Below are 144,179 nucleotides of genomic sequence, written 5' to 3'. Positions count from 1 at the left end.
TGCTTGGCCCTCTGTGAAAAACAACTGGGATCCAGCTTCCCTGTGATGCTGAATTATATAAGTGGACAAAAATAAATAGATAGAAGGATGGATGATTGTATTTTGTGTACAATCGTTGAAGTGTAAAAAGGGTTGGCCCTCCGTGGTGCCCTAAGCAAAGTTTGATTTTTGGAGCCCTTTAATAGTGCCAATAATAGTGATTAATGATCACCTACTATAAATGTATTTCATTTTCTAATGTTGATGTTGTTGTAATCCACAGTGAAAAATGTCATAAAAACAGATAACAAATTTGCAACTTTCATGAAAAATGTTTTCATTAATATTTAAAAAAAAAAAAAAAAAACACCTCCCCCTGCTGGCCACACAGAGAAACAATAGATAAAACCTGAGAGCTGCACAGTTGCAGCAGTGTGGTTTACGTCATTCTGTTGTCAGGCTGTTTTACACATCGGTGGTTTCTTATTGACGTGTAAAAAGATCTGAAATCGTAGTAAATTCAGCTGCTATTGTGGGCTGGGGATGATTTACACTTAACATTTTAATAACTGGGTATTGAATGTCAGAGGCCCAATGTTCCCTCTAATTTTTCAGGTGTCTGAGCGAACACACAAACTCCCTGAGCGGTTCCTTGGACCACTGTGAGCGACAGCAGACGTGTGCACTGTGGTCACGCCGGCATCGAATCCATCCAAGTTTCATGGTTTATTAAAATAATCAAATTACAGCGTTTACATTTATGTTAGACTACTTTTAATTAACTGCTTCAGCCCATTTACAATGAAAATGTAAAAGAAATCTTGTTCATGACCTGTGTAGTATGTTAACACTATTGGAAGTACAAATAACTTGAACTCCAATTTAGAAAACACAACTTTTTTTTTTTTATAAAGCTCTGACTTGTATTATGAGTCCGTGGTCTGGGAGAGAGTCTGTAACTCTCTGTCTCCAAAATACTGTATATAATGACCAAAGCTGGGAAATTAATCAATCAATCAATCTTTATTTATAAAGCACTTTTCATACAAAAAAAGTAGCACAAAGTGCTTTACATGGTTAAAAGCACCCCACCCCGCCCTCCAACTAACCCCCCACACTCTCATTAACATAAACAATCATGAATGCACCCATATCCCCCCCCCAGCCAGGCTGAGAGGACCCCCAGAGCCCCAGCAGCCACGGTCGATCACAGCCCCGGTGCAGAGAGCCCCCTCCGAGGAAACACTGGAGATATGTCACAATAGGATATATACAGGGTAAAAAGATAAAGTAAATAAGAACGGGATACAATAGAAATAGTAAGAAGATAAAAAATGAGTAAGAATAAAATCAATAAATATTAGGTAAAACCTAAATTAATAAATAGAATAACAGGATAGAATAAATAAGCATAAAATAAATAAACGTTAGGTGAAAGATAAATTAAAAAGGTGGTCTTGAGCCTGTTCTTAAAAACATGTACGTTCTCTGCGGCCCTGAGCTCCTCCGGCAGGCTGTTCCACAGACGAGGACCATACCACTGAAAAGCTGCCTCTCCGTGAGTATGTGTGCTGTCTTTGGGAACAGTCAAAAGGCCAGTACCAGAGGACCTCAAGGTCCGCGAGGGTTCATATGGTAAAAGCAGATCTGAGAGATAAGACGGCCCAAATCAAATTCAAATTCAAATTTTATTTTTCACGCACACAGTCATACACAGTACGATATGCAGTGAAATGCTTGGACAACTGCTCGTGACCTAAAGAAAAAAAAAAAGGAAATAAATAGGAAATAAATAGGAAAAATTAAAAAGGGTAAATTTAACTAGGAGGGAATAAGATATAAATTAAGGTTAAAAATGAAATAACTGTACAACACAAATTAGAATGAAGGGTAAATTTAACTGGGAGAATAAGATAAAATATATAAATTAAAGTTGAAAATAAAATAACTGTACAACAAAATACACAATATAGAACTATATAAGAATGTATGAAGAAATATAAATAAATAAATATATACACAATAACAGCAGCTGTACAAGTATTAACTGGAAATGAAGAATATAGTGACCAGTGTTGTGCAATCCACATTATGTCTTGTGCAGTGCAAATATGCTTAAAGTGATTTAAGTGATGAAGTGAAAACAATGTCCAGAAAGTCCAGTGTGTGTGTAAGAACCATATGTGTGGGTCAGTACTGTGTGGTGGTGTGATTGAGAGACCGCATCGCCTGCGGGAAGAAGCTCCTCCTCAGTCTCTCTGTGTTGGTCTTCAGGGAGCGGAATCGCTTTACTGACCTCAGCAGAGAGAACAGTCTGTTGTTGGGATGGCTGAGGTCCTTCACGATCTTCCTGGCCTTGGTCCAGCACCGCCTGCTGTAGATTGAGTGCAGGTCAGGGAGCTCGGAGCGGATGGTGCGCTCAGCTGACCGCACAACCCTCTGTAGAGCTCGTCTGTCCTGCATGGTGCTGTTCCCGAACCAGGTTAAGATGTTTCCCGTCAGGATGCTCTCTATGGTGCACGAGTAAAAGTTCCTGAGCACCTTGGAGGGCAGTTGGAAGTCTCTCAAGCGTCTGAGGTGGTAGAGACGCTGTCGGGCCTTTTCACCACGGTGTTGATGTGACAGGACCATGACAGGTCCAGCGTGATGTGAACTCCGAGGTATTTGAAGCTGTCCACTCTCTCCACTGGGCACTCGTTGATGACAGGGGTCTGGTAGTTCCTCTCCTGCTTAGTGCTGAAGTCCACTATCAGCTCCTTTGTCTTACTGACGTTTAGAAGGAGGTTGTTCCTCTGGCACCAGTTCTCCAGGCCCACCACGACGGTGTCGTCAGCAAACTTGATGATGGTGGTGGAGCTGGTAGTGGCCACACAGTCATATGTGTACAGAGAGTACAGCAGGGGGCTCAGAACACACCCCTGGGGGGCTCCAGTGCTGAGAGTGGTGGAGGCTGAGACATGTCCGCCCATCCTTACTGCCTGTGGTCTGCCAGTTAGGAAGTTGGAGATCCACTGACACATAGATGAGCTGAGTCCCAGATGCTCCAGCTTGGTGGTGAGTGTGGAGGGAATTATGGTATTAAATGCAGAGCTGTAGTCTATGAAGAGCATTTTAACATAATTCCCCCTTCTAGTGTCCAAGTGAGTGAGTGATGTGTGGAGGAGATGAGAGATGGCATCGTCTGTGGAACGATTTGGACGGTAAGCGAACTGTAGTGGGTCCAGTGTGTCTGGTAGTGAAGAAATGATGAAGTCTCTGACCAGGCGTTCAAAGCACTTCATCACTACTGAGGTGAGGGCTACAGGGCGATAGTCATTGAGAGAAGCAGACCATTAAGACATTTAAAAACCAATAAAAGAACTTTAAAATCGATCCTGAAATACACGGGGAGCCAATGCAGCGATTCTAAAACCGGTGTACTGTGGGCCCACCCTCTGGTCTTCGTCAGCACACGAGCTGCAGTTTTGTAAAAGTTGTAAGGGTGATATATTCTTTTTGGGGAGACCAGAGAGCAGGGCGTTACGGCAATCAATGCGACTGGTAATAAAAGCATGCATCAACATATATAGCTGAATTTTTTTAATATTTTGTACACAATAACAGAATAATTTCAGAAAAACACAAAATGACTGGTGTCAATATTATTTGCCCCACAAAAAAGGTCGAATATAAAACAATATTGCAAATATTGCACAGTTGAAAAAAAAAAAGCACTACAGCTCAGTTGTTCCCGCCATCCTTTGTCCTCCTGTTTCCCCTCCCTCTCCCCTCCAACGACGAGTTTGATGGTGTTACGGATTCAAATATTGGGGATGGATACAAGAGGAAAAACCACAATAACAACACTGGTCCGACCGGGTTGAGTCAAACGATGATTTTAATGATCACACGCGTGGGAGATGGACACCGTACGTAGACAGCATCAGATCTCAAAATGGTGGAGCATTGATCAAACTCTTATAGCCTCTAGTGGCCCCCACCTTATCATAAAAGCCTAAACATTCACATGCTTTCTCTCACACGGCGCCTAAGCTACGACCTTGGCTCCCTGTTTATCTGCTCCTGCTGAGATGGGGCAGAAAACTCCAGCATGTTCTGTTCTCTTCTAATCAGACCAATAAGGCGATGACTTTCTGCGAACAGTATTTCTTATAACTCATCAGTATAATGCATCATGAAACAATATCATTCATTCACAATAAATCAGCAGTCTAATGTAATGCAAATCAGTTTAACAAATGCAATAGTTATCACCTTCTTCTAATTCAGGAGAATAATGCAAACTAAAACTACATAATAATTCACAATCTTCAATTAGGGGTCTAACGTGGCATAAAATAATATTATAATACCACATTGGCAAACTTCTCCCAATGTTTCCACTGAAGGGGTTGAAAGTTAAAAAGCGCCGAAGGTTAAGTTAGGTTTGGAGTAAATCATGGATGTGCGCACGTGTTTGTGTGCAGCTTGTAGTGCAAACGTGCGTGCAGAATTCATGCAGACATGTGTAACTGGTCGTTTTGAGGTAGAAAAGAGTGATGCGCGGTCAAGCTGGTAGTTGAAAGTGTCAGTCAGAGTAGAAGAGCATTGTGTAAAAATGCAAGTAATAACAAAAAAGTGCAAGTCATTAATCGCATCACCCTGAAAAACCTGAGTAAGGAGTGCAGCTCCTGATGAAAGGAGGAGCACTGAAAACCAGGAAATGATGTTTCTGGAACAGTCTGATGACTGAAGCTGGATGTTTGAAGTCTCAGTGAACTGCTTGTCTTTTCCCCACAGCTCCTCCCTCAGCGATGTATATGGCTATATGTTATGAACAATGTGCTGATGTCCGTATCAGGTAATCAACAAACAGCGTGACACAAATGGAGAACATTGTGTCCACTCGATAATATGCTGCTCTAAAAAGGCTCCATCCTGCAGGGAAGTCGGCCCAGCTTTACTCGCACAGCCTGCCAACTCTGTTTGAACAGAAAGGACATCTGCACAAGAAACACAGCAGCCTGTCGCTCAGCACCAACCGCCTCACTGAGCGGATCAGTCTCAGGTACGACACGCCATCACAGATGCAGGGAAACAGGAGCTGTAGGTGCAGCAGTGTTAATAATGTCATGTATGATGCTACCACTTGATTTTGAGGAAGGAGGATACTGTAAACCCAATTTTGTCTGCTTGTTCTGACCTGGATATTCTCTGTTGGCCACAGAAAGTTTACCATATCTGTAAAGATTCCTGACACTAAAGGTTGTAGGAGGTGCAGTGTAGGTAAGCAATGCCGAGTTACTCTGGTCAGTCTGTTTGTTCACGGAGAACAACTGCAGACACTTAGTCCTGCTCTCTCTGTTTCAGCAAGAAACCCATACACAGATAGTACATATCTGTGCGGGGCTGTCCCATCTGGCCTGGTTTTACTCTTGTGGTATGAGCCTCTTCAAAAGTTCATGCATCTAAAGGTTTGTACAGATATGTCGAACTTGCCACCTGAATAAATGTCTTCCTTTCTAACTCTAACCCTATTTCCACAATGCAAACCAGCCATTAGACCTGGATTACATAAAAGTAGACAGACAGCATATCAAAATCTGAAGCTGAAGAATGTAATTGATTTTTTTTAATAACATATGCATACTTTTTATTCAAGCCCAACAAGATTTTAGAGACTAAATAAAAGAAACGTTGTATAAACGCCGTCCAAAAACACCAACAGCACCTTCTCTGGGTCCAAGCTCGTGTAACTGAATGGTTACCATGTGTTTTCTGTGCTACAGGAACAGTGTTATCAGCACACAGTTCAATGCCAGCATGCACCATTAGATCACATAGCACAGATAATTGACAGTTTTTTTGTGAATGTCTCGCACATTTCATAACGATAATGTATGTACTGTGAGAACAGAGCTCTGTGTTAAGCCTGTCTGCAGTCCTAACACAGTGCTGCTTGGAGAAACACGCCTGTGCCACAACATTATGGAAAAGTGGCATCAGTCCAAAGACGTGCAGTTAGGGGATGGATGGATGGATGGATGGATGGATGGATGGAAGGATGGATCGACGGGTGGATGGATGGATGGATGGACGGGTGGATGGATGGATGGACGGCTGGATGGATGGATGGATGGATGGATGGATGGATGGAGGGATGGGTGGGTGGATGGATGGATGGACGGATGGGTGGACGGGTGGATGGATGGATGGACGGGTGGATGGATGGATGGATGGATGGATGGATGGATGGATGGATGGACGGATGGATGGATGGATGGATGGATGGATGGATGGATGTTTGGACGAACAGATGGACGGGTGGATGGATGGATGGATGTATGGATGGATGGATGGATGGATGGATGGATGGACGGGTGGATGGATGGATGGATGGATGGATGGATGGATGGGTGGGTGGATGGATGGATGGATGGATGGGTGGGTGGATGGATGGATGGATGGATGGATGGGTGGATGGCATCGGTTTATCTTTAATCTCAAGATTTAATAATCATACAAGAATTCTGTTGTGCTGTTTTTGACGGTTGTATGAACAGGTTCAGCTCAGGTTTAACAAGCATCACTTAACCATCCATGAGAATTTATTTAGTTTTTTTTGTTTTCCTTGGTGACTGTTTCACAGCAACTCGCCATCAGACTCCCAGATTCTCTTCTCAGCTGTGTGTTGGAGTGAGAGACTGTAGTAATGATAAACCACCAACCGGCCAACAGCTCAGGTTTGATATTATAGAGCTGAACGGCGCTCCTGTTCCAGTGCCAGGTAGGACCGTTTCTGCGTGTCTCTGCTGACTTCCTGAAGCTTCAAGCTTCAACTTGTTGCAACAAGCTTCCTTCTTTCCGTGCATCAGGAGATAGTGGAGCACTCAGAGTCGTGCAGGTAACCCAGCTGGACCGAGACACTGTTCTCATCACCTTGGAAAGTAAGTCCCCTCGCATATTGTGAATCCTTCAAATGTCTTTCATGCTCATTCTCAATCTGTGTACTGTTTGGACAGGAACTGTAAAGATCGTGAACCTGCAAGGACTTCCATCCAGACAGCTGCCTGCAGAAATAGTCTTTGACTTCCCCATTGAAACACTAGGTAGAAATGATGATGTGACAAACAAAGTGAATGAGAGCTGATGTGTGTCCTGAAAGCTGAGTGACACCTCCTGTTCTGTCAGTCTGCTTGCAGGATAGTGTGCTGGCGTTCTGGAAGCATGGCCTCAAAGGGAGGAGTTTCCATTCAGATGAGGTGATGAACTAGTAAATTCATCCAACGTTGGCTGAGCTCGTATCATGTGCTTATCATATTAGTTCTAAGTCATTACACATGTGAATTTTCACTTTATGTGCAGGTAACACAAGAAATTACAGATGAGAGTCGTGTGTTCAGAGTTCTGGGAACAAACAGGTATGTTAACTGTATGCTGACAAGAGCTATCAATCACTGTGAGAAACTAGTAATCCTAGTACATCAGAAGTAATCAGGATAGTATTTTTCTTGATACTATTGTTAATAGACCTCGAAGTGATTTTCAGAGTAGCATGTGGAAGTAGCATGAATACTGCTAGCATTAATGGTAGCATTAAAGCAGGAGTCACACTAGAGTGTTTGTTCTGTTGGTTACTCAGATCCAAGGATTTAGGAAATGCAGCCTATGTGTTTGCATGCAGCCCTCCAAAGAAAAACAGCCATTAAAGTTACCAACTACCGTCTACCTGACACTTTGTACAGAAAACTACTTTCCTTAGTGCTAATTTTCTTTATTCTAGTGCCAAATCACAACAATAGTCACTTCAAGACACTGTATATTGTAAGGTAAAGGCCCTGCAATTATGGTGCACAAAGGTGAAAAACTCCCTTTTAGCAGGTGAAAACCTGAACCAGGCTGGGGGAGGGGCGGGCATCTGCTGCGATTGGTTGGGGGGGTGAGAGGAGGAAGACGCGACAAAGACAATCTGGGGAAGAGAGCCAGAGAATATTCTCAACTAATGATTGAATGCAGAGAGGTGTTTAAACAGATAGTGAGTGAAAAGGGCGACTGAAGAAGAAACACTTGGTGCATCACGGGAACCCACCAGCAGCCTAGACTTAGGCTAACTAAGGGAGGATTCAGGGAAGAAAGGAAAGTTTGAAGCCTAATGTTAAAAGTAGAGAGGGTGTCTGTCTCCCAAACCCAAACTGGAAGCTGGTTCCACAGAAGTGGTGGCTGTAGCTCAGGTGGGGGAGCAGGTCACCTACTCCCCGTCTACATGCCAGATATCCTGCATGAAAGTTGCTCTTCGGTGCATCCGTCAGAGTATGAATGGGTGTGAACGGGTGAATGAGGCAAGCTTTGAGTGCTCAGAGTAGAAAACCACTATATAAGAACCGGTCCATTTACCATTTACCAAGAGGGGCCTGGAAACCGAAGGGTCTGGCTCCCATTTTACTTTTAAATACTTGGAACGAAGTGCTCTAATGGGGTGATATGGTACTATAAGGTCATTAAGATAAGACAGGGGCTGATTATTCAAAACCTTTTATGTGAGGATTTTGAATCTTTTATTCTGGATAAAACAGGGAGCCAATAAATGTTCTGTTTCTAGTCCCTGTCAGGACTCTCGCTGCAGCATGTTGCTCAGAGCAGTCTGGAATTGATTTTTGACTAAATAATTAAAACTAATAATAATATATTACTATATTATATTACTAACAAATCCAGGACACCCCTGTTGATCCAGCAGCTCTTAATGAAGTTTGTAATAAGAATCGTGGTGAGTTCATTAGAAATATTTCACTTTTCTTTTTTAAATCAGTCATTACTGGAATCATCTGAAGTGCAAAAACAGTGGGATTATATATGAGAAGGACGGACTCAAAGACTGTCGTGTATCACATATGTATTACATAGATGTCCAAAATCAATGCATCATTAATGAAACTGAAACAAAATACTGAATTTCATGTGGAAGACCAAACCTCAGCATTCAGGAAAGTCTTATACAGGAGCAAAGATAATGGACGTTACCCGGAGTTTTCCACTGTGAAACCAGGAATAACAGCTTAAAAATGTTGTTGGATTTCTGTGATCTAAATCATTGTCAGCCTGGCAGGCAAATAGCGTGGACACCAAAGTTTGTGAACGTGATAACCTGAGAACAAAGACATGTAGGATTTTAAATCGGTACTGTTAAGGTTCAAAATACTGGGGATGGAGACAAGAGAAAAATCACAATAACAACACTGGTCCGGTCGGGTTGAGTCAAACGATGATGATCACACGCGTGGGAGATGGACACTGATGCAGACAGCATCAGATCTCAAAATGGTGGAGCATTGCTCAAACTCTTATAGCCTCTGGTGCCTCCACCTTATCATAAAAGCCTAAACATTCACATGCTTTTCTCTCACACGGCGCCTAAGCTACGACCTTGGCTCCCCGTTTATCTGCTCCTGCTGAGTTGGGGCAGAAAACTCCAGCATGCTCTGTTCTCTTCTAATCAGACAAATAAGGCGATGACTTTCTGCAGCAGTATTATGCATCATAAAACAATATCATTCATCCACAATAAATCAGCAGTCTACTTTAATGCAAATCAGTTTAACTAATGCAATAGTTGTCAGCTTCTTCTAATTCAGGAGAATAATGCAAACTAAAACTACATAATAATTCACAATCTTTAATTAGGGGTATAACATGGCATAAAATAATATTATAATCTAACAGTACCATAGGTGTGTCTACTGGGAGGCTGAGGCTTGGCGCTGGTGGCTGCCAGTACTAAGTATTATTATACAACCCTTATTTAGTTGATCTTATCTTCTTTCCTTGTGTTTCAGTTAGTTTTTACTCAAACTGGGTGTAGAAGGAATCCCTGCAAAGGTTTCTTTTTCTTCTGTGTTATGTTTTATGTATTTCTCAGCTCTTTGCTTCCTTTTTTCTACTTTAAACTTGTTTGTATGCTGGTGTGTAAATGTTCACACTTATCATAAAGTTTAAAAAAGTAGTAGGCGTGGTGATGAGCAGGAACAGGAGTAAAACTCCAGTAAGTGTACCAGTACTGTACCAGTGTGTAGCATTAAAGTCAAACTACAGTGGTTGTAGTATCAGTAGAGTAGTGTTAGTACTAGAGGTGGGAGGAGTAGAAGCAGGTGGAGGCACTGGCTTTAGGTTAGTACTGCCTTTCTCTGGTTCTCGTTTACAACTCATCTCCTTCTCATTTGCTGACAATGTGCAGAGCCATCATCCTTCAGAGCACACCGACTGATGACCCGTCAGCACTGAGCAGCCTGTACATCCTGACAGGACACGAAAGCAGCTACTGAGAGAGGACACGGGGCTCATTCGACGGTGTTACCAAAGAAAAGCACAGCCTGTCTGTAACTGTGGGGTGGAAACGATGCTCTGTTTCACTGAGGCTGTGCCAGGAAACGGTTCAATGCTGGGAATGACAAATGTTAGGAAGGTATCCTGCTGACTGTCCAGCCTTCACCTGTACACAAGACACCTGTCAAGGTCCTCGCTGGGGTTATAGTTGATAAAGCTTTCTAGCTTTTCTTGTCTATTCAGCTTACCTGCTTAAATCAGACCTTTCTGTTAAAGCTAATGCAGACTCCACTGCTCCGCCCGCTCAGTGTGGACGGGAGAATAACCTGAACATGGCCTCTGGGACATCATCGTACTGATGTTATGAAGCGCGCAGTCAGGTTTTCTTCTTGATCAGACTGAGGGGCAGACTGAGTGTGTTTTGGTGCCTCAACATTCAGTCATATTCTGTAAAGCCATTTTCTGTCTGCATGCTGCACATAACCTCTTTGGACCAGAGTGCTGTGACACCTACACCTTACACCTGCAGGAGCTGCTCGGCCATAGAAAGCTGCTCTGTGAAGTGCACGGCTTTTTTGCCAGTGTTGATTTTATGGGTTTAATGTAATAACTAATTTTTCACATCATCGTCTGAGTCGTAATCCCAACGAGGAAACCTGGAATGTAAAATTTGATGGACGCTCCAGCTGAAGAGTGAAGTGTCAGACTTTTAATGGATCTTTCAAGCATTAGCGTACTTACAATGGCAGAAACAGTGCCACGTCTAAAGCATAGGAGCCATCTTCATCTCATTCTTCCCATTTCATGCAAGTTTCTTCTCATCCTCAGATGGACAGAATTTGGTTTGCTGACTTCATTCAGTCACACCATACTAGAGCATAAAAAGTGGAAATAAACTGGCCAGTAAGAAAGTGTGATGCTTGAAAGTATAGCGTAAGGACAGCAGCAGCACTGCATTTACAGCTGATATGATGACTTCAGCATCTTTAAAGAACTGTGAAGGAATTATCAGTGCTAACACAACCTTAAGCACGTGATGTGACCGTATACACTGCTTACACTTTCAGTATCCTTACTTAAAGAGAACATCTCAGAAAAAAGTACAGTTAGCAAGAAGCTTTGAGAACAAGGCAGTGTTATTGTATGCTAACCACCGTGGTGGTGTAGCTTGTCCTGATAAAAAGTGAATGTGGTCACATTATACTTGTTAACTAAAATGAAAAAATAAAATAATTCCACTACATGGGTAAAGATATTTATGATATTTATGGAAAGGATACTATAAAAGTAACACTGGCCTTTCCATGAGAGAAACTTGAAGTACAGTATGCATGTTGAGATTAATGTTTGTTTAATATGTTTTTGCTACTATGTGAAGATGTGATGTTATTAACAACACAGAATAGACAGAAATAAAGATTTTCATATCTCTTGGAGTTTTATGAAGAGTTTGTTGGGTTGTTCTTCTTTGAATGTGTGGATCGATGCTTCTGCGATTTATATCTTAATCCTTCAATTTGTAAAAAACATTTTGAATTCCGTTTGAGAAGATAAATGAAGGTTCTTGCGTTCAAGTGGAGGCTCTAGCAGACTGAGAAAGTAACTGCATAACTGGTCAAAGGAGCTTGTAAAGAAAAGCGTCTGGACTTCTTTAAGTTACTTGAAGACGTTTCACCTCTCATCCGAGAAGCTTCTTCAGTTCTAAGGTCAAATGGTGGAGAGTCCCAGATAACTGCATAACTATGTTATTCCTGCACCCATAGCAGCAAGTAAGTGAAGGCAGTGAGGAGCGCTGATGAGTTCTCAGATCACTCAGTCAGTCTCTGAGCGTCACCTTTATTGTGATCGCGCACTTTAAGCTTTCATGCCTGTATTTTTGCACAATTGTGATAATACTGTATTGAAAGAAATCTGTGCACAGACGAACATGGGGTGGCTTTGCTCAGGTAGTAGAGGAAGGTGCTTCAATCCCCGTCTGCATGCCAAATATCCCTGGGCAAGATACCAACCCAGAGTTGCTCTCCGAATGTGTGTGAACATTACACAGAAAGTGCTTACAGAGAAAAGTGCTTGCGTACACCTGAATGAGGCAAGTTCTTTAAAGTGCTTTGAGTACTATATAAGAACCAGTCCATTTACATCGCCAAAACACTCAATACTCTCTTTACGAAGTTCTCTGTAGTTTGTTTCTCCAGCACCATATTTGACCGCGGTCAAGTGAGCCCTCACTTACGACCACACAGTCAAGCCAGCCGCACCTAAAATGTTGTTGCACTATTCTTATGCATATTACGGTACGGGTGCCGACTGGCTTGGAAATGCAGTCTTTTGTGTCCTGACCAGAGATGGGCAGTAATGCGTTACTTGTAATCCGATTACTTTTTTCAAGTAACAAGTAAAGTAAGGGATTACTATTGCAAAAACGATAATTAGATTACCGTTACTTTCCCGTAGGAACGCTGCGTTACTAAAACAGTGATTTTTTTGCGAGAATGTCTCATGACAGTGACGTAAGCAAGTGCAACGTCCGTGACAACAGCTGTGTGCAGATCAACAATGGATAATATATCGAGTGCGGGAGAGAGTATGAGCGTGCAGCGTTTAAAGCGTGGAAGTACTGACCTTACTTTGAGTTTGATTCCATAAAAAGTGACAAAAACATTAGTGTCCGTTGTGCGTGGGAAGAAAACTTCTTTTTACGGCGAAAAAAACCCCTAAACTTCCAAGCAAGCACCGAGTGCGCTACGACGTAATGGGAAAGTCACAGAGAAACTCGCGGATTCTTCAACTGACCGCGGCACACCTGCACCAGGGTAAACCTCCGCCTACCCCCAGTCCTGCTTTACAGGTGAAAATAGAGCCAAAGGACCGCTAGTCTTTGATTTTATTTATTTTCTGCTGTGTTTTACTTGCATCTATTTGAAAGAGTGAGTGTAAACACAAAAAATATTTTATTTTATGTGCTGGAATGGGCAGAAAATAAGTTTAAATATTAAACAAATTTCTTCCAGTCAGAGAATGTTACATATAATTCAATTTTTGCTTGATGCATAAAGTTAAAAGATTAAAACTAATTAAACAAGTTTTAAAAAGAGAGACTTTTCCATTTGATTACATTTTATATGATGAATTATGCAGAAAAAGTAGAATTGGGCTGAAAGATCTATCGCTTTATCACCTATTCAGGTTGTAAATCGTGTTTTTTAAAAGTAACTAAGTAATTAATTACTTTTGAAAATAAGTAATCAGTAAAGTAACAGGATTACTTTTTGGGGGAAGTAATCAGTAATTAGTTACTGATTACTTTTTTCAAGTAACTTGACCAACTCTGGTCCTGACACTATTGTACTTCACAATCCACTCCCAGTTTTGGTTCATCTCCACTTTTCCACTTTTTCCACTCCACCCTGTGATCCACAGCCCAAATTACTGTACGATTCAGAGAAAATTAACAGTAAAATTTACCCAATTTACTGTACTGTACTCTATATTTTCTCATATTTGAGCTCAGATTACAGGAAAACTGTAAGAGGTGACACTGATATCTCACTAGATTCTGACTCTGGGTGACCCCCACACACCCAAGATTACTGTACGGTTTCTGAGATTGCTTTGTTAACCCTCTCAAGGCAGGCATTGCAGATATGCAACAGTTAAAAGCTAACAACCTGATCACCCCACATACATATTTCATGAGTTTTTTACTCAGAAGTACCACTGCAGGTATTCTTTTGTGCATTAGCAACAAAAACTTAATTTGAGCCTGAGAGGGTTAAGCATGAGTATGACAAAGGCTAAGAAAATATACTGCCTACAATAATATCAAATTTAAACAACAAATTACAAAATTGCCACACCTGCTGTTATTGCCAGGTGTTCGATAGAGCATTATTTAGTCATAAAAAATACATATCACTGAAATATCATCAGTAAAAGAAACACTCTGTCATGGTCCTGGGTCAGTGACCCAGTGCTTTTAGTTATCATTTTCTAGTTTATTATGATGATGATGATTATTATTATTGTTTGAGTTCTATGTGTGATATTCGGTCTGCCTTTGAGTCTGTGTCTCTGTCTGTCTATGGTGTCACCCCATCTGTTTGTGAAGCTGTCTGTTTAGATCTGTGTCTTGTTTGGTTCCCCGTGTCTGAGTTTCCTGTTTTATTGTGAAGGTCTCTGTCTGATGTGAGTATGTTCAGTTTACATTTCCCCTGTCCCATCAGCTCTGATTTCTCCCAGCTGTGTTGCCCTCCTGTCTCTCATCCCCTGATTACTGGTGTGTGTGTATTTAAGCCCTGTGTGTTCTCCTGCATGTTGCCGGTTCGTCTGTATTACTCAGTGTATCCACCGTGCCTTCTCCTTGCGTTTCATCGTCATTCTCCTCTGCTCGTTTTCAATCAGGATTGTGCTCTGTAGTTTAGTTGTTTCCCAGTTTAGTTTAGTTCGAGCCCCGTTTGCTGTTTGTCCACATTCTTTTTGTGTTCAATAAATCACCTTCACTTCTCCACGACTGCCTGTGATTGGATCCTCATTTATTCCGCACGGCTCGCCTCGGCAGCCGTGACACACTCACTATGTAAGACATGTTAGCAAATTCAGTTAATAAATAATGTATCAAATCTATACAGATGTTTGAAGGTATATTGCAAAGCATGTTTGTTTCTTATGGCTTACAAATGTGTTTGCCTTTAACATAATTTACATTTCATTTATACAGTTTCACAGACGAAACAAAATAGGTTTCCTGAACTGTTCTTCGTGGCCTAATTTTGAATCCTTCTGAGGGGGATGCATTATCCATGAAGGTGGGCAATTTGTTCGTCGATCTCTGACCCTCGCTGACTCTGACGCCTCCTAATTCTGCTTCCAGCCTCGCTGATTAATTTGTTGTCACTGATGCTGTCACCAGTTGTACACAACATCTGTTTGTCCACCAGTCTAATCTGTAATTCAGGTGAACCCAGAATTACCTGCATCTTTGTAATGTTTCAGAAAATATACACTATATGTTGATGGGCTTTGTCCCACTTTTCTTTCCTTTATAAGTAAGAATCTCTGTGGTTTTAATGACAATTCATATACAGATTGTGGAGGACATTTTATTCAACACTCAAAAAAGTTCCTCACCAGCAGACTGTAGTACAATTTCAGCCCACCGTTAATAAACCCATCCAATGCAGCGTTATCAGAGAAATTATGCAAGTGTTATGTTTGTATGTACTGGTAATCTATTTATCATTTATCATGATTCCTGCTCTGATGATTACTTTCTTCTCCTTCTGTAATTTTAACAGATAAAGGATGTTGAACATTAAGCTCCAAACAGGATGAATGAGGAAGACCACAGAGGAGAATCGTGGATGTAGTGAAAGAATATATGCAGATGGTTTTTTTCATGGTGGAGGAGCAACTTCTGATACCATCTTAAAGAAAAAACACATAAAATTGAAGAGTAAAAATAATGACAACAATATGTCTAAATTTTTTATTAATTCTTTAGAGCAAATGCAGTCTTGTCATGGTCAGAGTTGCCCACTCATATTTAACTAATTCAAATACAATTACTCCATTTAAATGCTTATGTTCTAATAAAATGCATTGTTTAATACTTCTGCCATGACAACCCAAATAAATCAATGAGAGGGAAACGGGAAGATTAGTCATCAGGCAAGGTTTACTGTTCATTTACCATGCCTTGATAACAGTAAGCTTAACAAAAGAAAAATGTTGGCGACGAGAACCGGTGTTCTGTCAAAACATCCTACCGTAGCGTAAATTTATAGTCTTGTCTATCAATCCGTGCTAACTTATCAGAATATGCTACCTTACGTGGTTAATGGCTCCGTTGTATAGGTAGCGTGTTCAGATGACCCAATCACACTATTAAAACATGCTTCCTGCTGGGATTTATATAGGTAGGATGTTCAGATGACCCAATCACACTATTAAAACATGCTTCCTGCTGGGATTTATATAGGTAGCATGTTCAGATGACCCAATCACACTATTAAAACATGCTTCCTGCTGGGATTTATATAGGTAGCGTGTTCAGATGACCCAATCACACTATTAAAACATGCTTCCTGCTGGGATTTATATAGGTAGCATGTTCAGATGACCCAATCACACTATTAAAACATGCTTCCTGCTGGGATTTATATAGGTAGGGTGTTCAGATGACCCAATCACACTATTAAAACATGCTTCCTGCTGGGATTTATATAGGTAGCGTGTTCAGATGACCCAATCACACTATTAAAACATGCTTCCTGCTGGGATTTATATAGGTAGCATGTTCAGATGACCCAATCACACTATTAAAACATGCTTCCTGCTGGGATTTATATAGGTAGCATGTTCAGATGGCCAAATCACACTATTAAAACATGCTTCCTGCTGGGATTTATATAGGTAGCATGTTCAGATGACCCAATCACACTATTAAAACATGCTTCCTGCTGGGATTTATATAGGTAGCATGTTCAGATGACCCAATCACACTATTAAAACATGCTTCCTGCTGGGATTTATATAGGTAGGGTGTTCAGATGACCCAATCACACTATTAAAACATGCTTCCTGCTGGGATTTATATAGGTAGCGTGTTCAGATGACCCAATCACACTATTAAAACATGCTTCCTGCTGGGATTTATATAGGTAGGGTGTTCAGATGACCCAATCACACTATTAAAACATGCTTCCTGCTGGGATTTATATAGGTAGCGTGTTCAGATGACCCAATCACACTATTAAAACATGATTCCTGCTGGGATTTATATAGGTAGCGTGTTCAGATGGCCCAATCACACTATTAAAACATGATTCCTGCTGGGATTTATATAGGTAGGGTGTTCAGATGACCCAATCACACTATTAAAACATGCTTCCTGCTTGGATTTATATAGGTAGCATGTTCAGATGGCCCAATCACACTATTAAAACATGCTTCCTGCTTGGATTTATATAGGTAGCATGTTCAGATGACCCAATCACACTATTAAAACATGCTTCCTGCTTGGATTTATATAGGTAGCATGTTCAGATGGCCCAATCACACTATTAAAACATGCTTCCTGCTTGGATTTATATAGGTAGCATGTTCAGATGACCCAATCACACTATTAAAACATGCTTCCTGCTTGGATTTATATAGGTAGCATGTTCAGATGACCCAATCACACTATTAAAACATGCTTCCTGCTGGGATTTATATAGGTAGGGTGTTCAGATGACCCAATCACACTATTAAAACATGCTTCCTGCTTGGATTTATATAGGTAGCATGTTCAGATGGCCCAATCACACTATTAAAACATGCTTCCTGCTGGGATTTATATAGGTAGGGTGTTCAGATGACCCAATCACACTATTAAAACATGCTTCCTGCTGGGATTTATATAGGTAGCATGTTCAGATGACCCAATCACACTATTAAAACATGCTTCCTGCTGGGATTTATATAGGTAGCATGTTCAGATGGCCAAATCACACTATACATAACATAAGTGGTGGCTCGTCCAGGATCTTTGGACATTTTAGTGGAGACTGAATGTCAGTTTGTTTTGCTTTTAAGTGGGTGAGTGATGGTGTTCGGTGTAATTGAGCAAACTCCCTTTAGTGTGTTTCAGCTGGGTGACTGTGCTGCCCTTCCATCGAAGCACTTGTTTGTTGTTTTGCTTTATTGTTTTAGTTTGTGTTTGGTGGCTATCCTGGGTGGGGGTACGCTTCAGAGTTTGGTAGGAGACTATATCTCTGGTCTGCTGCCTGCTCTCGAGTTCGCGTTTAAAGTTGCCTCGAGCCTGGTACACCACTGAAGACTAGGGTAGGGAAAGTAAGGGATTTGTTGTTTTTAGTGTACTTTTGGTTTTGTGTTGTAGCAGGTCAGGTAATCATTTTGGGTTTGACTGTTGTGCTCTTTTGTGTTGGTCACATGTTACTTTTTGTGTGTTCAGTGTGGCAACTTCAGATCCTCATGTAGGGGCATCCATGCTTAAAGATGCCAACTTGCTTCAGAGGAACTTTTAATTTGTTTAGGGGTCCTAGAGGAACCCTTTTAAGGGAGGAGGTGTTACGTCCCTCTGCAGCTTCTAATCGTCTCAGTGTTTTCAGCTGGTGCTAATTGGCCACACCTAGTCAGGTGTGGATAAAAGCATACCTGAGGCAAGCTTCCCGGCAGTGCACTAGTCTTTGCCTTGGTGGCACCAGCCATTTTAGCCAACCTGGTTTTCCATTTTAGGATGAAACCTCTTCTCACCCACACTCTGCTATTCATCTCTGTTTTTATGTTGCGGCTTTTGAGCCGGGTCGTAACACTGAAGATTACAAAGATCAACATTAAGACCAGTCTGTGCATTCAAAGCAGTGACAGAAAAGAGTGTGGGGCATTAACCCCCACTCACTGAAATGGCATCCAAGATGCCTTCATAACTTTAAGAAAAGGAAAGAAAAAAGGCAATAAAATGCAACGGCCTTTAAATTTGGTTTTATTTGTAGAGTAAATGTAATAGCGTACATGTTAAATAAACATTTAATTCCCACGAAACATACTAATGATATGGCAGACATCGAAACAGGTAAAAGAAACAATCATATTTATTCATTTTCATTCATTTAAAATACCCTTTACAAAGTATATATATAGAAACATAATCCAACATATGTGGAAAAAAAACAAAAAAAACTGACACCCTGCTTTAAACGCACATATATAAAAGTTACTCTTTTAATAATTTCTACTTTGTTGTCCTGATGACGCAGTCGTTCACCTGCATGTGGTGCAATCCAATTAGGCTGTCAGTAGTACTTCAGGTCTCCCAGCCCTTTGCCAGACAGGAGGAGACACCAACCCCCAGGTAACTCAAACAAAGATGTATTAATATAACATAAAACAGAGCTTTGACCTTGCAAGGTTAATATGTGTGCACGCCATATAAACATTGGAAGGTGTGATGGAAAAATGAATACATTTAATAAAGAAACGATATTGAACAATAAATGGAATATTTTAAAGTAGTGACTGTAAATTAAACTAAAGTGAATCAACGGGTGGTGAGGTGTGGAGCTTACCATGTGTGGCATGCCATCACACATGGCAACTGTCATGACCAACTCAGCGTGGAAACCTGAGATGAACCTAAAAAGTAGAAAACTCAGGGTTTTTTTTTTAAAATAATTCTACTTTTTGTTGGCAGTCGCTGTCCTGATGACGCAGTCGTTCACCTGTGGGGGAGAAAACAAAACAAAATTGTCAAAAATGTTAAAGTTACAGTGAAACTTCAAATCCTTGTACAATTCAGTGGTATTTATACTGTAAACTTAATCCCTATGCTGTAAACTGACATGTAACTCTAGGAATCACTCATTTCAGCCACCTTTGCCACCATTTTCCACATTAATTAGAAGAAGAAATGAAATAAATGAATCGATTAGCTCAAAGAAATTCCACTGCAGACGAGTGTTTTGGTGGTTAAACTGCAAAGCAAGCCACGCACATGGTGCAGGCCACTTCTGTGGGCTCTATCAGGGATTTATGTGACTAGTCGACTAATTGTCACTAGTCTGTATCAGACTTACCAGTCGTTCAATCTAATTGTTAACATTTTAATTGATGCCCAATGCTGGTACATCATTGTGTTCTAAATGTTAGGCAGCGATCTACCACCAGATGGTGCACTGTTGTTGAGAAACGCCATAAATCTATTAATCTACCCTGATCTTCTTGTTAACACTGAGATCGCAGATACACGCAGAGGAACTTAGTTTCCTGAGAGGTGGAAAACCTCTCCTTTAGGAGAGCAGTTAAGTCAATGGGGGAGGGGCTCAGAGTAGAGTCACTACTCCTTCACATCAAAAGGTGACAGCCACCTTGGCCAGGAGGCTGTTCCAGCTGGGCACGTCCTACCAGTAGGAGGCCCCAGCATCCTTGGTCATGCTAGCCAGTTTACATCTATCAGCTGTGGTCAGGAGTAGTCCTTCCTGCTGCCCCCACAACCTGACTAGAAAACGGCTGTATAATGTATTACCTGAATCATTCTCGCCACACTTAGACGTACTTTTAGATTCTCAAATGATTGTCATATTTTAATAGAACATCTTTTGTAGTAATGCATTTTCATTTGTATTTAACAGAATGTGATAAATGGTTTAAGATACCTCTGCGTCTAGTTTGACAGTTTCTATTAATCAGTTCTGAAAATCAACTCAATATCTGAATGTTCCTTAGTTTTACATTAGTTGGTTAGTCTAATTATTTCCCCCTCGATTAGTCGACTAGTAAATAAGACGCCAGGAACATCCCTACTCTTCAGACAAAATGTGAGTATGAATTACACACCAAGGTATTAAAATGGATATGGAGTATGGCTTTGGTTTACCATAAACAGCTGATGTAAGGACATCATTAATGTACTCTGTCCAATGAACACTGGAAACAAGACTGCACTGACCTTGCTGGCAAACCTCAATGAGTTCAGAGTTTCCCCAAAGCTGTCGGGCTCCGGAGCAATGTTAACAAACATCAAGCTGCAAATAAAGACATCCAAAATTAGTGCCAAAGAATAAACAGTCACAATCTGAAGTGGTGAGATCAAACGCTGTTAAATATTTTTTGGGGATAAATTCCTTCAGTTTTATGTGTCGTCATTATAAAGATTTGTGATGTCAACAAACTCACGTTTTGCCGTTTCCCCCCCAAACATCCCTGAAGGAGGTACGTGAGCTTCGAGTTCCTGTAAGCTACGTAAGTCTCCTGGAACACAAAGGCCAAAAAAATCATTAATACTGTAAATGTAAAGAAAGCAGGTGTGACATCTAAGACTACAGAAACTGCAGCTGCAGACCTTTTTGGCCAGAGCGGCGATAACGACGCCCAGGTTGGACAGTGAGCTGTTGATGGCGGTCATCTCTTTGAAACGGTCACCCTGAGACTGGCTCTTCACCATTCGCTCACTGCCAGCCAAGTCCACCAGGCACAGAGTGACTACACACACAGAGAAAACCAACTCTTATAGGAAGCAGTGATCCGTTTTTCCTTCCATTAAAAGTAGTTTTAATACTTTACAAAACACTTCTTTTAGCGCTCAGGGGCTCAAACATTAACGTTGAGTCATCAGAGCAGATTTTGCACTGGTTACAGTAACAATAACTAACCAGACTAAATATTATAGATCCAAAAAGAAGAAACCACATTCCTGATGCTGGTACTTCCAGTGTGATTATACTCATGTTACGACCCGGCTCAAAAGCCGCAACATAAAAACAGAGATGAATAGCAGAGTGTGGGTGAGAAGAGGTTTCATCCTAAAATGGAAAACCAGGTTGGCTAAAATGGCTGGTGCCACCAAGGCAAAGACTAGTGCACTGCTGGGAAGCTTGCCTCAGGTATGCTTTTATCCACACCTGACTAGGTGTGGCCAATTAGCACCAGCTGAAAACACTGAGACGATTAGAAGCTGCAGAGGGACGTAACATTCAGTATTGATATTTGTAAATGTAAACTATGAGGATTTATTTATTTTTAATTCTTTTCTTTTTTTTTCTTTTTTTCCCTCTATTTTTCTTTTTCCAAATAAATGTCCCGATTGAGTAATGAAACTAACCCAAAGGAGAATTCTAACAATATTAGACAGGCCATTCAATATGCTTTATCGTGGACAACTCGTGGCTAAAAACCCACACACACACACACACACACACAAACCTCTAATCAAACATGAAAACGGATAATCCAGCTGAAGCTTCAGACAGCCGTCAGACAGTGAAACACTGCCATCTGCTGGACTCGAATAACAAAGACGCTGCTTTGACGGGTGAGGGAGTTTCAACAAGTCTGCAACGACTCAAGCATCAAACTACAGAACTATTCTAGCGGACATGGTGCTCTAATGACTGCTTCATTAACGCAGGTCAGAAAGGATCAAACATATCAATAAATTATAAAACACAAAACGTCTCTTATTGCCCAGGGCTCAGGAAGTGAGTGTGTTCCTTATAGCCTATTAAACCTTAGCAGGTTATTTTGATGTGTTACAGATGAAACAGCTATCCAGTAACATTCAGCTACAAAAACGCTTTTTTATAATTACTTTTTTACAGCTTCGCACTTTTACACAAGTTTTATCATCAGTGTCACAATGGCTGCTGCTAAAATTGAGTACAAGATATTTGTTGGCCTGATTAAAAGGTCTTGATGCGTGCTCAATCATCAGGGAAGTAAATCTCCAAAAGTTGATTCTGTTCTTCTGGACGTAGCGTTTTCAGTCAGAGAAACCAGCCGACTGAAGGAACAATGGGCTGGGAGGTCAGTTCCTTAATCATGATTATGCAAATTCTCATGACCATTGATCAACAACCACTGATCAATGGTCCTGAGTACCATTCACAGAGAGTTGGAGAACGGCTGCAATCACAGCATTGTAAGATGGTGACAGATGTACCCTTAGGCCCCCTCCTTGATTCAGAGAGGGTCTTTCCCTTTTCACGTAAATGGCCTCCTTGACTCCGCCCTCAAACCAGCGTTCATTGCAGTTATTGTTGACAATCACATTGTGTCGTGTAACCATCCAGCTCACATATTCAATGTAAATGATTTGTTGAACTGAAGACATGATGAATGTTCCTGCATTAAAACACATCCAGCCTAGTGTTCTCACTCTCCCTAAATGGATCTGTTACATTAGTGATATATGGGAGTTGTGTTTCAGTCTTTTCCACATGAGGACATTTACATTTAGTTTTTGCTTTACTGATGAGTGGCTGGTTAACCTGCAGTGGTTGAAGTATGTGTCGGTCGTCTGGAAGAGTAGGTGTAGAAGACGTCTTTAATGAATGTAATGCTCTGAAGGTGTCAGTGATTACTGTGAATTCATTATAAAAGTGGATTTCAGTGAATAAAGTGAATAAAGACAGGCCCTCATGGTGACGCTCAGGTGTCCATAAAGTGTAACAGGAGAGCTTTGTCATACTTTCAGAGATTTTACATGAGCCAGTCTTTCAAAAATTACATAAATAAATAATTCATTCATTCATCCACAGGAAACACAATGCTCATATCTGAAAGTAAACTCTGATATATATCCCCGACTAGAGTTACTACTAAATAAAGGATCGCCCCAAAATGACTAAATATATAAAGACACTCTCCAGAAGAAGTTAAAGGGATTTTATTTATTGTACAAGCAATATCTTCATAAGAATTACAAATTCTGCAGACATATTACCTTCTTACTGAACCTGAACAACTCACACACAGACGTGTCTGCTGCTTATCTTTGTTCAAACATGATGTTTTATCTTCTCTTCAAAACACATTACTCATCTTTCTGGCATCGTGTTACATGAAAACACCTGCATTCTACCTGTGTCATTGTACCACAAAGACAATGATTGCAACACTGTGCTTGCAAAATAGAAGAAATAAGACGACCAGCAAATACATAAAAGATGGTAAAAGTGATTCCATCTTTGTGTCTCCTCCCATTGTTTCCCCAGTCTGTCTAGTTCCCATATTCCCAGGACACCGCTGGACAACAAGTGGGTATTCCAAGACTGAGAGACAGCCAGAGTTGGCAAAAGATCAGACATTCTCCACTTAAGTAGAAGTAAAAATACTATTGTTCCAGTGAAAGTTAAAGTACTGATTCAACTTCATTACTCAGCTAAAGCAAAAAAGTACAGGCTCGAAGCGCTTACAGAGAAAAGCAGACAACAGAATACAACAGAATGCTGATGGCGGCAGTAACACACACTTGGAGGAGAGGCTCCAGCCGTCCATTCCAGCCCTATCCCTAACATTAACTCTAACCATAACTTTAACCTTAACCCTATCAGGTCTTGTTTTACAAAGCGATTCATGATTAGAACAAAAAACACATTTACACATACCGATGATTTGTCACATAGCATCGTTACCTGTTGGGATGAGAACGTGTTGTTTCCAGAGCACCACAAATTGGGGTGTCTGTAGCTCAGGTAGAGCAGGAAACCTACTAATCAGAAAGTTACTGGTTCAATCCCCGCCTGCTCCAGCCTGCATGCCAAATATCCTTGGGCAAGACGCTAACCCCAAGTTGCTCTCCGATGCATCCATCGGGAGGATGAATGCGTATTAATGTTAGATAGAAAGCACTTACAGAGAAAAAGCATAGAAAAAAGTGAGTGCATGAATGAGGCAAGTTGTAGAGAGTAGAAAGGTTTTATACAAGAACCAGTTCATTTACCGTTATATTTTAGTTTCATTTTCAGTTCTGTACTTTTTACATGTAATATTGATTCATTAGATTGACTACATGCATTAGACCTAACTTGCTGACAGCAAATTTAAACAACCGTAATAATTTATTTTCAGCGTCTGAAATATTTATTTAGTTTGTTTTTTGTTTTCTTTTTGGCTCCTGATATTAGTCAACTACTATTTGTCAATGTTGAACTAATAATGAATCTAAGAAAAGCTATTTGTCACGGTTGGCCAGCGTCAACCGTGGGGATGTGAGGAAGGAGGAGCCAGGCACGGAGCTCTGAATGCAAGCAGTGCGTTTATTTACAGTGAATGGAAAATAACAATAAATCCGCAGTGCGTTCCCGACTCCCGTGAAATGTCCTCTTCCCAGTGCTAGTGTTCCTTGTCTCCGCTCCTCAGTGTCTGAGCACCCCGTGCTCGCTGCCCTCTCATCTCCACGCTTCTCCTGGGGAGATAACAAACAGGCAGCCGTAAGACACATACAATGCGGCAGACTATCCGTACTGACTGGCCGAGAGACTAACGTGAAGTCACGCAATGATCCAGCGTCAGAGAGAGCGCCACCGCATTCTTAAGTAGCTCCTCTGACAAGGCTTGATCAGCTGTGTGATGGTCTTCAAGTGTGGCCAACCACCTGGCAGGGCCACACCCACCAGGCCTGAAGGTGCCTGTAAACAGGTGCTCTCAGAAACTCCGGCATCCACACACACACACAGATATACCTGCAAGCAGGGAGAACGAGGGACAGCACACCAAAAACACACATGTCCATAACTGCTGGGTCGTTTAGACTCCTGAGCTGTGCACGAGGGGTCGAACACCCACTGGAAGGCCGGGCACTGGTTTTCAACCGTAATATACCTGATGTGCTCAGGTAACCTGTAGCGCCATGAAACCACTGTCACACCAGGGCGCATAAGAAATGATGCTTTAAGAGACTGATGGGATCGGGCAGCAGGGAAAACATCCACAAAATGCTACTTTCAGTTTGACTCCCTAAGACTACCTAAACTAAGTAGAGTCATTACATGCTTGTTAAAAGCAAACTCTCATATAGTTTTTAATGTGCTTCTTTCATTACAATGACTAGATAAAGAATGTGGCCCTGTCTCTATTTAACACTGGCTACCCCAAAATGTTTCCAAACCTACAACCGTAACTTTCACTGAGAGATTTTTAGATACGGTTATTGAAGCTGTGGGGTTAATTTTTTAAGTAACATGAGAGAGAGGCAGCAGCATACTGTTAGATTATAATATTATTTTATGCCATGTTATACCCCTAACTAAAGATTGTGAATTATTATGTAGTTTTAGTTTGCATTATTCTCCTGAATTAGAAGAAGCTGATAACTATTGCATTAGTTAAACTGATTTGCATTACATTAGACTGCTGATTTATTGTGGATGAATGATATTGTTTTATGATGCATAATACTGCTGCAGAAAGCCATCGCCTTATTTGTCTGATTAGAAGAGAACAGAGCATGCTGGAGTTTTCTGCCCCAACTCAGCAGGAGCAGATAAACGGGGAGCCAAGGTCGTAGCTTAGGCGCCGTGTGAGAGAAAAGCATGTGAATGTTTAGGCTTTTATGATAAGGTGGAGGCACCAGAGGCTATAAGAGTTTGATCAATGCTCCACCATTTTGAGATCTGAGGCTGTCTGCATCAGTGTCCATCTCCCACGCGTGTGATCATTAAAATCATCGTTTGACTTAACCCGGCCGGACCAGTGTTGTTATTGTGGTTTTTTTTCTCTTGTCTCTTGTCTCCATCCCCATATTTTGAACCATAACAATACACACAGAGCATCAGTGATAGAAAGCTAGGCTAACATAGGGTAGCTACCTGTTCAAGGAGAAACATGTATAGGCCCATCTCAAGTGCCAGTGAACATCTAAATGATTCAGGGAAGACTTTGGAGAAAGTGCTGTGGGGAGATGAAACCAAATTCCAATTATGTGGCTTTAACTGACCTTTTGAAATAGGAGTGTGATGCAAAAAATAGCATCCCCGCAGTCAAGCAGAGAGATGGAAACATTATGATGTGGGCTACAGGACGACTTAGTCGGGGTTCCAAGCAGTCAGGAAATGTGACATCGTCAGACTGCAGGCCACGGATTGGCTCGTCAGTCGCGGCACTCAATGAGTCATGAGACGGTGTCTTTCACTAAAATCAAAACTGCAGTTTTTTAAAAACCCTGCAACAAGGCAAATAGCTGCACAACACCGTGGTTTCCAAGTGTGACAAAAAGCCACAGATACATCATTCACACATTCACACACTGGTGATGGCAGCTACATTGTAGCCACAGCTGCCCTGGGGCGCACTGACAGAACATTGCAGAACCTTCAGCACCTCGTATGAAAAATATTTGACTGTGTGCATGCTTTTAGCACTGTTTGGATTTGAGAAAATCTAAAATAAATCGAAATTTGCTTTTAGAAGTTGTTTTATAAAGTTCAGTGGTATATTATGCATACAATAGGACATCTATTTAGATTTACATCTTCCACAGAAAAAACTGCACATTACTGAAACTTAGTATACTGGACTTTGTTGTTGTCCCACACAGGTTCAATTTCGAGTGGTAGATGGCTCAGTGCTCAGTCAACCAAGATTTTATGATAGTGGGCACAATGAGATAGATAAGCTGCTTGTAAACAGTACTTTTATGCTCTCTTTTTCCATTTGGATAAGAAAGAAAGAACCAGGAAACAAAGGCAAACAAATAATCTGTGCCTTTATCCCAGATTCACATTATAGGAACAGCTGCTCAATGACCACTGTAGTCTTTGCTTACAGCACTTTTATCTAGATCTATGCAAAGTGATCCACTACACCTACTTTTACAGTTAAATCATTTTATGAGCACTGATGCCATTTTAATCTGAGTTTCTACTCAAATACAATCAGTAAAGAAAAACACAGTCTGTGACGTTTGTTTTGAAGGAAAAGGTATTCCCTGCAAATGTTTATCTGTGTGAGACTATTCAGAAAACAGTCATTTTGTTTTATAGGTGAGACACTTGGCCTCTTTTTTCCTTGTTCTACGTTTGTCTTTTGTCCGATTACTCTGGAACACAAGATGGAAAACTGATATTCTCATGTTAAAAATATAGAAAAAGGATTTTATCACCCATAAATGTTAACTTCTCATGCCTCTAAGCACAAGCAGGAGCAGAAGTGCCCTCTGCAGTTTGTGTGTGGAAGTGCAAAAGCTTACAGCACCTGGTTTTCCCAGGCGGTCTCCCATCCAAGTACTGACCAGGCCCGACCCTGCTTAGGTCACGATATCGGGCAAGCAGAGCTGAAGAGGAGGATGCAGGAGGCCTGTGTGTGTTCAGCAGCCTGCTGCATTGGAGTTTGCCTGGTAACAGATGACTCAAACAGCCCACACACCCGCTGGACGTGACCGCAAACATGCCCCCCTACACCTTTTACATAGCCCGGCTGCTCGAGTTCTTTTGCTGGTTTTTCCCGCGACCCCCCACCTTCTTCAAATCCAACAAAAGTGGTATCAAACGTTTATGCTACGTTTGTGCTGTAAAAATTTTTGTTTGTGCTGCTATCATTTTAAAGATATACAAGAAAATTTCTAGAGGTCCCCAGAGGTCAACCAGCCCCCCCACATTAATTAAATCAAACAAAACTGGTGTCAATCAACTGTGCTACGCTTGTGCTGGTTTGTGCTGCTAAAATTCTCGTTTCTGCTGCTTCTGTTTTAAAGATATTAACGAAAATGTAAAGGTCAAAAGGTCTCTTCAGTATCCTTCCTGATGGCAGCAAACTGAAGACGCTGTTGAAGAGATGAGTGGAGTCACCTGTAATGAAGAGGACCTTTCGAATGAGGCAGGCACAGTAGATCTCCTGGGGAGGGAGGCAAGAGAGGACCCTGCAATCCTCTCCACTGCTCTCACTACCCGTTGTCATATTTTTCCTGCAGGACCCAGTGCAGGAGTCATACCACACAGTGATGCAGTTGGTGAGGATACTTTCAATGGTGCTCTTTAGAAGGTGCTCATAGTGGGGGTTGAATCTCTTGTCAGCAGAGTGAAGAGAATTGTTATGTGCATTATTATTCAGCCCCCTTTGGTCTGAGTGCAGTCAGTTGCCCATAGACATTGCCTGATGAGTGCTAATGACTAAATAGAGTGCACCTGTGTGTAATGTAATGTCAGTACAAATACAGCTGCTCTGTGACGGCCTCAGAGGTTGTCTCAGAGAATACTGGGAGCAGCAACACCATGAAGTCCAAAGAAACACTCTGATGGACGTGTGGACAGCAATGCTGCCTTGAACAGTACCGATGTTTCAGGGCTGGGTGACGTTGTTGGGTGGGACATCTACATCCTGACATATCAAGGTTACTTTACTTTTAGGTCAATTTGCTTTACAGAAAAATAATAGCATTTGTCATCAAGATATTTATATGACTGCACTTGCTCAGGTTTGTCCGGATTTCAAACTGTTCTAAAAGTCTTTTGATTCAAATCTGGGGCTGTGTTATTGAAAGAAGCAGAGAAATCGATGAACTGAAGTCCTTTACTCTCTACATGTTTGACAATCAGGTGAAGTAGAATCAAAAGCACGTCCTCCACTCCTCTATTGGGCTTATGTGCAATCTGCATTGAATCAAGCTGAAGTTCAGTGTCTTCCATAATCACATTTCTGATGATTTTTTCAAAGACTGAGGTGAGGGCAGCAGGCCTGAAGTCGTTTAGAACTTTTGGACGACTAGATTTAGGACCAGGAACCACAACAGCTTCTTTCCAAAGAGAGGGCATGAACGATTTATTCAGAATAACCTAAAATATGGGACTGAGTTGTCTGTGACGGTTCTCAGTCATCCAGGTCATTGTAGACTAAGGAGCTTGCAAAGAAAAGCGTCTGGACTTCTTTGAGTTGCTTGAAGACGTTTCACCTCTCATCTGAGAAGCTTCTTCAGTTCTAAGGGTCAGTTGGTGGGGAGTCCCAGATTTAAACCCAGTGGGAGTTTCCCCCCAAAGAGGGACAAAGGACCCCCTGATGATCCTCTACGTAATCACATGAGCCAAGGTGTGAAAGCGGGTGGGGGTCCTAATCAGCCAGGGTTTCGGGTGAGCTCATTGTGAAACCTGGCCCCACCCTATCATGTGATTTCCTGAGGTCAGATGGCCCAGGATGTGAGTGGGCGTTAAGGTGTCTGGGGAGGGAACTCAAAACTGGATTATAGATTATTTATATTATATATTGATATTATTTATCTGAATATTTATTTATCATAACTCTGTTTCTACACTCACTTTATATGAGTGCTTGTTGTTTCTTGTATATTTGCTGCTATGACAACTCAGTTTCCCTCCTGGATTAATAAAGTTTCTCTGATTCTGAAATACAGTGAGCCATTATATTTGTAGTTTCTAACTAACAATATAAAGGCTCTGCAACCGATAGTGCCACAGCACGTCCCACTGGCAGCTGAAGGAGCTTTTATACAAAGGACTTTGTAATTGAAGCTTTATTTATACAGGTCGGCTCATTGAGACTCAATGTCTCATTTACAAGAGAGACCTGTTCCAGACACACATATTAAAATTACAACAATAAGAGAAAAGTTTGTGTAATGTACTCAGTCACATTAAAAACGAGAACAAGTTCCCAGAGATGGTTTCACAAAAACATGTGTACGTCTTTTGAAGTCTGCAAGTGAAATCAACGGAGAGCCTTAAATCCTTCGGTTATGTTTTCCATGAAGACGGAGCAGAAAAGGAGAACGCCTTCTTCCCAAGCTCTGCATGAACTGATGGAACAGTGGATGTAATGATGTCCTGAGACTGCAGGCTGTGACTAAACTGTTTGCCTAACATGTACTCTGATGAATAGGAGGCAGTAACCCAGAAACAGATTGATAGATAAAATGATACTAATGGACCATCCTGTGTAAGACCAATGAGGACCAGTTAACCAGAGAACACAGAGTATAGTGGTGTTCTTCTGTTGTAGAGAAAGATTAAAAATATAAGACACTGGCTCAGCTATGATATTTGCAGCCAAGTGCAAGAAGGAAGGAGAACGATTGTGAGGACGAGTTTCTGGTGTTGGGGCTATTCAAAGCCTTACAAACCTCTTCTACTGTGACAGGTGTGAAGGAAAAGGTATCAGTAAGCAGGAACTACGAGCAGAGTTGTGTGCAAGAGGTTTACCATCAGATACTGTGCTGAACAAAGAGCAAGAAGCAACAAAGTGTTTGTTAAAGCAACATTTCAGTTTTGTGTGACACAGGAGTGGAGTCGATATTTAAGTGAGGAGGAAGCTCTGAGGAGTCACAGCTGGCAGAGACACTTTATAGTTTGCCAAAACCTCCTACGGTCGTTTGGACTGTCAGTCGTTAAAGTAAAAAATAGTTACATCTTGATGATGGAGGCAGTAATCCGATTACACAGCTAATGAAAACGTAGCCAATCAGCATCAGAGCCAGACTTCCTGCCCAGGCCTGGTTTCTCTCATGTAGGAGATCGGCCGGTACTGAACCAAACCAGGCCTGTCCCGACCTTTCACCCTGACCTGGCAAAAAGGGGCGTGTCTGTCCACAAAGTAGACACAACTCTCCTGTAAATGTTCCCAAACTGACATTGTCAGCCTGTTTAATACGACCCCAGTTCAAACTGATGCGGGCTCGGAGCTTGAGATTTTAGTGTTTCTCACAGCACCAACTACGCAGTGATCACTCAGGTCGTTGGCAAAAACTGCAGATGTGGAAAACTTACACAGCATATTAGTTAAAAAAGGTCAATAAGAGCAGATTTATCTGGGTGTTTAGGATCAAGGCGTGTGAGGCTTTAAATAATTTGAGTCAGTTTTAAAAACAAGCAGCGTGCCTTAAAATCATCAGACACAGAAGAAAGCCAGTCCCAATGAAAATCATCCATCTGAAAGACGTCATTAAAATGCAGCTCAGATAAAAGTTGAACCAGAGACGGTGATGTGCTGGGGGAAGCAGGTGGAGGCTGATAGCAGCCAACAACAGTCTGATTTCCAAACAGATCAATAGTTAAGGCCAAGATTTCAAATGGCTGAGGTGCAGATGGAGAGAACAAGACTTGAGCAGCAAGACAGAGCTTCACATAAACTTCCAGACCTCCGCCTTTTCTGGGACAGTCTGAGAGCTAAATGTTAAATCCATCAGTTGCTACGTTTTTATCCAGTAAAGATTTGGAAAGTCTCAGAAACAACAATAATACCAGCACCGCTTGAACAGGCCCAGATTCCAATCATATCCATGTTAGGAAGCACACGACGTGATGCACGTGTAACCCAGACAGTTTTTAACATCTGCTGGTGTTTCACATTCAGCCAGAGGCCCAGGGTTAGGTTGGATACCAGACAATAATAAAAGCATCGTTATTAGACTCTAGAGCTCGTTTATAGCTGACACCACATGTAGAGTTTAAGTTCACACAGAGACGATGACATTTTTCTAAAACCAGCAAACAATAAACAAGAAATGTAACAAGAGTTTCAGAAGAAGCTGTTTTACAGAGAAATGATTCCCTGAAGACAAAATTATTATTATCATCTTTATTTCTCCAGGTGAAAATTTAATTGAGATTAAAAATGTTGTTTTCAAGAGAGACCTGGCATCATGGCAGCAAGAGTCAGAAATACATCATAATTCAAACAAATACAAAATAGGAAAAACATCCTACATAAACTTCATAAAGTTTCATTAACAGACTTTGAACAATGGACTTCAAACTTCCCCCCAAAACAACAGAAACACATTTGAAGACAATGAATGACATTTATCCCTCTAAAGAAGGACTTAGACTACGATTTAATATGAATGAGAACATGTTCATAAATGGATGCAACCAAAGATTTCATCAATCCCTGATTTAGAGACAACAGAACATTTGGTTTGATTTCACAAGATAAGAATGACGACTGAGTTGGAAGATTGTTTTATGTTTAGTCAAATCTTTCATACATAAAGTCGGATTACAAAATCATCCCCTAAGTTTGTTGTTTTATTCAAGGAATTGAAATTATAGAGAAAATCTGTGAAATGACTTAAAGAAAACAAACCACAAAAACTCTATGATACTCTAAACCCCCTGGTTTAGGTCGGACACCTTTCTGATGATGAGTGCATCTAACATTTCCTCAGAAGTCAATGTGCCATATGATTGCATTAGCAATAAATTACACACTATATAGAACCACTTCATAGGATTATATTTGTGCGCAGATGTTTGCAGCTATCAGCGAATATTTATCAGCTACTTTGAAACAAAAAAAGATTTTTTATCCATAACAGCAAATGAACTGTACAACAGAAAATACAAATGCTATTCATGGTCTCCTCACAACAATGATAAGAAAAATAAACTGGGCCAATATGTCATGTTTCTTAATACAGAGACACACATGTTAATGTGATCTCTGGTCTCCTCTGAGTGGGAGTTATTATAACTGACTGTAAAAAGTCAGCACAAGGAAAATAAACTGCACCTAAACTTGGTTTATATCTGACCCAGACAGACTGCAGGTCATAACTTCTTACCTGAAGTTCAGTTCACCTGACACTCGGACCGGCAGCCGCCTCAGGTCTCTGATCCTCCTGCCTCCCCTTTCCCTCATCCACCTGCTGCCTCTGTGGAAGCTCCGCCAAAGCCACCACCAAACAACTGACTTATTTCTACACATCGACCAGCATCCGGCCAATCCGCCATCTTTCATTGTTTATACCGTTACAAAAAAATAAAAAAACATCATCGGCCCATTAAAAACGAAAAATCACCATCAGTATGCCCGATGGCCAGTCCAGCTATGGTCGTGCCATCAGTTAACCCTTCACGTGGCAGCTGTGACACGCGTGCCCAGGGTTGCCGACCCCTGCTCTAAAGCATCTGATTTGGATTCCTGAGATCAAATATATTTTCCTTTGTGTTTGTTTTCTTCACATTTGTGGCTTTAATGTAGTGTTACATCCTGTTTGTTTGCTTCCCTCTGTATACATGTCCAGATTCACTGTTATGTTTCTATTCTTACATTGCTGTGTGATCACTGTTCCCTCTGCTGACTGATGTGACCTTTTGTATCTCACACTGATACTTGTCATATTTGTATCTGCGCCTAAAAGATAAAAAGTTTTCCATGCTAAAACACAGCTCCACCTCCTGCAGTTCTCCCTCTGAACCACTAGATGTCTCTGTTATCTAAATGAAGACGTGCAGCACAGCAACCACAGCAGCGCTCAGATCACACGTGTCCTGTTATTATGTATAAAAGCATGAAACAGGTGAGACAGGTGGGATCAATATTAATGTTGTGGAAATATATGAAAAAGCAACAGAAGAGTGAAAACATTTCGTGTTTCTAGAAAGATCTTTCAGCTCACAGCTGCTCACAGACTGTATTTACAAGTGACAAACTGCAACTCTACAGTACATCTACAGTATATATCAAATATATTCTGTATTCAAATCTATTGAGTGATGTTTGAAAGTCTTTCCAGGTGAGTTTGATCCAGGAGGGTCTGAAGCCAGAGTCAGACAGAGACTGTGCAGAGACTGTAGAAGGACAGAGCAGCAGCAGAGCAGTCCAGATACACTGATGATCCTCTGTCAGATCCAGAGGGACACACAGGGATGATGCTGGACTCTACATTGTGTCTGACAGTGGAGCTGTTCTCAGAGCAGTTCACTCTGCAGCACTGACAGTCATCTGCACTTCTTCTCATTCCTCTGTCAGTCACTGCTGGATGAAGCTCTCCTCTCCACCTCCCAGTAACATGGCCCAGTCAGAGCGTCTCTACACACAAGCTGCTGCTGCTTCAACCTCTCTGGATCATCAGGACACAGCTCCTCCTCTCTCAGCACACACACCGTCCTGTTTACCATCACCACCTCCACCTGCAGAGAGAAGAAGGAAGAGCAGAGGAGATAAACGAGTGTTTCCAGAGACTCTTCATCAGCTGTCAGTCAGTGATGCAGCACATCCAGTATAAAGAGCAGCAGGGACTTCAGTGCTGGGACTGTACTAGGACTCATTGTTGCTTCACTTTTTCTAATCTTTGGATTTTTATTGAAGTTGATGAAAATGTTTTTCCCTCCTAGTTTGAGTTTGGACTTTCATTCATTAGAAGAACCTTGGTGTGTCCACTCTGAGCTCTGTAGGAACCCCAACAACAAGCCCAGCAATCCAGATGGACGGTTCCAGCTGTTAACTGGAGGAATTCCATCCAAACATCTGCTCTCACTAAATTCTTCCTCACCTACAGACTGTGTTCTTCACTGCTTTAAACTTGGAAATGAATGCAGTCATTGGTCTGCGTGCTGCTTTGTTCAGAGAGCTGATTGGCTGTTGACAGTGTTTGATCAGAGCGTGTCAGCCGTTACCATGGTGACCATAAAGGTCAGAAACAGGAAGTGTTTGTGTCCAATCCTGAAGCCTGTCACCATTCTCCTCTCACAGCTTCACTGAGAAGCTGCAGCTTTACAGGAAACACTGGATCTTTGTTTCATACTGACTGTGTTTAGTACAATACTGCTGACAGCACCACCCACTCACTCCATCACTCTACTTACTCCAGAGTCTCCAGTCTGTAGTCTGGACTCTGCTGAAGATCAGACAGCTGCTTTACATCTGGATCCCTCAGGTTGTTTCCTTGCAGCTCCAGCTGTCTCAGATGGGAGGGGTTGGACTTCAGTGCTGCTGCCAGATAATCACAGCTGATCTCTGACAAACCACAGAAACTCAATCTGTATAAAGAATGAAAGATGTAAGTTTATTAGACAAAGTGTGAGCTTGAAATCATTCAGTGTTTCATCATCTGTTCAGAGCTGAAGAAGGTTCAGAATGTAGAAGTTTAGAAAATGGAAACTCCAAACAGCTGAAGCCAACAGGAAGCAGCTTCAAACAGGAAACTGTGCAGAGTTTCAGACTATATGTCCTGATGCAGCCAGTTGGATTTTGGAGATTTGAATCTCTGTTCTGTGACTAAGTCCTTGAATCATTTCTTCCAGTTGGTCCAACAAGACAGACTAAGTGTTGGACATGTGTTGTGGCTCCATTAGGGGAGCTTCTAAATGTGATGTGATGGCCCCTCTGGGTCTGTCAGGTCACAGGACTGAAGAGAGCTCAAACTGGGCACACAGTTGTTCCAGTCTGGACCAAAGACTATATACTGGGACTGAGGGACTGCTTTGACTGCACCCACTGGGACTTTTTAAAGGCTCATGTTCTCACTTAGATCATCGATTTCTACTTACATTTCTTTCTGGGAAAAATGGGGATTACTTTGGAAACAGGAAGTATTTTCCCCAATAAGCAGCCCTGGATTAGTAAATCACTCCAACATGTTCTCAGGCAGAAGAAGCTGTCTTGTTATGAGGGACAGAAGAAAAGATTGAGGCACAGAAACTTGTTGAAAGAGAGATAAAGCAGCTGAAATCAGGTGTAAAAGTAAAGCAGAGGATGAGCTGAATAAAGGACACTCAAGGCTGGCTTGGAAAGGAATGAAGTCCATGGTGGGGATGCAGAACAAGGAGCAAAGATGAATGTGATGCTGAATCAGCAGAAGACTTGGACTCATTGGATTCCAGCTTTGATATCATTGATTTCAATGAAGAGCTTTGTGATTGTAGCAAAGGGCTGGTAGCTCTGAGAGTCCCACTGATGAGGTGTTTGTGTGGAAATCTCTTAGTGGGAGCAAAGAGAGAAAAAGCCCTGGTCCTGATGCTGTGGGAGGGAAATGATTGAAGTGTGCTGTGAGGAACTGACTGGGAGATTTTCACACATTTTCCAGTCCTCCTTGGAACAACAGGAAGTTCCCAGCATATGGAAACAAAGGTTAAGTGTCCTATGGCACTCAGTGATGATGGTGCTGTGGCCCCACCACCTCCACCTCTTTGTAAAGGAACTAACTGTAATCTGAAGCTTCAAATGGGACTAAGACTTCCTCCACTAGGTGGCAGTGTCTGATGAGAAAGTGTTAGTGGAGCTGGCCTGGAGTCAGAAACAGGAAGATGCAGGATTTGGGCTGAAATGGGGAAAAGTGGTTCGCACTAGTGCCTTAAAGCAAGAAGGTTGTAGGTTGAAGCTTGTTGGCCTTTCTGTGGAGGTTGGATGTTCTCCCACAGTCCAATGAAATGCTGCTTAGGTTCATTGGTGCTTCTAAATTGGCTGTAGGTGTGGATGTGAGAGAGTGCTTCTCTGTCTCTCTCTGTTGGCCCTGTGATGGACTGCTCACCTGTGCAGGTGGACCACGCCTCTTGCCCTATGACAGCTAGGGCACAGGCTGCAGCCCTGTGAGCCTAAGCTGAATAAACAGTTAGCAAAAATGATCCATAGATGGCCTGAAATCCCCCAGTTAGCAGTTTGGTAGATAGCTATGACATGCTAATCCCATCCAGCAGCTGTATTCTACCTGTAAGCTGATCCCTGCTGAGCCAAAGCACTTTTTCATATACAAATTACAACCTTTAATAGAAACCTATTGGTCAGCATCTTATTAGCCTGCTGTTAGCTTCATTCCACAGAAAACTGAGAGAAACTAACAGAGTTGATAAAGAATAAAGAGAAATGTGCTGATTTAAAGCCTTTGAAGTGCTTCAGATGATCTCTGTCCACTTCTGTCCACTCATTCATTCATGTAAGCTTTCTAATGCAGCTTTGATCTTCACAGTCTGCTTCATGAAACTCATTCTAACCCTGAATGTCAGAGTGTTCCTCCTTCTCTTTCCCATCATTCATGCTGGCAGTGGAGGAGATTTGGATGTTGGACTGTGTTTTGGATGATGTGTGTATGTTTGTGTTGGACTGCTGTCTGTAAAGCAAACGCACATTTTGCTTTGGATTTCAGTGTCAGACAGACTTTAAGGTGGAATGAAAAGTTGGAGAGTTTCACAGTGAATTATCCAGTGGAGGATTTTTCTTCTTCTTTGAAGGTTTGAAATGTGAACATTGTTCTGCTGCAGTCAATGGACTAAACCAGAGAAGAAGAAAACAGACTTTACCATGAAGATCCTCAGTGTGGATCAGTATAATATCAGCCTGATGTCTGCAGTTTAGTGTCAGCACAACTTTCACATCATATTCATCTCAGCACAACTAAAACATGCTGACTGACCTCAGAGTTTCAAGTCCACATCCTGGACTCTCCAGGAAACCACACAGATGCTTCACTCCTGAATCCTGCAGCTCGTTCCAGCTCAGGTCCAGCTCTCTCAGATGGGAGGGGTTGGACTTCAGTGCTGCTGCCAGATAATCACAGCTGATCTCTGACAAACCACAGCTCTCCAATCTGTATAAAGAATGAAAGATGTAAGTTTATTAGACAAAGTGTGAGCTTGAAATCATTCAGTGTTTCATCATCTGTTCAGAGCTGAAGAAGGTTCAGAATGTAGAAGTTTAGAAAATGGAAACTCCAAACAGCTGACAGAGTTCATACGCCTTTGTCAGGGTCAAATTCAAGCAAGACCATGTGAAAATTAAAACACATCATCCTAGGTGAACTTAAACACCTTTGTTCCCCTTTTGTTAAGACATAGAAAAGTACACCACACAAAAATACTGCAAAAGGAAACGGTCGCCTTATATACATAGTGTATAAACTCAAAATGCACATTTCACTTCAAATTAAGATTAAGGCTTTGAACAGATCACATAGTTCAGTTCAACATATAAGACTTTAAGAATGCACAAGCATCTACTTAAAATCTATTTAATTTATCATCCATGATATTATTTTGTACAATTCCAATGTATTTTGTTCATCTCCCTTAAATAAAGAGGCAGTCTTAAAGTATGAAATATTCATATACAAACACATATAAATGTGTGTACTGTCTCAGTGGCTGATAGTACCCCACAGGCCTCAGTGTGAGCTTGAAGACATTTATAATGTTTAAGTAGTTTAATGTGCAGGTGCTGACGATAAACACATTTTGAATGAAAGCCGGGGAACTTTGGTAGCACAGAAACAAGTGGCTATTCTTTGTGACTATATGGATCACTCACAATACCATTATTTCACACAAAGGCACCAAATTAATACTCAAAAAAGCTGCAGCAATACACACAAATATAAACAGTACTTGGTGACAACTTTGCTTTTAGCCTTTAACCCTTCTTGACTACTTTTGATGTGGCCTCTATATTTTACCTTTAAAAACAGTTTATCTTGCCAATCTGTTATTTTCTCATTTTGACCAACTGTATCAGCACAATTTATCTAAATTCAGACAAAATTTAAAATACAAGTAGAAAGTGATATTTTGACTGTAAAAACCACACACATGTTTAACGAATCATCTTCATAACTTGAAATGCAAATAGAGATTGTACACTTTTAAAAATACGCACACGTTTTGCAAACAACAAAGTTATATGGTACTATTTACCAAAAAATGCAGCCAAGGCTCAGACGTTTTTCATATAATCATTTCAAACTATTTACAGAACAATCAGGTGTCAAACAATAGTTTGTGTCACTCTAACACATATGAGAACAGCACAGGGATAAACCTGCAGGTCTGACAGCAGGTGTGTCACTCAGCGTTTACACTGCAATCTGCCTTTGTTGGCTTTAAGGCAGCAACTGTGACGATCACTAGTAGAACTGACACACAAAACAAAACAACAGCTACACACTAAATACACAAGACAACAAACTAACTTGAGACCAAACACGGTAAACGTCACAAATCTCTCACGTATCAAAACTCTCTCTCTCTTTCGCTCACTCGCTCTCTCTTGCCGGTCACTCCTAAAACTTCCCCCTTTTGCTAAACAACCAAATGTCATGTTTCCATATCATTTTTGATTGGTCGACATGGTACATTTTCCCACCTATAGGGCTTTGGAGCGTGATGTCACGGGAGATGGGCCATGCCCCCTTCCGCCATGACAGTAGGCCAGCCAAAGGATACCATTTCAGCTATGGATCGTACGTGTTGTGTTGTCGGTTGCAACGTTAGATCACACGATCGTGAAGGCAAGAAGCTGGATAACGGGCTCTCTTTTCATCGTTTTCCATCCTGGAGGCAACGTGAGGGATCCCATGTATCCGATATTACTAAACAAAGACGTCAGGCTTGGATTGCAGCGGTGAGACGAGTGGATATCGAGTTCTCTGCAATCCCCAGCTTTTTGTTGGTTTGCTCACGGCATTTTCTTTCCGGTGAGTTCTAAATTAATTCATATCACTCTTGAAAGGCTTTTAGTGTGATTTTCAACGTGCTGAGGTCATAGATAATGAGATAAAACATGCTAATGTGTGATGCTGCAGAACCACATCATGTCGACTGAGTAGCTTATGATTTGGCATTATTGCAGGCAAACCAGCATATGAAATGGATGTAACAAATCCAGACTGGGCACCAACACTGCACATGGGGCAAGACGACATACCTGTATCAGACTCGGACCGGCACTCAAGGCGTACGCAACGGAAGCGAAAAAGAGCACCCATCGGAGGTAAACAACCCCCCCCCCCTCTAAAAACATACTAAATTGCTATCACTGTACACTAATCCGCACATAACTTCCAGATGAATCACACACCTGTCATTGGAATATTGGTGTACATTTACCTTATGTCTAATTTTATCTTACAGGCTTTCGTTATGCAGCTGCAGAGTCTGAAGGTGTGCCCCGTGCAGAAGTGATTGATGAAGATCTGACAGAAGACCAACAGCAAAATCACAATGTCATGGAGGCAGTGGACAGCAGTTGTGTTGGACAAGTGGAGGTTGAGGTACCAGCTGCAAATGTGGATATACTGAAAAAATGTAAACCTTTTAAAATGATGACAGATTACAAACTCTCAGCTGTGTCTGTAATCAAACCTCTGTAACTTTGCTTCACTTCAGCAGCATCAGCTCATGTTCACATGTTGATTCATGGTTTGCTTCAGTTTTTGATGGACTGCAGAATATTTTGAAGGTTATCTGCTATAAAAAGCCAGAACAGGAAAATCTGCTTCATGTGTTTCTGTTTGATCCTCAGTGACTTTGACACAAAGGCCTCTGCTGTGATGATCACACCTCTGATCAAGTCTCACAGTGTCAGCTTTGTTTTTATACATATGGATATGTGCTGATAAATGATCAGAGTTATAATATTTCCCACTGTCTGCTGTGTGCCGTGACCTTTGACCTGCTAAAGATAGTCAGCTGTGGATTATTCATTGTTGTGTCTGATACTTAGAACTGTGAGGAAGAACACTACACAGTTAATCAGGGTCCCCTCTCTCTGAATCAGGAAAGGTGGGCAGGCCGCGTGTGGGCCGCGGGCCATACGTTGAGTCTCACTGTTTGAAATGTGAACATTGTTCTGCTGCAGTCAATGGACTAAACCAGAGAAGAAGAAAACAGACTTTACCATGAAGATCCTCAGTGTGGATCAGTATAATATCAGCCTGATGTCTGCAGTTTAGTGTCAGCACAACTTTCACATCATATTCATCTCAGCACAACTAAAACATGCTGACTGACCTCAGAGTTTCAAGTCCACATCCTGGACTCTCCAGGAAACCACACAGATGCTTCACTCCTGAATCCTGCAGCTTGTAGTTGTCACTCAGCTCCAGCTGTCTCAGATGGGAGGGGTTGGACTTCAGTGCTGCTGCCAGATAATCACAGCTGATCTCTGACAAATCACAGCCCCACAATCTGTATAAAGAATGAAAGATGTAAGTTTATTAGACAAAGTGTGAGCTTGAAATCATTCAGTGTTTCATCATCTGTTCAGAGCTGAAGAAGGTTCAGAATGTAGAAGTTTAGAAAATGGAAACTCCAAACAGCTGAAGCCAACAGGAAGCAGCTTCAAACAAACACAACAAGAGAAAAAACTCTGAATGTTTCACATTAAAGTCGTACATTTATCATAAAAACAGGACAAAGACTTGAAAAAGTCGTGTTTTTCCGTTCCAGGAACCACAAGGCTTCACTTTTAAAGGTGAAGTGTGAAAGAAATGGACATATTTGAAGTCCAACACCTTTTTCCAGTCACATTATTAAAGCAGACAAACTACAAGCTCATTTTCATTCCAACAAGTCATCTTCTGACCTGGACTAACAACACTGGTCTCTATGTGCAGCTGGCTGTGAGACCAGTACTCAGGGAGCGTCTACAAAGTGCAACACTGAAAGAACATCGCACACTAGCTGTGTCCCAAAACATCGGCTGCATCCTTCGGAGGACCCGGTATTCGCGGTCTACGTGGGCCGGGTCCTTCAAAGACCGAAAAGGCTGGAAGTGCGAGGCTGTGAAATGGGACGGTCTAGCCTTCAGATTTGCGTCACCGCTGTGTCGGTGGAGTTTAATAAACTCGGCCGTCTGCTCCTTGCTATCTAAAATATAACAGGACACTGGCGTAAATTCTCGACCGTCTCACACTTCTGTTTAATCAGTTTCCTGTTTAACGTTTATTCAGCTGTGTGAAAATCCCGGAGGAACTTTGATCTCAGCCAAACCGATTTACTCCGGAACAAATAAAACACAGAAAAAAGGCAAACAATTACATTTTTAAGTTCTCCGAGTGACTTATATATCATGTTTCACCTGAGTAGCCAACGAGCGGGGTCTGAAAACGATGAAGCCGGGCGTCCGCTGCTCTCGCCGGCTGGAGTGACCATTGAACCCCCCGGCTTGCTAGCGAGCGGGTGGGTAACAGACGTCTCCGAAAACGTCGGCACACTTTTGCAAATATGTGATGTCTTGATAAACCGAGCAGATATTTGAAGTTTACACAGCTACTTTCTCGCCTGAAAATATGTTAAAAGTTTATTTTGTGACCCAGAAAGATTAATAAGAGTAATTTGAAAACTTAGTAGCAGCCGCCATTGTTGGCAGCTGAAATTTGGCTGGGCCGCGCTATGAATTCTGGGATATGGTGGGCCACGAAGGACACACCCGACGAATCCTTCAAATTTGGGGAAATGAAGGACGCATTTGTCGGGCACATTTGAAGGAGTCGACAAATACGGACAGCTTTCATCGCCTGGCTGTGACGTAATCGGCCTTCAAATGCAGCCTCTGGAGGATGCAGCCGACGTTTTGGGACACAGCTACTAATTTGCTTCCATCATCCAACCTGAAGAGGAAACAGAGACGCCTCCCCTTCAAAGTAAAAGCTGCTCCTTTTGGACACAGTATCAAAGAAAGTCTACAGTATAACATAGAAAAGACAGAACAAAGTTTTGGTTGTTTTTAAATTGTGCAGAAATGAAACTACACTAAGCTCAATTATGTGACAGACATTTCATCCCATGTCAGTTTGGCCTCATCCTGGGCCGGATTATCCAGCACACACTCTGACCACAGGCCCAGGGGCCACGCACAGCTGGGCTCCATCCAAGAGACAGCAAACAAACCAACACAATAATAAAAAGCACCATGTGATCTTCTTACATCTTCAAGACAAACATAGTAAAAACATGAGCATATTTGTTTCCTGATAAAATGATGTGACAGGTAGAACAGAGTAAAGAGGTGGTGTTACAGCCTTTCTCCCCTCTGCTGCCGAGGCTGTTAGTCTCTCCCAAACTCAGCTACAGGACTTCCAAATGAATGAAAGCAGCAGAAGTGGCTTTACAAATGAAAGAGGAAGAGGAGAAGAAGAGGAGAGGGAGGCCACCCTGACCATCACTCCAGCTGAAAACATCACACTTCCATTAAAGTTGGTGAGGAAATGTTGAGCAGGATGAGCTGCTGGCTAATCTGGAGGCTGTAGCAGCAGCTCACAGTCACAGTGGATTTCCACTCATGAAAAAGCTCTGGCTGCTTCATTTCTCATCTCATATCAGAGACTTTAATGCTTCACTGAAGCTGTACTGTGATGCTTCCATATTCCAGTGAGGCCTCCATAATGATTTCAGCTGTTCTGTACACACACTGTGTGCCCTGTATGGCTCAAAGTCTCTGCAGCCTGTTTTTATCTGCTATCATCAGATCTTCATCATCCTCATTCACATCCCTCACACACTCTACAGCCTCATCAGCACTGACTTCATCTTCACTGACTGATGGAGCACAACATGAACCTGTGGAGGCTGAAACACTGTCCTGTCAAACATCTCCCCGTCACCACTCCATTTCTGTCAGCCTTTAAATGAACCCTGCTCAAGTCTGTCACTTCTGTTTGGAGCCAAAAGAACTTAAAGATTACGCCACTACATTCTTGTCTAGAAAATATTAAAGTGTATTTGGTGACACACAAAAAAGGGTAAAAGTATAGTTTGGGTCCACACATGTCCAAACCCTGGTGTGTAGGCCTACTTAGTATTGAGAAAAGCCCACTAAAAGAACGCCCACCAGACCAAAGCAATGGTGTTGACTTGATCAGCATTAACCCCGCCCCCTGACTTTGATGGGTGAAGCTGACAAATAAAATGTATTTATGAACAGCGATGCAGGGCCAGGAGTAGCAACGTGAATTAAATAAATACATCATTAAATAATTCATTAAATGTGTCAGTAAAATAATTAAAATAGAAAACAAACCAACAAAATATGTAATTAACTAATTTGAATTGTACATAAATACTTAATGAATTATTTTAAATGAAATTAACCGATAATTCATTGTGATTTTGTTTTGTGTTTTGATGAGCTAATAATCAGCTCTCTTTTTCTCATTGTTGTTCTAAGCCGCTTATCCAAAGGTAAGGCACTACCTGTTGAATTATTTCCAAAGTGTGCCAAATTGGACATTACAAATTAAAGTCTACTCACTGAAATTACTGGGGAATGTCTGCTTTGATTTTGATGAGAATCTCATGACAGTACTGAGGATTTAATGCAGTTGGACTGCTAAAAATGATTGAATGCGGTTGGACCGCTAAAGGATTTAATACGGTTGGACCGTGGAAAGCAGTTGGACTGCTGAGTGATTTTAGTATATTAGGGAATTTGGTTATTGTTTGGGGTGGAGCCCGTATTGGTTATAAGGTTGGACCTGCTTCAGTCTTACACTTTTTTGGCTGTTTTACTGTTGTTCCAAAGTATTATAAATTATTCAAGAACGTCAGTTGGACTGATAGGAAGCGCAGTGCTCAGAGGTAACGCTTGCCAATGCCAAGGACGCTTAGGCATTGTCCTCGAAGAGGGATAGTCAGTTGGTCACTGTGGAGCTTGGGGCACTCCAGAATAACTAGGAGTTAGAGTCTCCTTACCGTTTGGAACGGTAGTCTGCGCTTTTTTGGCCAGCAGAAGTTGGACTTCGGGCGTGTAACTTTAACTTAAAACTTCGGGGTAAGCCTTGGCTGTGAAATGCCAAAAATAGAGCTTCAGGCAAAGTTTGGGTTGGTTGACGCTTTTAAATTGAGTTAGGGATTTTAGAGATGAGGCCAGAAACTGTTGGACAGATACTGGTTAATTGATCACAAAAAAGTTGGACTTTATCGGTTGGACCGTTAACTTAAATTTGTCGAAATTGTTTAGGCGCTAAAGCTGACAGATGTGACAGTGGTTGTAAATATAAGACGTCTTTGTAATATAAAATAAGAGATCTCTGTGTGAAAGGAGTCTGAGGCAGTGCTGGAGCTATTTTTAGACTGTGTGTGTGTGAGTGTGAAAATGCAAATTAGTCAGCAGTGAACTGTTTAAACCACAGTTGGTTTTACAAATACTGCTGCAAACATTGTTGAGTGTGTGTTTAAGACGCCATTTATGTTCATTAGAGGGCTATAAATAAAGTTTTGAGTTGCCGTAGTGAATGTATAGTAATTGACTGAGTTTTGATATATATATATATAAATATAGTGAGTGCACTGTATATATTTAAGACTAACATATTACTTTTAGGAGTAACCTCTCATCAGCAATAAATGCTGGTGTGTTTTATTTTTTCTATTCTATGTGTGTGCTGTGAGAATTAATAGAGGTTTCAATTGTTTTCTTTGACTTGCTCTTTCTGATTATGAAAGGCATGTCTGAAATACTCTTAGGAAAGCGTGTTGTGAGTATATTCCTCAACTCTTGTCACAGTTTAAGTGTGTGAATGCTGTGAGTAGCAGGTTTTGAGTGATTGGGTGTGATTTGTACAAAATAATAAATAATAATAACACTATGAAAGTTGATAGTAGAGTGAGTGCAGAAGTGGAAGTGTGAGAGAAAAGGCGGTGTGTGTGTGAGACGATCTGACAAACGCAAAGAATTTAGTATATTTAGAAGTGTGTGCGTGAAATAAGGGTGAATTGTTTTAGATCAAGACTTAGTAAAACAAGAGTTTTATTAGCCTGTAAAAAAAACAAAACAGGAGAGATAGAAACAGAAAATATGGTTCTGAGCAGCTGCAAGGTTGACAGGAAATGGTGTGTGTGACAGGAACTTTGCATGCCCATAAAAGGAACTGACTGTGACAAGTGAGCACACAGAGAGAGAAACATACGAGTTAAACTCCAGGCAGATGAAGCAAATGGAGGTTTTAAGAAAAGAAATGAAAAGGATATTAATTGTATGCTTTAGTGTGTCAATACAGGTGGACTTCTTTCAACCTAGAATCTTGAGTACAAAACCATTGATTAACAGAATTGGGAGGAAAACAGGCCAGATTTTGGCTTAAAATTTTACAGCTTGACCTCCCACTTGTCCCGATCCTGAGAAGAAGCTCATAGGACAGTTAATCTCCTGATGAAGACCGACAGAACATCGTGGACTTCAAGAATTAACAGCAGGCAAAAGACAGTGCAACTGAAACTACACTGACGATACCAGCAGCAGCATGGAAGAAAAGCACGTGATGGAAAATGCACGGTGAACTGCAGGCTGGTAAGAACAGTGTGACATAACTGTTTAAAGACACTGAATGGGATATTTTGCCAGGCTGGGATTTAATCTAAAAGGAAAATACTGAAAAGAGCAACGGAGAAGAAACAGAGAAGAAACAGACTGTGTTTGCTGGGGATCACAAGACAACAAAGGACACTAAGAGAAGGGCACAGGGGCCAGTGGGAAGGTGAAGCCCAGACGAGTTCGACTGCGAGAATAGAGGGTACAATTGGGTTGAAATTGAAGCCGGAACTCAGGATGGTTTAGGGATGTCCACGTCACAAACAAAGAGGTAAACAAAAAGAAGGTAAAATAAAGAGAGAAAATAACTGACAATTACATTAATGAATAGAAGACACACATACAGATATTACATAGATTTATTTTTAGGATAAAGGGGAGAGCTTATACGTAGAAATGACTTTTTATACATATTGCATTTTGTGCCTTTAAGGGAGTTGTGGCTCAATTCGTCTCTTGTGGGTCACGAGCCTTTGGCTAGCGCTATGATTAGCCAATCTACTGTGAGGATGATATGAGTTATTGAAGGATTGCACACGCTTACAGACATATAGAGTCCATAAACACACATGACAGTATTGATTCCAGGCAAAAGGCCTCAAATTAATTTAGCGTTTAACTGAACTTGAGCTGGCCCTGTAACAAGTGACAGAAAAGAGGAACTGAATAGGAGTTTCTTGCTTTAGAGAAGGACCAAAGGAAGGAAAGCATATATTTTGGTTAAGTCTGATAAACTAGAATGAGAAGGTATTGTTACATCAAAGGAGCAAGATGAAATAAAAAGGCTGTACCAAAAACAGGCTATAACATAGGAAATGTGAGTTTTAAAATGAAGTTAGTGTTAACACACAGGAGTTGTTTCAAGGCAGCGTTTAGCTGTGATAAAATGTATGCAGGAGTAATTGCTTATATGTTTAAACTTAATTGATTAAAGTGGTTGTTTTTTTGGATCTTTTAGTAGAATAGGCGCTTATAATGATTTTCTTGTGAAAGGAGATTCTAGGTCAGAGTGGAGGCCTTGCAGCAGCGAGAGTTCTGTGTACAGGATGTTGATGATTAGATAAGGCAAGCGACAGGAAACGCATGCAGGGACGTGAAAGCAGCGTTTTAAGAGTTTTAAAATGATGAGTAACGTTGAAGAATATATATAAATACAAGTCAATAAGTCAAGAAGATAATTAGGATCAGGCTTTTGATTAAAGAGTCCCAAAGATGATAAGTTAGGGAGGTGCAGGAAAAGGTGTTTGGTTTGCTTTACACAAGATCTCGGCGACCACAGGGGGGTGAGGATCCTGGAGGCCCGAGGCATGATGGACCACAAGAGAGGGACGCAGAAAAAACCTAATCTTACGTATGGAGTGTTCTCGAGGGGGAGCTGGTGTTTATTACTGGACCACTTAGATGACATGAGGTTGTCTGATTTGCTGAGCCAGAGGACGGCTAGAGAGGGTCAGAGCGGGAGTGGTGACCCCGATGTCCACGATGCCATGGATGGACATGGAAGCAGCTGAGTGGGCCGAGGAGTGACCCAACACAATGTATTGTGACCTCTGGTGTTCCAGAGGTCGAGAGAGGGAGTATTGAGATTGGAGAGATATTTTGCTGCTATTGTTAAAGGCTCATGTTCTCACTTAGATCATCGATTTCTACTTACATTTCTTTCTGGGAAAAATGGGGATTACTTTGGAAACAGGAAGTATTTTCCCCAATAAGCAGCCCTGGATTTGTAAATCACTTCAACATGTTCTCAGGCAGAAGAAGCTGTCTTGTTATGAGGGAGAGAAGAAAAAGATGGAGGCACAGAAACTTGTTGAAAGAGAGATAAAGCAGCTAAAATCAGGTGTAAAAGTAAAGCAGAGGATGAGCTGAATAAAGGACACTCAAGGCTGGCTTGGAAAGGAATGAAGTCCATGGTGGGGATGCAGAACAAGGAGCAAAGATGAATGTGATGCTGAATCAGCAGAAGACTTGGACTCATTTGATTCCAGCTTTGATATCATTGATTTCAATGAAGAGCTTTGTGATTGTAGCAAAGGGCTGGTAGCTCTGAGAGTCCCACTGATGAGGTGTTTGTGTGGAAATCTCTTAGTGGGAGCAAAGAGAGAAAAAGCCCTGGTCCTGATGCTGTGGGAGGGAAATGATTGAAGTGTGCTGTGAGGAACTGACTGGGAGATTTTCACACATTTTCCAGTCCTCCTTGGAACAACAGGAAGTTCCCAGCATATGGAAACAAAGGTTAAGTGTCCTATGGCACTCAGTGATGATGGTGCTGTGGCCCCACCACCTCCACCTCTTTGTAAAGGAACTAACTGTAATCTGAAGCTTCAAATGGGACTAAGACTTCCTCCACTAGGTGGCAGTGTCTGATGAGAAAGTGTTAGTGGAGCTGGCCTGGAGTCAGAAACAGGAAGATGCAGGATTTGGGCTGAAATGGGGAAAAGTGGTTCGCACTAGTGCCTTAAAGCAAGAAGGTTGTAGGTTGAAGCTTGTTGGCCTTTCTGTGGAGGTTGGATGTTCTCCCACAGTCCAATGAAATGCTGCTTAGGTTCATTGGTGCTTCTAAATTGGCTGTAGGTGTGGATGTGAGAGAGTGCTTCTCTGTCTCTCTCTGTTGGCCCTGTGATGGACTGCTCACCTGTGCAGGTGGACCACGCCTCTTGCCCTATGACAGCTAGGGCACAGGCTGCAGCCCTGTGAGCCTAAGCTGAATAAACAGTTAGCAAAAATGATCCATAGATGGCCTGAAATCCCCCAGTTAGCAGTTTGGTAGATAGCTATGACATGCTAATCCCATCCAGCAGCTGTATTCTACCTGTAAGCTGATCCCTGCTGAGCCAAAGCACTTTTTCATATACAAATTACAACCTTTAATAGAAACCTATTGGTCAGCATCTTATTAGCCTGCTGTTAGCTTCATTCCACAGAAAACTGAGAGAAACTAACAGAGTTGATAAAGAATAAAGAGAAATGTGCTGATTTAAAGCCTTTGAAGTGCTTCAGATGATCTCTGTCCACTTCTGTCCACTCATTCATTCATGTAAGCTTTCTAATGCAGCTTTGATTTTCACAGTCTGCTTCATGAAACTCATTCTAACCCTGAATGTCAGAGTGTTCCTCCTTCTCTTTCCCATCATTCATGCTGGCAGTGGAGGAGATTTGGATGTTGGACTGTGTTTTGGATGATGTGTGTGTTTGTGTTGGACTGCTGTCTGTAAAGCAAACGCACATTTTGCTTTGGATTTCAGTGTCAGACAGACTTTAAGGTGGAATGAAGAGTTGGAGAGTTTCACAGTGAATTATCCAGTGGAGGATTTTTCTTCTTCTTTGAAGGTTTGAAATGTGAACATTGTTCTGCTGCAGTCAATGGACTAAACCAGAGAAGAAGAAAACAGACTTTACCATGAAGATCCTCAGTGTGGATCAGTATAATATCAGCCTGATGTCTGCAGTTTAGTGTCAGCACAACTTTCACATCATATTCATCTCAGCACAACTAAAACATGCTGACTGACCCCAGAGTTTCAAGTCCACATCCTGGACTCTCCAGGAAACCACACAGATGCTTCACTCCTGAATCCTGCAGCTTGTTGTTCCTGCTCAGGTCCAGCTCTCTCAGATGGGAGGGGTTGGACTTCAGTGCTGCTGCCAGATAATCACAGCTGATCTCTGACAAACCACAGTCCATCAATCTGTATAAAGAATGAAAGATGTAAGTTTATTAGACAAAGTGTGAGCTTGAAATCATTCAGTGTTTCATCATCTGTTCAGGGCTGAAGAAGGTTCAGAATGTAGAAGTTTAGAAAATGGAAACTCCAAACAGCTGACAGAGTTCATACGCCTTTGTCAGGGTCAAATTCAAGCAAGACCATGTGAAAATTAAAACACATCATCCTAGGTGAACTTAAACACCTTTGTTCCCCTTTTGTTAAGACATAGAAAAGTACACCACACAAAAATACTGCAAAAGGAAACGGTCGCCTTATATACATAGTGTATAAACTCAAAATGCACATTTCACTTCAAATTAAGATTAAGGCTTTGAACAGATCACATAGTTCAGTTCAACATATAAGACTTTAAGAATGCACAAGCATCTACTTAAAATCTATTTAATTTATCATCCATGATATTATTTTGTACAATTCCAATGTATTTTGTTCATCTCCCTTAAATAAACAGGCAGTCTTAAAGTATGAAATATTCATATACAAACACATATAAATGTGTGTACTGTCTCAGTGGCTGATAGTACCCCACAGGCCTCAGTGTGAGCTTGAAGACATTTATAATGTTTAAGTAGTTTAATGTGCAGGTGCTGACGATAAACACATTTTGAATGAAAGCCGGGGAACTTTGGTAGCACAGAAACAAGTGGCTATTCTTTGTGACTATATGGATCACTCACAATACCATTATTTCACACAAAGGCACCAAATTAATACTCAAAAAAGCTGCAGCAATACACACAAATATAAACAGTACTTGGTGACAACTTTGCTTTTAGCCTTTAACCCTTCTTGACTACTTTTGATGTGGCCTCTATATTTTACCTTTAAAAACAGTTTATCTTGCCAATCTGTTATTTTCTCATTTTGACCAACTGTATCAGCACAATTTATCTAAATTCAGACAAAATTTAAAATACAAGTAGAAAGTGATATTTTGACTGTAAAAACCACACACATGTTTAACGAATCATCTTCATAACTTGAAATGCAAATAGAGATTGTACACTTTTAAAAATACGCACACGTTTTGCAAACAACAAAGTTATATGGTACTATTTACCAAAAAATGCAGCCAAGGCTCAGACGTTTTTCATATAATCATTTCAAACTATTTACAGAACAATCAGGTGTCAAACAATAGTTTGTGTCACTCTAACACATATGAGAACAGCACAGGGATAAACCTGCAGGTCTGACAGCAGGTGTGTCACTCAGCGTTTACACTGCAATCTGCCTTTGTTGGCTTTAAGGCAGCAACTGTGACGATCACTAGTAGAACTGACACACAAAACAAAACAACAGCTACACACTAAATACACAAGACAACAAACTAACTTGAGACCAAACACGGTAAACGTCACAAATCTCTCACGTATCAAAACTCTCTCTCTCTTTCGCTCACTCGCTCTCTCTTGCCGGTCACTCCTAAAACTTCCCCCTTTTGCTAAACAACCAAATGTCATGTTTCCATATCATTTTTGATTGGTCGACATGGTACATTTTCCCACCTATAGGGCTTTGGAGCGTGATGTCACGGGAGATGGGCCACGCCCCCTTCCGCCATGACAGTAGGCCAGCCAAAGGATACCATTTCAGCTATGGATCGTACGTGTTGTGTTGTCGGTTGCAACGTTAGATCACACGATCGTGAAGGCAAGAAGCTGGATAACGGGCTCTCTTTTCATCGTTTTCCATCCTGGAGGCAACGTGAGGGATCCCATGTATCCGATATTACTAAACAAAGACGTCAGGCTTGGATTGCAGCGGTGAGACGAGGGGATATCGAGTTCTCTGCAATCCCCAGCTTTTTGTTGGTTTGCTCACAGCATTTTCTTTCCGGTGAGTTCTAAATTAATTCATATCACTCTTGAAAGGCTTTTAGTGTGATTTTCAACGTGCTGAGGTCATAGATAATGAGATAAAACATGCTAATGTGTGATGCTGCAGAACCACATCATGTCGACTGAGTAGCTTATGATTTGGCATTATTGCAGGCAAACCAGCATATGAAATGGATGTAACAAATCCAGACTGGGAACCAACACTGCACATGGGGCATGACGACATACCTGTATCAGACTCAGACCGGCACTCAAGGCGTACGCAACGGAAGCGAAAAAGAGCACCCATCGGAGGTAAACAACCCCCCCCCCCCTCTAAAAACATACTAAATTGCTATCACTGTACACTAATCCGCACATAACTTCCAGATGAATCACACACCTGTCATTGGAATATTGGTGTACATTTACCTTATGTCTAATTTTATCTTACAGGCTTTCGTTATGCAGCTGCAGAGTCTGAAGGTGTGCCCCGTGCAGAAGTGATTGATGAAGATCTGACAGAAGACCAACAGCAAAATCACAATGTCATGGAGGCAGTGGACAGCAGTTGTGTTGGACAAGTGGAGGTTGAGGTACCAGCTGCAAATGTGGATATACTGAAGAAATGTAAACCTTTTAAAATGATGACAGATTACAAACTCTCAGCTGTGTCTGTAATCAAACCTCTGTAACTTTGCTTCAAACACAACAAGAGAAAAAACTCTGAATGTTTCACATTAAAGTCGTACATGTCTCACAAAGCTCAATTATGTGACAGACATTTCATCCCATGTCAGTTTGGCCTCATCCTGGGCCGGATTATCCAGCACACACTCTGACCACAGGCCCAGGGGCCACGCACAGCTGGGCTCCATCCAAGAGACAGCAAACAAACCAACACAATAATAAAAAGCACCATGTGATCTTCTTACATCTTCAAGACAAACATAGTAAAAACATGAGCATATTTGTTTCCTGATAAAATGATGTGACAGGTAGAACAGAGTAAAGTGGTGGTGTTACTGTTAAGTCTAATTGTTGAATGTTGCCATTGTGTTTCTTAAATTTGTACAGTCTTAGTTCAAGCAGTAGGATCAAAGCCATTCCTTTGATCCTGGCCACCTCTCCAACCACTCTGTGCTGGGGGAGGTTTTATTGTAGATACATCCTATCTGGAAGATCTGTTTCTTTTGATGTAAACTTCCTGGGTTTATGACCCTTTGGTCAGCAGGAGGTAACACACACACACACACACACACACACACACACACACACACACACACACACACACACACACACACAACACACACACACACACACTTACATACAGTTAGGGTTGCCAACTCCCTGAAAAATAAATAAGGGACACTTCGTGGCCAGGGCCGGGCGACCCAGTTGTCTTCACCCTTCCCAGTGTGGTGAATTTTCTAGCTCTTTTTTTGTGTGTGAAATTATTTTTTTAACCATTTGACTTGAAGTTGATTTAAGCAGATGCATATTCTATTCTTTGTGATATGACCATATGGGAAACAAATGATCATTTAGCCATTTATTTTTAGCTCAAAATGACAACATTAACACAGTAAAACAGGTCTCTTTCTTAAACAGAAGCCTGTCATGCTTAACTTTTGAGAATAAAAGTAAATCTTTCTTTAAAAGAACTCTGTCCTGCTTAACTTAAAATTATATAAATTAATAGAAAGCAATAGAACGAAAAATATTCTTGTAACAGTGCACATATAGTGCATTTAGTGCAATTGGCTTCAGCTGAGGTATTATTTCAGCTTTTCTAATGCTAATCAGCTGCTCCTGTTTGTAAACCCGCTTGTTCCCATGATTACACATCATAACTCATCATCATTATTCATCTATGTATTACTTTTATGTATTAGTCATCTATTTGTTGTAATCATCTATCCTTGCAGTTGTTTATTACACAAAATAAATTATATTATCACACTTCTGGCCACATAGCGCTGATATTCACTGCACATGCCCATATTAACGTTTTCCAGCCAGGTGTTTTCCTTTTCCCATTCTTCCCTTTCTCTGAGGGGAACAAACATTGCTGCTCTAATGCTGCACTCACACTGTGCGGTTTTAGGCCCAATTTGAGCCGATTTTTGAGTGATCGGACCGATTTTGGCCTTCATCGTGCGTCGTGTAGTTTACGTGGGGTAACGAGAAGTGATTAACACCTCACGACCAGCTCCCGATCATCAATCGCTCGTGAGGGTGTCACCACAGGCGCTCACACTGCTCACGCGCAAACGTAAACGTTGGTGAAAAAGACGGAGCAGCACGGCTGTGATCTGGACACAAGCGATGGAGGCACAACTTGTAGAACTTTGGAAAGCTCATCCGAGCCTTTTCGATGTGGCATCACAAAATTATCACGACCACAACAACCGTGAAAATAGTTGGATTTACACTGCTGCTCAATCACAGCTGCCTGATCAATGTTTTTCATTAGCAATTTAGCAAAGTTGATGGTGGTGGTGTGTCTGTGTGAGTGAAAGACAGAGAGAGCGAGCGACAGATTTTCTGTTATAACCTTCATGTTATGGAGGCACAGTGTGAGCACTCAGGTCGCATCACAGCATCGGGCGGTATAGTGTGAGACTCTGCATCGTGACCTATCAACTTCTAACCCCTGCGAGTCAATCGTGCAGTTTGAGCAGGAGCTGAATAACGTGACTGAAAAAAATCGCACAGTGTTTGCCCAGCTTTAGGTGTACTGTCATCCGAGACTTGCACCGCAGAGTCGGCGTTTGTTCCCCTGTTGGCCATGCTTCTTGTTGTGGTCATCTGTTGTCTTCCGGTATTTTCTCCGCAGCGACCTTTCCTCGACCAATGAGATGAGCGGTAATCTGAATTGTCATACTCGAATTGTCATAAGTGTGCTGTCAGCTCATTGGTCACAAAGCAGGAGAGGGGCTGGGAATTATGCTTTCAAACAAAGCGTTAATTCCATAAACATTTATAGACTACTTTTGATTCTCACTGTATTACGGGACAAAGTGCGTCCCTTATTAGCTCAATACGGGACGTGTGCTTTTGTTTCTAAATACGGGACGATTCCGTATTTTAAGGGACGGTTGGCAACCCTACATACAGTGCCTTGTCTATGTAACCAAAGGGGGGTTGCAAGGGGAGGTGCTTTGTAAACTATTGTTTGAAGATTGTCAATAAAAGGCAGCGAGAGGAGGCCACCATTGGGGTCATTGTCGTGCTGGACACAGACGAGGCCTCCCTTGCGCAAGTAATGGATCGATCGACTGTCTTGTTTTCTTCATGATGAATAAGTCTCTAGAATTAGCGGGGTTTGTGGAAACACAGACCCAACATTTATTTGGTCCTTCGGAGCCGGAGCCTAACACATTGCATCCACCGAGGAGAGGGAGAGGACGCCACCGCAACGTCTGGGATGATTGACGTAAAGCCCTGGTGTTTTTGGCTTGCCACCAGGCCGGGAAGTTTGCTCCTGACCTCCCCTCGGGATGGATGACGATTGACGGGATCCAGAGGCTCTTCCCATGAACGTAAACAAACAGTGAGTACAGAAGGCCTTAGAGAGCGGCTACGGGCTGTGCGTTAAACGTGAGTCCGGGAGCGCGCTAGCCGCGTGAGAGAGACGCAGGCTTCTCCGCCATTTGGGGCGTAGAGAGTTCTCCGCCATTTGGGGCGTGGAGATAACCTAGGTTCGGCGTCTCCGCCGTGAAGGAGTCCGGAATCTCCGCCATTTGGGGCGTTAGAGAGTGTCCGAAGGTTGAATTATCCGCCATATGGGGCGTTTGAGAGTTTTCAACAGAGAGCTCTAGCTGTGCGTGCAGACGCAAGCGATAGGCCTATGTTGTGTGTGTGTGCGGGCCAGACGTGGTCTGCGTGAGTGTGGCTGATTGTTAATGGAGAATAAAATGTGTAAGTCTGCCTTAGAAGGAGATTTAAAATTTATGGAGAAATTTTTACCAGGCAGCACGCAGTATGTAGGTTGTTGGCGTAAGAAATGTGGATTTGAAGGGACATTAGTGGAAGTTCAGTGTAAAATGCTGGTAGAAAGAATAGCTGTAAGTGTAGCTGGTAAAACAGGTAAAGCGAAGCAGAGGAAGGAATTGCAGTTAGCAATTGCTAAGTTGTGGCTGGAGCAGGTTCAGAAGAGGAGAGAAGCAAGAATGTTAGCAGAAAGTAGAGCCAGAGAAGAGCGTGAGAGAGCAGAGGCTGAGTATGGAGAGACATTGGGAGAAGCATTGAGTCCAAGACAGACTGGGCAGGGTAGGAAACAGAAAGTAAAGTTAGTGAACACAAACGTTACAACTACATATCCATCCCTGACACAAAACAAACAAACAAAAAAAACCATATGGTGTTTCTGTAACAGAGTGTGAAGATGAAGAAAGTTTTTCTCCTGATCCAGTCCGTGAGTGTGTCTGTCGTCATGGTGTGTGTGAAAGGTATCCAGCTGGGGCAGACATGATTCTGCAGGTCACCTGCCCAGTGGACAAAAAGAAATAAAATAGTTGTGTGGATGAATGATAGCACGAAGAGTGTTTGGTGTTTCTAAGTCTGAAACAGCTGTAATGCTATTTTCTGTTTTGGAGAAAAGTACAGTTAAAGAAAAAAAAACAGAGAGAGATGTGTGTTGTTTTAAGCAGTGATGAGAATAATGAAAGTGTGATGAGAGAAGAACACAAAAACATACTGAAAATGCATTAACTATACTAACCCTACATGCATTTACACATAAATGATACTCATGAAGACCAGACAGCATCTTAAGCATGAGATTCTGTTTGTCATCTTGTCCAAGTCACTAGTAAGATGAAAGTGATACATAGACTAGTGGACTGAATATTATAGGAGGACAGATGGTTGCATCATAGATGAGAGGTCTTAAATGAGTGAGCTGAGTGAGCTGATTGTGAGTTTCTGGTGTGTGAAGAAGTTTTACCATGGCACACATTTAGTTACATGAGAACTAAAACTTATTATGTGCTAAGACAACAGGGTTATGCTGTATGTTGTGTGTATGGCTGATTGGATGAATGTTTGAGATTAAACTGGCTGTTTGATTTGTCTTTTGTTATTTAAGTTGAGCCTGCCAATTGGGTTGTGACGATTTATCCCCCTGGCATGAAGAACACGTGTCATGACTTAAACAAGGCCTTTCTTTCCTTTGATTTCCTTTATTTTCTTTCTTTTATTTTGTTACTTTCATGGTGCACTGAAAGTTTTGTTTGATGATCTCTGTTTGAGCACGATCAGAATCGAAGCGTCGTCGAGAAAACTGTTGCAAAGTGAGCTTCTCCAAAATTAAAATGGGCTCAGGAGAAATCCACTTATTTGAGACAAGTTCCTGTCCAAAAGGATTCAGCGAGAAAATCCAGTCTAAATTATTTTTCTTTTTGAAATGATGTTGTTTTGCTGAGCGTGGAAACGGATGCGATGATAATTTCCACAATTAGCAAAAGAAGGAATCACTGAGTGAATGAGTAAGAGTTTTAAAATAAATGGGAAACTGACTGACTGACAAAAGCTGACAAGACTGACTGACTTAACACCATTGTGTGAAGTCAACCCCCACCTGACAAAGGTGTGGATGTGTCTCTGTGTGTGTCTCTGTTGCAGGAGCAGGAGACCACAGGAGGAAACTTGGGTCACATGACTATGTGAACTCTGAAAATTTAACCTTTTTAGTTTAAATTCTATGTCTGTGAATTTACCATGTGTGTGTCATTCACTACCTTGTGTTGCTCACAGAGATTACTGTGAGAAAGTGTGTACACACCTGCGCAGTGCTAACATTTACATTTCTCTTTACAGCAGATGGTTAATCATGTGATTTGATCATGTGGTTTACAGCAGGACACAACTTAATGATGTTTCTCTACCACAGGATTATTGAGATTTTGTATGAAGAGAACTGTAGTTACAGGCTATATGTTGATGATGAAATTACACTGTGTTTTTGAGAGAATGTTACAGGGAAGAAATGAATGCAGTGTGAGACATACTGTGATGAGACCATTGTTACTTTTTCCACAGCGAGTGTTAACTTTATGACTTTTCACAGCTCCTCTGGAATCTGGATGGCCGACACCTGACAACCGGGATGAACCTTGTGTTTGGCTAATGTTGTTTTTCTTTAAGAGTGCTTGTAAAGGATTCAGCACAGACAGACGAGTGACAATTGAACAGATGTGCAGTGGTTACAGAATAGTTACATCGGGGCCCATTATCTGACCACACTGTTGGGCTCATGGTGAGTAACAAACTTAAGGGACGTCACTGATTACAATGTGGAATGACGGTGAGATGTTAAATAATTTGGAACAAATTATGGGGAAAAGTAGGAGTTTAATGAGTTTAGAATAAACCTGCAATGATACTTGTCTCTGTGATGCTGAATACTTTATTACTCTTATGATCTATAGTTGGTTGCAAATGTGAAGTTGTTTTAATTTTAAGACTTTGTCTTCTAGGATACAGGAGCTGGGAGCTAAACAAGCTGAACATTTCAATGCTGACTAATGTTTTTACACAGGGTTACAGCTTGGAGTGAAGCTGCTCCAAGGGACAAACCTTGGAGATTGTTTTAGGGAGACTGTACAACACTCTTGTACATGTCTCATTGGGGAGTTGACACATGGCGAAAGCCGTGTGGCGAGAGGAGTGTCATTTTTTAATTTGTAGATATCGTGAGGTGCCATGACGAGAAGGAGTGACTGAGAGGATCGTCCACAAGATGGAAGCTGAGGCCAGGAGAGAGTTTTCAGGAGGATCGGAGATCACCTTCAGCACAGAGAGCTGTGTTACTGGTCTTCCAAAGGATCGTCACGAGGAGACTTTGCACAGCAAATCTTAAATAAGATGAAAGAGTTTCGACGTTGACGTTAAGGAAGACAACTAAGCTGTTTGCGTGTCGAGGAGCCTGTGCCATCACCAGGGAAGTCTCAAATGTCCCAGGAATGGGTGGACCAAAGACCAGCTTTCCAGAGTCATTATTTTGTTTTAGGAGTTTTATTTTTCATTTTGTTAGACATGGCACAGTTGAAAGTAAAAGAAGACCACTCTAATTTGTCATGTGTTGTCATATTTTGATATATTTGATTACTTTTCATTGGTTATATTATATCGGGTAAAAATCACCCGGCATTAGTGATCGTGTTACTATTTATAGCGATAGTGTTCTAGGGTTAAATCTTCAGCAGCGTTGGAAAATGGAACCTGAGGGAGCGTGCCAAGCTCCAGAAAGTGACAGCGCAGAGGAGGTCCAGCGATGGACTTGTGGTTCTGTGAACAGCACAAATGCCAGGTGACTGTAAAATAACTAACAGCACTTTTTCCACAAGTGAAGCCAGTAACTTACTATCCTAAAAGATTAGCTCTAGTTGCTCGTGCTTTACCTCCATGCGTGAGATCAGTATGTGCAGCAGTTTAAGCTGTACAATGTTTCAATAGTTTATTTCACCTTTTGACATTGTTAGTTCCACACGAGGTAGATGTCTACTACTGCAGACTAAACTTACATTTCTGACACCTACAAGACACTTGTCTTTAATGTTACTCTCACAACCACACATATTACCATAAAGTGGTGCACAATTCTGAATCTGTCCAACCCTTTTTGCCAACGGAGGAGGGCACTTCTCATGAGTGTAGAGAGCGCGAGGAGAAGAAGTGTAAGCTGAGGGATGACTTAATAGATGTGCCACTCGTTGAGGGAAAGGTTTGGTTTGCTGATGGTTTGAGTTTTACAGCAGCAGAGGGACAGACTAGAACACGTTTTACTGTAGCAGACAGTGAGAGAGAGTTATCTATGTAGGACAACTAGCATGTTTCATATTTGCTTGAGCAGCAGAGATGCTAGCTTTAACGGAAGTGTGTAAAGCTGTAGAGAGACAATATACACTGATAGGCAGTATACATTTGCTACTGTACATTTCTTTGTAGTGCAGTGAGTGAGACGAGGTGTGACAACCTCTACAGGGAAACCTGCAGAACACACCAAACTCATGCAAAATCTGCTGGAGGCAGTGTTATTAACCAGTAGAATTGCCGTTTGTAAATGTGCAGCACACATGTGAGGGAAAGATCCAGTTGCATTAGGGAAAGTTTTTGCAGATAAGATCACAAAAGAAGCAGCTGTAGTTAAACATGGTGTTAACCTTTTATCAGTACAGCATCAGCAGACATGCAGGCCCACTCACCTACAGCAGGAAAACAGTTGTGACTTACAGAGGGAGCAAGCTTGCAGGATGATGTTTTTTATCTGTGTGATAAACCAGTACTGCCTGATAATTTGTATAAGACTGCTGCTATTTTGAGCCATTGGCTTTGCCATGTCTCAAACAGGAGGGAAATGAGCAGTCGTTATACTCATTCTAGGATTATTAAATACTTTTTAAAAAAAAAAACTTTTGCAGGCAGAGAGAACTAATGGAATAGTAAAGTTAAGATTTAGGAAGACAGGCAGGACATGGTTAGACTGTATAGAATAAGTACATGAGGATTACTCCAACAGAGAATGGTCTGACTCTTTGAGATTACACATGTTAGAGCATTTAGAGTTCCAGTCTTCTGTAGTGATGATAGAAAAGCAGAAGAGAGAGCGTATTAGCAGATTAGATGCTTGAAAATGTTTAAAAGTAAAGTAGTCATGAGAACAAATGATCTGCCAGATGATTCTGTTTCTCCGCAGGAGCAGAGTCTGAAGTCTGGAGATTGGATGTTGGCCATGGAGAGGAAGTGCTGGTCCAGTCCATGGTGGGAAGGTCCATATCGGATGCTGCTGACGACGACCACAGCAGTGAAGATTGCTGGAAGGAACACTTGGATATATCAAGCGCACTGCAAGAAGGTGACACACATCCAGGCCAGCTCGGAGTAAGTGGCAGGAAGACCGGGAACAAAGGGGGGGGAAAGCCTCCAGGGCCCCTCGTCTCAATCCGGTGAAGAAACCAACTGAGCCACAGGTACTCATCAGAATGGCTGGGAATGTGCTGTGCATCTTCTTGTGCCTGTGGACCCTGAGTGGGATGACAGGGAGCGCACTGGAACAGAGCAAACCACACCCAGTACCAGCATGGGTTTTCAACAACTACTGGTGGCAGTTTAAGAACACAACCGCTCACATAAAGAATGAGACCAATGGTTATGCTTGTGATGCCACTGGCTACACATTCTTCTGGACTGTGGCCCTATAGCATCACTGAGAGCGAGGCAGTTTGTCTGGTTGCTTTAGCAACACATCCGGGAACACTGCCAACTTTTCAACTGCTCTGAACCTGAATGGAAGGTTGATTCACCAGTAGCTGGGAAGGTGAACTGCTCTGGTGAGACAGACCTGCTCGTCTGACTCAAAGAATATGACTTGCTGCAGGACATTGAACAGCTAAACGAACTGGAAACAGGCCAATTGCCTATGTGTATGAAGGACAATGGATTAGCCCAAGTTGGAGATCAACCATGGAACATGGCAACATCACCTATTCTTTTTGTTTTCTGCAAGAAGGATGTAAACAGAGAAGCCTTTTGTCTACATTACATCATGAACACTTGAGGTTTCGAGCCAAGAAGTTCAAAACAGCTTGATCCAATTTCCTTTACAAAGCTTTTTCTGTGGTGACAACAGGACAGGAGAAGAGTTGTAAATGCAGATAATTCACCAGTTGACTCTAACCCCCACAGGATGCCTACAGTGAGAAGATTTGGGGGGTTGATAGGAGTCATAAAGAAGGGTGTTGACCAGGCTGCAGCTTTGAAGTTAGCTGAGAGCCATATGGACAAACAATAAAGTCAACTGATGCGTTTAAATACCTATGTCTGTATACAGTTGGATTGTAGTGACATATGATTTTTGAGAATGATGATTCTTCTTGTTTGACCTTTGACATTCAGTTGTTTACTTGAAGAAATACATAATGAATTGCACGACAGGAGTAGATCCGCCACAAGGCTGGATAGCTTGGTTACCGTCTGGTCCTTGGTGGCATCTTCTTTTGAAAAAATTAATTCCTGTTTTTGGACTGTTGATACTGATTTGCTTATGTATAGGATGTAGTTTACTGTGTATGAATGAAATCTATACTGACACTGTCCAAACAAAGGGTGCATAAGTTGAAATTTAAGAACAATGACAAAAAGGAGGGAAATGTTAAGTCTAATTGTTGAATGTTGCCATTGTGTTTCTTAAATTTGTACAGTCTTAGTTTAAGCAGTAGGATCAAAGCCATCCCTTTGATCCTGACCACCTCTCCAGCCACTCTGTGCTGGGGGAGGTTTTATTGTAGATACATCCTATCTGAAAGATCTGTTTCTTTTGATGTAAACTTCCTGGGTTTATGACCCTTTGGTCAGCAGGAGGTAACACACACACACACACACACACACACACACACACACACTTACATACAGTGCCTTGTCTATGTAACCAAAGGGGGGTTGCAAGGGGAGGTGCTTTGTAAACTATTGTTTGAAGATTGTCAATAAAAGGCAGCGAGAGGAGGCCACCATTGGGGTCATTGTCGTGCTGGACACAGACGAGGCCTCCCTTGCGCAAGTAATGGATCGATCGACTGTCTTGTTTTCTTCATGATGAATAAGTCTCTAGAATTAGCGGGGCTTGTGGAAACACAGACCCAACAGTTACATCCTTTCTCCCCTCTGCTGCCGAGGCTGTTAGTCTCTCCCAAACTCAGCTACAGGACTTCCAAATGAATGAAAGCAGCAGAAGTGGCTTTACAAAGGAAAGAGGAAGAGGAGAAGAAGAGGAGAGGGAGGCCACCCTGACCATCACTCCAGCTGAAAACATCACACTTCTATTAAAGTTGGTGAGAAAATGTTGAGCAGGATGAGCTGCTGGCTAATCTGGAGGCTGTAGCAGCAGCTCACAGTCACAGTGGATTTCCACTCATGAAAAAGCTCTGGCTGCTTCATTTCTCATCTCATATCAGAGACTTTAATGCTTCACTGAAGCTGTACTGTGATGCTTCCATATCCCAGTGAGGCCTCCATAATGATTTCAGCTGTTCTGTACACACACTGTGTGCCCTGTATGGCTCAAAGTCTCTGCAGCCTGTTTTTATCTGCTATCATCAGATCTTCATCATCCTCATTCACATCCCTCACACACTCTACAGCCTCATCAGCACTGACTTCATCTTCACTGACTGATGGAGCACAACATGAACCTGTGGAGGCTGAAACACTGTCCTGTCAAACATCTCCCCGTCACCACTCCACTTCTGTCAGCCTTTAAATGAACCCTGCTCAAGTCTGTCACTTCTGTTTGGAGCCAAAAGGAAAAACTGTTGTTCAGTCGTTTGGAAAGACAACATTTCTGAAAGCACTCAAACTTCTTCACATTTGTCTTCAGACACATCCTGAACATTTAGGAACTAAAGAAAGTTTCAAACATCAAAGACCTGAAATATAGAAAAACAACAACAGCCGCAGTCAGTGAACTCACCTCAGAGTCTCCAGTCCACAGTTTGGACTCTCCAGTCCAGCGCACAGAAGCTTCACACCTGAATCCTGCAGGTCTTTATTTCCACTCATGTCCAGCTCTGTCAGATGGGAGGGGCTGGACTTCAGAGCTGAGGCCACAACTTCACAGTGAGACTCTGAGAGTCCACACCGAGTCAGTCTGTGATGATAGAAAATATAAAATGTGTTATTATAAAAGCAGAAAATCTGCATTATAAACACAGACTGAATGTATATGAAGACAAAACAGAGTGAGGTCATAATCTGATGAATCTGCTCTTCACATCTGTGCTTCAGCTCCTCTTACTGTGTTTGACATGACACAACGATTGAGTCTCTCTCAGACCTGCAGACTTTTAATGAGAATCTTTGTTTGGCTTTAATCTGCAGATGAAGGAGGAAGATGGTGTCACATTTAGGCTTCCATAATGTCCACAGTCTGTCACTGAGATCTGATCCAGAGTCAGAGTGAAGACACACATTTGGACTGTTTCCTGTTTTGACTCCAGAACATTTTGAATGAGTTCAGCTCAGTGAAGAGTTCCAGCTGGAAAGATGATCTCTGTTTGCTACCTGCTGTCAGGTACGACTGTTCACGTCCACACGCAGGAAAAACCTGCTGACTGTTACCAAACGGAGCAGAAATCTCATCACTGGACAATAATGATGAATGAACTCAGAGCTGCTGATATCAGATCTGATTTCAGGGGAACTAAACACAGAAATGATTGGCTCATTTGAGCTTTCTGAGCCATTATCTGCTGCTGTGTCGCTAGTTGGCAGAAAATGATTTGTATTCCTGTTCAGGGCTTCAGTGTTTATGAGTCCAGATCCAGGTGACAGCAAGTCAAAATGATGTTACCTGTCTGTGTCCAGCAGCAGCCTGTATTCACTTTGAATATTGTTATAACCTGACATGGATCAGTTTGTCTTTGATTGGTTTGTAAATGTCACTGTTTCCATTGGACCTGAGTGACGTACAAAGACAGAGAGGGAGAGAAAGGAGAGAGAGGATGGAGACAGCAAAGAGAGAGCAAACACAAACAGGTGAGAGTGGACAGGTGACCAAGGTCAGCAACCAATCAGAGAGCTTCTGTTTGACCCACAGTCACTGATGATGACTGCACATAACCAAGCAGTGTGTTACTCTGATATCAAATATGGATCCTGCTCTTATAATAATGATCATCAGATGATATTATTGTGTTATTTTGTAGCTGAATACGATGTTTGTGTGATTATCAGTGAAAGAAGCAGTGAGGAGGATGGAGAGAGAGAGAGGACAGAGGCTGAAGTTAGAAACACTAAAAGGATTTTTCATGGATTTCATGGATGATTTGAGTGATTTCCAGCAGGACACTTAAACATGTCAGTGGACGTCCTAAAGAACATATTCACTGATATGAAACGTGTCATTGAACAGGATTAATATCAGTGGAAACATGGTGGAAACAGCTGTGACTGCATGGATGTGACACACTTCAAATCTGTTCTCCACTCTTGGATTTGGGATCCATGGAGCTGCTGCTGAGTCTGTACAATAAAGGAATGGTGTGGAAGGTTGCAGCGTACGGACACAAACACTTTGTGCTTACAATCTGATTTTATTTTCAACATTAAACTACTAACCTACACTGATCAATGATGTTAATGATCACATCTGGACTCACCCAGCCTTTCTGCAGTTCCTCACAGCTGGAATCAGTCTCTGTCGTCCCTGCTCTGATGTTTTGTACTTCTGCAGGTCCAACTCATCCAGAACCTCCTCTGACATCTGCAGCATGAAGGCCAGAGCTGAGCACTGGATCTCAGAGAGTTTCTTCTCTGATCTGTTCTCTGACTTCAGGAACTCTTGGATCTCCTGATGTACTGAGAGGTTGTTCATCTCCATCAGACAGTGGAAGATGTTGATGCTTCTGTCAGGAGAGATTTCATCACTGTTCATCTCCTTCAGGTTGTTGATGACTCTCTGGATGGTTCCTGGACTGATCTCTGTCTGACCCAGCAGACCTACTAAGAGTCTCTGGTTGGACTCCAGACAGAGGCCATGAAGGAAGCGAACAAACAGGTCCAGGTGGCCATTTTCACTCTGGAGGGATTTATACATGGCTCTGCTCAGGAAATCATCCAGAGAGGACTTGTTGTATTTTTTTCCCAAAAAGTTCTTCAGCACCTTTGTCTTCCTGTTGGTGAAACAGTGGAACTTGTAGACAGCAGCCAGAAACTCCTGAATGCTCAGATGAACAAAGCAGTAGACTGGTTTCTGGAAGATCACACACTCTCTTTTGAAGATCTCTGTACAAACTCCTGAGTACACCGAGGCCTCTGTCACTTCCAGACCACACTGCTCCAGGTCTTCTTGGTAGAACATGATGTTTCCTTTCTCCAGATGTTCAAACGCCAGCCTCCCCAGCTTCAGAAGAACTTTCCTATCAGCCTTCGTCAGCTCCTGTGGACTCGTCTCATGTCCCTCATGGTACTTGTTCTTCTTCCTCTTTGTCTGAACCAGCAGGAAGTGTGAGTACATGTCAGTCAGGGTCTTGGGCAGCTCTCCTCTCTGCTCTGTAGTCAACATGTGCTCCAGAACTGTAGCAGTGATCCAGCAGAAGACTGGGATACTACACATGATGTGGAGGCTCCTGGATGTCTTCATGTGGGAGATGATTCTGCTGGACAGCTCTTCATCACTGAATCTCCTCCTGAAGTACTCCTCCTTCTGGGCGTCAGTGAAGCCTCGTACTTCTGTTAGCCTGTCAACACATGTAGGAGGGATCTGATTGGCTGCTGCGGGTCGGGAAGTTATCCAGACGAGAGCCGAGGGAAGCAGATTCCCCTGGATGAGGTTTGTCAGCAGCTGGCTGACTGATGACTTCTGTGTGACATCAGACAGCAGCTTCCTGTTGGTGAAATCCAATGAAAGTCTGCTTTCATCCAAGCCGTCAAAGATGAACAAAAGCTGAGAGACAGCCAGCTTCTCTGCTGTGACCTTCTGTAATGTTGGATGGAAAACATGGAGCAGCTCCAGAAGACTGTACTGCTCATCTCTGATCAGGTTCAGCTCCCTGAATGAAAGCAGAACCACCACACTGACATGTTGGTTCTCCAAGCCCTCTGCCCAGTCCAGAGTGAACTTCTGCACTGAGAAGGTTTTTCCAACACCAGCCACGCCGTTGGTCAGAACCACTCTGATGGGTCTCTGTTGGTCAGGTAAGGCTTTAAAGATGTCCTGGCACCTGATTGGAGCGTCATGGAGGGCGTCCATCTTGGAAGCTGTCTCCAGCTGCCTCACCTCATGTTGGGTATGAACCTCTTCACTCTGTCCCTCTGTGATGTAGAGCTCAGTGTAGATGGTGTTGAGGAGGGTTCTACTTCCTGTTTCATCACTTCCTTCAGTCACACGTTCACATCTCCTCCTCAGACTGATCTTATGTTCATCTAAAACCTCCTGCAGACCAACATCTGCTGAAAGAAAGAAAAACAATGAGACTAAAGAGAAAGAAAACTCTTCAATGTCTGAACAACACAAGAAGTCCAGTTTTCAGAAATGAGTCCATCAGCAGACAGATGTTCAGTCTTACTTTGTACACAGCTGCTCTGACTGGCTGTCTGCAGTCCAGCTCTGCTTCTGGATCTTTCTCCACACTGTGCAGAAGCTCTGATGGTGACACAGAAAAGTCACAGTGGAGATACTTCTGTGCACCTTTGATTAGACTCATTATAAAAAGGAAAACAAAGTTTGAACACAGTCATGTTTCCTGTTCACTGACTTACATTTATTCCATGGACACTCACTCTAACCTGAAGCACAGCTACAACCCAACATTGTTGAGGCCTCATCTCCTCCTTTCCTGACTGTAGAGGTTAAATATGCAACAACCAACAAATAAAAGAATTTGGTTCATTTCAAAGAAATTCACACGGTGACCAAGTAAAGTAACCGTAGTAAAGGAGACAACATCCCGTTGATGGTGGGATTATTTGAAAGATTTGCTTTAGTCACGTCACCAAATGCAGTTGAACCACCCGTGGATCCATGTTTGACCATTCTACCACTCTGAGCTCTGCTTTTGAATCATTTTATTATTATCATCATTCATTTATTCATTCTTTGGAGGGGGGCTATTTCCTAATGCCGCCCTAATAAGCTGATGTTCAAGGGGAAATATAACAGAAACTCTTTCAGTGTTATTCATTAATAAATTAACAGATAAACTGTGAAGAAGAAAAAACTGAGATTTAAAGGAGAGAGTGAGAAACTTGATCATCCATCCTCATAATACATGTTTATCAGTATCTGCTGTGACCATACTGCAGTAATAACTACAAGTCTACATTTCTGTGACTGTTGATCAATCACAGCAGGAATCTGAGCTCATCTCTGCACACAGAGCAGCTTCAGCTCTGGGATAAACTGCTCGCTTCACGTCCTTCTCAGCTCACAGACACTCATCCTGATATTTTCCTTTAACATTTGATGGTATAATTCATCTGAGTTTACACTTTATCTGCATGAATACAGAAAAACAGACCCAAACACCAGAAACCATCAGTTTCACCATGTAGAATATATTGTTGTTTCCTTGCTTTTAATTCAGAGAAAAACTCTGATTTGGATTTTCTCTGTTCTCTTTGCCACAGCCCATCCCAGCAGCAGCTGAAGCAGCTGACTGTCACAACACTGAATAACACTTTAGGAGGAATTTCAGAGGTCAGTAAAGCTCCAGTTTCAACATCAGTTAATTAATCATAGTTCATCATAAATGTTAACCTGGCTGGCACACATGTTAATGTTAGCCATTTAAATATTAGCAGTTAGCTGAGGCCACAAGAAGAAGAGGCCCTAGAAGAACAATGGATGATAAGATTCGATTTTCAAGACTAGGCAGAGACGTGTTTTCCTTTACTGTCTCTTACAGAGGAGGGAGCAGATACCAGACGAGGTCACGGAGGTACGGGGAGGATTCGCAGCAGACAGCAAGACTGCCACGTCCATGCGAGAGAGCGATGGCTACGATAATCTCTGTTTTTGTCTCCCTATATAATGTTGTACAGCCCATGTGAGGGTTAACACAAACATCAGTCCTTCTACTTAAGTATGTTTGACACTTTGTTTACACCTAAATTAACTTTACTGTTAACGAGTTTTCATGTTTCTGTAATCCACCAGTGTGCTCATGCTTTTTAAGTGAAAACATATTTTTAATGATCAAATATAATTATGTTTGTTATTTGTGGATTTTAAATGTCCTTGACAGAGACAGATGATGATCATTATCCTGCACTGTGGTCTCAGGTTTGGTCGAGCTAGCACAAAGAATGGCTATGTTGAACTTCCTCCTGGGATCTACACTAAGAAGTGAGTCCAACATTAGCAGGGTCTCTTTCCTTTATCTGGATTCACTTTAGCATTCACAGTCACGTGAAGCTTGTTATTAACTCGATAAGTCAACCCAGGGTTTCAGCTGAGCGCTCACATGAAACACATGGTGTTGACAGCATCTGATCAATCATATTCATGGAGACGTGTATCAGCAACAGAGCAGCTGAGTTTGCAGAAGGAAGTCAAACTAAACCACAGGAACAATATGAGGAGATTACACACATAATAAAATACTAGCAGTAACACAGCTGCTGCAGACAAATCAGTCGTGTGATCGTGTGTGAGAGGAGAAGGACTGTAAAGGAGTTTGGTGTTAAAAGCTCTGTATGAATGTGGGAGACTTTGAAGGGCTTTAAAAAGGCCAATATAAAATAAAAGGCAGCAAAATTGCTGAGTGTGAAAGTCACCAGACTTATCAGAGCTCTGTGATTAAGACCTGTAAGAACACCTGTTTGTACTTGTTGGCATTATATCAAACACACACGTATATTAAGCCTTGTGGACAGTCATAGCCTGCTGCTAGCATGAATGCTAAACGTACTGCTGTGGATGATCAGCTGAAAAACTTGTGGTCAGTTTGACTGTTTGCTGTATTTAAAGTGTTTTTCTCAGTTCGTCTGTATTCAAAGTGCATTCGGGGCTTTAGCTGACAGCTCTTTGTGCTAACAAACTAAACTCTCTTAGTTTAAGCCAGCAGACTTTACCAAACACAAAGCCTGCTGCTGCCTCCATGGGTTAGCTTGTGTGACTGGTGTTTGCACCAATGAAATCTAAATCACACTAATGTGTCCTCCAAGGTGTTTGGTGGGAGCACTGAGTGAAACATAAGAGCTCTGGTAAAATAACAAACAGGGCTGTGAGAGCAACTGAAGTGATAAAAATACTGTTTAAAGATAAAAAACACTTTGATGTTCTCTCGTCACCTAACAAAATCCAAACCCTGTGAACTATTTTAGCTTTAATAATTGTGGATTCAGGTATCCTGAACCCATCTTTGGACATTTGTAATTAAATATTTTAAAACTCCATCAGAGACTCCTGATGTGGCTGTTTGGAGAAGGAAAAGAGGGACAAAATGGAGCGTCGAGCTGAGGCTTCATTCACTGCAAACCTACAGTTATGTTTCCTTATTTCTGGTGTTTGCATGTTCACAGCTGAAATAAAGCTGCCTCTTTGACTTCATCCTGTTGTGTTTGGGTCCAATTCTGCCTGCCACACAGCGCTACAGGACAAAGTCTAATATTTTTATCTTTTTAATGAATCTTTGGTCATATTTATCCAGGAAAACACAAACATGTAAAGGAGTCATCACAGTTCTCTGACCTCGTTGGTCCAGGTTCAGCACTGAAGTTTAGAGGTTGACCTTTGGACCCATCACTCCTCACAGACGGACAGCTGGATCCTGCAGACTGTGACCTCTGACCTCTGCAGACACAAACATGTTTTATTCAATTATCAATTCTCTGATAAAGTGATTGAAGCAGCTGTGATCACACAGACTGCAGATAATGCAGCTGTTTCCTGTCAGTAACAGTCCTCTTAGATTAGAGTTCAGCTTTTTCCAGGAAAACAAATGTCCCTGAATGCAACAGTGAGACACAGTCTGCCTGTGTGGCTGTGATAGCTGCCGTTAGGAGCGCTCATGTGTTTGCAGTTAGACGAGGAGATGTTACCATCATGGACACGTTAACAAATCCTGCAGCATCACGTGGCACAAACACTTTGTGTTCCTGTCATCTGCAAGCAACAGGAAGTTCATTAATAAAGGCGGGATGGAGACGCGACTGTGATGGTTCTCCTTCATCCAGCTGTTACACACATCTGGGCTCACACGACGAGCCTTTGTCTAATACAGCAGCTGCTCTCTGAACACTTTTCTGAAGAGGAGCTGCACAAACCTTTGTTTGCTTTCTAGAGCAGCGTATCAAAGTCAAACTACCCACTGCTAGCAGCTGTTTCTATCATAGTTTAGGATCCAGATGTGTGAGGTCTAGATTTACACCTCTGATTAAAATACATAGTTAAAAACAGCCAATTGAGTCCAAATGTGTCTTAAACCAGATAAACTGACAGTTACAGCTGAGCCTGTGTGTCCTTGGAGACACTGCTCTGCTACAGAGATGCATTTTAGAAACCAGGAAACATGAAAATCATTTAAATCAGAGAGTTCTTGTTACTAACAGCTCACCTCTCTGCAGCAGACACTGGCTGGGATTTAAAACCAATGCCTCGATGATTGGACCGGTCACTCTTTAAGGACACAGAGCTGGATGGTTTCTGATTGACGCTAAAAGTAAGTGAACATGAAACATGTGTCACATCCAATGTGTCCAATACATTACATAAAAAGTATAAACAAACTATGTAAATAGTATATTATTTAAATCGTTAAATAGTAAAAAGCTGATTAAAATTTCAAACATTTTAATACTGACATGAACTTACTTTTTGTCAGATGACTTTTTTTGCCCTAAATTATGAAAGAAATGCTTCACCCGTTTGCTCTTAGAGGACACAGAGCTGGGTGGAGGTCCAGGCTGGTTCCTGTGAATAATGATGGAGCAGTGATGTGAGTGCTGAGCTGTGACATGGAGAAGAGTCATGGACAGTTAGAGATGGTCATCTCACCTCTGAGCTTTGGTCTGGCTCTCATGTTCCCCACACAGAGTGCTTTTAGAGGGAGGGACTCCCTCCTCTCTGTCCTCACACTGATCCATGCTGCTCAATTCACATCAGCTCACACATACTTTCTACCTTCACCTGCAGAGGAAACACAAATCATTCATGTGCACATCAACTGAGAGCTGCAGAGGTCGTGTCTGATGTGTTGGACTAACATCCATCTGAGACGCAGCTTTCATCAGTTCACTACAAAAAGTGTCACAGAGCCCAGTTCAGCCTCCAAATCCTCCATTACTGTAGTCCTACAAAGCAGCAGGTCAAACATGGCTGCAGAGAGCAGCTTTATGTCAGTAACCATGTCCAGGACCGAGCTGACTGCTTACAGAGTTCATACTCTAACTGCTAGCTGCTCTGCTAGCTAAGCTAACTCAGTAACAGTGACTCTGACAGCAGTTACTGTGGAACAGCGGCCGAGCTCAGGACACATTCAGTGTGTTTAGTCTGAGTCCTGGACTCTGATTCAATGGATTCAATCCAGCTCAGAGTTTCATGTCTTCATCAGAATAAAATACATGTACTAATATAACAGAAGTAATGCTCTGAATGCAGGACTGTAATGGAGGATAAATAAGGTTTTTACAGCCTGAAAGAAACATTCAGTTCATATATTTGTAGACAGTGAAGCAGTTTTTAATACTGCAGCTGTTTCCTTCACCTGTGTGTGTGTGAGCCACACCTTCATGTGCTGCTGTAGAAATATGTGGTCTGACTGCTCAGACTGAGTCTAGGAGGAAAGTTCACACGCTGGAGAAAGTTTTGTTCCTGACTTTGTCAGAGTTCGGCTCCAAAGACAAAGAAGACGGAGCTCACAGTCTGTAGATGGTGGAGTGTGTTTATGTCAGCAAATCAGTGTGTGTGAAGAGTCTGAGGGAGTGTGTGAATGAGACTAAACACTGAAACCAACAGTCCAAGAAAAGCGTCTGGATTTCTTTAAGTTTAACTTAAAGAAGTCCAGACGCTTTTCTTTTTGTCTCCATAATGTCTCCATAATGCTGCAATGTTATCTGCCCCAGAAACACTGTGCAGAAGCTCTGATGGTGACACAGAAAAGTCACAGTGGAGATACTTCTGTCCACCTTTGATTAGACTCATTATAAAAAGGAAACAAAGTTTGAACACAGTCATGTTTCCAGTTCACTGACTTACATTTATTCCATGGACACTCACTCTAACCTGAACCACAGCTACAACCCAACATTGTTGAGGCCTCATCTCCTCCTTTCCTGACTGTAGAGGTTAAATATGCAACAACCGACAAATAAAAGAATTTGGTTCATTTCAAAGAAATTCACACGGTGACCAAGTAAAGTAACCGTAGTAAAGGAGACAACATCCCGTTGATGGTGGGATTATTTGAAAGATTTGCTTTAGTCACGTCACCAAATGCAGTTGAACCACCCGTGGATCCATGTTTGACCATTCTACCACTCTGAGCTCTGCTTTTGAATCATTTTATTATTATCATCATTCATTTATTCATTCTTTGGAGGGGGGCTATTTCCTAATGCCGCCCTAATAAGCTGATGTTCAAGGGGAAATATAACAGAAACTCTTTCAGTGTTATTCATTAATAAATGAACAGATAAACTGTGAAGAAGAAAAAAACTGAGATTTAAAGGAGAGAGTGAGAAACTTGATCATCCATCCTCATAATACATGTTTATCAGTATCTGCTGTGACCATACTGCAGTAATAACTACAAGTCTACATTTCTGTGACTGTTGATCAATCACAGCAGGAATCTGAGCTCATCTCTGCACACAGAGCAGCTTCAGCTCTGGGATAAACTGCTCGCTTCACGTCCTTCTCAGCTCACAGACATCTGAAGATTAAACCGCTACATTCTCGGCTAAAAAATATTAAAACGGTATTTGGTGAGACACAAACAGAGTTTTTCAAAGTTCAGTTCTGTTAGTTTCCACATGGCAGTTGTTGGTGTGCAGTAACGCCTTCTAAAAACAATGGCCACCAGGCCAAAGCAATGGTTCTGACTCGATCAGCATTAACCCCGCCCCCTGGGTTTGATGGGTGAGGTTGACACATAAAATTAATTTATGGTGAGACCTGAAGGAGTCAACTGTGCCAAAATGAATTAATTAAATACACCATTAAATAATTATTTAAATGTGGCAATAATTAATTAAAACGTGAAATAAATAAATAATTAATTAATTAAATGTGTCAAAAATTATTTATTTAATTAATTATTTCAAATTAAAATTTATTATTGTCACATTTAATTTATTATTTAATGGTGCATTTAATTAATTCATTATGGCACTCCTGGTATTCCATACTGTGGTTGGGTCGACTTTACTATATAGATGTTTCACATGTTTCCATCTCAGCAGCCCCATTGACAGATCACAGTATTATTACTTTTAAACTTAACCCTGAAAATAAAACGCAGTTTAAAAAAGATTACTGGAAATTTAATGCAGATCTATTAATTGATGACGGGTATGTTAAGATAGTTAAAGAGCTCCTCCATAACATTTACAACAATGTAACAATTGGCAATTACATACATAGATGGGAATTTTTTCATTTAAAGTTAGAGAATTTTCAATTACGTTTAGTAAAATGAAAAGTAGACAACAGAAGGAATTTGAAAGTAAATTACTTTACGATATAAATAACTATTGTAACAGACATTTTATGTCAGAGGCTGATAAGAAATCCCTGTTGTCTTTACTCAATTAGATGATCTATACAAGAAAAAGGCTCATGGAGCTTACATTAGAGCTCGTGCAAAATGGATAGAAGAAGCTGAAAAAGTGCTTCATATTTCTACAATTTGGAGAAACGGAGGCAAGAAAAGAAATCTATTAATACATTAATCATAAATGGGGAGGAATGCACAAATCATAAGACTGTAGCGGAAGAAAAACATAAATTTTACTCAAATTTATTCTCCTCAAAATATTTAATCACTGATTCATTAAGTTTTTTGATCAGATTGAACCTTATACTCCAAAAATCGATTCTGTATTCAGAGAAATTTGTGATTCTGATATATCACTGGATGACTGAGATCAAGCCTTAAACAAACTGAAAATGGACAAAGCTCCTGGTCAGGATGGCTTGACTGCAATCTTTTATAAATTCTTCTGGAAAGAAATAAAAGAATTTTTCTTCAAAACTATTACTGAAATCATTAGTAATGAAATGTTAGCAACGACAATGAAACAATAATTCAAACGGTATTTTGGTTTTATTTCCCCAAAATAATTTTCGAGAAGCTCTGAATTTCTTTTAAAGTGCGACTTTGAAATTTCCAAATTAAATTATCCAATTTTCACAAACAGGTTCTCCAGTACTGGAAAAAGATATTAGCATATTTTTTCTCCACATACAAATTCGATTTGGAACAACAGATGTATACGATGAAAGAAAATCCATATTTTATAAGGATTGGATGGATCATGGCATTTGGACGGTTTTACACCTTTTAGACAATGACGGAAATGTGTTAACATATAACAAACTCATAGATAATTATGGCATATCATGTACTCAGAGTAAATTCATTAAAGTTGTGAAAGCCATTCCCCCTGCAATGATTCAGATGTCTTCCCCCGACTGAACAACAACCCGTCAACAACATGCTGAGCTGTGACTCTTCTTCCCTCTAAAGTCCTGGTGTTAACACTCACCCTGCATCAGCTTCACCTTTTTTAAATTGTTTTTACTTTTCAAACCGACGGATCATTTGAAGCCAACCATCCAAAAACTGCTTCAGCTGTGTTTGATGTTTATGCTACAGCCTGTTTACCAATATAATCAATATCAGATATCAGAGCAACAGAAACCTCGGTGATCAGGACGCTGGGACTGAGAACAGGAAGTGGCTCAAACGTCACAGTTTCATAACGTCACCCTGAACTCCACTCACGGAGTTTCTGTCGCCATTGTAGTTTTTAAAGTCCCGTGATAAAGGCGGGTCTTTCTGTGAATCCGCACGCTCATTGGCTAATAGCTCGAGATTGACACATCGTTATCCAATGAGCGTGCGGGAACTTCCGACATAAAGTTGTTTCCTTTGAAAAACCAAAGTCTGATTATTTTTGCCTCCACTGACGGAGCCTGTTGTTCCCGCCACAGAGACACAGTAATGTCAGAGCGGTGTTAACACTCACCCTGCCTCAGCACAGCTCTCACTCTCCTCCTGCTCTCTCACACTAAACGGAGGCTCAGCTAAACTCACTTCCTCTCTACTTACAGGAAACCAGCGCTCAGAGGAGCCGACCGGCCTCACATTTCACCCACAGACACGAACAGCGTGGAATTATTTTATGTCATAAGAAGAAACATATTCATGTTAACACTCACCTGCCTCAGCTCCACCTTCCTCCTCCTCTCAACGGAGGCTCAATACTTTCACTTTCACTACTGCTCCCTAAACACAGAGGATGCTGGGACTTGTAGTTGTTTCCTTCCGGTGCGTCTTCCTCTTTGTTTGTTTGTGTTTGTGTTCAAGTTATTTCGATCATGTAAACATCAACAGAACACGTGAAGCCACACAGAGTTTGTATGTCGAGGTGGGTAGGAGGGTTTGAGGGTTTGGGGAGGGGTCAGAGGGAAGAGGTCTCGCCAGTTGCAGGATCTCTAACATTAGAATCTAAAAATGTGTCTTATATAGGTGTTATTTTGGTACTTTACACGTCACACAGTTTCAACAACTCCTTATATGGTACAAGTTCCTCTTTTCTGTCTGGCTTCCTGTATTTATTAATATGCTTGTATATTTCTACACTAACTTCCTGTTTTTCAGTCTGGCTGAGCACTTAGTTTGTGAGTCAAAAGTGGCCTTGCTTTACAAACCTTCATTATTAAAGTACATAAAACTATATAATCAGAAAATAAGCACTAAGAATATATTAATTACATGACAGTTCTCCCCCTTTTCGTGTTTGCTAAGAAACACGACATAATTCCTAATTTATCCCATTAAGTTTACCTGCATGTTAAAAGGCTAAAATATAACAAAAGAGATTATGCTAAACAAAATGAAACCTTTCAATTGCCCAACCCTATCTGTCCCCTCAACAGGTTGTATGTTTTCAATGTTTCCTTATTATTCCGTCATAATTACTTCTATCCACAACAAATAAATCAAGCTCTAAGACAGCACCTGTGAAATGTGAAATGTCCTAAATCTACTTCCTACACCCCCTTTTTTACCCAGAATCCCAATTTAAACCCACTCCTGACTTCCCTCAGTGCTCACTGTAAACTCCAAACAGATACAATCAGCTTTTCTGGTAAAAGGCCCTAGATTATTTTGTCAATCTTTGGAAACATCCTCCATAGAGTTAGCCCATTTCATCTTCCAAACTTAGTCCTGGTTTCTTTGCCCCCTTTAACGTGTAGCGCATATCCGGCCTGAATACTGTGTTTGGGCAATTTACATAACATAGAAATCCTGCAACTGTTCCTAAAGTCCCTCTCATTACTCTTCATTACTTTTATGCTCACATTTAACCTGTGTCTAACGAGCTTTTAATCTCCTAAACAACACATTTTCTGGAACAATGGTTCTCTGCGCTCTGTGCTTCTTTTCGGGTTCCCCTTTCTCTGGTTGGTTCCGTGCGGTCTGGGGCTTCCAGGATTCTCGCCACCCCTGTAGTCGCTGTGGTCCTGAAATCTTCTCCTGTAAAGGATAGAAAACAAAACGCTTCTCTCTGCTACACCTCAATAATCTACTGTGTGCATCTATTGTTCCCTTAATTATTCAAAGTTGGTTCAAGATATCATGTTCTGGGCTCTGTCCTTTATATTAACTTTACTTAATCTTTAATTAATCTTAATTTACTTGATCTCAATGTTCTTTATGTGTGTGAGCAACACTTTTAATTTTATTAAACACACCCAGGGTCAGATATACACCATCACCATATCAGCATAAAAACAGACAGAGACATTCCTCTTTCTGTCACATTCTTCCATACATGACAATTTGTTTCACCTTCCAGATGATTCCTGGGGACTTACAATTTCTTGACTCTTCTTCTGTCACTTGTTACTAGGCAGCTCAAATGCATTTAGAAGCTAAATGAATTCCAGGCCCTCGGCCTGGCCTATGTTTAAATCATTTGTGTTTGTAAGCGTGTATGCGGTTTAACCTTCTGCTGCTCCAAGTCACTTACACAATAGATCATCGGGACATCGTGCCCAACGAAGCTTAAGACCTTGAATAGACTGAGCATCAACTCTGTCATGAGTACAATATGCAATGTGTGTATACAATGATTATAGCTGCACCTTTAATAAAAGTTTTAGTCTAATGCCAGTAGCTTTAATAAACATTTTAATGCAATGTTAATGATGAAGGCTATATTGTAGCAGTAAAGTATTTTCTTTATTCCCACATTCCCTCTCTTGACCTTTCAAAAAGAAAGGTCACCACACTTCGTGTTGTGTCACTCCTCGGCCCATTTGGCCGCTTCTAAGTCCATCAATGGCATCATGGCCACTGGAACGACCGTTCTGGGGTCCACTGCCCTCGTTATTACCTTTTCCAGCAGTCCTCTGGCGCAAGGAATGAGACAACAACCGCAGGTGACCAGTATCGCTAAAAAGTGGCAGTAGAAAACATTGCAGACATGAAAAACCCCTTCCATTTCCCAAACACTGAGGTCATCCAGCTGTCCAGCGGATTGTCAATTCCCGAGTGCTCATGCATGGTTTTAGACAGAGTTTTCAGCCCCTTCGTATCCGTTACCGTATCCGTATCCGTTGAGAATTTAAAGCATGTGTAGTTGTTTCGTTTGGGCATGAATGGTCCTACTTGTGTTTGCTTGTGAATTAGGGGAAATAAGCTGGACAAGATAGTCCAGTTGCCAGTGCTCACCGCTTCTCTAGTCAACCGCAACATGCAGTCATAGCCCCACTTGTCCTCTGGATACAGTGGTGCGGGCTCCGTGAACAAACGTGGTCTAGCTGAAGCACAGGCAACACAATCAGATACATGTTGTTCTTTAGCATTTTGAGCCACCCAGTCCAGCCAGAGGTTACTGTCACTGAAGCCGGTGGCACGCTCAATCAGGTCCTCAGTCCTAGTGTAATCCACCGTCAGGACTGGCCTCCCGTTTGTTTCCTGCTCCTCTTAATGTAATGGTACATTTTATTTTACTTTATCAGACTTACCCAAAATATATATGCTTTCGTTACTTTGCTGCTGTTTTAATAATTTACTGTTTAAAAGTCAAGTCAAGTCAAGTCAAGTATTTATTTATTGTCATTGTCAAAGAACAATGAAATTGCGTTTGGGGCTTCCGTACAACCCGTAAAAAAAATAAAAATAAAAAAAAATACCCCTTAAAACCCAAGTGTAAATATTTAACCCAGTGTGACTTCAGTGCAATGAGACAATCCTTAGCAACAACATGAGAACAAGACAGGTAATGTTCATAGGACATTCAGACAAAGACCTTAGAAACATGACAAACTGCAACAATGCAACCCGTTCAATATTATTGTACTGTGAGATATGATGGTTGTCTATTTAAGAAAGGGGGGGGGGGGGGGGGGGGGGGGCAGGGGGGGAAAAGGGAAAAAAACCTTGGTCACTTGGACAAGTCTTTGTAATTATTTTCCTCTATCAAATTTAATTGACTTCTACAGTGGCCTGCTTTTGTTAATAGTAACATGAGTAACATCCAACATTTTCTCCCCTTTAGCATCTGGTATTTCCCCCTACTATATAATGTACTACCATAATCTACACCCAGTCAATAAAACAGAATTTTCTCAAAGCAAACATCGGCAACCCAAAATAAGCAGCCCCAGAATTAAGTCTTCCGCTCCTCCTGCTCATGGCAAAAGCAAAGCAAAGCAAAGCAAAGCAAAGCATCCCCTTTCTCTTGCCAGCATGGTGAATTGTTTGTCAGCATTTATTCATCCTACTCTTGGTCCAGTCTTTATCTCAGTGTCCAGTCAGTCCAACCTTTAGTCCACATCGTCAGTCCAGTCACAGTCCATTCACACACATTCACACCAGATATTGCTGAGGGTGGAGACTCCTGCGCAAATAATCAGATTCTCCACCCTCAGCAACGTGAGCTCATTCATTTGTTTTATTTTGTTTTGTTTTTTGTTTTTTAGGAAAAGAGTTCTTTATGCTCTTGGACTGGATTGACTCGCTGCAATCATTTTAGACAGGGACTTACAACCTGATCAGGTCCCCACAGGTCAGCTTTTCCTCAGCCAGTTGTAATCTGGAAAAGCTCACCTTATATTTGTTCTCCCGAAAATTTTTACAGCGCTGTTAATTCAATCTTTCAGGCCTGCTTAGAACAAAAATGAGAAAAAGAGAGCTGATTATTAGCTCATCAGAGCACAAAACATAACCACCTGACAGGTTTTCTCTAAGTGCACTGTTACAACTTTAAAGGGCCCAGTTCTAACCATGTCCATGTTTAATAAAACTCCCTCTATTAAAATAAGAAAACAACCCAAACCTAACCGACAGAATCAACCCATCACTAAAACAACAACCCCAAAAATCTTAATCACAGAAAAGTTTTGCCTCAAGTTCTTCAGCGTCCTGACAGTCTGAGGTCAACTGACATAGTCTCACCTGCTCAATACACAGAAAATCTTGTTAAAAGCTGCACAGTTTTGCACACCATTGATATTCTCATTAAGCCCTTTCTAAAGACGTTATAACCATCTATCATCACTAAATTCTAAATTTCTTTTCCAAATCTGGACGACTGCACGTAGTCACAGACCTGACCACTTTATTTAATTATCCTGTCTGTTACCAAGCCTTTCTTCTCACACAGTCACAGTGTGTGTTTCAGTGCAAGCTTCACTCATCCAGTCAGACAGGAAACACAAGTTCTCCTTTTTCTGTTCCTGTCCCCAGTCATTCAACTCATTTGCATACTGAGTCATATCTCAACGTCCCTGAGTTATTCCTCAACTTCAGGGTTTAAGTGTGTTACATTCACACTATTTTAACACTGATGAAAGATAACAAGCTGATTTTCATTGCATGTGTGTTATTAGTCAGGTTTAATCGATGTCTGTGCAGTGGAGCTGCAGATCCACCAGGACATGTTCTCAAAGCTGCCTTTCCTACACATTTCTCTGCTATAACTGGATCATTTTTAACTACTTTGATATTAGTCCAATGATTTTTGTATCACTTTTTCTTCACACTAAGTGACTTGGACAAGATGATAAACAGACTCACATGCTGAAGATGCTGTCTAATCTTCATGAGCTCTCTTGTATTTGTAAGTGTTAGTAAGGTTAATACATTTTCTGCTTGTGTGTGTGATTTTGTGTATGTTTCTATTTGCAGTGTTTCAGACTCCTTCACAATTTTCCCACTTAAGCAGTCAGTTTTCTTTTCCCCAGGTTTGCTAACCCAAATTTAGATTTCCCACATTAAATAACAGCGTTCCTTTGTGTTCTCACCTACTGCTCTCACTCCTTTGTCCTCTCCCACTTCAACAATCCAATAACAGGAAGTTCTCTTTCAGCTTTGTCCTGCATTCTCCACTGTCGCTCTTTAACTGCCGTGTTATTGCTCTTTGGAGCTGCATTCCTCGTCTTCAGCCAGGAGTGAGAGCTCGCTTGTCAGGTTTAGTGACACATGACGCTGTAAACAATTCAACCAGAAACTTGGCCTGAAACACCAGAAACACCAGAAACTCCAATTTTCCATTCATGAGTGTAAGCGTGTCTTTGTTGCGTGTATGTTGTGTATTCATATTAATATTGAGTGTAAGCTGGTCTTCGTTGCCTCGATGTGTTTTTATAATCAGGTTTAATTCATGTATCCACTACAGAAGGCCTAAATACCGTGGCGATACATTTATAGCCCATAATTCTTCGGGTTTCGACAGCTATATTCTCCTGGAATACCTCGTTAAACAGGGTATTGCTCCGGGTGTAACAATGAGAGGGAGTCGTGTCGTTCTAATGTATGACAAATCCTATGATCAGAGATGGATGGACTCATTTAGCTCTCTGCCTTCTGCCTTGGGATTCGAGGACCTTGAAAAAGGCTTCTTTCCACACACATTTAACACAAGGGCTGACGAATTCTATGTGGGTCCTTATCCTGCCCCGTCTTTTTACGGGTATGAAAAAATGTCTGAATTTGAAAAGGAGAAATTGATGGCGTGGTACAAGCCTGCCTGCGAGAAACCATTTGATTTACAGGCTGAAATGCGTAAGTACTGCATTAATGATGTCGAAGTGTTGAGAATGGCTTGTAAAATATACCGCGAGACCTTGATGGAGTGCACACAGATTGATCCATTTTCACACGCCACCCTGGCATCATACTGCATGGGGATTTTCAAAACCTTGTTTCTTCCAAAAGACACCCTGGCATTGACTCATCACGGTGCGCATGTTGATCAGAATAAGACATTTTCAGACGTGTCTCTTGAATGGCTTCAATACGAAACAAAACATTGTAATCAAGCATGCTCTCAGAGGCGGCGAACAAAAAGTAGGACCTTATTTTGTGGATGGATTTGATGCTTCCAGCAGAAGTGCATATGAATTCTTTGGGTGTTTCTATCACGGCTGTCTCCGCTGCTACCCGGAGAGTGATGTTAACCCTGCCGCCAAGCTGTCATATGGCGAGTTGTATCATGCAAGTTGTGAGAAGGTGAATGCTCTAAGAATGCATTATGGTCTTAATGTCGTGGTCATGTGGGGGTGTGATTGGTCATCATTAAAGTCGACTGATCAGTCAGTCAAGGACTTTATGCACAAATACAAAAAGCCTGAGCCTCTGGACCCTAGAGACGCGTTGTTTGGGGGGAGGACTAATGCGATGAAACTGTACCACAAGGTTGATGATGGTGGAGATGAAAAGATCAGATACTATGATTTTACAAGTCTTTACCCCACTGTTCAGTGCACGAAACATTATCCAATAGGTCACCCTCAGATCATATCCAATCATTTTGACAGAGTTGAAAATTATTTTGGGTTTGTTAAGTGCACTGTGCTTCCTCCAAGGGGTCTATTTCATCCTGTTCTGCCCTACAAGTGCCACAATAAGCTGATGTTTCCTCTCTGCAGAACGTGTGCTGAAGAGCAGCGCCAGCACAGTGATTGTGTGCATGCTGAGCGTGAGAGGCAACTGTCAGGTACTTGGGTTTCCTTTGAGCTTGAAAAGGCTATTGAAAAAGGGTATCAGATTGTCTGCATCGCTGAAGTTTGGCACCTCCCTAATAAGACTGACACACTCAAAACATTTTTGAAATTGAAGCAGCAGGCATCTGGATACCCGAAAAATGTCAAAACAGCTGAGGAGCAGCAGAAATTTGTTCAAGACTATTATGAGAGAGAAGGCATCAGACTTGACCCTGCTAAGATTTGTGTAAACAAAGCAATCAGAAGTTGTAATAAACTGCTTCTGAACTCTCTCTGGGGGGGATTCTGCATGCGAACAAATATGCCATCTTGCGAGCTGATTACAGACCCTGCCAGATTCACCCAGCTGATGTTCAGTGACCATTATGACGGACGCCAGTTTTGTTTCATCTCTGATGATGTTGCAGTGGTTCAGTGGTGTCACGCTGATGGTAGAGGGTCGCGGGTGAAGGATGTGAATGTCTTTGTCGGTGCTATGACTACGGCCTATGCGAGGCTCACTCTGTATGACTTGTTAGACAAGCTGCAGGAACGCATTCTTTACTGTGACACAGATTCAGTTATCTTCACCTCTCATCCCGGGGAGTGGGTACCCCCTTTAGGACCATACCTCGGTGAGCTGACTGATGAGCTCAATGATGGCGGGTCTGGAAAGGATGATCACATTACTGAGTTTGTCTCTGGAGGTCCAAAATGCTAATGTTATTACACAAAACAGGGCAAGACTCAGGTTAAGTGTAAAGGTGTAACACTCAATGATGTTAATTCTAAAGTTGTTACCCACGAATCGTTGAAAGGCTTAGTCAAGGCATTTGTGGCCAACAGGGATGCACGTTTAGTTGCAGAGTCTGACACCATCAAACGCAATAAGAAGAAGTTTCATCTCAGGAATGAAACAGTTGTAAAAAAAGTTCAGGTGGTCTATCACAAGAGAAGGGTGCTGCCTGACTATACAACACTCCCTTATGGATACTGATCAGGATCAAGCCTTTGATGGGAGGCTCCAGCACCCTTTAGTTTAGTTATTAGCGGGCCGAGTAATTGTGGAAAGACTTTCTTTGTCAAAAGCATCATTGAAAAAGCATCTACTATTATTTCAGCCAAAATTGGCATATTGTTTACATCTACTCCTGCTGGCAACCTTAATACAATCAACTTCTTCAGATAAGAAAAATCACCTTTGTGAATGGTATACCGGAGTCTCTGAGTGACGATGTCCTTTTACCTCCGGATAAGAACGATGTGATGAATACTGCGTCTGACAGCATAGAAGTTCAAAATGTGTCCACACAATACGTTCATCATAGGAAGTTGAGCTGCATGTGTTTAGTTCAGAATTTGTTTATGCAACAATTTCGTTCAACACTAATTATTTTACTCTGTTTAACAACCCGAGAGATAAATATCAAATTTCAGTTTTAGGTAGACAGATGTTTCCAGGTAATACAAAATACTTCTTAGAAGCTTTTAATGATGCCACATCCAGCCCATACGGGTATCTTCTAATCGATTATAAATCTAAGACGCCTGACTATTTAAGACTCAGAACCAATTTGTTGTCAGATCGTCAAGTTGTTTATATCCCCAAAAAACGGCTAAAGCGGTAAAAAGGATGTCGTATTCACGGATGCAGAGAAACATTGCACTGTTGGAGTTGTTGTATAAATCCCCACCCAGCGTACGGAGGAATATTATTTGTAATGCAAGCATGGATTTTATTAATGCTCTGTGTGAGATATCGCTCAATGTTTTGAAAGGTGTTATCCCGCTGACTGATCAACAGTACAGACAGCTAAAAAAGAAAAAAAAGTAATCAGACTGGTTCCAGACAAAAAGGTCAAACGTTTGAAAAAGAGAAGCTCCATCAACCAATCTGGAGGATTTTTGCTACCGTTATTAGAGGCTGCCATACCCTTCATCACCAGTCTTATAGCAAACAGGTGAAAATGGAGCACACACAGAAAATGTTGTTGATCCCGCAGCATCAGTTGGACATGTTAAACCATCAGCAGCAACAACATACAGGCTCCGTCAGACATGTAGAGCAAAACGAGCGAGACAAAGCTATGGTTGAAGTGCTGCAGCTGCAGATTTGGATGTGTATGAGAGGCTAAAAAGTGTTCTGCCATTCTTCAGAGATACCGTTCACTTGTGAAACAAGGCATGAGTGAAAAAAATGTGCTAACACTATCTTTGCCTTCTGAATCCGGTCAGGATGCATCTGACCGCCAAAGCAATGTTGGTGGCGACAGACAAAAAGACATGTTTGGGATGAGATTTTGTCCTATATGGCAAAAAGGAGCAGAAAAAATGCAGAGCTTATTTTAACAGCGCTCACTCGTGCGTCGGGAGTTTCTTGGAATGATAGGGGTGAGATTATTATTGACAACCAGAGAATCAGAGGTTTGCATCTCTATGATTTGATCCAAAGTGCAACAGCAACACGTAGAGCAACAGATGTTTCATGGCCTGCAGGGTGGTCGACATTTTTAAAAACACTCGCCCGCTTAAATGTTCCTCTGTCTGCTTTTCCTAATGCTGAGGTGAGGAGGACTATTAGCCAATATAAAGGCGACACTGGCGACCCGAGTGTGGAAACAAATGGTTTGCACAAGAAGCGGTCACTGAGCGATCAAAGCTTATTTACCACACATAAAAAATCAAGGCAGAGTAGAAGCGGGTGGATCGATTTTTAATGAATTTTAAGATTATGTTTGTTTTTCTTATTCTTGAAAAAAAGATCATTTAACCTCGCATTTGTTTCCCTTTTTATACACTACTACTTATGTGTTTTTTCTTATTTATGTCTATATTGTTTAGTTAAACAGATGACAGTTTTCCCCTTTTTACTACTTTTTGAACTCTATGCTGATGTTTAAAGATTTTATTATTACTAAATAATGTTTTTAGCAATTAGGTGAAAATAAATACCAGATGAAACGATATTCTCTTCTGTTATCTTTTATTATTTGTTACTTGAATCAGTATCCGCGCTGCACACAATCAAAGTTATTTTCAAAACATGCAGAAACAGGTCTTGTTTTGTTAACAAAATGACAAACCATTGCATCGTTACAAACAAGGTTATCACTGTACATATTAATTAGTCTTGAATAAGACGCTCCTTTTTGGACATGATATAGAAAAAGCACACAGTGTTGTCCGCAGGTTACCGAAAAGTCCTTCTGAACCTGTCTCCCAGAATACAATATCCGAGCGGTGTTTTTTAAAAGAAAAACTTTTATCTCGGGTGAAAACTTATCAGGTGAGTTACCGAAGCTGTCAAAAAAGTGCCCTTGCTTGTCTTTGTGATATAGAACACCAACCAGTGCTTCCCAGGTAAGTCTGATGGATCTGTATTCACAATGCCCATGCATGGATATCTGATGGGCTTTGTTGGCAGCTGGTCACATGCTAAGACGCCTAGAAGATGAGCCCTGTTACTAATCCTTTTAACAATGCTGGTTAGTTCTATTGTATTCATTTTGAATCTTTAGTAGTCGTCCAGCAGCACTTGTCTCATATTAGATATTTGGATGACTGAATCAAATACAGAGTAACACACCAGGTTCATTGTTCGGGGTAGCGGATTTCTGAAACGGGTTTCAAGCCTCACGTTCCCTGTTTGAACTAACGATACGTTCCCTGAATGTCCTTCATCAGCTTCCAGATTGAAACAGAATAATGTGTAGCCAAAGTCCTCACGTGTTATGGCCAATGGTCTATCCTTTAAATGTCTTCCAGTGGTTTGTATCAGCTGATAAAATTCTCTGGTGTAGTGTTTTCTCTGAAAATTTGGCTGGAATTGTTTGGCCGGATACGACTGTCCATCAGCGTATAAACACATGAGTTCTATATCACAGTTTCAAAATTAAATGGATTACGTGTAAAAGAACCAGGATAAGCTTCGTTATCCACGAAGGCGATGATGACAAATTTAGGCAACCTGCCCATAAATAAATTAGTTGATATTCTTGCCCCAGCAGGTGTGGAGAAGGTCTTTAAAGAAACTCTGTCTACAGCATATTTTGCATTTGCATGATGCAGCGCCTTGCCGTGTGCCAGCCTGACACTTGGTGAGACACTGATTCTTTTCACAAATAAGCTGGCAGAGACGATTTTAACTTGATACGCGGTGTTAGCTCCAGTCATGAGAGCAAATTCGTCTTTAGAGCGCACAAATTTCAGCGACAGATCGATTCCATTAAGTAATAATTTTTCTTGAAAAAACAGGTCTGCGTGTGCTGGAGCAATCAATTCAACAATACTGCTATTCGCTGTATAAGTACCTCTGGTCACCAGACCCTGGCTCTCCCCTTCTATACATGTATCATTCATGTGCGAGGCTGTGTCTGTACAGAATAAAGCGCTGCTGAACTGTGTGTCTAAAGTCTGCTTATTATAATTGATAAGACATTCTATTATGCCTCTGTATGGATACGTGTTGGATGATTGGCTGATCAAGCGATCCCCCAAATTTACATCTACCTGACTAAATAAGGTGCAACCTGGATAATTAACAAGTCCCACGTTTGCATCCCTGCCTAAGTTTGTGCCGTCAGCATCTGTGATTCTTACTCGTGTGTAGATATAGGAATCGTTTAGATCCAGGTAATCCTCTCCGGACGATGAGATTTAAACTCGATTGGACCTCCGTCTGTGATTGCAGAAACTGGTGGAATTTCAATAAAGGTCGTTTTCTCTATGGACGTTTGTGTGTATGGGACAGTAAAAAGATCGAGCTCTGTTTTTAGACATTCTCTGATTGGTTGTGTAACAGAGCCATTTAGAAGATGTCACATGCTGTAGTTTTTGAACGACTGGTTCTGGGTCTTTTCACTCCGCGTGGTTGTCTCCGTTTGGTGGCTTTCCTGGCAGGTTTTTGTCGTTTTACGCTTTTTATGCGGCGGCGTATCACGCATGCGTGCAGTGGGAGGGGTCTTAGAAGGTTTGGGTGTATACACATACAAGCTGTTGCCATCCTGCTCAGTAGATGTTGGCTTGGTTATGTTGGATATCACATCAGACACTATGCCTGATGCTGCTGTTTTTAGGTGGGGTTTGACTGTGCTGACTCCTTTTTTAAACAACGGTACAGCAATTCTAAACAGGCTGCAGAACAAACCTCCCAGACCTGCGCCATATTGCGTGCTGGTCCCAATATAACCATTCAATTCTCCACCAGCCTGATTTAAATAATATCTTACATATTTTGCTTCATCTGTGTTGTAGACAGACATCCTTATTTTTTAAAAATGGTGTCTGAAGTTGAACTTGACAAACACCTTCCCGTATAAAAAGGGTATGTGTTGATTTTGGTCGTCTTTCAAATCAATTTCTATGTCATTGATTAAGGATTTCGAGACCGGTGTGTAGTGTGGGCTGTCAAACTGAAGAATGGCTCCCCGACGGTCATCGTCTGTTATATTTATTGCTCTTAATAGCCGCGCATGGGCGTCACCCACAAGCTGGTAATCAACGATATCTGCATAAATAAAAATGTTCTATTTTCCGCCGTATACGTCTGCAGGATGTGGTGCGTATGTGTTTTTATAATGAAGTACAAACGGGTCTTCTGATTTGAATCCTAAGATTCCTGCCAGTCTCCCTCTAAATGTGAGAACTGTGCCCCTATAGGGCCCATAACACTAACATAGTTACTAACTTCACTGTATTGTGTTTTAATGTCGGTGTTATGTTTTAATGTTTTATTATCTGCGCCACAGATGCATAATGCCCCACAGACAGCTCAATCACGGTTATGGACAATGCTCCATCTTTGACTGGATCATAAATTTCCACTCGCGAATCTGATTGTGGAAAAGACAACCATAGTCTTGGGTATTGAAATTCTATAACACCGACCTCATACGGTTCATTTAAAACAACAGGTTTTGCTAGCTTTGTTCTAAAATTAGATTTCTTATTGCCTGGATAAACATGTGCTGAAGCATTCGAGAAGAGGCTCACATAAAAGCCTGCGTTGTTGTTGTTCGTTTTATCCATTCCTTCCTTCCTTCCTTTATCAGTCTTTGTCTAGTGCAGAATGAAAGTATGCAGAGCTGCGGCGTCTCTGTTAATCACACTTCAACGATGTCTTTTTCAGGGATCCATGAATTCAAATGAGAAGGCCAACCGAGCCATTTGACCAGCGCTAACTTTTTTCGGTCCTCTTTTTTCTGCCAAGTATTTTCTCTATTTGAAACCTTTTGTTTTTGTCAATAGTCACCTGCTGTGTATTCATAAATTACACCTTTCACTGCAGCTCCTGTGAGATCCTCTAGTTTGTATACGGGAGGGTCTCTTCCTAAACGCTCCTTTATGGTAAAGTACTCGTCTGTGTAGGTCTGATGGTAACCCTTTCAGAATATGCCTCGTAGTTTAGATATTCTCTCTGTATCGCCCACATTAAATTTAAAAGTCACCGGTTTTTGGGGTTTCATTTTGTACAGGGTGTTAAAGACTGCTTTCTCATTATCTTTGCACACCTCGGTGGGGTCATTTTGATAGAGCTGTGATAAGACAGGTTATAGGACTGTACAAGATCTTGGATCACATTAACATATCTTGGCGAGTTAACTGATGTTAAGTATTTCCACATTTTCCCCTTTAAGGTGCGGTTAAAACGCTCTACCACACATGATTTCATTTCACTAAAGGTTGAAAAATGTGTGATGTTATGCTGCTCCATTAGTTTTTTAAATGTTTATTATAAAATTCCTTCCCTAAATCTGTTTGGAGTTTTTCAGGCACACGGCCCTCTCTCAGAATATCACCAAAAGCCTCAGCAACAGCCTGTCCTGTCTTGGTTTCAAGGCACCTAACCCATGCATACTTAGAAAACACATCTATGCATGTCAATAAGTACCTAACATTATCATCATCCGCAGAATATTCACGCATGTCAACCAAATCAGCTTGAAACTGTTTGTCAGTCCCGTTAACCAAAACTCTATTTCTGTATCCTTGCATTTCTGTATCCTTGCATTTCTGTGTCCTCTATCCTTGCAGGTTTATGAAGAGTATATGTATATCTCCTTTTAAAAACGCTCCACGTCAGGTAATGACGGCTTTAAGCCTGTTGCCTCACTGACAGCGATACGGAGCTTCTTTACACTTCCTAAACCCCCTGGGTGTGCAGGGTTGTGATATATTTTTCTCAGCGTGTTTTCCATAATCACTCTGACCAAACACAAATACAAATGACCAGAAAAAAGTGTTAGCATACGTTTTTATTTCATTTTCTGTGTAGTGCACAGTAAGGTTTTTATAACAGATGTGCATTAAATCTTGTGTCTCCCAGACCAGTAGTTTCCAATCATGTGGAGCAGCGCTGATTTAACTCCGCGGGTGTGATGATTGGTATTTAGCAGGTATCCGACATTCTCATCAGTGGTGCAAACAATGTGCGGCACTGATCTCAGTTCACACAGAAGACGCTCTGCAGTGCTGATGATTTGTGCTTCAGCCTCACTGACACTGTATGAGCAAACAAACAGACGGATGGCCGGGATGAATCGGGGCGTCCGGAGCTTTTCCATCACCTCATCATAGTAGGTCTTGAAGAAAAACACAGGCAGCTCAAACAGGCAACTGTGTTGTAACTGGCTGGGGTGACCGGATTGGCATCCATAACATATCTCCTGCACATACTCATTCAGTGCCGTCGACAGCAGGTGGAAGGTTGTGAGTTTAATGTTGAGTTCCGTTTCCTCAGACGGGTGTGATCCTGCAGAGTCCTGTGAGCATCCTGGAGAGGGGGGCGGAGTCGGTGGGGTCTGGTGTTAGAGTGAATTGTTAAATGTTTGTCATTTTTATGTTTACCATTTGTACATTGTTTTAACTCTGATGAAAGAAATTCCACTGTCCTTCCCCCCAGATTCTCGAGGATCAAGGTGGGGGGCTGTAGTCTTTTATCACAGACACATCCTTGTGCTTCTTTTGATGTAACCTTCCTGCGTTTATGACCCTTTGGTCAGCAGGAGGTCTGACACACACACACACACACACACACACACACTTACAGAAGTTCACACATATACATACAATGCCTTGTCTGGGCGTGGCTTTGTTCTGACGTGTTTTGTGTGAACGGTCTCTCAATAAAGGCAGCAGGAGGAGGAGGATCTAGAGGTCATTTTCATGGTGGCCTCCCTTGCGCAAATAATCGATCGATCGACTGTCTTGTTTTCTTCATGATGAATAAGTCTCTAGAATTCGCGGGGCTTGTGGAAACACAGATCCAACATCTGGATTAGCAGTGCTGGAGGGGGAGACTCTGAGCGGTCCACAACATGGCAGATGTTGTCTGTAAAAGAAATCCACACATTGCATTTTTAAAAAAATATCGGGTATAATGCCAACGTCTCTCACACAGAGACAACCTACCATTTGGGTTTTTTTTGTTTTTTTCTGTCCTCAGGGTTTTTGGCCTCAACATGGCAGAAGGTAAACCAATCTTCGGGCCATGTGCGAGCCGATCATATATACAAGACGCGTCCTAATATTCTCATAAGAAGAGTTGTTTGTATGTGCTAAAAAAAACAAGCCTCAGAATGAAAACAAAATGAGGCTAATTAGTTCTTTGCCTTATATAGTGTACAAAGGTTGCAGCCTTGTTCTATCATGGAAATGTTAGTAGACTCCTATGACTCACAGAACATTTGAGCCGACCTGGTTTTCCATTTTAGGATGAAACCACTTCTCACCCACACTCTGCTATTCATCTCTGTTTTTATGTTGCGGCTTTTGAGCCGGGTCGTAACACTGAAGATCACAAAGATCAACATTAAGACCAGTCTGTGCATTCAAAGCAGTGACAGAAAAGAGTGTGGGGCATTAACCCCCACTCACTGAAATGGCATCCAAGATGCCTTCATAACTTTAAGAAAAGGAAAGAAAAAAGGCAATAAAATGTAACTCTAGGAATCACTCATTTCATCCACCTTTGCCACCATTTTCCACATTAATTAGAAGATGAAATGAATCGATTAGCTCAAAGAAATTCCACTGCAGACGAGTGTTTTGGTGGTTAACCCTTGGTAAGTCCTAAAAAAAAAAAAAAAAAGTACCCCTTATGAAGACCTAGAGCCAAAAATCGACCACGCCATAAAAAGTGCTATAAAAAGATTATACATTAATATTTTTCCACTTTAAATTAGCCAATATTTTAGACCTACTTCTCCTTGAAATATTCATATAAAGTTTTAATTATATTTCGCGATTTTAACCTTTTATATCCCAGTTTTGTCACATGAGCACACTGCCTTTTTTGGCAAAAAAAATGAAAAAATTAAATATTTTCCATAAAATACATTTGAAAGTTATATTTTATTGTACTTTTAATTAGGCCTTTGGATGGTCTAAAAATTACTACTGACCTTCATTTTGATCGGCCGTTAGTTTTTTTTGCAGGAGAACGTTTTTAACTCTTGCCCCAATAAATGCATATTACCTTGTTGCCATCTAAAATCAAATGAAAAGCATTATGTAAATAAAAATACAAGATCAGTTTGAACCAAATAAACATTTATTTTTCAACAATGAACAAGAACATGTATATGGTAAATGTAATTATGTATATTGTTGTTGGGAATGGGGAAATGTATGAGAGAGAAAGAGAGTGTGAGAAAGTGAGAAAGCAGTGAGAGGGTGGGGGGCGTGTGTGTGGCTGGGGGGTAAATGTCTTGCTCAGGTAGAGCAGTGGCTGCAGACAAATTTGCTGTGGGCTCGGCAGCTGAATTTTCCACATTTGCTGCATGTGTTTCCCACTCGCCTCCTTTTCCCAACACAGAGCTCACAGAGCTTCCTGCCCTTGGGATTTGTCACTCCAGAGGGGCCTGCAGCAGCACCATCCTGCGCATCTCTTACTAACTCAGCAGCGGCTGATGAGCGGGGAAGACGCTGTCTTTGTGACAAATGGGGCGTGATCAGGCCTTCTCCCACCTCTTCAATGAACATCCTCCTCCTGTGTGGTTTCTGCTGATGCCAGGCCTGATCCACGGAGGTCCACAGCATGAAGGCGTTGTAGAGGGAGACGTCTATGATGTGATGAAAAAGGGCCATTGGCCATCGATTGGTCCGTCTCCTGCAGGAGTAGGTGCCGACAACCTAACAAAAAATAAACATAACAAAAAAAAACCAACATAAAACCTCTGTATATTTTACACAAGAATATATGAAGAAAATGAATAAAGGTGTGCGTAACTGATGCGTAATGACACCCACCTTATCAAGGTTGTCGACACCTCCTTTGCATCGATTGTAGTCTGTGATGATCGCTGGCTTTTTTCTCTCGTCATCGCCGACCTCCGGCCTGCGATGTTTCGTGCTCAATAAAAGCACATTCCTGCCCCGTCGGGGAATGTACGACACTAGGGTCTGTTTCGCTGAAAAGGCAAAGATCGAGGAGTAGACGGCTCTCCCTCTCATCTGGCGCAAAACGGGTGGGATTCCTTTTTTGTTCTGGCGGATTGTGCCGACCAGAGCCATTTTATTTTCGAGGAGTTCCTCTGCCAGTTCAGATGAGGTGAAAAAAATTGTCGACTGTGACGACATGCCCATGGAGCCCGTCAGTCATCTGCTGGACGACCCTCATCCCCTGGTTTACCTCGGCCGGTTCGCCCGCTGCTCTCCCGGTGTAAACCTGCAGCCGCCAGGCGTATGATGTCTTGACATCGCATGCTGCCCAGACCTTTATGCCGCATTTCGCAGGCTTTTTGGGGATATACTGGCGGAAACTGCACCTTCCCTTGAACGGTACCAGCTGCTCATCCACCGTAAGGTCCCGGTCTGGACTAAACAACATCCCCAGGCGGTGTGCCCACATGTCCCATATCTGCCGAATGGGAGCCAATTTGTCCGCACGTCGTGCAGGTCGGGTGAGTTTGTCATCAAATCGGAGCGCTCTGGTTATGTGACAAAATCTTTTCTCAGCCACTGAGGCACGGAAAATCTTCCTTCCCGTTTTCTCACTCCAAAGGCTGGCGATGGCCTCGTGCTTTGACCGGTATACACCGGACAAAATTAGCAGCCCCACATAAGCGAGCATTTCGTTGCTATCTAAATCTCTCCAGAATGAGATTTAGCGTCTGCCCTGAAGGTTTGTCATTGCAACTATATGCTGTATAATCCCATCAGTTATGTACAACCTGAAGCTGGAGAGTGGGTCCGTAATTCGGGCTACGGCGTAGTGGGTCGGTCCCGGAACAAGCCCCGTGGGTGCTGCGACGTAGCGCAGCGTCTCGGCGTTTGTTGCGGACCATTTCTTCCCATCTTTGGAGGTCCACGCCGCTGCTTCCTCCGGCGTCCTCCCCTCGTTCTCATCTTCAGAAGAAAAATCAGAGGACGACTCCTGGTGATCAGTGTCGAGAGACGAATCATCCGTGTCACCCCCGGAATCAGAGTCACTCTCGGCAGATGAAGAGGAGAGATCCTCGCTGTCAGAGCGCATCAGGATGTCCACTACTTCCTCGGTACCGTGCCATCGTGAAAATGCCTACTCCCGCGCTACGGCTTATTCTTATAACCTCTCCTGCCTGCACCTGCATAAACAAGCTGAGGTTGGCGACAAAATAAAGTCTAATTTGTTTTTTATTCTTGTTTTCATGTTAGATTTGTTTGCATTGCAGGGTGTACTTCAAAGAGGGAAGGCTTTTATCTAAACTTAGAATGAGACAGACACAAATTTTTTTTCTTTTAGGCAGAGAGACCTTTATTTTATTTATTTTTAAATATAAAGGTCAAAATGCACCCTCTAACAGCCCTAAGGGCAGAAAATGGTCCCGAACGAGCAGCGGGCCAAGCTGCTGCTGCACTCGGGGAATGAGTCTGCCTTTCCCGGGTGTATGTCTCGAGCAGCCCGCTGGAAAAGGTCTATGTTCCAGCAGGCGTCACATGCGGAACAAGGGCGCCACCCGGTGGCCAAATAAAAAAATTACAATTCTAAGGCCCCTTGTCCAACACGGAACCGAAACAGAAGCCATCACCCATACGTTAATGGTAATAATTCTGCAGTGAAAAATAGCGTTTATAATGGGTTTCAATGGGGCGATTTATGGCTCTAGGACCTCATGTGGATGGCGGTTTGTAGCTTAGCCACTTTAAGCTAATCTAATAAACGGAGACTGCAATTCTAAAGAAAAAAAAAAAGGGTCGGAAGGTTTGGCTATATTCTATTCAACACAGTGAAAATGGCCTAATATTAAAAAACGCTGGGGATGAAAAATGGCTGTAGGTCCTACTGAGGGTTAAACTGCAAAGCAAGCCACGCACATGGTGCAGGCCACTTCTGTGGGCTCTATCAGGGATTTATGTGACTAGTCGACTAATTGTCACTAGTCTGTATCAGACTTACCAGTCGTTCAATCTAATTGTTAACATTTTAATTGATGCCCAATGCTGGTACATTGTGTTCTAAATGTTAGGCAGCGATCTACCACCAGATGGTGCACTGTTGTTGAGAAACGCCATAAATCTATTAATCTACCCTGATCTTCTTGTTAACACTGAGATCGCAGATACACGCAGAGGAAATTAGTTTCCTGAGAGGTGGAAAACCTCTCCTTTAGGAGAGCAGTTAAGTCAATGGGGGAGGGGCTCAGAGTAGAGTCACTACTCCTTCACATCAAAAGGTGACAGCCACCTTGGCCAGGAGGCTGTTCCAGCTGGGCACGTCCTACCAGTAGGAGGCCCCAGCATCCTTGGTCATGCTAGCCAGTTTACATCTATCAGCTGTGGTCAGGAGTAGTCCTTCCTGCTGCCCCCACAACCTGACTAGAAAACGGCTGTATAATGTATTACCTGAATCATTCTCGCCACACTTAGACGTACTTTTAGATTCTCAAATGATTGTCATATTTTAATAGAACATCTTTTGTAGTAATGCATTTTCATTTGTATTTAACAGAATGTGATAAATGGTTTAAGATACCTCTGCGTCTAGTTTGACAGTTTCTATTAATCAGTTCTGAAAATCAACTCAATATCTGAATGTTCCTTAGTTTTACATTAGTTGGTTAGTCTAATTATTTCCCCCTCGATTAGTCGACTAGTAAATAAGACGCCAGGAACATCCCTACTCTTCAGACAAAATGTGAGTATGAATTACACACCAAGGTATTAAAATGGATATGGAGTATGGCTTTGGTTTACCATAAACAGCTGATGTAAGGACATCATTAATGTACTCTGTCCAATGAACACTGGAAACAAGACTGCACTGACCTTGCTGGCAAACCTCAATGAGTTCAGAGTTTCCCCAAAGCTGTCGGGCTCCGGAGCAATGTTAACAAACATCAAGCTGCAAATAAAGACATCCAAAATTAGTGCCAAAGAATAAACAGTCACAATCTGAAGTGGTGAGATCAAACGCTGTTAAATATTTTTTGGGGATAAATTCCTTCAGTTTTATGTGTCGTCATTATAAAGATTTGTGATGTCAACAAACTCACGTTTTGCCGTTTCCCCCCCAAACATCCCTGAAGGAGGTACGTGAGCTTCGAGTTCCTGTAAGCTACGTAAGTCTCCTGGAACACAAAGGCCAAAAAAATCATTAATACTGTAAATGTAAAGAAAGCAGGTGTGACATCTAAGACTACAGAAACTGCAGCTGCAGACCTTTTTGGCCAGAGCGGCGATAACGACGCCCAGGTTGGACAGTGAGCTGTTGATGGCGGTCATCTCTTTGAAACGGTCACCCTGAGACTGGCTCTTCACCATTCGCTCACTGCCAGCCAAGTCCACCAGGCACAGAGTGGCTACACACACAGAGAAAACCAACTCTTATAGGAAGCAGTGATCCGTTTTTCCTTCCATTAAAGGTAGTTTTAATACTTTACAAAACACTTCTTTTAGCGCTCAGGGGCTCAAACATTAACGTTGAGTCATCAGAGCAGATTTTGCACTGGTTACAGTAACAATAACTAACCAGACTAAATATTATAGATCCAAAAAGAAGAAACCACATTCCTGATGCTGGTACTTCCAGTGTGATACATTTGCACTTGACATCCCTGCCGGCATTAACTCCCTCAATATCCAGCTGGAAGACTGAGTGGGAGCGAGACGAGCGGTCATTCTGGGCTGTCTGGGCAGTGGAGCGATTCTGATTGGCCAAAGCAATCAGACGGAGAACCCGAGAGGACGAGGGAACATTTTAAAATATAGAGCATCGATAAAGTTTGATGTATTTTCAAAGTTTGGTAACAATTTGTCAGCAGATTTGAAATTAATTTGTTCTGAGCTACAGATGTCTGTCTGCTGTACCTGATCCTCATTGGAGACCCGCTCATAGGTGAGATTAGTGATTGTCAATTCGTTGCTGGCTGTCTTGCGGATCTCATGCTCAGGTCTCTTGCTGGACTTGCCGGTGAACACAAGGTCCCTCAGGGTCTCATTGTAAATTTCGACGAAGCTCGCTGTGAACGTGAACTGTGAAGTGAGTGGGGGTTAATGCCCCACACTCTTTTCTGTCACTGCTTTGAATGCACAGACTGGTCTTAATGTTGATCTTTGTAATCTTCAGTGTTACGACCCGGCTCAAAAGCCGCAACATAAAAACAGAGATGAATAACAGAGTGTGGGTGAGAAGAGGTTTCATCCTAAAATGGAAAACCAGGTTGGCTAAAATGGCTGGTGCCACCAAGGCAAAGACTAGTGCACTGCCGGGAAGCTTGCCTCAGGTATGCTTTTATCCACACCTGACTAGGTGTGGCCAATTAGCACCAGCTGAAAACACTGAGACGATTAGAAGCTGCAGAGGGACGTAACATTCAGTATTGATATTTGTAAATGTAAACTATGAGGATTTATTTATTTTTAATTCTTTTCTTTTTTTTCTTTTTTCCCTCTTTTTTTCTTTTTCCAAATAAATGTCCCGATTGAGTAATGAAACTAACCCAAAGGAGAATTCTAACAATATTAGACAGGCCATTCAATATGCTTTATCGTGGACAACTCGTGGCTAAAAACCCACACACACACACACACAAACCTCTAATCAAACATGAAAACGGATAATCCAGCTGAAGCTTCAGACAGCCGTCAGACAGTGAAACACTGCCATCTGCTGGACGCGAATAACAAAGACGCTGCTTTGACGGGTGAGGGAGTTTCAACAAGTCTGCAACGACTCAAGCATCAAACTACAGAAGTATTCTAGCGGACATGGTGCTCTAATGACTGCTTCATTAACGCAGGTCAGAAAGGATCAAACATATCAATAAATCATAAAACACAAAACGTCTCTTATTGCCCAGGGCTCAGGAAGTGAGTGTGTTCCTTATAGCCTATTAAACCTTAGCAGGTTATTTTGATGTGTTACAGATGAAACAGCTATCCAGTAACATTCAGCTACAAAAACGCTTTTTTATAATTACTTTTTTACAGCTTCGCACTTTTACACAAGTTTTATCATCAGTGTCACAATGGCTGCTGCTAAAATTGAGTACAAGATATTTGTTGGCCTGATTAAAAGGTCTTGATGCGTGCTCAATCATCAGGGAAGTAAATCTCCAAAAGTTGATTCTGTTCTTCTGGACGTAGCGTTTTCAGTCAGAGAAACCAGCCGACTGAAGGAACAATGGGCTGGGAGGTCAGTTCCTTAATCATGATTATGCAAATTCTCATGACCATTGATCAACAACCGCTGATCAATGGTCCTGAGTACCATTCACAGAGAGTTGGAGAACGGCTGCAATCACAGCATTGTAAGATGGTGACAGATGTACCCTTAGGCCCCCTCCTTGATTCAGAGAGGGTCTTTCCCTTTTCACGTAAATGGCCTCCTTGACTCCGCCCTCAAACCAGCGTTCATTGCAGTTATTGTTGACAATCACATTGTGTCGTGTAACCATCCAGCTCACATATTCAATGTAAATGATTTGTTGAACTGAAGACATGATGAATGTTCCTGCATTAAAACACATCCAGCCTAGTGTTCTCACTCTCCCTAAATGGATCTGTTACATTAGTGATATATGGGAGTTGTGTTTCAGTCTTTTCCACATGAGGACATTTACATTTAGTTTTTGCTTTACTGATGAGTGGCTGGTTAACCTGCAGTGGTTGAAGTATGTGTCGGTCGTCTGGAAGAGTAGGTGTAGAAGACGTCTTTAATGAATGTAATGCTCTGAAGGTGTCAGTGATTACTGTGAATTCATTATAAAAGTGGATTTCAGTGAATAAAGTGAATAAAGACAGGCCCTCATGGTGACGCTCAGGTGTCCATAAAGTGTAACAGGAGAGCTTTGTCATACTTTCAGAGATTTTACATGAGCCAGTCTTTCAAAAATTACATAAATAAATAATTCATTCATTCATCCACAGGAAACACAATGCTCATATCTGAAAGTAAACTCTGATATATATCCCCGACTAGAGTTACTACTAAATAAAGGATCGCCCCAAAATGACTAAATATATAAAGACACTCTCCAGAAGAAGTTAAAGGGATTTTATTTATTGTACAAGCAATATCTTCATAAGAATTACAAATTCTGCAGACATATTACCTTCTTACTGAACCTGAACAACTCACACACAGACGTGTCTGCTGCTTATCTTTGTTCAAACATGATGTTTTATCTTCTCTTCAAAACACATTACTCATCTTTCTGGCATCGTGTTACATGAAAACACCTGCATTCTACCTGTGTCATTGTACCACAAAGACAATGATTGCAACACTGTGCTTGCAAAATAGAAGAAATAAGACGACCAGCAAATACATAAAAGATGGTAAAAGTGATTCCATCTTTGTGTCTCCTCCCATTGTTTCCCCAGTCTGTCTAGTTCCCATATTCCCAGGACACCGCTGGACAACAAGTGGGTATTCCAAGACTGAGAGACAGCCAGAGTTGGCAAAAGATCAGACATTCTCCACTTAAGTAGAAGTAAAAATACTATTGTTCCAGTGAAAGTTAAAGTACTGATTCAACTTCATTACTCAGCTAAAGCAAAAAAGTACAGGCTCGAAGCGCTTACAGAGAAAAGCAGACAACAGAATACAACAGAATGCTGATGGCGGCAGTAACACACACTTGGAGGAGAGGCTCCAGCCGTCCATTCCAGCCCTATCCCTAACATTAACTCTAACCATAACTTTAACCTTAACCCTATCAGGTCTTGTTTTACAAAGCGATTCATGATTAGAACAAAAAACACATTTACACATACCGATGATTTGTCACATAGCATCGTTACCTGTTGGGATGAGAACGTGTTGTTTCCAGAGCACCACAAATTGGGGTGTCTGTAGCTCAGGTAGAGCAGGAAACCTACTAATCAGAAAGTTGCTGGTTCAATCCCCGCCTGCTCCAGCCTGCATGCCAAATATCCTTGGGCAAGATGCTAACCCCAAGTTGCTCTCCGATGCATCCATCGGGAGGATGAATGCGTATTAATGTTAGATAGAAAGCACTTACAGAGAAAAAGCATAGAAAAAAGTGAGTGCATGAATGAGGCAAGTTGTAGAGAGTAGAAAGGTTTTATACAAGAACCAGTTCATTTACCGTTATATTTTAGTTTTATTTTCAGTTCTGTACTTTTTACATGTAATATTGATTCATTAGATTGACTACATGCATTAGACCTAACTTGCTGACAGCAAATTTAAACAACCGTAATAATTTATTTTCAGCGTCTGAAATATTTATTTAGTTTGTTTTTTGTTTTCTTTTTGGCTCCTGATATTAGTCAACTACTATTTGTCAATGTTGAACTAATAATGAATCTAAGAAAAGCTATTTGTCACGGTTGGTCAGCGTCAACCGTGGGGATGTGAGGAAGGAGGAGCCAGGCACGGAGCTCTGAATGCAAGCAGTGCGTTTATTTACAGTGAATGGAAAATAACAATAAATCCGCAGTGCGTTCCCGACTCCCGTGAAATGTCCTCTTCCCAGTGCTAGTGTTCCTTGTCTCCGCTCCTCAGTGTCTGAGCACCCCGTGCTCGCTGCCCTCTCATCTCCACGCTTCTCCTGGGGAGATAACAAACAGGCAGCCGTAAGACACATACAATGCGGCAGACTATCCGTACTGACTGGCCGAGAGACTAACGTGAAGTCACGCAATGATCCAGCGTCAGAGAGAGCGCCACCGCATTCTTAAGTAGCTCCTCCGACAAGGCTTGATCAGCTGTGTGATGGTCTTCAAGTGTGGCCAACCACCTGGCAGGGCCACACCCACCAGGCCTGAAGGTGCCTGTAAACGGGTGCTCTCAGAAACTCCGGCATCCACACACACACACAGATATACCTGCAAGCAGGGAGAACGAGGGACAGCACACCAAAAACACACATGTCCATAACTGCTGGGTCGTTTAGACTCCTGAGCTGTGCACGAGGGGTCGAACACCCACTGGAAGGCCGGGCACTGGTTTTCAACCGTAATATACCTGATGTGCTCAGGTAACCTGTAGCGCCATGAAACCACTGTCACACCAGGGCGCATAAGAAATGATGCTTTAAGAGACTGATGGGATCGGGCAGCAGGGAAAACATCCACAAAATGCTACTTTCAGTTTGACTCCCTAAGACTACCTAAACTAAGTAGAGTCATTACATGCTTGTTAAAAGCAAACTCTCATATAGTTTTTAATGTGCTTCTTTCATTACAATGACTAGATAAAGAATGTGGCCCTGTCTCTATTTAACACTGGCTACCCCAAAATGTTTCCAAACCTACAACCGTAACTTTCACTGAGAGATTTTTAGATACGGTTATTGAAGCTGTGGGGTTAATTTTTTAAGTAACATGAGAGAGAGGCAGCAGCATACTGTTAGATTATAATATTATTTTATGCCATGTTATACCCCTAACTAAAGATTGTGAATTATTATGTAGTTTTAGTTTGCATTATTCTCCTGAATTAGAAGAAGCTGACAACTATTGCATTAGTTAAACTGATTTGCATTAAAGTAGACTGCTGATTTATTGTGGATGAATGATATTGTTTTATGATGCATAATACTGCTGCAGAAAGCCATCGCCTTATTTGTCTGATTAGAAGAGAACAGAGCATGCTGGAGTTTTCTGCCCCAACTCAGCAGGAGCAGATAAACGGGGAGCCAAGGTCGTAGCTTAGGCGCCGTGTGAGAGAAAAGCATGTGAATGTTTAGGCTTTTATGATAAGGTGGAGGCACCAGAGGCTATAAGAGTTTGAGCAATGCTCCACCATTTTGAGATCTGAGGCTGTCTGCATCAGTGTCCATCTCCCACGCGTGTGATCATCATCGTTTGACTCAACCCGACCGGACCAGTGTTGTTATTGTGATTTTTCTCTTGTCTCTTGTCTCCATCCCCATATTTTGAACCATAACAATACACACAGAGCATCAGTGATAGAAAGCTAGGCTAACATAGGGTAGCTACCTGTTCAAGGAGAAACATGTATAGGCCCATCTCAAGTGCCAGTGAACATCTAAATGATTCAGGGAAGACTTTGGAGAAAGTGCTGTGGGGAGATGAAATGAAATTCCAATTATGTGGCTTTAACTGACCTTTTGAAATAGGAGTGTGATGCAAAAAATAGCATCCCCGCAGTCAAGCAGAGAGATGGAAACATTATGATGTGGGCTACAGGACGACTTAGTCGGGGTTCCAAGCAGTCAGGAAATGTGACATCGTCAGACTGCAGGCCACGGATTGGCTCGTCAGTCGCGGCACTCAATGAGTCATGAGACGGTGTCTTTCACTAAAATCAAAACTGCAGTTTTTTAAAAACCCTGCAACAAGGCAAATAGCTGCACAACACCGTGGTTTCCAAGTGTGACAAAAAGCCACAGATACATCATTCACACATTCACACACTGGTGATGGCAGCTACATTGTAGCCACAGCTGCCCTGGGGCGCACTGACAGAACATTGCAGAACCTTCAGCACCTCGTATGAAAAATATTTGACTGTGTGCATGCTTTTAGCACTGTTTGGATTTGAGAAAATCTAAAATAAATCGAAATTTGCTTTTAGTAGTTGTTTTATAAAGTTCAGTGGTATATTATGCATACAATAGGACATCTATTTAGATTTACATCTTCCACAGAAAAAACTGCACATTACTGAAACTTAGTATACTGGACTTTGTTGTTGTCCCACACAGGTTCAATTTCGAGTGGTAGATGGCTCAGTGCTCAGTCAACCAAGATTTTATGATAGTGGGCACAATGAGATAGATAAGCTGCTTGTAAACAGTACTTTTATGCTCTCTTTTTCCATTTGGATAAGAAAGAAAGAACCAGGAAACAAAGGCAAACAAATAATCTGTGCCTTTATCCCAGATTCACATTATAGGAACAGCTGCTCAATGACCACTGTAGTCTTTGCTTACTGCACTTTTATCTAGATCTATGCAAAGTGATCCACTACACCTACTTTTACAGTTAAATCATTTTATGAGCACTGATGCCATTTTAATCTGAGTTTCTACTCAAATACAATCAGTAAAGAAAAACACAGTCTGTGACGTTTGTTTTGAAGGAAAAGGTATTCCCTGCAAATGTTTATCTGTGTGAGACTATTCAGAAAACAGTCATTTTGTTTTATAGGTGAGACACTTGGCCTCTTTTTTCCTTGTTCTACGTTTGTCTTTTGTCCGATTACTCTGGAACACAAGATGGAAAACTGATATTCTCATGTTAAAAATATAGAAAAAGGATTTTATCACCCATAAATGTTAACTTCTCATGCCTCTAAGCACAAGCAGGAGCAGAAGTGCCCTCTGCAGTTTGTGTGTGGAAGTGCAAAAGCTTACAGCACCTGGTTTTCCCAGGCGGTCTCCCATCCAAGTACTGACCAGGCCCGACCCTGCTTAGGTCACGATATCGGGCAAGCAGAGCTGAAGAGGAGGATGCAGGAGGCCTGTGTGTGTTCAGCAGCCTGCTGCATTGGAGTTTGCCTGGTAACAGATGACTCAAACAGCCCACACACCCGCTGGACGTGACCGCAAACATGCCCCCCTACACCTTTTACATAGCCCGGCTGCTCGAGTTCTTTTGCTGGTTTTTCCCGCGACCCCCCACCTTCTTCAAATCCAACAAAAGTGGTATCAAACGTTTATGCTACGTTTGTGCTGTAAAAATTTTTGTTTGTGCTGCTATCATTTTAAAGATATTCAAGAAAATTTCTAGAGGTCCCCAGAGGTCAACCAGCCCCCCCACATTAATTAAATCAAACAAAACTGGTGTCAATCAACTGTGCTACGCTTGTGCTGGTTTGTGCTGCTAAAATTCTCGTTTCTGCTGCTTCTGTTTTAAAGATATTAACGAAAATGTAAAGGTCAAAAGGTCTCTTCAGTATCCTTCCTGATGGCAGCAAACTGAAGACGCTGTTGAAGAGATGAGTGGAGTCACCTGTAATGAAGAGGACCTTTCGAATGAGGCAGGCACAGTAGATCTCCTGGGGAGGGAGGCAAGAGAGGACCCTGCAATCCTCTCCACTGCTCTCACTACCCGTTGTCATATTTTTCCTGCAGGACCCAGTGCAGGAGTCATACCACACAGTGATGCAGTTGGTGAGGATACTTTCAATGGTGCTCTTTAGAAGGTGCTCATAGTGGGGGTTGAATCTCTTGTCAGCAGAGTGAAGAGAATTGTTATGTGCATTATTATTCAGCCCCCTTTGGTCTGAGTGCAGTCAGTTGCCCATAGACATTGCCTGATGAGTGCTAATGACTAAATAGAGTGCACCTGTGTGTAATGTAATGTCAGTACAAATACAGCTGCTCTGTGACGGCCTCAGAGGTTGTCTCAGAGAATACTGGGAGCAGCAACACCATGAAGTCCAAAGAAACACTCTGATGGACGTGTGGACAGCAATGCTGCCTTGAACAGTACCGATGTTTCAGGGCTGGGTGACGTTGTTGGGTGGGACATCTACATCCTGACATATCAAGGTTACTTTACTTTTAGGTCAATTTGCTTTACAGAAAAATAATAGCATTTGTCATCAAGATATTTATATGACTGCACTTGCTCAGGTTTGTCCGGATTTCAAACTGTTCTAAAAGTCTTTTGATTCAAATCTGGGGCTGTGTTATATAAAGAAGCAGAGAAATCGATGAACTGAAGTCCTTTACTCTCTACATGTTTGACAATCAGGTGAAGTAGAATCAAAAGCACGTCCTCCACTCCTCTATTGGGCTTATGTGCAATCTGCATTGAATCAAGCTGAAGTTCAGTGTCTTCCATAATCACATTTCTGATGATTTTTTCAAAGACTGAGGTGAGGGCAGCAGGCCTGAAGTCGTTTAGAACTTTTGGACGACTAGATTTAGGACCAGGAACCACAACAGCTTCTTTCCAAAGAGAGGGCATGAACGATTTATTCAGAATAACCTAAAATATGGGACTGAGTTGTCTGTGACGGTTCTCAGTCATCCAGGTCATTGTAGACTAAGGAGCTTGCAAAGAAAAGCGTCTGGACTTCTTTGAGTTGCTTGAAGACGTTTCACCTCTCATCTGAGAAGCTTCTTCAGTTCTAAGGGTCAGTTGGTGGGGAGTCCCAGATTTAAACCCAGTGGGAGTTTCCCCCCAAAGAGGGACAAAGGACCCCCTGATGATCCTCTACGTAATCACATGAGCCAAGGTGTGAAAGCGGGTGGGGGTCCTAATCAGCCAGGGTTTCGGGTGAGCTCATTGTGAAACCTGGCCCCACCCTATCATGTGATTTCCTGAGGTCAGATGGCCCAGGATGTGAGTGGGCGTTAAGGTGTCTGGGGAGGGAACTCAAAACTGGATTATAGATTATTTATATTAAATATTGATATTATTTATCTGAATATTTATTTATCATAACTCTGTTTCTACACTCACTTTATATGAGTGCTTGTTGTTTCTTGTATATTTGCTGCTATGACAACTCAGTTTCCCTCCTGGATTAATAAAGTTTCTCTGATTCTGAAATACAGTGAGCCATTATATTTGTAGTTTCTAACTAACAATATAAAGGCTCTGCAACCGATAGAGCCACAGCACGTCCCACTGGCAGCTGAAGGAGCTTTTATACAAAGGACTTTGTAATTGAAGCTTTATTTATACAGGTCGGCTCATTGAGACTCAATGTCTCATTTACAAGAGAGACCTGTTCCAGACACACATATTAAAATTACAACAATAAGAGAAAAGTTTGTGTAATGTACTCAGTCACATTAAAAACGAGAACAAGTTCCCAGAGATGGTTTCACAAAAACATGTGTACGTCTTTTGAAGTCTCCAAGTGAAATCAACGGAGAGCCTTAAATCCTTCGGTTATGTTTTCCATGAAGACGGAGCAGAAAAGGAGAACGCCTTCTTCCCAAGCTCTGCATGAACTGATGGAACAGTGAATGTAATGATGTCCTGAGACTGCAGGCTGTGACTAAACTGTTTGCCTAACATGTACTCTGATGAATAGGAGGCAGTAACCCAGAAACAGATTGATAGATAAAATGATACTAATGGACCATCCTGTGTAAGACCAATGAGGACCAGTTAACCAGAGAACACAGAGTATAGTGGTGTTCTTCTGTTGTAGAGAAAGATTAAAAATATAAGACACTGGCTCAGCTATGATATTTGCAGCCAAGTGCAAGAAGGAAGGAGAACGATTGTGAGGACGAGTTTCTGGTGTTGGGGCTATTCAAAGCCTTACAAACCTCTTCTACTGTGACAGGTGTGAAGGAAAAGGTATCAGTAAGCAGGAACTACGAGCAGAGTTGTGTGCAAGAGGTTTACCATCAGATACTGTGCTGAACAAAGAGCAAGAAGCAACAAAGTGTTTGTTAAAGCAACATTTCAGTTTTGTGTGACACAGGAGTGGAGTCGATATTTAAGTGAGGAGGAAGCTCTGAGGAGTCACAGCTGGCAGAGACACTTTATAGTTTGCCAAAACCTCCTACGGTCGTTTGGACTGTCAGTCGTTAAAGTAAAAAATAGTTACATCTTGATGATGGAGGCAGTAATCCGATTACACAGCTAATGAAAACGTAGCCAATCAGCATCAGAGCCAGACTTCCTGCCCAGGCCTGGTTTCTCTCATGTAGGAGATCGGCCGGTACTGAACCAAACCAGGCCTGTCCCGACCTTTCACCCTGACCTGGCAAAAAGGGGCGTGTCTGTCCACAAAGTAGACACAACTCTCCTGTAAATGTTCCCAAACTGACATTGTCAGCCTGTTTAATACGACCCCAGTTCAAACTGATGCGGGCTCGGAGCGTGAGATTTTAGTGTTTCTCACAGCACCAACTACGCAGTGATCACTCAGGTCGTTGGCAAAAACTGCAGATGTGGAAAACTTACGCAGCAAATTAGTTAAAAAGGTCAATAAGAGCAGATTTATCTGGGTGTTTAGGATCAAGGCGTGTGAGGCTTTAAATAATTTGAGTCAGTTTTAAAAACAAGCAGCGTGCCTTAAAATCATCAGACACAGAAGAAAGCCAGTCCCAATGAAAATCATCCATCTGAAAGACGTCATTAAAATGCAGCTCAGATAAAAGTTGAACCAGAGACGGTGATGTGCTGGGGGAAGCAGGTGGAGGCTGATAGCAGCCAACAACAGTCTGATTTCCAAACAGATCAATAGTTAAGGCCAAGATTTCAAATGGCTGAGGTGCAGATGGAGAGAACAAGACTTGAGCAGCAAGACAGAGCTTCACATACACTTCCAGACCTCCGCCTTTTCTGGGACAGTCTGAGAGCTAAATGTTAAATCCATCAGTTGCTACGTTTTTATCCAGTAAAGATTTGGAAAGTCTCAGAAACAACAACGATACCAGCACCGCTTGAACAGGCCAGATTCCAATCATATCCATGTTAGGAAGCACACGACGTGATGCACGTGTAACCCAGACAGTTTTTAACATCTGCTGGTGTTTCACATTCAGCCAGAGGCCCAGGGTTAGGTTGGATACCAGACAATAATAAAAGCATCGTTATTAGACTCTAGAGCTCGTTTATAGCTGACACCACATGTAGAGTTTAAGTTCACACAGAGACGATGACATTTTTCTACAACCAGCAAACAATAAACAAGAAATGTAACAAGAGTTTCAGAAGAAGCTGTTTTACAGAGAAATGATTCCCTGAAGACAAAATTATTATTATCATCTTTATTTCTCCAGGTGAAAATTTAATTGAGATTAAAAATGTTGTTTTCAAGAGAGACCTGGCATCATGGCAGAAAGAGTCAGAAATACATAATAATTCAAACAAATACAAAATAGGAAAAACATCCTACATAAACTTCATAAAGTTTCATTAACAGACTTTGAACAATGGACTTCAAACTTCCCCCCAAAACAACAGAAACACATTTGAAGATAATGAATGACATTTATCCCTCTAAAGAAGGACTTAGACTACGATTTAATATGAATGAGAACATGTTCATAAATGGATGCAACCAAAGATTTCATCAATCCCTGATTTAGAGACAACAGAACGTTTGGTTTGATTTCACAAGATAAGAATGACGACTGAGTTGGAAGATTGTTTTATGTTTAGTCAAATCTTTCATACATAAAGTTGGATTACAAAATCATCCCCTAAGTTTGTTGTTTTATTCAAGGAATTGAAATTATAGAGAAAATCTGTGAAATGACTTAAAGAAAACAAACCACAAAAACTCCAAGATGCTCTAAACCCCCTGGTTTAGGTCGGACACCTTTCTGATGATGAGTGCATCTAACATTTCCTCAGAAGTCAATGTGCCATATGATTGCATTAGCAATAAATTACACACTATATAGAACCACTTCATAGGATCATATTTGTGCACAGATGTTTGCAGCTATCAGCGAATATTTATCAGCTATTTTGAAACAAAAAAAGACTTTTTATCCATAACAGCAAATGAACTGTACAACAGAAAATACAAATGCTATTTATGGTCTCCTCACAACAATGATAAGAAAAATAAACTGGGCCAATATGTCATGTTTGTTACTACAGAGACACACATGTTAATGTGATCTCTGGTCTCCTCTGAGTGGGAGTTATTATAACTGACTGTAAAAAGTCAGCACAAGGAAAATAAACTCCACCTAAACTTGGTTTATATCTGACCCAGACAGACTGCAGGTCATAACTTCTTACCTGAAGTTCAGTTCACCTGACACTCGGACCGGCAGCCGCCTCGGGTCTCTGCTCCTCCTGCCTCCCCTTTCCCTCATCCACCTGCTGCCTCTGTGGAAGCTCCGCCATAGCCACCACCAAACAACTGACTTATTTTTACACATCGACCAGCATCCGGCCAATCCGCCATCTTTCATTGTTTATACCGTTACAAAAAAATAAAAAAACATCATCGGCCCATTAAAAACGAAAAATCACCATCAGTATGCCCGATGGCCAGTCCAGCTATGGTCGTGCCATCAGTTAACCCTTCACGTGGCAGCTGTGACACGCGTGCCCAGGGTTGCCGACCCCTGCTCTAAAGCATCTGATTTGGATTCCTGAGATCAAATATATTTTCCTTTGGCTTTGTTTTCTTCTCATTTGTGGCTTTAATGTAGTGTTACATCCTGTTTGTTTGCTTCCATCTGTATACATGTCCAGATTCACTGTTATGTTTCTATTCTTACATTGCTGTGTGATCACTGTTCCCTCTGCTGACTGATGTGACCTTTTGTATCTCACACTGATACTTGTCATATTTGTATCTGCGCCTAAAAGATAAAAAGTTTTCCACGCTAAAACACAGCTCCACCTCCTGCAGTTCTCCCTCTGAACCACTAGATGTCTCTGTTATCTAAATGAAGACGTGCAGCACAGCAACCACAGCAGCGCTCAGATCACACGTGTCCTGTTATTATGTATAAAAGCATGAAACAGGTGAGACAGGTGGGATCAATATTAATGTTGTGGAAATATATGAAAAAGCAACAGAAGAGTGAAAACATTTCGTGTTTCTAGAAAGATCTTTCAGCTCACAGCTGCTCACAGACTGTATTTACAAGTGACAAACTGCAACTCTACAGTACATCTACAGTATATATCAAATATATTCTGTATTCAAATCTATTGAGTGATGTTTGAAAGCCTTTCCAGGTGAGTTTGATCCAGGAGGGTCTGAAGCCAGAGTCAGACAGAGACTGTGCAGAGACTGTAGAAGGACAGAGCAGCAGCAGAGCAGTCCAGATACACTGATGATCCTCTGTCAGATCCAGAGGGACACACAGGGATGATGCTGGACTCTACATTGTGTCTGACAGTGGAGCTGTTCTCAGAGCAGTTCACTCTGCAGCACTGACAGTCATCTGCACTTCTTCTCATTCCTCTGTCAGTCACTGCTGGATGAAGCTCTCCTCTCCACCTCCCAGTAACATGGCCCAGTCAGAGCGTCTCTACACACAAGCTGCTGCTGCTTCAACCTCTCTGGATCATCAGGACACAGCTCCTCCTCTCTCAGCACACACACCGTCCTGTTTACCATCGCCTCCACCTGCAGAGAGAAGAAGGAAGAGCAGAGGAGATAAACGAGTGTTTCCAGAGACTCTTCATCAGCTGTCAGTCAGTGATGCAGCACATCCAGTATAAAGAGCAGCAGGGACTTCAGTGCTGGGACTGTACTAGGACTCATTGTTGCTTCACTTTTTCTAATCTTTGGATTTTTATTGAAGTTGATGAAAATGTTTTTCCCTCCTAGTTTGAGTTTGGACTTTCATTCATTAGAAGAACCTTGGTGTGTCCACTCTGAGCTCTGTAGGAACCCCAACAACAAGCCCAACAATCCAGATGGACGGTTCCAGCTGTTAACTGGAGGAATTCCATCCAAACATCTGCTCTCACTAAATTCTTCCTCACCTACAGACTGTGTTCTTCACTGCTTTAAACTTGGAAATGAATGCAGTCATTGGTCTGCGTGCTGCTTTGTTCAGAGAGCTGATTGGCTGTTGACAGTGTTTGATCAGAGCGTGTCAGCCATTACTATGGTGACCATAAAGGTCAGAAACAGGAAGTGTTTGTGTCCAATCCTGAAGCCTGTCACCATTCTCCTCTCACAGCTTCACTGAGAAGCTGCAGCTTTACAGGAAACACTGGATCTTTGTTTCATACTGACTGTGTTTAGTACAATACTGCTGACAGCACCACCCACTCACTCCATCACTCTACTTACACCAGAGTCTCCAGTCTGTAGTCTGGACTCTGCTGAAGATCAGACAGCTGCTTCACATCTGGATCCTTCAGGTTGTTGTTGTAGCTCAGGTCCAGCACTCTCAGATGGGAGGGGTTGGACTTCAGCGCTGCTGCCAGATAATCACAGCTGATCTCTGACAAACCACAGTCCATCAATCTGTATAAAGAATGAAAGATGTAAGTTTATTAGACAAAGTGTGAGCTTGAAATCATTCAGTGTTTCATCATCTGTTCAGAGCTGAAGAAGGTTCAGAATGTAGAAGTTTAGAAAATGGAAACTCCAAACAGCTGACAGAGTTCATACGCCTTTGTCAGGGTCAAATTCAAGCAAGACCATGTGAAAATTAAAACACATCATCCTAGGTGAACTTAAACACCTTTGTTCCCCTTTTGTTAAGACATAGAAAAGTACACCACACAAAAATACTGCAAAAGGAAACGGTCGCCTTATATACATAGTGTATAAACTCAAAATGCACATTTCACTTCAAATTAAGATTAAGGCTTTGAACAGATCACATAGTTCAGTTCAACATATAAGACTTTAAGAATGCACAAGCATCTACTTAAAATCTATTTAATTTATCATCCATGATATTATTTTGTACAATTCCAATGTATTTTGTTCATCTCCCTTAAATAAACAGGCAGTCTTAAAGTATGAAATATTCATATACAAACACATATAAATGTGTGTACTGTCTCAGTGGCTGATAGTACCCCACAGGCCTCAGTGTGAGCTTGAAGACATTTATAATGTTTAAGTAGTTTAATGTGCAGGTGCTGACGATAAACACATTTTGAATGAAAGCCGGGGAACTTTGGTAGCACAGAAACAAGTGGCTATTCTTTGTGACTATATGGATCACTCACAATACCATTATTTCACACAAAGGCACCAAATTAATACTCAAAAAAGCTGCAGCAATACACACAAATATAAACAGTACTTGGTGACAACTTTGCTTTTAGCCTTTAACCCTTCTTGACTACTTTTGATGTGGCCTCTATATTTTACCTTTAAAAACAGTTTATCTTGCCAATCTGTTATTTTCTCATTTTGACCAACTGTATCAGCACAATTTATCTAAATTCAGACAAAATTTAAAATACAAGTAGAAAGTGATATTTTGACTGTAAAAACCACACACATGTTTAACGAATCATCTTCATAACTTGAAATGCAAATAGAGATTGTACATTTTTAAAAATACGCACACGTTTTGCAAACAACAAAGTTATATGGTACTATTTACCAAAAAATGCAGCCAAGGCTCAGACGTTTTTCATATAATCATTTCAAACTATTTACAGAACAATCAGGTGTCAAACAATAGTTTGTGTCACTCTAACACATATGAGAACAGCACAGGGATAAACCTGCAGGTCTGACAGCAGGTGTGTCACTCAGCGTTTACACTGCAATCTGCCTTTGTTGGCTTTAAGGCAGCAACTGTGACGATCACTAGTAGAACTGACACACAAAACAAAACAACAGCTACACACTAAATACACAAGACAACAAACTAACTTGAGACCAAACACGGTAAACGTCACAAATCTCTCACGTATCAAAACTCTCTCTCTCTTTCGCTCACTCGCTCTCTCTTGCCGGTCACTCCTAAAACTTCCCCCTTTTGCTAAACAACCAAATGTCATGTTTCCATATCATTTTTGATTGGTCGACATGGTACATTTTCCCACCTATAGGGCTTTGGAGCGTGATGTCACGGGAGATGGGCCATGCCAGCCAAAGGATACCATTTCAGCTATGGATCGTACGTGTTGTGTTGTCGGTTGCAACGTTAGATCACACGATCGTGAAGGCAAGAAGCTGGATAACGGGCTCTCTTTTCATCGTTTTCCATCCTGGAGGCAACGTGAGGGATCCCATGTATCCGATATTACTAAACAAAGACGTCAGGCTTGGATTGCAGCGGTGAGACGAGCGGATATCGAGTTCTCTGCAATCCCCAGCTTTTTGTTGGTTTGCTCACGGCATTTTCTTTCCGGTGAGTTCTAAATTAATTCATATCACTCTTGAAAGGCTTTTAGTGTGATTTTCAACGTGCTGCGGTCATAGATAATGAGATAAAACATGCTAATGTGTGATGCTGCAGAACCACATCATGTCGACTGAGTAGCTTATGATTTGGCATTATTGCAGGCAAACCAGCATATGAAATGGATGTAACAAATCCAGACTGGGCACCAACACTGCACATGGGGCATGACGACATACCTGTATCAGACTCGGACCGGCACTCAAGGCGTACGCAACGGAAGCGAAAAAGAGCACCCATCGGAGGTAAACAACCCCCCCCCCTCTAAAAACATACTAAATTGCTATCACTGTACACTAATCCGCACATAACTTCCAGATGAATCACACACCTGTCATTGGAATATTGGTGTACATTTACCTTATGTCTAATTTTATCTTACAGGCTTTTGTTATGCAGCTGCAGAGTCTGAAGGTGTGCCCCGTGCAGAAGTGATTGATGAAGATCTGACAGAAGACCAACAGCAAAATCACAATGTCATGGAGGCAGTGGACAGCAGTTGTGTTGGACAAGTGGAGGTTGAGGTACCAGCTGCAAATGTGGATATACTGAAGAAATGTAAACCTTTTAAAATGATGACAGATTACAAACTCTCAGCTGTGTCTGTAATCAAACCTCTGTAACTTTGCTTCACTTCAGCAGCATCAGCTCATGTTCACATGTTGATTCATGGTTTGCTTCAGTTTTTGATGGACTGCAGAATATTTTGAAGGTTATCTGCTATAAAAAGCCAGAACAGGAAAATCTGCTTCATGTGTTTCTGTTTGATCCTCAGTGACTTTGACACAAAGGCCTCTGCTGTGATGATCACACCTCTGATCAAGTCTCACAGTGTCAGCTTTGTTTTTATACATATGGATATGTGCTGATAAATGATCAGAGTTATAATATTTCCCACTGTCTGCTGTGTGCCGTGACCTTTGACCTGCTAAAGACAGTCAGCTGTGGATTATTCATTGTTGTGTCTGATACTTAGAACTGTGAGGAAGAACACTACACAGTTAATCAGGGTCCCCTCTCTCTGAATCAGGAAAGCTGGGCAGGCCGCGTGTGGGCCGCGGGCCATACGTTGAGTCTCACTGTTTGAAATGTGAACATTGTTCTGCTGCAGTCAATGGACTAAACCAGAGAAGAAGAAAACAGACTTTACCATGAAGATCCTCAGTGTGGATCAGTATAATATCAGCCTGATGTCTGCAGTTTAGTGTCAGCACAACTTTCACATCATATTCATCTCAGCACAACTAAAACATGCTGACTGACCTCAGAGTTTCAAGTCCACATCCTGGACTCTCCAGGAAACCACACAGATGCTTCACTCCTGAATCCTGCAGCTTGTTGTTGTAGCTCAGGTCCAGCTCTCTCAGATGGGAGGGGTTGGACTTCAGTGCTGCTGCCAGATAATCACAGCTGATCTCTGACAAACCACAGCGACTCAATCTGTATAAAGAATGAAAGGTGTAAGTTTATTAGACAAAGTGTGAGCTTGAAATCATTCAGTGTTTCATCATCTGTTCAGAGCTGAAGAAGGTTCAGAATGTAGAAGTTTAGAAAATGGAAACTCCAAACAGCTGAAGCCAACAGGAAGCAGCTTCAAACAAACACAACAAGAGAAAAAACTCTGAATGTTTCACATTAAAGTCGTACATTTCTCATAAAAACAGGACAAAGACTTGAAAAAGTCGTGTTTTTCCTTCCAGGAACCACAAGGCTTCACTTTTAAAGGTGAAGTGTGAAAGAAATGGACATATTTGAAGTCCAACACCTTTTTCCAGTCACATTATTAAAGCAGACAAACTACAAGCTCATTTTCATTCCAACAAGTCATCTTCTGACCTGGACTAACAACACTGGTCTCTATGTGCAGCTGGCTGTGAGACCAGTGCTCAGGGAGCGTCTACAAAGTGCAACACTGAAAGAACATCACACACTCATTTGCTTCCATCATCCAACCTGAAGAGGAAACAGAGACGGCTCCCCTTCAAAGTAAAAGCTGCTCCTTTTGGACACAGTATCAAAGAAAGTCTACAGTATAACATAGAAAAGACAGAACAAAGCTTTGGTTGTTTTTAAATTGTGCAGAAATGAAACTACACTAAGCTCAATTATGTGACAGACATTTCATCCCATGTCAGTTTGGCCTCATCCTGGGCCGGATTATCCAGCACACACTCTGACCACAGGCCCAGGGGCCACGCACAGCTGGGCTCCATCCAAGAGACAGCAAACAAACCAACACAATAATAAAAAGCACCATGTGATCTTCTTACATCTTCAAGACAAACATAGTAAAAACATGAGCATATTTGTTTCCTGATAAAATGATGTGACAGGTAGAACAGAGTAAAGTGGTGGTGTTACAGCCTTTCTCCCCTCTGCTGCCGAGGCTGTTAGTCTCTCCCAAACTCAGCTACAGGACTTCCAAATGAATGAAAGCAGCAGAAGTGGCTTTACAAATGAAAGAGGAAGAGGAGAAGAAGAGGAGAGGGAGGCCACCCTGACCATCACTCCAGCTGAAAACATCACACTTCCATTAAAGTTGGTGAGGAAATGTTGAGCAGGATGAGCTGCTGGCTAATCTGGAGGCTGTAGCAGCAGCTCACAGTCACAGTGGATTTCCACTCATGAAAAAGCTCTGGCTGCTTCATTTCTCATCTCATATCAGAGACTTTAATGCTTCACTGAAGCTGTACTGTGATGCTTCCATATCCCAGTGAGGCCTCCATAATGATTTCAGCTGTTCTGTACACACACTGTGTGCCCTGTATGGCTCAAAGTCTCTGCAGCCTGTTTTTATCTGCTATCATCAGATCTTCATCATCCTCATTCACATCCCTCACACACTCTACAGCCTCATCAGCACTGACTTCATCTTCACTGACTGATGGAGCACAACATGAACCTGTGGAGGCTGAAACACTGTCCTGTCAAACATCTCCCCGTCACCACTCCACTTCTGTCAGCCTTTAAATGAACCCTGCTCAAGTCTGTCACTTCTGTTTGGAGCCAAAAGGAAAAACTGTTGTTCAGTCGTTTGGAAAGACAACATTTCTGAAAGCACTCAAACTTCTTCACATTTGTCTTCAGACACATCCTGAACATTTAGGAACTGAAGAAAGTTTCAAACATCCATCAAAGACCTGAAATATAGAAAAACAACAACAGCCGCAGTCAGTGAACTCACCTCAGAGTCTCCAGTCGACAGTTTGGACTCTCCAGTCCAGCACACAGAAGCTTCACACCTGAATCCTGGAGGTCTTTATTTCCACTCATGTCCAGCTCTGTCAGATGGGAGGGGTTGGACTTCAGAGCTGAGGCCACAACTTCACAGTGAGACTCTGAGAGTCCACACTGAGTCAGTCTGTGATGATAGAAAATATAAAATGTGTTATTATAAAAGCAGAAAATCTGCATTATAAACACAGACTGAATGTATATGAAGACAAAACAGAGTGAGGTCATAATCTGATGAATCTGCTCTTCACATCTGTGCTTCAGCTCCTCTTACTGTGTTTGACATGACACAACGATTGAGTCTCTCTCAGACCTGCAGACTTTTAATGAGAATCTTTGTTTGGCTTTAATCTGCTTTTGGCTTTTTCATGGATTTCATGGATGATTTGAGTGATTTCCAGCAGGACACTTAAACATGTCAGTGGACGTCCTAAAGAACATATTCACTGATATGAAACGTGTCATTGAACAGGATTAATATCAGTGGAAACATGGTGGAAACAGCTGTGACTGCATGGATGTGACACACTTCAAATCTGTTCTCCACTCTTGGATTTGGGATCCATGGAGCTGCTGCTGAGTCTGTACAATAAAGGAATGGTGTGGAAGGTTGCAGCGTACGGACACAAACACTTTGTGGTTACAATCTGATTTTATTTTCAACATTAAACTACTAACCTACACTGATCAATGATGTTAATGATCACATCTGGACTCACCCAGCCTTTCTGCAGTTCCTCACAGCTGGAATCAGTCTCAGTCGTCCCCGCTCTGATGTGTTGTACTTCTGCAGGTCCAACTCATCCAGAACCTCCTCTGACATCTGCAGCATGAAGGCCAGAGCTGAGCACTGGATCTCAGAGAGTTTCTTCTCTGATCTGTTCTCTGACTTCAGGAACTCTTGGATCTCCTGATGTACTGAGAGGTCGTTCATCTCCATCAGACAGTGGAAGATGTTGATGCTTCTGTCAGGAGAGATTTTATCACTGTTCATCTTCTTCAGGTTGTTGATGACTCTCTGGATGGTTCCTGGACTGATCTCTGTCTGACCCAGCAGACCTACTAAGAGTCTCTGGTTGGACTCCAGACAGAGGCCATGAAGGAAGCGAACAAACAGGTCCAGGTGGCCATTTTTACTCTGGAGGGATTTATACATGCCTTTAGTCAAAAAGACATCCATTGATGGGAAGCTATAAGACTTGAACATGTTCTTAAAAAAAGATCTGTTTTTGTATTCTTCTCGGAAATTCCCTAGAAAACCTTCTATCACCTCTGTCTTCCTGTTGGTGTGACAGTGGAACATGTAGACAGCAGCCAGAAACTCCTGAATGCTCAGATGAACAAAGCAGTAGACTGGTTTCTGGAAGATCACACACTCTCTTTTGAAGATCTCTGTACAAACTCCTGAGTACACCGAGGCCTCTGTCACATCCAGACCACACTGCTCCAGGTCTTCTTGGTAGAACATGATGTTTCCTTTCTCCAGATGTTCAAACGCCAGCCTCCCCAGCTTCAGAAGAACTTCCCTGTCAGCCTCCGTCAGCTCCTGTGGACTCGTCTCACGTCCCTCATGGTACTTGTTCTTCTTCCTCTTTGTCTGAACCAGCAGGAAGTGTGAGTACATGTCAGTCAGGGTCTTGGGCAGCCCTCCTCTCTGCTCTGTAGTCAACATGTGCTCCAGAACTGTAGCAGTGATCCAGCAGAAGACTGGGATACTACACATGATGTGGAGGCTCCTGGATGTCTTCATGTGGGAGATGATTCTGCTGGACAGCTCTTCATCACTGAATCTCCTCCTGAAGTACTCCTCCTTCTGGGCGTCAGTGAAGCCTCGTACTTCTGTTAGCCTGTCAACACATGTAGGAGGGATCTGATTGGCTGCTGCAGGTCGGGAAGTTATCCAGACGAGAGCCGAGGGAAGCAGATTCCCCTGGATGAGGTTTGTCAGCAGCTGGCTGACTGATGACTTCTGTGTGACATCAGACAGCAGCTTCCTGTTGGTGAAATCCAATGAAAGTCTGCTTTCATCCAGGCCGTCAAAGATGAACAAAAGCTGAGAGACAGCCAGCTTCTCTGCTGTGACCTTCTGTAATGTTGGATGGAAAACATGGAGCAGCTCCAGAAGACTGTACTGCTCATCTCTGATCAGGTTCAGCTCCCTGAATGAAAGCAGAACCACCACACTGACATGTTGGTTCTCCAAGCCCTCTGCCCAGTCCAGAGTGAACTTCTGCACTGAGAAGGTTTTTCCAACACCAGCCACGCCGTTGGTCAGAACCACTCTGATGGGTCTCTGTTGGTCAGGTAAGGCTTTAAAGATGTCCTGGCACCTGATTGGAGCGTCATGGAGGGCGTCCATCTTGGAAGCTGTCTCCAGCTGCCTCACCTCATGTTGGGTATGAACCTCTTCACTCTGTCCCTCTGTGATGTAGAGCTCAGTGTAGATCCTGTTGAGGAGGGTTCTACTTCCTGTTTCATCACTTCCTTCAGTCACACGTTCACATCTCCTCCTCAGACTGATCTTATGTTCATCTAAAACCTCCTGCAGACCAACATCTGCTGAAAGAAAGAAAAACAATGAGACTAAAGAGAAAGAAAACTCTTCAATGTCTGAACAACACAAGAAGTCCAGTTTTCAGAAATGAGTCCATCAGCAGACAGATGTTCAGTCTTACTTTGTACACAGCTGCTCTGACTGGCTGTCTGCAGTCCAGCTCTGCTTCTGGATCTTTCTCCACACTGTGCAGAAGCTCTGATGGTGACACAGAAAAGTCACAGTGGAGATACTTCTGTCCACCTTTGATTAGACTCATTATAAAAAGGAAACAAAGTTTGAACACAGTCATGTTTCCAGTTCACTGACTTACATTTATTCCATGGACACTCACTCTAACCTGAAGCACAGCTACAACCCAACATTGTTGAGGCCTCATCTCCTCCTTTCCTGACTGTAGAGGTTAAATATGCAACAACCAACAAATAAAAGAATTTGGTTCATTTCCAAGAAATTCACACGGTGACCAAGTAAAGTAACCGTAGTAAAGGAGACAACATCCCGTTGATGGTGGGATTATTTGAAAGATTTGCTTTAGTCACGTCACCAAATGCAGTTGAACCACCCGTGGATCCATGTTTGACCATTCTACCACTCTGAGCTCTGCTTTTGAATCATTTTATTATTATCATCATTCATTTATTCATTCTTTGGAGGGGGGCTATTTCCTAATGCCGCCCTAATAAGCTGATGTTCAAGGGGAAATATAACAGAAACTCTTTCAGTGTTATTCATTAATAAATTAACAGATAAACTGTGAAGAAGAAAAAACTGAGATTTAAAGGAGAGAGTGAGAAACTTGATCATCCATCCTCATAATACATGTTTATCAGTATCTGCTGTGACCATACTGCAGTAATAACTACAAGTCTACATTTCTGTGACTGTTGATCAATCACAGCAGGAATCTGAGCTCATCTCTGCACACAGAGCAGCTTCAGCTCTGGGATAAACTGCTCGCTTCACGTCCTTCTCAGCTCACAGACACTCATCCTGATATTTTCCTTTAACATTTGATGGTATAATTCATCTGAGTTTACACTTTATCTGCATAAATACAGAAAAACAGACCCAAACACCAGAAACCATCAGTTTCACCATGTAGAATATATTGTTGTTTCCTTGCTTTTAATTCAGAGAAAAACTCTGATTTGGATTTTCTCTGTTCTCTTTGCCACAGCCCATCCCAGCAGCAGCTGAAGCAGCTGACTGTCACAACACTGAATAACACTTTAGGAGGAATTTCAGAGGTCAGTAAAGCTCCAGTTTCAACATCAGTTAATTAATCATAGTTCATCATAAATGTTAACCTGGCTGGCACACATGTTAATGTTAGCCATTTAAATATTAGCAGTTAGCTGAGGCCACAAGAAGAAGAGGCCCTAGAAGAACAATGGATGATAAGATTAGATTTTCAAGACTAGGCAGAGACGTGTTTTCCTTTACTGTCTCTTACAGAGGAGGGAGCAGATACCAGACGAGGTCACGGAGGTACGGGGAGGATTCGCAGCAGACAGCAAGACTGCCACGTCCATGCGAGAGAGCGATGGCTACGATAATCGATTTTCCTCTCTCAGCTCTCAGCGAAGGCGGTCGCACTTTTCTCCTCTCCTCCTCACCCTTATCTTCCCTGCTTCGCCTCTATGTCCTTGTCTTGTCTTGTGTGAATTTACTTTTCCCTGGAACAGTCTCTCACTGTCGTTCTCTAAACCTAAAAGAGAATTATGGATTTGATCAACTGGTCCCTGAGTGCTATTGACACCCTTTTCTCAACGAGAAGTCGGGGCTCGGGAGAGCCTGAGTGCCCTGGAGGGACTTTCCCTGCCGGTTACACGATGGACGGGTGGCAGAACTGGAGGACCGTGTGCCTGGCGGGACTGTCGATCGAGGACGCTGAAGATATCTACCTATTCGGAACCATGATAACAGGGTTCATGCTGATCGGCGTTGGCCTAGCCCTGCTTTATCGGAGAAATAAGAGAGCGGAACCGGCTGTTCAAACCCCCACATGGCTGCCCGCTGGATTCGAAGCGCCGGGACGAGGTGCGACCTCTCACAACGAACGTAATATGGTCAACACCTTGGAGACGCTTACAGCTGCTGTGAAGGCTCAAAACAACACCATTGAGCGTATGAGGGGAAACATCAGAGAGAGGCCTGCTCAAAATGACACCCTTGAGCGACAGTTGGAAAACATCGCGGAACGGATCACTGCAGTTGTGAAGTCTCAGAATCAAAAGACTGACAACACCTTGGAACTGAAGTTTGCTACCATCATGGGGAGGCTCGCAGCTCTCCAACGGGAGGTTGAGGGACCTGTCTCAGAGTGCTAAAATTCGAGCTGCTCAAAACAGAAATCAACAATATTCAACATTCGGACACCACGGCGCCAGCTGCAGGCCCAAGGCTGGAGCCCACCAAAACAACTCCCTGATAACGACTGTGTGATGACTGTTCTTCCCGTCCCATGAAGGCCACCTGGGTTGGCTGGCAGACTGTTTACTTAGCCTGATAGAGCGAAGGACACTGTCTCCGCTGAACTCTGGACACGCACACACATACACTTACACTGATAAGCACACACTCATCCCCCCTCCCTTCCAAACGCCTTCGATGCTTGTTTCCTGAAGGGGCAGCACGGCGGGTCTGTGTGCCGCGCTGGAACGGTAGCGCTGTGCAGGGTGGCTGCTGTGTTCGCTTCGGATTACTCCTCAACCCCCACCCACCCCTGTGGCTTGTCATGTCTTCACAATGTTGTGCTGTGGACATTTATGTGCTTCTTGTGCAGAGGAGTTTTTTTGTTTCCTGTTCTCATGCTGTCCTACCATGGAAGCATAGCATGAGTAGGGGTCTCTTTTTTTCCTCTTGTACTTTCCCCAGTGTAGTGTACATTTCAATGTTTTTCTCTGATTCTACCAATCTCCGACCTGTATCCCCATGTAATGTTTGTGCTATATGTGTAAGGTCGGGGGGGGGGGGGGGGGGGGGGGGTCCTATTTCACTGCAGGGCAACCTGCATGTGACGAATAAAGCTTTGATTGATTGATTGATAATCTCTGTTTTTGTCTCCCTATATAATGTTGTACAGCCCATGTGAGGGTTATCCTCTCTGTGAACCAGATGCTTGATTTCACACAGAGGTCCACCAACTGAATTTGATCAGTTATGGAACGATTTACCTCGACAGGCTCCTTCACTCGCTGCTTTTAAACCTCCTTTAAAACACACTTTTACTCCCTGACCTTTGATCCAGTGTGACATGTTGACTCACTACCTCAGACAGCTTAAAAATAGTCTTTTTGTTTTTTGGTGCTGCCTAAAAGAACCGTAAATATCTGTCCTATATACAGTTATGTTCATATATTTTTGTGCTACATCAGGAAACTCAAAAACATAGTTTTTAATATTTTAATCCTTATTTTTAAAACTGTTTTTGTCATTTTTCTTCTCCCATTGCATCAAAAATCATTATTTACACTGAATAAATGAGTCAGCAGCTCTCTTACATTGTTGCTGCAGGTTCATTACTGAAGTCTGGAGGGTTATCATTGGACCAGTCACTCCTCACAGACACACAGCTGGATGCTGCAGATCCTGCTCCATCCTCTTCCTCCATCTTCTTGATGTCAGGGTGGAGTTAGTCTGAGAGGCAAACACACACACTCAGAGGTGCTGTTGTACTGGAAGCATCACACTGACGGGTTTCTAAAGTTCTCATTGATCATTTCATGGAGTTTCTGTGGTAAACACTGTCCTGTGACGTATGTGTCATGGTGAGGGTCATGAGGGCTAACCAGCCCCACTCCTTACTCCTCATATTTCAGCCTGAAGCACAATAACAGCCTAAACCTAACCAGGAGGCTGTAACCTCAAAGGGACTTCATGGTTAGAAATAAAGGTTCAATGAAATGAAGCAGATCATAAAAACATGAGTTCCAACTTTAAAAGAAGCATCCACACGATGACGGCACAGCAGAGGAGCACTTTCTCTAACACACTGATTCAGTTCCACTGACACAAGGACACACACAGGAAGGCACACACACACAAGCCTTTATAAGAAACAACACAATCATCTGCGCTTGACTTGTCAATCCAAGTCCTTAGCCCATGAGCCCGCGGTATCAGACCACAGATATTCCCTTACTTTGAAAAAATAAAGCCAGGTTTCAGAACAGACCTGATGTTTATGCTACAGCCTGTTTACCAATATAATCAATATCAGATATCAGAGCAACAGAAACCTCGGTGATCAGGACGCTGGGACTGAGAACAGGAAGTGGCTCAAACGTCACAGTTTCATAACGTCACCCTGAACTCCACTCACGGAGTTTCTGTCGCCATTGTAGTTTTTAAAGTCCCGTGATAAAGGCGGGGCTTTCTGTGAATCCGCACGCTCATTGGCTAATAGCTCGAGATTGACACCTCGTTATCCAATGAGCGTGCGGGAACTTCCGACATAAAGTTGTTTCCTTTGAAAAACCAAAGTCTGATTATTTTTGCCTCCACTGACGGAGCCTGTTGTTCCCGCCACAGAGACACAGTAATGTCAGAGCGGTGTTAACACTCACCCTGCCTCAGCACAGCTCTCACTCTCCTCCTGCTCTCTCACACTAAACGGAGGCTCAGCTAAACTCACTTCCTCTCTACTTACAGGAAACCAGCGCTCAGAGGAGCCGACCGGCCTCACATTTCACCCACAGACACGAACAGCGTGGAATTATTTTATGTCATAAGAAGAAACATATTCATGTTAACACTCACCTGCCTCAGCTCCACCTTCCTCCTCCTGCTTTCACTTTCACTGCTGCTCCCTAAACACAGAGGATGCTGGGACTTGTAGTGTTTTCCTTCCGGTGCGGTCTTCCTCTTTGTTTGTTTGTGTTTCTGTTCAAGTTATTTCGATCAAGTAAACATCAACAGAACACGTGAAGCCACACAGAGTTTGTATGTCGAGGTGGGTAGGAGGGTTTGAGGGTTTGGGGAGGGGTCAGAGGGAAGAGGTCTCTCAGTCTGGACAATCCACATTGATGGCATTGCATCTTTCAGCGTGTTTGTGGGTCGATTTGGATGCTCCAGGTGTTCACACCGAACGCGATGGACGCGAGAAAAAAGCCCAAAACGCCCCTAACTTGACGCGTGCACATTCGCACCTCATACGCGTGTCCAAGAAAAATCCAACGCGCCCCAAAATATCATGCGCGTGAACCGGAAATGTGGGAGGGATGTGGGAGGAAGTTGTGCCAGACTGGTATCTTTGCAAGATGGCAGCTGTCGAGCTAGCGCTTGAAGAGAGAGTCTCCCTTCTCTATGTACTGTGGAGAGCAGAGCAGCGGCGTAAAAGACGTCCTCGCCGTACCTGGGTCCATCAGGTCCTCCAGAGGCGTGAGCAGTTTGGTGAGTTTCACCACTTGCTCCAGGAGCTGCGCCTGGATGACGGCCGATTCCAGCGCTATCACCGTCGGCCAGTTTGAGGACCTGCTTTCCCTCATCGGTCCCAGCATCGCCCGCCTAGACACCAACTACAGGCGCTCAATCCCACCTGCAGAGCGCCTGTCTGTCTGCTTGAGGTTAGTAAAAGTATTTAATACGGTAGTCCTTTATTGATATCTGTGCTAATATGCTAAACCATCCAGTTATACACTGCTAACATGGATGTGCTATGCTAACAGTGAATGCTGTCGGTGTTTACTGAAAGCAAACTGTGGTACAGAGACGACTCTTTATAATATTTCTAGTGATACTCAGAAGCTCTCATCAAGTCCCGATTTAATTCGATTTATGCTGTTATCAGTGTTTGAATGATAGCATGGCTGTGGTGTCCTATCAATGTATGCGCTCGGTGTTTGCTGATATCAAACTGTAGCATTAGGACCACTGAGTTAACCTTTGTAGTGATACTCACTCCTTTTTATTTAGACCTGGTTTAATTCTGGGATAGTTGAATATTTGTATATAATCCCTGCAGCTGTCAGACTCTATAGCAGGGGTCACAGCCTTTATTAAAACAGAGTTAGATAAAACTGAACAGTTTGGTTCATCTTTAGTTACATGGTTCTATCTTGATAAGCTGTCTTATCACAGATTAATTTTTCAAAAATATTAATGATTTAAGCAAGGAAAGGGCTACATGTCAACATACAACTGTTTATTTCTATTAATGTCTCACTTCATTCCTACCTGATTGACATGTTTAGGAATTATGAGTGATTGGCTCACTGTAGTGGCAAAAGTTGCTACCAATCAAATTATGATATGTTAAAGTTAAAACAAAACACAGCTGTTTTAGATATTATCTAATATACATTTTGTAATTATCCTTATAATTACAAAAGGTTTTATGTAAGATTTAAGTTTTGTGATTTATATCTGACATCACAAAAGTATTTTGGAATTTGAATAATGTATTTTGAACAATTTTGTCCAGGTTCCTTGTCACCGGGGACTCCTTCACGACCAAGCGTTCAGTTTCAGAGTCGGTGTGTCCATGGTGAGCCAGATCACCCCCCAGGCAGCGACGTCCATCTGGGACTGTCTAGTGGACGACTTCATGGCTGTGCCTTCACCTGGAGACTGGCGGTCCATCACAGAGGGATTCCAGGAGCGCTGGAACTTTCCTCTGTGCTGTGCAGCTCTGGATGGGAAGCACGTCCAGACAAAGGCACCCCATATATCATATAGGAGACACACACATTGATATACACTAAATATTCATTTCATTTCTTTTTTGTGGTGCCCAAATTGATGCACCTGCTTGATTTTGTTTAAACAATTATTGCACACTTTCTGTAAATCCAGTAAACTTCTTTTCACTTCTCAAATATCACTGTGTGTGTCTCCTGTATGATATTTAACTGACATTTTTTATTGTAACAACCAACGATTTATACAGGAAAATAATGTCTATTAACAAGGTTGCCCAAACTTCTGCATCCCACTGTATTAGTATATTTTGTCATTAGTATAATATGAAATAAATTCTACATGTGTCAAGTTGTGTGCCAACATTTGCTGTGTAGTAGAACTGAGACATTAGTCATTATAAACATTTATTTGAAATAATATTAAAAGTCTCAAACAGAAAAACATTAAACATAAATATATAAAATATAAGAATTTACAGAGAGACAGGAATAAAAAGGACCAGCTGCTCTCCAGAGCAGGAACAAGGCTGAGGAGGAAATGCTCCATTGGAGACTGGTGTGGCCTCTTCAGGGACTCCAGGATGGCCAGCTCCACCGCCGATGGACCGTCCTGGGACCCGTCCCTCATCTGCCTCGGAGCCGTCGTCCTCTGTGGGCCTGTAAAACAGCACAAAACACAAAGAAATGAGAAGGCTGCTACTAGATTTTAATTTCAACATTGAAAAAAAACAAAAACAATAACAGGATATAATCAGATTGGTTGTAGATATTTAGTAAAGGTGATCACAAGGGAATCCCACCGACTAAAAAGGTATCAGTGCTTGCTGTACATACCTGTGGGTGCAGCAGCAGGAGCTCAGGGACTGGGGATGCTCTGCTGCAGAATCAGTTGGTTCTATCAATACAGTATTAAATGTTAACAGGTTGGATATAATAATCGTAGAGTAGACAGTGGTCCCTCATTTATTGCAGGGGTTCTCAGAATAACTAGCCCCTGGTCACAGTTCTCACAATTGATTCTCAAAGTGCAAACCTTTGTAGATTGCAAAACGTAAAAGTATTATTATGCCGCGGTTTGTCTTCATCTGCCCGCCACTTTCGTGCGCCTTTTTCCCTCACGGTGCAGGTGTCTATTTCCGAATGAGGCTCATAGTTATGGGTGTTTTTGTGCTGTTTTTTTCTATTGGACGCGATGGTTATCAAAACCAAACGTGATAAATCTGGCAAGCGCAGGAGATTTGTCAATCAGGCTGCAGAATGCAATGCTGTACTGTGCAATAAAAAATCAGCGAAAAAGCGAAGCAGTGACGGATGAACAGCGGGACCACTGTGTGCTGTTTATTAATAAACAATAAAATATATTCCTAAATGACAACATGCATAAAAGCAGAACGGTATTTGTAAGTCAGTGGGAAAATAGCGGTGGCTTGCTAGCTTTTGTGCGGCTTCCCCGGGTCAGTGAAAACTTTCAAAAGAGAAATGAATGAACTTACCAGGTTGCCCGATCTCTTCACATATCTTCCTCCAAGCTCGGTCCTTTATATTCCTGTCTCGGTACTGAAAGCAGCTGGTGTTGTACAGCTCCGAGTTGTTTGCTACCGCATTGATTAGCCTTCCCCTCCATTGAAGTATGAAAGGCTTTGGCTGGATCTGCCCCTTTGACCTAGGTAACAGCCACGTCACCAGGCTCCTGATTGGTTGTCGCGGCGCGATTTGACGCTGGAGTTCAGATTTTTCCAACTCGAGCGGTAGACGCGAAACGCGCGTATGCACAAAATGCAACACAAAAACTCACGCGCGTGGTTTTATTCGCGAGTCAAACGCGCCAGACGCGCTACACTGACGCGCGTTTCACGCGTTTTGGCGTTTTCGCGACGCAAATCTGCTTCCGAATTTTCGCGGGACCCGCAATCGCGCGTCATCGCGCCTTTCCATTGACTTTACATGTAAACCTGACGCTCTATTCGCGTCCATCGCGTTCGGTGTGAACACACCGTAAGAAACATACTGCCTAGAGTGTTTTTCACTTTGTGGAAGAGTTTCTTTATTTTTTTTCTGTTAGTGTGTGGAACTGAGGTGCTTCGTCAGGAGCTCCTTCAGTTGTTGGAGGATGGAGAAGAGGACGCAGCCATGACTTGTGAGACGTTGTCTGAGTCAGCTGCTACTCACTGGGCGATCAGAAACATGGTGTCCTTGCTAAAGTGGAAAGAGGCCAGGCCTTGTCTTATAGACAATATGTTAGCTACTCTGGATCCACAGTCACACCGTGTGTGTCAGTGTGGCAAACAAGTAGTTGTGAGGTGTCTGGACTGCCTGCCTCTTCCATTCCTTTGTGCTGACTGTGATATTGCAGTTCACACACGCTTTGTCCTGCACAGCAGAGAGGCAGTAACAGGAGGGTTTTTGCAGCCTTCATCAGAGTTTCACAATCCAATATGTACGGTTTTTAAGTCTTATGCATTTATTGCTATGTACTATGAGTGTGTGCTGTTATTGTATATTTATTGTGTATCATTTAATTTCCAATTCTTTTTATATATATTGTGTGTTTTAATGTTAGTTCGGCTGTTGCCTGTGCAAAGACCAGACTGTGTGTGACTGCCCAGCAGGTAACGTTGAGGTTTCACCCGGTGCAATTGTGGCTCTTGTAACCATAAATGGTAAGTTGCTCTTTTGTCACACAGTACATACACAATAGATGTGTTTGCAGGTTTTATTGCAAATTGTACATTGCTACATTGTTTTGAATTACCCTCGGCCCGCAGTATATGTGGGCACCTGTCAAAGGTCATTTGGATTTACCAGACCGCTTTGAAAACAACATGGGAAAAAATGAATGTCTTTGTTGAGCCATGACTGGATTTCTCCTTATCCTTCCTAAAGGCCGTTATAACCTTGCACTGCCAGTGGTGAGCTGCACCAGCTGTGGCCTAATGTGGTCCCCCTCAGTTAAGGACTTCCAGGGTGGTGGATATTGGCCTGGCACCTTAAATTTCTGCACCCTGTTTTCAATGGATGTCTTTCAGTCTTTCTATGACATTAAGAAGCTGCAGCAGGGATGTCACTTAAGGCCTTTGTCAAAGTGCTGGATGAACGAACAGCCCATTTTGGAAGGGTGAGTTTCTAAATTTGTCAAGTTTAAGGAAATTGTGCAAATCAATGTTTATGATGACTGTCCGTGAATATTCTGTTGTTTGTCCTCTACTTAAAAGACTGGCCGAATATCAGCTGATGCCTTCAGTAAAAGTTTCTTGGAGTGGAGTGCTGTAAAGTTTGAGGTGGACAGGATGTGCAAGGAGCCATGCTTTAGCTGCCCTGCCTGCACTCCAGACATGCTCGCCGTCTCAGTTGATGGAAACTGCAAGCTTTATCGCTTTCAATCAAATGCAAGGTACGTTATGCATTGTGTACATAAATCAAATATGGATTTGTACAAAAATTGTATTTTGATGTTTCTTTTCAAACAACTGTCACCGTGTTCGTTCAGCACTTCAGAGCAGGGGAACTTTGAAGGTGTCTTCATTGAGAAAGATGAGGAAGTTGCTGAGTTTGTGAAATACATCCAGAGACACACAAATGATGTAAGATACACATATATATCAGTGCTGTCAGCGTTAATCTTGTTAAAATGACGTTAACGCCATAACCATATACTCATACGTGTGTGTGTGTGGATACATATTTGGATGGGTGGATATTTATTTTGTTTTTCTCTTGGTGTTGTCGTAATACTATTTACTTGACTTTATCTTAATGTGTACTTCATTTTGAGTAGCTCACACTTGGATGTGCGAGGTATACTGCAGCTTGTAGTCTTGGATACGTTTAAGACATTTTGTTATAAGGTTGAATGAATTCAGCAGTCATGTATTGTGACCTCCTTTCTATAGATCAAATGGGGAGGTGCGTTTCAGGATGGGGCCGGTTCTACAGTTGGAGAAGAGGTGGAGCAAGTAAACAGTTTCCTGTCTAGGGCGGCCATCACAACGAAGTACATGTCTAAAGCAGGTGTGTGTCTGTGTGTGAGATTCCACTCAGTCTCCTGCTCATTCATTCTTATTTGTATACTAACTGAAATGCAGGGCGAACAGACATGCTGAGCCTCCTGGCTTTGGGCTGGAACAAAAGGAAAGTGGAACAACTGGGCCGCACTTTGAGCCAGAGATATCTAAAGGTCATTTTTTCAACACCCATTTTAATGTGTGTGGTAATGGGGGGGAAACACCAGTACTCTAAAAATGTCCATATGAATGACATTTATTAATGTATTCTTAGATCATAAGGATCTTTAGAGAACAAGTGGAGAGCCTGAATGCGAGCAGAAATGAGCTGGGTGTGGATGACGACACACTGCAGCAATGGGCTGAAGGTGAGTCTCAATATAATGCACTCGTGTATAACAACAGGACCCACCATGGCCTCATTAAAGAACTTAGAGTTAAGATCTTTCTGACAGTGTCAACAAACAATGAAAAATAAGCTTGTAAAAGCAGAATTGATGGCAGAGTTGTTGCGTTTGATCAAATTGGATTGGACCTGGGTTGAAGTGTGTCATGTTTCGGCCGTGTGGCAGGCAGGATGAGGACCCAAATTGCAAACTCACACACACGGGGGATAAACTCAAAATGCAGCTTTATTGCTGATAAGTGATAAACAATAACGAAGATACAAAAAGCAATACAAAACTACACTAAACTGGGAAAAGCTAAAGTAACATATACTGGAAGACACGGGGAGAACCACACACGGCATGAGGGAGAACGCGACGCCGAACAGAGGAAGACGCAGACAGAAATACACAGAGGGTTAACGAGGAAAGTGGGAACACACGGGGAACACAGGTGACACAGATAACCATAACGAGACAGGGCGGAGTGAACATAACACTGACGGGTACAGGCACAGAGGTTCAGACAGGAGGAGAGAGAGCACGGGGAAAACACAGACATAACAGGCTGGGGAAACATGAAACAACCACAAAGGGAGACGAGGGCTCATAAATATATAGAGGGCACACAGGGGGGAGAGAGCACGGGGAGAACTTAGACATAAAGGGCAGGGGAAACATGGAATAAAACATAAGGAGAGACGAGGGCTCACAGATACACAGAGGGGCACACAGGGGGTAAAAGCCATGAAGGGAAAACACTTAGGGAACAACACAACAGGGCAACTCAGAAAACACGGTCTAAATAAGGAACGAAATACAAAAATACATGGAAACTAAGAATACTGGGCCCACATGGCCCAGGACCATGACATCACCCCCCCCTAAAGGGCTGGCTCCCGACAGCCCAAACCCGAGAAACAAAAACAAAAACAGAAAACAACCCACCCAGGGCGGGAGGCGGGGGACCAGGACGGAGGGACCAGAACGGGAAACAAAACAAACAACAGAAAACACAGGAGCACATGACCATAGTCAAAATAAAGTTCAGGGGGCTGACCCAGAGCCCACAGGCACAAGAGTTCACGGGTCACACGGTCGGGGGGCCGACCAGGCGGGTAGCACAGGTGGCAGAGCTGGTCCGGAGGCCGGCCGCGCGGAAGGCAGCGGCGGCGGCGAAGGAGACGACGGAGCAGTTCAGGGGGCCGGCCGCGCGGAAGGCAGCGGCGGCGGCGAAGGAGACGACGGAGCAGTTCAGGGGGCCGGCCGCGCGGAAGGCAGCGGCGGCGGCGAGGGAGACGACGGAGCAGTTCAGGGGGCCGGCCGCGCGGAAGGCAGCGGCGGCGGCGAGGGAGACGACGGAGCAGTTCAGGGGGCCGGCCGCGCGGAAGGCAGCGGCGGCTCTCCAGTGTCAGGCGTGCTGGCCATGGCCCGGTGGGCACAGGACCAGACGAAGCACAGGCTGAAGGCTCTGAGGCTGCTGCAGCTGACGAAGGCTCTGAGGCTGCTGCAGCTGACGAAGGCTCTGAGGCTGCTGCAGCTGACGAAGGCTCTGAGGCTGCTGCAGCTGACGAAGGCTCTGAGGCTGCTGCAGCTGACGAAGGCTCTGAGGCTGCTGCAGCTGACGAAGGCTCTGAGGCTGCTGCAGCTGACGAAGGCTCTGAGGCTGCGGCAGCTGACGAAGGCTCTGAAGAGGAGGCTGCGGCAGACGACGAAGGCTCTGAAGAGGAGGCTGCGGCAGACGAAGGCTCTGAAGAGGAGGCTGCGGCAGACGAAGGCTCTGAAGAGGAGGCTGCGGCAGACGAAGGCTCTGAAGAGGAGGCTGCGGCAGACGAAGGCTCTGAAGAGGAGGCTGCGGCAGACGAAGGCTCTGAAGAGGAGGCTGCGGCAGACGAAGGCTCTGAAGAGGAGGCTGCGGCAGACGAAGGCTCTGAAGAGGAGGCTGCGGCAGACGAAGGCTCTGAAGAGGAGGCTGCGGCAGACGAAGGCTCTGAGGCCGGGCCAGGCGAGGTTGCAGAGGCTGAGGCCGGGCCAGGCGTAGCAGAAGCACAGGCGGATGTAGCCGGGCCAGGTGATGACGAGGCGGTCGCAGATGGCGGCTGGACAGGCTCCTCGGGCCCTCCAGCTGATGCGGCGTGAGGCTGAACGGGCCCCTCGGACCCTCCAGCGGAGACAGGAGGCTGAACGGGCCCCTCGGACCCTCCAGCGGAGACAGGAGGCTGAACGGGCCCCTCGGACCCTCCAGCGGAGACAGAAGGCTGAACGGGCCCCTCGGACCCTCCAGCGGAGACAGGAGGCTGAACGGGCCCCTCGGACCCTCCAGCGGAGACAGGAGGCTGAACGGGCCCCTCGGACCCTCCAGCGGAGACAGGAGGCTGAACGGGCCCCTCGGACCCTCCAGCGGAGACAGGAGGCTGAACGGGCCTCTCGGACCCTCCAGCGGAGACAGGGAGGTGCTGGCCGGGCTCACTGGAACCCCCAGCGGACGAGGTAGATGGCGGCGTGGGAGCCGCGGAGTCCTGGATGAGCTCATCCGAGCTTCCAGCAGGAGCTGAAGTAGAGCCAGAGAGACCTGAGACCCCTGGCTGAATGTTGAGCTGACCAGCGGACCGTACTGCTATCGGGGACTGGGCTACAGGAGCTACTGGAGCCTGCGCTACAGGCGGCACTGGAGCTACTGGGGCCTGAACTGAAACAGGCGGCACTGGAGCTACTGGGGCCTGAACTGAAACAGGCGGCACTGGAGCTACTGGGGCCTGAACTGAAACAGGCGGCACTGGAGCTACTGGGGCCTGAACTGAAACAGGCGGCACTGGAGCTACTGGGGCCTGAACTGAGGGTGGCTGCGAGGGAGCTAACTGAACTGAGGGTGGCTGCGAGGGAGCTAACTGAACTGAGGGTGGCTGCGAGGGAGCTAACTGAACTGAGGGTGGCTGCGAGGGAGCTAACTGAACTGAGGGTGGCTGCGAGGGAGCTAACTGAACTGAGGGTGGCTGCGAGGGAGCTAACTGAACTGAGGGTGGCTGCGAGGGAGCTAACTGAACTGAGGGTGGCTGCGAGGGAGCTAACTGAACTGAGGGTGGCTGCGAGGGAGCTAACTGAACTGACCTGGGAGGAGAAACACGAGCAGGAAAAGGAGCAGGCTCAGAAAAAACTGTCCGAGAAATGGCAGGCTCAGGGTGCCGGCGGCGAGAGTGCCGCTTCTTTCTATCCGTGGAAGCGGGCGGGGTGAGCGGTGGAAGTCCCTGGCAACTCCGGGGACCCCCAAGAGCCAGTCGAGTCCCCCGGAAAGAGCGCTCGTCATGATCAGGAGCGAGCCACGGCTCCCTCCCGAACTCTTCCACTAGCTGTGCGCCTGCGGCGTGCTGCTGCCCCTCGTGATCGGCGTCCAGGACCCCCACAGCGTCCGCGGGACGCTTCGTGGAGGGCGAGACAGGACGTAGCAGTGCGCGACGGCGGCGCTGACGCCGGTTCTTTCTGGAAGTGTGTACGATGGATGCTGGAGCCACCGAAGCAGAGGGTGGTGTGGCGGCGATCTCCTCGTCGTCCGCCCACATCCTTGCCAGAAAAGAGGCAGGCGAAGTAAAGTCTGAGCAGTGTGGGGAGGGCGAGCGGCTGGTCCGAGGCGGGGCAACAGGTGTGAGTTCCTCCTCTGAAATGAGCCAGGGCTTCCAACGAAGCTCGTCCTCCCGTAAGGCTAGCAATACCTGCTGTCGCTCATCATCGTCGAAATCTATGGCTTCCGTTGTCTCCGTGCGCCACGCCGTGCGGCCAGACCGCGGTGAAGACGCGGAAGCCGGCGGGGTGCGGGCGGAAGGTGTGTCTGTGGCGAGCCTCACCGTTCCAACTCTGACCGCTACTGGCTCATGAGACAGCGGGGAAACGGCGCAACGGCACGGCTCTGGTGAAGGTGTACGCCCACCGGGCCGCTGCTCCTGCGGACGGAGTTGGAGGGTGGAGGCGAGAAAGTCGCTGACGAGGGGGTGCAGCGTCTCCCATAACCAGGGGAACACAGATACGCACACCCCTACTTGGCGGGCGAACTCCTCTCGTTCCTCCTCACTGGAACAGTGCAGCCACTTGTCGCAGAGAGACTCCACTGTCCGGACGATCCCCCTCCTCCGTGTCGCTGGGTCCGACATGTTCGCGTCGTCCTGGAGGTCCGCGGAGGGGTTGTGAACTGCTGGGTCCCTGTTGTGGTCGCGTTCTTCTGTCATGTTTCGGCCGTGTGGCAGGCAGGATGAGGACCCAAATTGCAAACTCACACACACGGGGGATAAACTCAAAATGCAGCTTTATTGCTGATAAGTGATAAACAATAACGAAGATACAAAAAGCAATACAAAACTACACTAAACTGGGAAAAGCTAAAGTAACATATACTGGAAGACACGGGGAGAACCACACACGGCATGAGGGAGAACGCGACGCCGAACAGAGGAAGACGCAGACAGAAATACACAGAGGGTTAACGAGGAAAGTGGGAACACACGGGGAACACAGGTGACACAGATAACCATAACGAGACAGGGCGGAGTGAACATAACACTGACGGGTACAGGCACAGAGGTTCAGACAGGAGGAGAGAGAGCACGGGGAAAACACAGACATAACAGGCTGGGGAAACATGAAACAACCACAAAGGGAGACGAGGGCTCATAAATATATAGAGGGCACACAGGGGGGAGAGAGCACGGGGAGAACTTAGACATAAAGGGCAGGGGAAACATGGAATAAAACATAAGGAGAGACGAGGGCTCACAGATACACAGAGGGGCACACAGGGGGTAAAAGCCATGAAGGGAAAACACTTAGGGAACAACACAACAGGGCAACTCAGAAAACACGGTCTAAATAAGGAACGAAATACAAAAATACATGGAAACTAAGAATACTGGGCCCACATGGCCCAGGACCATGACAAAGTGATGTCGTACTAGTTGGTTTTATAAAGCTGAACACCAACATACTTGTTATCTCATGATAATGCAGCACATGAAGGCTCCAGATGTCTTATAATGAATATCATCAAGTCAGTGATTACAGAGTCCACTGTAGTTTGGTGACTGTTACTCATCCTGTGTTCTGATTAATATTCCTCTCACTTAGAAACGGATCAAACTGATGGCAGCCTTGGAGCGTTGCAGGCACGAGTAGAGGAGCTTGTCGTCATCATCAGAGTGCGAACACAAAGTCTTTACAGACAAAATGGTGTCACAGTTTCTTTGAAACGGACCGTTTGATGCTCAGTTTGTACAGCTTGTACAGCTACTTTGTAAACAGAATAAAATCAGATCCAGGTTTGTTTAAGCTGGATGTGATTTGTTCTAGCAAACGAATTGATGAGTGTAGATTAAAATGTAAATATATACATTATGTGAAGGTGTTCCTTTTTATGATTATTTACAGATAGCAACAAGAGGCGACACAGAATTCACAAGGTCATCTTAGATGAGAAGAAACGCTTGGCGGCTGCTGTTGACGACTACAACAAGGAAACAAGCAACAAAGCAAATCGTATCCAGTGATGCCCTCATGCAGAGCGACGTTTGGCCCTGGCAGAGCACAAGTGAACGTAAGCTCTTGATTTCTAAATATCCTTTTTAAACAAACTCCCAGTATCTGAGCAGCAGTTGAATGTTTTGTTCTTGAATCATAATATGCTGCTATGTTTTCCCATCTGATGTTGTTAAACTGCAGCTGCTGCTGACCTCCGGACAAAGAGAAAGGTCTTTGAGAAGGTGATGGCTGTGAGGCGCCTGAGAGAGGAGGAGATGATCCTTTGCAGGGAGATGCAGCATCACTGGACAGTGTTGCAAATGCGATCTGTGGTGTTGGGGACAATCTCCTCAGACTGTAAGCACATCTTTTATTTATTTATACATTTGGTGATGAATTGATTGAAAATAATAGCAGATGCTAAAGTCTTACTGGATCTTTTACCTATATTTGGGTTGCTAGCTAACACTGGCTTCTCCCTTAAAAAAAAGTTTAATTACATGATCCTAACTCCTTGTGTTTATGAGGTGAGTTTTTTTGTTTGTTTGTTTTACTTATATTTAATAGTTTTGTTGTTTTTACAGCCTCCCTTGTTGGCATGTCGGAGGATGCACAGAAAGGACTCCATAGCCTGGTTTAAAAACAAAGTGAACTGAAAGCTGAAACGCTCAAAGTAAAGGACGTGTACAAGAGAATCCTCAGCCACCAACCACTCCTGGAAATGGACTCAGAGGAGGAGGACGTTTCAGACGATGAGAGTGATTTGAGCACTTCTGATGAAGACTGATTGTGTCATCATTGATGTTATGTTTGCTAGAATAAAAAGTTAATCACATCTGTTTAATGTGATTTTTATAATGTCTGTTTCAGAAATTGCTTATCAACAGACATTTTACATGTTGAGAAGAAAAATGTAATTCCCTTGGTGCAGTTGTTTACCCTGAATCATTCTTTCCCATCTAATTTAATGACTCGTGTACATGTTCAGATACAATAACATCATTGAATTCATGGGATGCTTTCTGGGCTGCTCAAATTACCACAAAATGTAAAAGCACCAGGCAGCACACTCACAAGGACATGTTTTGTTCAGTGTTTTGTTGAAGAAATCAACAAGTACAACTGAGATGTTTGCTGTAGTGGTGTGTTTGTTAAGAAGCATGCCAGCACACTGGTGAACTGACAGTCCCAGAATGCACCCGAGCCAGTGACTCGCCCCAGAACAAATGACATTAATTATCTAGAAAGACAACCGTGATCAAAGACTAAGTAAAAGAGTAGGAAACAAAAGATAAGGAAAGGTACTGTGGGGTAGGAAAGAAAGGCCAGAGCCGTGCAAAATGACCTCCAGCAGGCCACAAATATGCACGTCTGCTCAAATGGTCAGATACTGACTCCATGAGGGTGGTATGAGGGCTCGACGTCCACAGGTGGGGGTTGTGCTTACAGCCCAACACCGTGCAGGATGTTTGGCATTTGCCAGAGAACACCAAGATTGGCAACTTTGCCACTGGCGCCCTGTGCTCTTCACAGATGAAAGCAGGTTCACACTGAGCACGTGTGACAGAGTCTGGAGACATATTGGAGAACCTTCTGCTGCCTGAGTTGGCAGATGCTCTAGTCCTGGAGTCTGGGAGGAGATCCATCAGGAGACCATCTGCCACTTCATCAGGAGCATGCCCAGGTGTTGTAGTGAGGTCATACAGGCATGTGGAGGCCACACAGACTACAGAGCCTCATTTTGACGTGTTTTAAGGACATTACATCAAACCAGATGAATGATTCTGTATTGCACTGATCAAGGAACCAACCCAATAGGAGCTAAAGGCATCCTCTTCACATTACTTAACATAGTGAGTTTATACTATGTTTAATGTGCATTTTCTTCATCAGTCTAGAACATAACATGTTAGCGCTCCCTGGTTCTTTTTGGAGACAGATCCTGAGACAGCAGGCAGCTTTGGAGAACTCATGCCAGCTGTGGTCATTAAGGAAAACTTTGATTTAATATTGATTTCATGACAACTATCCTCAGGCACATATTCCTGGATATATACAATGACACGAGTAGACACTAACCCCCAGCAGTCTGGTGCTATGACAGCATAACTAAGGGCTGACCTGAACCAGCCCCAACTATAAGCTCTATAAAGAAGTGAAGTCTTATGCCAACTCTTAAAAGTCTTGACCATGTCCACCTCCAAAACTCATAATGAACTTTGGAGGTGGACAGCTATCAAGCTCCTCACAGAGGAGCAGCTTGACAGCTAACAGCTCCCAATTTACTTTAGTCCAAATACATGAATTCAAATTGAGGTGATAACTATTTATCAACAGTATGAATGTCTGTTCCCGTCCAACAAAGTTGTTACTACATACCATGTTGAGCAGGGCTTCCACTTGACTTTAACTTCTTTGTCCTGAAAAACATGATATAAACAAACAATTAATTCAGAAAGACATGCAGGTTGCATACAAAAAGGAGCCTACAAACATTTGTGTACTGTTGAATGGCTCAATATATTATACAGTTAGTTTACAAAAATATAAGAACCACTACAATGCTTGTACTGCCAGCATCGAGTGCATGTCAGCAAAGCAACACTGCTTACATTGTGGCTCACAAGCTCCACTCCTTTTCATCAAAACCAAAATTTTATCTACATTCTGTTTTTTACACTTTAAATCCCAGTTAGGTTAAATATTACCAGTAGCTTTTCAGATAAAACAGTAATAAAGTCCTAATGGTTTCATAAATCTTCATATTTTTTTTCATATAAGCATCGGGGACAAGGCTGTCTTGCAACTGTTGAGGTCACTAGTGTGCGCCCTATTTCTTCCAGGATCACTCTTCATTTGTAGGTTTTAGTGGACTCCTACTACTGTGAAGTGGTTTTCATGGGACAGGGGCTTGTATTCCAAGATCTGGGAGATTGTAGAAATGAGCTGTGATGCCCTTCTTGCCATCTTTCCAGAAATATCAGTGATCTGGAAGCTGTTAGGCTGACTTACAGCAGCAGCACTTTCTGCACCTGCAGAAACTCCAGGACACATTTACTAACAGTGTTTGTTGCTGTGTGTGCTGCAGCTGCAGCTTTGAATTTTTTTTGAGAGCTAATATTTTGGCTATGGTGTCTTGTTATGAAATGTACAAGAGTAAGAGTGTTAGCATGTGTGTCAAAGCTACGTTTGACTGGGAAACTCAAAGCTCAATAACCTGTATCAACAACAATTCACTGCAGCCTGTGTAATATTTGATGCATCATAATTTATTCCAGTCTATCTTGCAAATACATGTTTGCGTTGCAATGTCATGCACAACACACACAACTATTAGAGCCTTAAGATCAAACCTGCGTCATTCTTTTGGTCCACTGCAGTGTAGCAGTCAAACAAGGAGAAGTGAAGTGGCCCCAAATGGCCAGGATAGAGATCAGAGGGTTAATGCGTAAAATGCATAAAAATATTATTGATTACAGGATAATACATTAATGTTAATATCAACAATAAGCTTTTTACTCTGAAGTTACAAGTATAAACAATGCTGTTACATTTACACTTACATTTTTTACTATAAGTATGGAAACAAGTGAACAGCATTTTATAATAAGTTTAACTGGAATTCTGTACACTGAAAAACAAACAACAGATAAAAAACACAAACAAACAGCCAGTGCCTTCATCTGTCCATTAAATGTCAAACATCGCTTTGACCTGTAGTCTCTGCTCGTCAGCACATGCTTTTAAAAAGAGCTCCATGTCCTCTGCAAACTGAAAAACAAAGAGGAAGAAGTCCCTCTACACAAAAACACTGTGGATGACAGGCCAGGCAAACATCTACTGACCTGTTTGAATGCCTCCTCATCATGTGAGCCTTGAAGTTTTTTTGTAAGAAGACTAAGACCACAGTGAGGACGTTTCATTTTCATGGACTTTCCACAAGCCCCAGTTTCATTTAGCACAGAGGGTGGAGCACATGAATGTTCTACCCAAGATTCAGGAAATGGTTTAGATGCTGGAGACGATCACGGAGAGGGAGACGAGGCTCCACGGAGAGTTCAGTGGGGAGCAGTCCTGAATGCTGACATGACAATAATTGCCTTGCCATATCCCCACGCTGTATGACTGTCATGTTACAGAAGGGCAGTGAAAGTGCACCGGCACATCATTTTGTCTGTAAGAGAGAAAAAAAGAAAAAACATGTAATTTAAATGTAGTTGTATAGAATGCAGTCAGTTTATCTAACAATCAGATTGTACATATTAACAAAAATATCCAAGCCGTCCTCAATAATGAAAGCAAAATGGTGTGGATCACAAGAGCTGTCAGGAAATGTGGTGAACAGGAAAAATATTTAATGAAAACACTTTTTTCTCTCGCTGATGAATGAACTGAACTGTACAATGTGAAAAATAACTTTTAAGTCAACAAAGACCTGCAGAGGTGCTGAAAAAAAGTGCATATTTATGACTTTAACTATGAGGTATATTTAATACCAACATACCTTTGAAAGGCAAAGCACTTTGAATGTGTCCATTTATATGCTGCTCAATCTTTGCCCTGACAGCAGGGCTGAGAGTGGGGCACAGAGGGCAGTGAAACAGCCAACACGTGGTGCATTCCTGCAATTCTGGCCTGGAGGCAGAACTCCAATTTGATATTTGCATCTAAAACAGAGAGAAAAACAGATAAACACCATATACACATTTAAGTTCAGGTTTTAGCAGAAATAACACGTTACAGTTAGCATGTAAGAGATTTGGGAGAAAATTCTTTACAAAAACATAATTTACAAGAAACTTTTATTTGTGACATACGTATCTATTGACATATAAAAGACAACTGAACAAAGGCTAACTAACATCTGGGCAATAAAACAGAATAAATAGAGAATATTAGTATTTATACATATATAAAACTCTCTGTGACGACCTTTACAATGTTTTTGCAGGTGGAATGAGAGATATGAATAAAGTGCAATATGCAGTAAATGGAACAATGTGCATTGATGTTACAGATCGTGAAAAGTAGTGAAGTGAATTTGTTCATAACAAGCAAAAATCAAATACGTTTGAAACTGACCACTAAATGCTAACCAGAGGTGTCAAAAGTGCACATTCTTACTAAAGTTTAGATGCCTCGGGGGTCTGACCGTTGTTGTAGCGCTAACAAAGTGCCAACGTAATCAGTGTAAGCAAACTAGATGATTCCTACAATTATATAATTATTAACGGCAAATTTAGACATGAAAGACTCTGTAACAACCTTTACGATCCACTTGCAAGGTTTCCACAGTCGATGGCTGTATCCCAATTCAGGGTCTGCAGCCTTAAAGTTCGCAGCCTCAACGGTCCATGAACTCTGAACATCTGAACTCTGAAGCATGAACTCTGTGTCAAAGATTCAAGTTGCAGTTATTTATATTTCCTATCACCTTAAATCTTCACTCAAAGACACTCAAGTATCTGTGACAGTGTATATATAGATGTATCATATATAAGAGAGAAATATTGTTCTTTTAATATGTTGGCATTACTAAATTTGGCTCAGTGCTTACATATATGTGTAAAAAGCAAATGTACGAGCTGTGATAACTGTGTCTGATAGAATGAAGAGTAGACTGATAAATGAAATATTCCTTTATTGGGTGAGAAAATCAGACCATGTCATAACTGCTTTAAGTCATACAGAATAGACATCAGAGCCTTAAACAGGCTGACGTCTGCTAAATGGGTCAAACTGGGCAGAAAGTCTACAAACACATAACATCCTTATAGAATATGATGTAACACTATAGCTCAACTTAGCTCAGAATATATAAAGCAAATAAACAATTACAGCAATATGATGCAACAAACACAGCAGTGCTACTGATCCAAAATACTCAAAGCTTCATAGAACTGAAACAAACATTTATTTTAGCTCCATTCTGCTGCTGATACAGACTTTAGGTTTCTGAACATTAAACTTGTTGCTGCCTTTCATAGTGTGTAACTTGAAGGCCCTGAGTACTTTCTCCCACACTGAAAACACTGGGAGGATAACATTATTTGAACATTACCTAATAAGGCTGATTCAGCACAGACAGTTATGTTAAACTTTCCTAGCAGTCCTTCACAAACAGGGAACAGTCTGTCTATTCTCTCCATCTGTCAGCTGCTGCTGGCTCTTCCTCCTCCTCTTCCTCACACACTGCTGAGTTTGTCCTGGTGGATCATCAGGGGTGCAAAGCCTCACAGATGATGTGCAGCAGTGGGTCCCTCAGTCTGTCCTCACTCTGGACACTTGCAGTCGTCACACATGGAAATCAAATGTGTGATAAGCTGCAGGATTCAAACACAAGTGTAACTTATAAACACATGTTCATACTTTTATTCCACAATCAGAGAGAAAGAAACAGAGAGAGAGTGCAGGACCATAGCTGGACTCGCCATCGGGCATACCGGGCATTTGCCCGGTGGGCCGCTGGCGATTTTTTGCTTTTATGGGCCGATCGATTTTTTTTTTTTTTTGGAAGGGTATAAATAATGAAAGGTGTTGGATTGGCCAATTGGTCATGATCGACTCTGGGCTGGACCAATTACAGCCGAGGAGGTCGGATGCACCCTCCCCCTTGTTTAGCAATCTTATAGATGAACTAAAGAAAATGGAGAACAAAAAAAGGAAAGAAGGTGCAGAAAAAATTAGGGCCAAAAAGAAACAAGCCCTTCAGGCAGACGCTGCCAAATGTGCAAAAATAACTGAATTGTTTGGCGGTAGCTGTGGCATAGCTTCCACAGATTTAGCAACATCAGCAAGTGGTGGAGGCCAGCAGGTGGATAAGGGAAAGGGGAGGCAAGAGGAGGAGAGACCCGAGGCGGCCGCCGGTCATAGTGGCAGAGGAACTGAACTTCAGGTAAGAAGTTATGACCTGCTGTCTATCTGTGTCAGATATAAACCAAGTTTAGTTGTAGTTTGTTTTCGTTGTGCTGACTTTTTACAGTCGCTTAGAATAACTGGTACTAGCTAGCATGACGGAGTTTATATACTGCTGGGCGGGTGCTATGAAGTTACTGATAGTAAATTTTATTTTATGCTTAAGGTTAGTTTCTCAAACTCCTCAAAATCTTAACAAATTGTGCCAATCCTTACATGTTGCACCAGGCTGATTTATCATCAAAAGTGGAGAAGTCTGTGACAGAGGAGACAGAAGAGCAGCAGAGAGAGATGGAGCAAGAGAGAGAAATAAAAGAGCAGGAGATGGAGATGGAGAGATGACTTTATGTCATCCATGAGGGATGCATTTGACATATGTTTCACATATTATAGCCCAACAAGTTACTTATAGCAATTTAAATACGAGCAATCACTTTTTGGCAGACAATCACTTTTTGGCACAACACCGGCTATTTTTTGTGTTTCTTTTTATCGCTCTGTAGCTGAGTTCAATTGAAAGCCTGCATGCGCTAGTACCTCTTGCCACAAGTTCCCAGAATCCTTTGTGGTTTTTACCCCTGAATGACGTCACATTTTTGGTGGGCCGGTCTCTAGTCAAAATGCCCAGGCCGATTTTTTGTCCCAGTTCAGCCCTGTGCAGGACAGACAGACAGGTGACAGTCTCAGGTGTACACACTGCTACAAACAGGAGGATTTAGTGTTTGTGTTATTACGAGTGCTAAACAAGAAGAGTTCCAGATGGTGCAGTGGACACATGTGTGACTGCTGTGATTAAAGCATCTTTCTTTCAGCTTAACGAGTGAACCGTCAGCTCGTTCAAACACACGTTAAAGTGCGTTTGGCTCGACACCACCGAACAGAGGCAGCAATATAACATAGCTAACATTAACAGTGCAGTGAATCCTGCTTGTGCCGTGATATTCAGGACTGCAAACTGAGCAGCATCACTGACTTTCAGCTTGTTGTGTTTGTGGATAAATGACTGACTTTAATTATCCACAAAATCATCACATTCTCTGTAGGATTAAGGTCGACTATTGAACAGCGTATATTTTAAAGTAAAGGCTTTAAAACCAAGTAAACGCTGAAAGTACAAACATCACTAATGTCACATAACTTTGCCAACATGTGGCCAACAGGAATGTTTTAATGTTCTTCATTATTAAACATCTGCACATAAATAAGTGACATAATATTCAGTACTTACTTCTGAAAGTTTACTCTTCAGCCGCCCCTCTTCCGCCGTTTTCTTTCGGCAACATTATCCACACCCACCGCCGCGCCGTTCTCTCAGAACTGAAGAAACTTCTTGGATAAAATGTCTTCAAGAAATTTAAAGCAGTTCAGACGCTTTTCTTTCCCAGCTCCTCAGACTGTCCACCCTGTTAGCTTCGTTAAGCAGCCATGAAGAGTAGAAGGCCAAGTATGAGTTTCAAACAATAAACACATTTATTTTTAAACCCTGCAAATAAACAACATTAACATCAAAAGTTTTACATTTCCTAAATGTATCCCACAATCTGAATATAACACCCACTTCCCCACGTTTGATCCGCTGTGTTAAATATGATTAAGAACAGAATGCAATCATTTGCAAATCCTATAAACCAGTATTTTAAACAAAGTGAGAAAATGAAACATTTAAAGAAAAATATTAGCCCATTTTGAATTTGATGGCAGCATCCTCTCTCCAAAAACTAAAAGCGTTACGATGTTTAGTGCTGGACCATGTTGGTTAATGTGTAAACTCAACAGTTTCCATTTTGATTAACCTGACCAACATCTAACATAGAACACCTTTGAAGTGGACCTCGCAGCCTGTGGATAACTTCAAACACGTCGAGGTCTTCAGAGGCTGAACTTTGACCCAGCATCACAAGGAGCGCCATAAACACTTGTTACGGTTATTAGAAGGAAGCCAGCCTTTAGACATCCCCACAACGACATCGTGACCAAGGGTCTGTTGCATGATTTTTAACATGGCTACAATGTGTCGTCTGCTGAGTCATCGTTTAATACAACAACGTACTGAAAGAGAGCATTCAGCATCTGACTGAGCTGGACTAACCTTCCCTTTCAAAAGTGAAAACTGCAACATAAAACTGGAATACAACCAACTTCTAATGAAATGTAACATTTTATAACATGAACACAGATTCCAGGTGAGCTGTGTCTTCCAGGACTGGATTTACCAGAACAGGTATGAGGACGGTGCCTGACGGGCATGTACGA

General features: G+C 42.5%; 5 protein-coding genes and 1 long non-coding RNA gene across 6 annotated transcripts; 1 reads left to right on the top strand and 5 right to left on the bottom strand.

Moving 5' to 3' along the window:
- Window positions 1-6,414: 6,414 nt before the first annotated feature.
- LOC147336310 (mitogen-activated protein kinase kinase kinase kinase 2-like) lies at window positions 6,415-10,591 on the top strand. The gene is made up of 6 exons (XM_086285343.1): window positions 6,415-6,745; window positions 6,834-6,905; window positions 6,981-7,067; window positions 7,150-7,220; window positions 7,324-7,379; window positions 10,190-10,591. The coding sequence occupies exons 1-6, from the start codon at window positions 6,559-6,561 to the stop codon at window positions 10,275-10,277; spliced, it is 561 nt and encodes a 186-aa protein (XP_086141469.1). The 5' UTR covers window positions 6,415-6,558; the 3' UTR covers window positions 10,278-10,591.
- A 21,161-nt stretch (window positions 10,592-31,752) lies between these two features.
- Window positions 31,753-47,795, bottom strand: LOC147336309 (ribonuclease inhibitor-like). Its single transcript, XM_086286171.1, has 4 exons — window positions 47,722-47,795; window positions 37,631-37,804; window positions 35,088-35,261; window positions 31,753-34,412 (listed from the first exon to the last, which is right to left on the bottom strand). The coding sequence occupies exons 1-4, from the start codon at window positions 47,793-47,795 to the stop codon at window positions 34,400-34,402; spliced, it is 435 nt and encodes a 144-aa protein (XP_086142297.1). The 3' UTR covers window positions 31,753-34,399.
- A 15,515-nt stretch (window positions 47,796-63,310) lies between these two features.
- LOC147336308 (protein NLRC3-like) lies at window positions 63,311-71,465 on the bottom strand. The gene is made up of 7 exons (XM_086285358.1): window positions 71,340-71,465; window positions 71,157-71,255; window positions 70,900-70,998; window positions 70,035-70,136; window positions 66,910-66,986; window positions 65,002-66,793; window positions 63,311-63,491 (listed from the first exon to the last, which is right to left on the bottom strand). Exons 1-7 carry the CDS (start codon window positions 71,426-71,428, stop codon window positions 63,311-63,313), a joined length of 2,439 nt encoding a protein of 812 aa, XP_086141484.1. The 5' UTR covers window positions 71,429-71,465.
- A 19,120-nt stretch (window positions 71,466-90,585) lies between these two features.
- On the bottom strand, window positions 90,586-99,719 carry LOC147336307 (carboxy-terminal kinesin 2-like). Its single transcript, XM_086286170.1, has 7 exons — window positions 99,699-99,719; window positions 96,789-96,953; window positions 96,519-96,675; window positions 96,141-96,280; window positions 95,975-96,049; window positions 95,748-95,823; window positions 90,586-90,831 (listed from the first exon to the last, which is right to left on the bottom strand). Exons 1-6 carry the CDS (start codon window positions 99,717-99,719, stop codon window positions 95,809-95,811), a joined length of 573 nt encoding a protein of 190 aa, XP_086142296.1. The 3' UTR covers window positions 90,586-90,831; window positions 95,748-95,808.
- A 7,609-nt stretch (window positions 99,720-107,328) lies between these two features.
- On the bottom strand, window positions 107,329-122,218 carry LOC147336306 (protein NLRC3-like). Its single transcript, XM_086285356.1, has 7 exons — window positions 121,988-122,218; window positions 118,603-118,679; window positions 116,647-118,486; window positions 115,878-116,054; window positions 113,957-114,133; window positions 110,611-110,787; window positions 107,329-109,935 (listed from the first exon to the last, which is right to left on the bottom strand). Exons 1-7 carry the CDS (start codon window positions 122,095-122,097, stop codon window positions 109,920-109,922), a joined length of 2,574 nt encoding a protein of 857 aa, XP_086141482.1. The 5' UTR covers window positions 122,098-122,218; the 3' UTR covers window positions 107,329-109,919.
- A 3,295-nt stretch (window positions 122,219-125,513) lies between these two features.
- Window positions 125,514-126,516, bottom strand: LOC147336305 (uncharacterized). Its single transcript, XR_015128275.1, has 2 exons — window positions 125,960-126,516; window positions 125,514-125,782 (listed from the first exon to the last, which is right to left on the bottom strand). It is a non-coding gene; the product is annotated as an uncharacterized LOC147336305 (long non-coding RNA).
- Between the last annotated feature and the right edge of the window lie 17,663 nt (window positions 126,517-144,179).

Source organism: Aulonocara sp. 'chitande type north' Nkhata Bay, linkage group LG3 (assembly GCF_057382095.1).
Source record: "Aulonocara sp. 'chitande type north' Nkhata Bay isolate Kocher_YH1m ecotype deep benthic linkage group LG3, A_spYH_male_GT1.1, whole genome shotgun sequence".
Lineage (NCBI taxonomy): Eukaryota > Metazoa > Chordata > Actinopteri > Cichliformes > Cichlidae > Aulonocara > Aulonocara sp. 'chitande type north' Nkhata Bay.
This window is presented reverse-complemented; position numbering and strand designations above follow the sequence as displayed.

What these genes read in the sequence shown, in the direction of transcription:
- LOC147336310 (XM_086285343.1), top strand. Translation starts at nt 6,559, where the DNA reads ATGAGAATTTATTTAGTTTTTTTTGTTTTCCTTGGTGACTGTTTCACA. An exon ending in CGCTCCTGTTCCAGTGCCAG is followed by an intron (nt 6,746 to 6,833) that starts GTAGGACCGTTT and finishes TCCGTGCATCAG; the next exon opens with GAGATAGTGGAGCACTCAGA. An exon ending in GGAGTTTCCATTCAGATGAG is followed by an intron (nt 7,221 to 7,323) that starts GTGATGAACTAG and finishes CTTTATGTGCAG; the next exon opens with GTAACACAAGAAATTACAGA.
- LOC147336309 (XM_086286171.1), bottom strand. Translation starts at nt 47,795, where the DNA reads ATGTCCATCCATGGCATCGTGGACATCGGGGTCACCACTCCCGCTCTG. An exon ending in TCTAGCCGTCCTCTGGCTCA is followed by an intron (nt 37,805 to 47,721) that starts GCAAATCAGACA and finishes TTCTTTATACAG; the next exon opens with ATTGGAGAGCTGTGGTTTGT. An exon ending in TGTGGACTTGAAACTCTGAG is followed by an intron (nt 35,262 to 37,630) that starts GTCAGTCAGCAT and finishes TTCTTTATACAG; the next exon opens with ATTGAGTTTCTGTGGTTTGT.
- LOC147336308 (XM_086285358.1), bottom strand. Translation starts at nt 71,428, where the DNA reads ATGGATCAGTGTGAGGACAGAGAGGAGGGAGTCCCTCCCTCTAAAAGC. An exon ending in AGCCAGACCAAAGCTCAGAG is followed by an intron (nt 71,256 to 71,339) that starts GTGAGATGACCA and finishes CATTATTCACAG; the next exon opens with GAACCAGCCTGGACCTCCAC. An exon ending in AGGAACTGCAGAAAGGCTGG is followed by an intron (nt 63,492 to 65,001) that starts GTGAGTCCAGAT and finishes CTATCATCACAG; the next exon opens with ACTGACTCGGTGTGGACTCT.
- LOC147336307 (XM_086286170.1), bottom strand. Translation starts at nt 99,719, where the DNA reads ATGCTATGTGACAAATCATCG. An exon ending in TGCTATGTGACAAATCATCG is followed by an intron (nt 96,954 to 99,698) that starts GTATGTGTAAAT and finishes CTCACTTCACAG; the next exon opens with TTCACGTTCACAGCGAGCTT. An exon ending in TCGCCGCTCTGGCCAAAAAG is followed by an intron (nt 96,050 to 96,140) that starts GTCTGCAGCTGC and finishes TTTGTGTTCCAG; the next exon opens with GAGACTTACGTAGCTTACAG.
- LOC147336306 (XM_086285356.1), bottom strand. Translation starts at nt 122,097, where the DNA reads ATGGAGGAAGAGGATGGAGCAGGATCTGCAGCATCCAGCTGTGTGTCT. An exon ending in TGTCGACTGGAGACTCTGAG is followed by an intron (nt 114,134 to 115,877) that starts GTGAGTTCACTG and finishes TTCTTTATACAG; the next exon opens with ATTGAGTCGCTGTGGTTTGT. An exon ending in TGTGGACTTGAAACTCTGAG is followed by an intron (nt 110,788 to 113,956) that starts GTCAGTCAGCAT and finishes TTCTTTATACAG; the next exon opens with ATTGATGGACTGTGGTTTGT.